At 38.7% G+C, this 125611-nt stretch overlaps 1 protein-coding gene across 1 annotated transcript; it reads left to right on the top strand.

The window, feature by feature from the left end:
• The first annotated feature begins 952 nt into the window (after window positions 1-952).
• On the top strand, window positions 953-114973 carry Pak5 (p21 (RAC1) activated kinase 5). Its single transcript, XM_027921577.3, has 8 exons — window positions 953-1156; window positions 80216-81004; window positions 95650-96141; window positions 98170-98303; window positions 99151-99277; window positions 110597-110722; window positions 112246-112380; window positions 114818-114973. Exons 1-8 carry the CDS (start codon window positions 953-955, stop codon window positions 114971-114973), a joined length of 2163 nt encoding a protein of 720 aa, XP_027777378.2.
• The last annotated feature ends 10638 nt before the right edge of the window (window positions 114974-125611 follow it).

Consider the following 125611-nt stretch of genomic DNA (forward strand, 5'->3'; position numbering starts at 1 on the left):
TCTAGAGATATTCTAGTCACTGGATATATTTTACATAGATAAACTGTATTGTTTTAAATAAAATACATTGTACAAAATTCTAAATACAATATGCAACGAAAAGTGAATCTTCCTCCCTGGCTTATGCCCTGAATTCTCTTCTCTACAATGACAGTCAAATTTCTTGTGTATTTCCCAGAGGTATATAATTAGTTCTTGTGGCACATACTTTGTTCCAGGTGTTTTCTAAGTGTTTGACAAATGCTTACCTGTTCAGTTCTCTAACAATAACTATATGGTAAATGTTATTATTAGCCATTTTTCACCTATATATATTCTGTTTTTGGATTTTAGGTGCATACCAAACTTTGAGATGCTTCTCCTGGCATACTGTTCAGCTTTTGCTGAACAAGGTATTTTGATAATACCTTGAGAACAAGCAAGTCTAAAATTTTAGTGGCTGACTTACAGACATGCATTTCTCACCTGGGAGTCAGCTGTGGCTGAACAGTGGATCATTTAGGCTTGCCTGGTCTTCACTCTGAATTTGGTTTGTGTCCACTTCATACATCTCTTCTTCTAAGGCTGAGGCTGAAGAAGCATCATCTGCTGCAGAGCATCATCTTAAGTGGCTGGAACACATGGGGGAAAGTGAGAAACACACCAGCACCCAAACTGGTTTATTGATTCTTTGATCAGTAGTCTGTTGTTCAAAGCAGGTTACAGGCCAAATCCAAAGTCAGTGGTGCAGGGAACTATATATGGAGAGTCTGAGGAGAGAACAAAAAAATTGAATGAAATGAATCCGTAGACCCTGACAATCCCTAACTTTTATCTTTTGCAGCTGGTATCTAGAGGTATGACTGAAAAAAATGTAATTGTGGATGAAGTAAAAGTAACTCTTTCAGGTCTTTTGTTGGCAAAATATAAACAGCTGCCTGTATTCTCTTTGTATTTCCCAGGTTGTTGCATCATGTTTGGGAAGAAAAAGAAAAAGATTGAAATATCTGGCCCATCCAACTTTGAACACAGGGTTCATACAGGGTTTGATCCACAAGAGCAGAAATTTACTGGCCTTCCCCAGCAGTGGCATAGCCTGTTAGCAGACACAGCCAACAGGCCGAAGCCCATGGTGGACCCTTCCTGCATTACACCCATACAGCTGGCTCCCATGAAGGTATGGCAAGGATCTGTCTCTAGGTTGGCTTAAGCATGCTCTTATTTGATACACTGAACTGTCCTCACAGGAATGTTATAAAATACCTAAGCCACACATTTTTTAAACACCCACAAATTAGCCACAATTATTCTTCAGGGGTTGAAATAGTCACCATTTATGATATATTGGAGCACAAAGAAAGGAAACTTAGCTTTCAGATGTGCGTTATATTAAAAATCAGAATATAAAATTCAATCACTAAAAAAAAGGAAATTTTCATTTCCTCTTTAAATGGTAGTTTTAAGTCTATGGTGAAGAACATTATTCACCCCCTCTGATTAATTTTGGGAATAGCCTCCAATCAAATATTACATTAGACTAACTTTAGTTGTCTTCCATTTGCTCTCAAAATATTTAAACATTTTAACAATAAATTTAATATGATTTAAATTTTAAGATTTAAAAGATATATATTTATAAATATACGTACACATTCATATGTGCACATGTATATTTTATATAAGCAAATATATACACAAGCATAGATCTTCATACAAGAATACATATATATCTTCACATCTATCTTTATTAACCAAGAGAAAGCTATTTCAAACAATAGCTAAAAACATTGAGTCATAGGATAGGATATAATTTACCTTAAATAGCTAGTAGATTTGGGGCAAGGAACAATAATTGCATTAAAACAGAATGCAGACCCATACATTTCAGGTATGTCAAATTGCTACAAAGAAAATTCAGGGATTGCTGCTTCCTTCTGTGCTTTTGAATGCTAAGAATTCCGTAGACTATTAGGCAGTTGATCAGAAGCTGTCTGTAGGAATTAAATATCATTGAAGTCTATCAGCATATTATCTAATATATCATTCATGTTTTCTAATCCAGAAAAAAAACCACAATTCAGATTTTCCTCAACAAGGACAGAAGAAGGAACACTTTTGATAAATTATAGGAAATGTTTCTATCACCTGAGCTATCCAAATGAGAATTATGCTTCCATTATTATGCCTGGTCTTGGTAATTCTATTCTGCTATGGGTATGTGAGTCTCATTTACAAGGTCATTCTATGAGTTTATCTGCATTCTATGAGTTTAATTTTGTGATAGGATTTTTAAAGTTTTTGGAGAAGCTATTATAATCTTAAGCACAAAAAAGGTGAATATCTGAGAAAATAAATTTCCAACAGGTATAAGTTGATACTTAAAAGAAACTGAAAAATTAACCAACTCTACTAATTAACACTAGAAAATATTCTGTAATTGAACATGATTTTCTCCCTAAAAGAAGGCTAAAACTTCTCTCTAACAACCAAATAACAGGACGGATCATATCTGAAAGGTTGGTATTATAAAGTTTTAGGTTTTTAAATTATTTATTTATTCTAATTTGTTATACATGAGGGCAGAATGCAATTCATTTCATATCACACATATAGAGTACAATTTTTCAAGTCACTGATTACACAAAGTATTTTCACACCATTTGTGCCTTCATACATGTACTTAGGGTAATGATATTTATCTCATTCCACCATCATTCCTACCTACCCTTTTGGCTTCTCCCTTCTCCTCCCTCCCCTTGCCCTATCTAAAGTTCCTCCATTCCTCCCATGCTCCCTTTCCATCGCCATTATGAGTCAGCATCCTTATATCAAAGAAAACATTCAGCCTTTGGTTTGGGGGGATTGGCTTACTTCATTTAGCATTATATTCTCCAACTCCATCCATTTACCTGCAAATGCCATGATTTTATTCTCTTTTAATGCTGAGTAATATTCCATTGTGTATATATACCAAAGTTTCCCTACCCATTATCTACTGAAGGGTATCTGGCTTGGTTCCACAATTTAGCTATTATGAATTGTGCCGGCATAAACATTGATGTGGCTGTGTCCCTGTAGTATGCTGTTTTTAAATCCTTTGGGTATGAACGGAGGAGTGGGATAGCTGGGTCAAATGGTCTATTCCCAGATTTCCAAGGAATCTCCATACTGCTTTCCATATTGACTGCACTGATTTGCAGTCCCACCAGCATTGTATGAGTGTGCCTTTTTCCCCACATCCTCACCAACACTTACTGTTGTTGGTATTCTTGATAACTGCCATTCTGATTGGAGTGAGATGAAATCTTAGAGAAGTTTTGATTTGTATTTCTTAACATCCAAAGTTTTTATATAACCTAGAAAATGGAATGGAGAGTATGTCTAGAGAAGTCCTCTCCTCTTGATCATCATGATGAAAGGGAAATTCAAAGTGAAACTAAGTCTTATTTCCTTACCCTCGAATACTATTATCAATATCACTGGATAAGGAACATTCTAGAAAGGAGGCAGGCTCATAGAGAAGTATCCTAGCTGAAAATCCAGGAATGTGCTGTCTTGTTAAAAGTATGTTTATTACTGAGCAAGCACCAAGTTTCACCTATTTCATCATGATTTTCTACTTGCCCTTGGTGTTAGCTGGTCTTGTCTGGCAGTGGAGAAGCAGGCTTCCATCTCAGTGGTAACCCACCATGCTCAATGGGAATAGGAAAACACTGTAGATAACTTTTTTCATGGCTTTGCTCATTATCCTTTGCTCTCTGGTAGAATTTAGCATTCTCCCACTGGAATTTGGATAGAATTTACAGTCTCAATGGAATTTGGAGCAATATTTCTCTATTATAGCACTCCAGGGTCCTGTGATACTGTGATTCTCTTATTCGTTTTAATGGCCTTTCTAGCCCCGATGCAAATGTGTGAAGTTTCAGTGTATGAAATGGGAATATTTGCTACAGTCATTTCAATATTTAACTGGTTATGACTGGAAAATACACCTTGACTATAGAAAAAGCCCTGGATTTCTGCAAATGGAACCTCAGGCATAATTTTACCACAAAGAAAACCAGTAAGTAGACTTTGGAAGATGGCGGCGAGGGGAGTGCATTGCCCCCGTGTGCTGCTTCACTGTGTGGGAGTATGACAAGTCAGGACGGCTAAAGGATATCTTGTTAGGAATTTCCAGCAATAGTGGGGTGCTCCGGAACCTGGAGGAAGGATTTCCATCGCACGAGGATCGGCTACGGGGACTCAAACGCGAGAGGTTTGTCGCACGGAGGGTAACACTGCTTATTCAGCAAATCGCCCTGCGGCTAGAGTCTGTAGCGCGCTGGGAAACGAGGAGATAGCGACGCAGGGATACAGCGCTGCAGTTTCTGCCAGCCGTGCAAGCACCCTACTCAGGGCTGAATTCTGGTTTCGAGACGGGGGAAGGAAGCGGTCCATCTCGGTTCTCCACACCGGTCAGACCACAGAGGAGGCCAGCAGCCACCATGTTGGAAAGCTGACATCACCATACCTGTTTTCGACTGACCGCAGCTCATTCAGCCATAGAACAGGTAATTTCAGGCTGCCATTCGCCTGCGGCTTGCAGACAGATTGCTAGGGTTCAGTGCCTGGGGGCTTCTTAGAACCTGATCATATCGGAGCGAACACGGAGCGCGGGGCGGCCGAGGTCCGGCTCCCGGAACCGCCCTGGCCCAGGGCTGGGGAGCCTGCGGAGGCTGCTTCTTGGACCCTGCTCCTATCAGAGCATACACCGAGCACTAAGCGGCCGAATTCCGGCTCCCGGAACTGAGACCTCGGGGACTGCTTCTTGGAGCCTACTCTTATCGGAGCTTACACCGAGCACAGAGCGGCCGAGTTCCGGCTCCCGGAACTGCCCTGGCCCAGGGCTAGGAGCCCACGGAAACTGCTTCTCAGTCCGGGTCCTGCTGAGGGCCGGTCAGGACTCACCCGTAGCTTTGGTTGCCCGGCAAGGGGAACGAAATGCTGCCATTCGCATAGAATACCAACATGGCAGAGATCTGATGTCATCAGAAAGCGGCGGAGGAGAGAACTTCATCAATACCAGCGGCGACAGAAACAGTTGGTCTCCTGGTAGGGGGGGTGAGGCATAGACACCCGAGTCTCCTCAATTTGTCGTCGAGCCAGAGGGGAGGAGCCGGGCCGCCGCCAGCGCCCGGAGCAGGCCCAGTGGCTCGCCAGCGTGGTGACCGCGTGACCCCAATTGGAGAGGGGGCGGAACGGAGCCGCCACCCGCACCCGCAATGTGGGCAGACCCGCGACCCAGTGGTACATGGGCGTGGTAGGAGGGACAGGGCAGAGCCGCCGCCCACGCTTGCAAGGTAAACAGACCTGTGACAGACTGGCGGGTCAGGCCCAGTGGCCTGCCAGTGTGGTACACACGTCACCCCAACTGGAGTAGGGGCAGAGCAGATCCTTCTCCCATGCCCGGATCAGGCCCTGCCGGTGTGGTGGCCACGTGACCCCAATTGGAGTGGGGGCGGAGCGGAACCGCCACCCGTGCCCGCAGGTTGAGCAGACCTGTGACCAACCTGCAGATCAGGCCCAGGGGTCCGCAGGCGTGGTAGGAGGGGCAGGGCAGATCCGCCGCCCGCGCCTCCAAGGTAGGCAGACCTGTGACAGACCGGCGGATCAGGCCCAGGAGCCTGCCGGCGTGGTACACACACCACCCTAATTGGAGTAGGGGCAGAGCAGAGTCGCCGCCCGTGCCAGGAACAGGCCCAGCGACCTGCAGGCGGGGTAGTCACGACACCCTAATTGGAGTAGGGGCAGAGCAGAGCCGCCACCCGTGCCCGAAAGGTGGGCAGATCTACGACTGACCAGCAGGACAGGCCCAGTGGCCTGCCGGTACGACAGACACATCACCCCATTTGGAGTAGGGGCAGAGTAGAGCCGCCGCCCGTGCCTGCAGGGTAGGCAAACCTGCAACCGACCGGCGGATCAGGCCCGGTGGCCTGCCGGCGTGGTACACTCATCACTCCAATTGGAGTAGGGGCAGAACAGAGCCGCCGCCAGCGCCCAGAACAGGCCCAGTGACCTGCCGGCGTGGTAGCCACGACACCCCAATTGGAATAAGGAGAGAGCAGAGCCGCCGCCCGCACCTGCAGGAAAGATACACAAGCAGTATGAAAAGACAAGGAAAGAAAGGACCACAAGCAATGCAGGTCAACGCAACTTTAGAAGAGGTAACAGCTGCAGCAGATGGAATGTCAGATAAAGAATTCAGGATATACATGCTTCAGATGATCTGGAGTATCAAGGAAGACATTAGACAGCAAAATCAGACAATGAAAGATAACTTCGACAATGAATTACACAAACAAATCCAGGAAGCAAAGGATCAACTATACAGGGAGATAGAGGTTATAAAAAACAAACAAACAGAAATCCTAGAAATGCAGGAAGCAATAAACCAACTTAAAAACTCAATGGAGAATACTACCAGCAGAGTAGAACACTTAGAAGATAGAACATCAGACAATGAAGACAAAGTATTTCAACTGGAAAAGAACATAGACAGCTCAGCAAGACTGTTAAGAAACCATGAGCAGAACATCCAAGAAATATGGGATAACATTAAGAGACCAAACTTAAGAGTCATTGGGATACAGGAAGGTACAGAGCTCCAAACCAAAGGAATGAGAAGTCTATTCAATGAAATAATACGAGAAAACTTCCCAGACTTGAAGAATGAGACAGAATCCCAAATCCTAGAAGCCTACAGGACGCCAAATGTGCAAAATCATAAGAGATCCACACCTAGACACATTATAATGAAGATGCCCAACATACAGAATAAGGAGAGAATTTTAAAAGCTACAAGAGAAAGGAAGCAGATTACATTTAGGGGTAAGCCAATCAGGATAACAGCTGATCTTTCAACACAGACTCTGAAAGCTAGAAGATCCTGGAATAACATATTTCAAACACTGAAAGAAAATGGGTTCCAACCAAGAATTGTGTATCCAGCGAAATTAAGCTTCAGGATGGAGGATGAAATTAATACCTTCCACGATAAACAAAAGTTTAAAGAATTCGCAGCTAGAAAACCATCTCTTCAAAACATCCTCGCCAAAACATTACAGGAAGAGGAAATGGAAAATAACAATGAAAACCAACAGTGGGAAGTAGGACAGTAAAGGGGGGGAAAATAATCAAAGAGGAAAACAAACCATGTTTAGTAACAGAAATAAACAAATATGGCTGGAAGAACAACCCATATCTCAATAATAACCCTAAATGTTAATGGCTTAAACTCACCAATTAAGAGACACAGGCTAGTAGAATGGATCACAAAACAAGACCCAACAATATGCTACCTACAGGAGACGCATTTGATAGGAAAAGACATACATAGGCTGAAGGTGAAAGGTTGGGAAAAATCATATCACTCATATGGACTTCGGAAACAAGCAGGAGTGTCCATACTCATATCAAATAAAATAGATTTCAAGCCAAAGTTAATCAAAAGGGATAAAGAGGGACACTACATACTGCTTAAGGGAACCATACACCAACAAGACATAACAATCATAAATATTTATGCCCCAAACAATGGTGCAGCTATGTTCGTCAAACAAACTCTTCTCAAGTTCAAGAGTCTAATAGACCACCATACCATAATCATGGGAGACTTCAACACACCTCTCTCGCCACTGGACAGATCTTCCAAACAAAAGTTGAATAAGGAAACTATAGAACTCAATAACACAATTAATAACCTAGACTTAATTGACATATATAGAGTATACCACTCAACATCAAGCAATTATACTTTTTTCTCAGCCGCACATGGATCCTTCTCAAAAATAGATCATAGATTATGTCACAGGGCAACTCTTAGACAATATAAAGGAGTAGAGATAATACCATGCATCTTATCTGATCATAATGGAATGAAACTGAAAATCAATGATAAAAGAAGGAAGGAAAAAGCATACATCACTTGGAGAATGAACAATAGGTTACTGAATGATCAATGGGTTATAGAAGACATCAAGGAGGAAATTAAAAAATTCTTAGAGATTAATGAAAACACAGACACAACATATCGGAATCTATGGGACACATTGAAAGCAGTTCTAAGAGGAAAATTCATTGCTTGGAGTTCATTCCTTAAAAAAAGAAAAAACCAACAAATAAATGATCTCATATTTCATCTCAAAATCCTTGAAAAAGAAGAGCAAAACAACAGCAAAAGAAGTAGAAGGCAAGAAATAATTAAAATCAGAGCTGAAATTAATGAAATAGAAACAAAAGAAACAATTGAAAAAATTGACAAAACTAAAAGTTGGTTCTTTGAAAAAATAAACAAAATCGACAGACCCTTAGCGATGCTAGCGAAGAGAAGAAGAGAGAGAACTCAAATTACTAGCATACGGGATGAAAAAGGCAATATCACAACAGACACTTCAGAAATACAGAAGATAATCAAAAACTATTTTGAATCCTTATACTCCAATAAATTAGAAGATAGTGAAGGCATAGATAAATTTCTTAAGTCATATGATCTGCCCAGATTGAGTCAGGAGGATATAGACAACCTACACAGACCAATATCAATTGAGGAAATAGAAGAAACCATAAAAAGACTACCAACTAAGAAAAGCCCAGGTCCGGATGGGTATACAGCAGAATTTTACAAAACCTTTAAAGAAGAACTAATACCAATACTTTTCAAGCTACTTCAGGAAATAGAAAAAGAGGGAGAACTTCCAAATTCATTCTATGAGGCCAACATCACCCTGATACCTAAACCAGACAAAGACACTTCAAAGAAAGAAAACTACAGACCAATATCTCTAATGAACCTAGATTCAAAAATCCTCAATAAAATTCTGGCGAATCGGATACAAAAACATATCAAAAAAATTGTGCACCATGATCAAGTAGGATTCATCCCTGGGATGCAAGGCTGGTTCAATATACGGAAATCAATAAATGTTATTCACCACATCAATAGACTTAAAAATAAGAACCATATGATCATCTCGATAGATGCAGAAAAAGCATTCGACAAAGTACAGCATCCCTTTATGTTCAAAACTCTAGAAAAACTAGGGATAACAGGAACATACCTCAATATTGTAAAAGCAATCTATGCTAAGCCTCAGGCTAGCATCATTCTTAATGGAGAAAAACTGAAGGCATTCCACAATCTGGAACAAGACAGGGATGCCCTCTCTCTCCACTTCTGTTCAACATAGTTCTCGAAACACTGGCCAGAGCAATTAGACAGATGAAAGAAATTAAAGGCATAAAAATAGGAAAAGAAGAACTTAAATTATCACTATTTGCAGATGATATGATTCTATACCTAGCAGACCCAAAAGGCTCTACAAAGAAACTATTAGAGCTAATAAATGAATTCAGCAAAGTGGCAGGATATAAAATCAACACGCATAAATCAAAGGCATTCCTGTATATCAGCGACAAATCCTCTGAAATGGAAATGAGGACAACCACTCCATTCACAATATCTTCAAAAAAAATAAAATACTTGGGAATCAACGTAACAAAAGAGGTGAAAGACTTATACAATGAAAACTACAGAACCCTAAAGAGAGAAATAGAAGAAGATCTTAGAAGATGGAAAAATATACCCTGTTCATGGATAGGCAGAACTAACATCATCAAAATGGCGATATTACCAAAAGTTCTCTATAGGTTTAATGCAATGCCAATCAAAATCCCAACGGCATTTCTTGTAGAAATAGAGAAAGCAATCATGAAATTCATATGGAAAAATAAAAGACCCAGAATAGCAAAAACAATGCTAAGCAGGAAGTGTGAATCAGGCGGTATAGCGATACCAGACTTCAAACTATACTACAGAGCAATAGTAACAAAAACAGCATGGTACTGGTACCAAAACAGGCGGGTGGACCAATGGTACAGAATAGAGGACACAGAAACCAATCCACAAAACTACAACTATCTTATATTTGATAAAGGGGCTAAAAGCATGCAATGGAGGAAGGATAGCATCTTCAACAAATGGTGCTGGGAAAACTGGAAATCCATATGCAACAAAATGAAACTGAATCCCTTTCTCTCGCCATGCACAAAAGTGAATTCAAAATGGATCAAGGAGCTTGATATCAAATCAGAGACACGCCGTCTGATAGAAGAAAAAGTTGGCTACGATCTACATTCGGTGGGGTCGGGCTCCAAATTCCTCAATAGGACACCCATAGCACAAAAGTTAATAACTAGAATCAACAAATGGGACTTACTCAAACTAAAAAGTTTTTTCTCAGCAAAAGAAACAATAAGAGAGGTAAATAGGGAGCCTACACCCTGGGAACAAATCTTTACTCCTCACACTTCAGATAGAGCCCTAATATCCAGAGTATACAAAGAACTCAAAAAATTAGACAATAAGAGAACAAACAACCCAATCAACAAATGGGCCAAGGACCTGAACAGACACTTCTCAGAGGAGGACATACAGTCAATCAACAAGTACATGAAAAAATGCTCACCATCTCTAGCTGTCAGAGAAATGCAAATCAAAACCACCCTAAGATACCATCTCACTCCAGTAAGATTGGAAGCCATTATGAAGTCAAACAACAACAAGTGCTGGCGAGGATGTGGGGAAAAGGGTACACTTGTACATTGCTGGTGGGACTGCAGATTGGTGCAGCCAATTTGGAAAGCAGTATGGAGATTTCTTGGAAAGCTGGGAATGGAGCCACCATTTGACCCAGCTATTCCCCTTCTTGGTCTATTCCCTAAAGACCTAAAAAGAGCATGCTACAGGGACACTGCTACATCGATGTTCATAGCAGCACAATTCACAATAGCAAGACTGTGGAACCAACCTAGATGCCCTTCAATAGACGAATGGATAAAAAAAATGTGGCATTTATACACAATGGAGTATTACTCTGCATTAAAAAATGACAAAATCATAGAATTTGCAGGGAAATGGATGGCATTAGAGCAGATTATGCTAAGTGAAGCTAGCCAATCCCTAAAAAACAAATGCCAAATGTCTTCTTTGATATAAGGAGAGTAACTAAGATCAGAGTAGGGACGAAGAGCAGGAGAAGAAGATTAACATTTAACAGGGATGAGAGGTGGGAGGGAAAGGGAGAGAGAAGGGAAATTGCATGGAAATGGAAGGAGACCCTCAGGGTTATACAGTGGAGGGGGTAGACAGAGAGGAGGGGAGGGGAGGGGAGAGGTGGGGAGGGGGGATGGTGGAGGATGGGAAAGGCAGCGGAGCACAACAGACACTAGTATGGCAATATGTAAATCAATGGATGTGTAACTTATGTGATTCTGCAATCTGTGTATGGGGTGAAGGTGGGAGTTCATAACCCACTTGAATCAAATATGATTCAAATATGGAATATGATATGTCAAGAAATTTATAATGTTTTGAACAACCAACAATAAAAAATTTTAAAAAAAGAAGAAAACCAGTAAGTAAAATAAAAACAGAGAAGGAATGACAAAATAATATCTAGCTAGGTTGACTCTCCCCCAGAAAGAGTGAATCTAGTCAAATGTATTTAATGGGCAAGCATCCAAAAAATTCTGTGTCTCATATTCTCACTAAATTCCTTTAGAGTGAACCTAATCCTCTCTGAAAATCAGTACAGTTAGCCTTACTGGCTGATGGTGGACAACATTACTGGTTAAAGAGAATCCCATTTTCTCTGCCAGCCCCTAAAAATAGGTACAATTAAAAAGGTTTAAGGTGCCAAAGTATGCCATGCCATTTGGTTGATGCCACTCTTTAGAAATGCTGTCTCTGGAAAAATCTTCCAAATTACTTAAGAATGGCATATAAACCATGTAAAAATATATCTTAGAAGTCAACTGTTAGAAGTAGTTGAAATAAGAGGTTATGACAGAACTGACAAAAAGGACTGAATACTAAGCATAAAAATTTTGCAGGCCTAAAACCACTTTGACTAAATTTTTTAAGTTAAGTAGAACCAATAGTCCTAGTTTGGTCAAATTGTCCTTCTAAAGAGGAGAAAGGAAAATGGAAAAGTTATCTGTTGTACCTGTTGCTTACAAAGGCACACCTCTCCGATGTAGGTTTATTTATGTCATTGTTTCTCAAAATATACAGTGGATCAGAATCACCCAGAGGACTTGATAAAACAGAGAGTGATCCAGAAACGAGGTTCAAGAATTTGCATTTCTAACAATTTTCCAGCAGTAGTGGTGCTGCTGGTCTTGTGACCAGAATATGAGAACTTTGACTTAAGTAGTTACAAAAAAAAAAAATGTATCCCCAAAAAGTGTAATCCATGAATTCGCACTGACCAAGATTTCCCAAATGGCAAAAATTTAACCAGAAGCCACAGGTTAGCTGGGACCTCTGTCAAAAGTTGAAGTTTCTGTGCCCAAGCCAAAGACATGAAGACTAACTGATATAACCTGAATACCCAAAGGAGGAGGATCCTTTTTAAATATTTGGCAAGGGACTGGGGATGTAGTTCAGTGATAGAGAACGTACTTGGAGTGTGTGAAGCTCTGGGTTCAATCCCCAGACTAATCAAAAAAAAAAAAAATGGCAAATATCTTTGAGAAACTCCTTTTTACATTTACCACAAGAAAATGATCATCAATATTACCAAAATTCCTACTGAATTAAATGTGTTATATAAAGGACAGGCTAAATGCTCACATTAGTTTGTTTTTGCCTGATGTGTACCAAACTTCGTCCTTCATCATAATTTCATGGGGGGGGGGGGCTTGTTGTAATCCACATATTTTTGCTGAACCCTAGAGATTCTGATGCAGTAGGTCTGGGTTAGGCCCAAGGACTTGCATTTCTAACAAGTGCTCAGATGCTGCTGATGTGGCTCATAGATGGGGAACAGTTTCTAAGGACCATTGTTGTAGGTGAATTGAAGTGAGAACATGATGATCACACTTTCCCTTTGTTACAGTATAGAAATAATTTGGAAAAATGCTAAAAAAGAAACACAGAGGATAATATTTAAAAGTCTTCATAACTTCTATCTAACATGAACAAACAGTAACTTTAAAATATTTCCTTCAGATTTGTTTTTAATTTTCAATTATGATTATAGAAAAAATACTAAGTGGTACTATTTGATACATCTAAATTGTATTTAATGATATCATACTGTATATATTATTCTCTAACTGGTTTTTCTACCTAACGTTATTTTGAGATGAATTCGTATTGATAAGTAGAAAAAGTTTATTTAAAATTTATAGTTTTTTTTATAATGTATCTACTTCTTTACTAAAGGACATCATCAAATATTTTCTATTAAAGATAATATTTGTAAAGATCTGTGTTAATTTCTCCTGGGGCCCATGGTAAGTTTTTTCCAATGGTTATTCATGTGATCTGAAACCCTGGGGATCCCTCAGACTCTTTCAGAGAGTCTGTAAGATAAAACTATTTTCATAATAATACTAAGAAATCATTTGTATTTTTCACACCCATTTTCCTCTGAGTGTACGGTGGAATTTTTCAGAAGGTATAGGATGTGTATAAAACACAGTAAATATTGATAATTGTAACATAAAACAAAGCTTTTCAGGTCCCCAATAATTTGTAAAAGTTCTTAAACCCAAAAGTTTTAGAACCACCATCTTGGAGCTTACATCAAATTTGATTATTTATAACTTCTGCAACTTATTTTCCTTACTTTTTTTGTTTGTTTGTTTTTTTAATGGAAGCATTTGTCTTATCCAGTTTGCTGGTATTTTTGTTTGTTTTTTTAATGGAAGCATTTGTCTTATCCAGTTTGCTGGTATTTTTCTAGTCTTTTCTGGAAGACTGTTGAATATGATAGCCAGCCCTTTAGTTGTCATAGAATATAATTTCTCTAAGCCAACTATTTAAGTCACTTAATGTTGACAGTCCTTACTTACTACGTCTTTTCTAATTTAACCTTCAAAGTTTTTCTAACAACTTGTCAAGTTTGAAAAGTCACAGAGAATACCAGAGCAAATCTGGCTCTGACTGAGTGAGTGTCTGCCTCTTCCTTTTTTATTCTTCTGTCCCAACCATTGCATTCAAAACCACCAAATTGAACAAAACAGGTACAATTGAGAGAGGTGGATCTTCATGTCTTACCAGCCCATTCTGTTTTCCAGAGCTTTTGTTGAAATCTCATCAAAGAATGGGTCCACCTTAATGGTAGTTCTCTACCTTTCTTCCTTTTATGATTCACAATTTTACTTTCAGAATAAAAGTTTTTAGAATTATCATCTTTCTTAGTATTCCCCCACACAAACACCATGGAATTCTCCCTTCAGCATATTTTGAAATCTGCTTTCCTAAAATGCAATGCAACTACTTATTTTCTAGCATAATTTCCCTTTGTCCCAAGGTAACAGATTCACCCAAGGTTCCTTCTCATTTTCACATCACTGATATGCTCTTCTTCACTGGTGGTAATTTAATCTAGAGCGGCTATTTTAGTGCCCTTCTTCCTCTGAGGGTTGTCCTCAAGGGATTCAAACTGTGCAGCACATGTTTGGTATTCTCTTAGCGTAATGAAACTCCAGCAATCCTGAAGGCAAGGGCTGACCTGTTGTCTCTTTTCTAGCTCCAATGCCTGATCTGTGGTCTATGCCACAAAAGCCTCACATTGCCATACAGTTGGGCTGGGTGCCTCCTGTCTTTTATTTTCTTCCTCATCTTTTCCACTAGCCTCTGTTTCAAGCTCATAGGTTGGATACCCTGTGATCTTCCTATCCTCTTAAGTCAATATATTTTTACTCCCTTCTATTTCTACCAACATATAAAGTTGAGCATAGAAGCATTGTTTCTTACAACATAAGATTTGATGCCCTGTTGTTCACCCAGCCAGATCTCTTCTTTCCATTTCTATGAGCCTGCTTAGCTGAACTTCAGGGCACCCCTGCGGAGGCTGGAAGAAGATCTGAAGGGGATATTCAGAGGCAGGAGGAAGAACTAGTGCAAAAAAGAGCTCACTTGCAGGGCTCGGAGCAGAGTGTGTCTGGGAGGGGAGTGGGAAATGCAATCAGGTGGACTAGCAGGGCTTGGGTGTTGGGGTTTTAGAAGCCACATCAGGAATTTGCTATTTGTTGAGCCTCCATAGATGAAGAACATGGGTCTCACACCAAGAAATTGTTCTATTATGAAATAAATTGATTCATTTAAAGGTCAGCTCCAATTTAAAGTGGAAACCAACCCTATTGATCTGATATATAATCCTATAGGTTTTAGGTGCTTATTTTTTAAATAGTTGTGGAGAGTTGGGATATAGGACATCCTTCTAATGATGATTGCTTAGAAGATATTTAAGAAAAGCACAAACCTTCTTAGAGATGAAATTGAGTGTTTGTTATAAAGAAGTTAATCTCACAGGAAAGCAGAATGTAATATAAAGTGAAATCCATTGGGCATGTTGCCTATATTTTAAGACCTCCTGTTAAAAATATTGCTTCAAAAGAATTGTAGCAGTGTCTGTGTGGAGGTGATCAAAACCAAGGCTCTCCCTGGGAGATGGACTATAAATCTTTTGTTAAAGTCATCTCTATATTCCTACACCTGCAAAACCAGTGAGGACAGCATGCTTGGACTTTCCAATTTTCTCAGTGCCTTTTGCTGCTGAAATCCACCCCCCCCTTCAATTTCAGAATGCCTTTCCAACTATCTCAATATACAACAACTGCAAAGAAAAACATCTCTCACTTGCCTAAATTCAAGAGAGTTGGGTAATATAAACTTGTTTCTGAACAAAAGAAGAAAACCAAAATCAAAGACAGGTTTATTATATATCTTCTATTTCTATGATCCCACCGAGCCTATATACTCTAGAAAAGTAATTTTCCATTATATCAGTGAAGTTAATATTGTATTTGATGTGCACCCTGTCAAAATCATCTCACCCTTACATATATATCTCTCTTTCTCTCTCTTTCTAATACCCACACCTTTAAAAGAAGTAAAATTTGACATCTACCTCTTATAAATACCATCTTCTTTTACTTCGGTGCTTTTCAGTATTTTTACTTAAAGCACATTAACATTTCCTTTCAAAGTTTGAGCAAAGTTAAACTCAGATGGCCTCTTCTTTACTCCATAAAGCAAAGGCTGATGTTTCCAGGGAATAAGTATCACCCCAAGGAAGTTATTGCTGAAAGTGCCCACCCCTTCTTCCATTAGGAAAAAGGCAAGGTGTTACTATGCTTCTTCCCCAAACCTGGAACCTGTGATCACAAACAGGTGATTCTTGTCCTCAGTGTGACCAGTAGAGAATAACTGGACTTGCATACTCTGTCATCCTAGCATTTGAGAGAGAACTCCCAGTATCCCCATTAAAATTGAACCACTCAGATCCTATGAATGAATATTTTCCATTACTCTTCGTTAGCATTGCCCTGTCACCATCAAGATCTTGATAAACATAAATGGATTATACGATTTTAAAATAATTATTATTGATAGGTTATTTGGAGGTTACTTATGACTAGGTCTATATCTCAATGCCTTCTCTCACAGTTCAAAATGTTTTCTCCAGCATTCCTGTAGTGACCCTGATAGAGCAGCCCCCCCACCCAGAGACAGAGCATGTCAGGGGTCCCATGATCACCTTAACTTGACCATTTGACCCCAGCTCTACTCCCAGGACAGAAGCTGGTATTAGGGCCAAATGGGCATCAGATCTATACTGACCTGAAGTTTTTGTTGAAATTTCCTGGGACACAGGCCTGACCAAAAGCAAAAATACAGTAACCAAATATTAGTGTTTTGCAGAGCACAAAATGATTGCTTTATTGATTATTTGTGGCATTCATGTAACAACTGATGAAGAGTTTTAACCCAATTGTGTGGGTGAAGAAAATTTGACTCAGCATAATTAACTGATTTGTTCAACTTCACTCAATTTCTAAGTTTAACCCACTTCTCGGGTCAGACTCAGCTGTGTTTGGTTGCCCAACACTCTTTCTTTCTTCCTCTTGTGTCTTTCTTCTCTAAAGGCCCAAAGATTACTTTGTGTGTCCCCACTGCAAAGCATCTGCTTTTGGTAGGAAGGCCATAGAGAACAGATAATCATAATTCCAAGGAGAAAATGTTATTTGGCAACATCAGATGTGTGATTGGGGTGGCATCCTTGAGCAAGAGAAATTTTCTAGTCTGCCTAGAGCAGCACAAGAAACATTGATTGTCCTTAAGAAGGTTTTGGCAAATGATGATGATAATAATAATAATACAGAGATGTCAATGACTAATAATGTCCTTGTATATCAGATGGTATGTTCCACAGATGCTGCACATATACCATCTCCAGTAGACTGAATTAAACTCAATTCATTATTTCTTTTGCCACAGCCTCATGAAGGGTTGAGTAGTTCCCTACCCCTTTCATCTGGGCTTAGCCAAGTAACTTGTATGACCAATTACATGGTATAAATAAAAGCATGAAATGGATCGATGAAATTTCCCTATGTTCTTTTGCCGTCGACATAAGAAGAATATACCTTGGAAAGCTCAGTGATTACAGAATAGTTCATGGCACCCCAGACTTTCTATATCTTTTCAACCTAGAGGACAGCCTCACACACAGTGTCATTATATGACACTGTGTGTGAGGATATTTCTTATGCAGCATTATTGGACAACTGACTGATACTGTCTCATTTAGAACTGTTATCTTTTTGAGGTTTTTTTTTTTTTTTGGTATGGAGCATTGAACTCAGGGACACTTAATCACCGAGCCACATCCCCAATCCATATTATGTTTTATTTAGAGAGAGGGCCCATTAAGTTGCTTAGGGACTTAATAAATTGCTGAGGCCGGCATGATTTTGTAATCCTCCTGCCTCAGCCTCCAAAACTACTGGGATTACAGGCATGCTGCACTGTGCCTGGCTCATATTATTCTTTTTTTTTTCATATTATTCTTTTCAAGTAGGTGTATTAACTATCTTTTGGGTGAGGAGAACAAGGTTTTGCAGGATTTAAAAAGTTGTTGAAGATCCAACAGCCAAAACTGGAAAAGCCAGTGTTCAAACCTCAAAAGTATCTGACTCATGGCTATAATCATCACATCACTCTGATTCTTGATGTTATGGGTGTAATTTGGGCATTAAAATGTGTTTCATATATAAATGATGCTAAATCATAGAAAAAATCATGGTTCCTTCCTGCTTAGTCTTGTCTTTTCATCTAACAGATGATACAATTGGGACTCAGGTATGTGCCATTTTTACCCCAAGGTCATAGAGCAAATTAACATTAGGTTCCTATGGGTAAAGGATGTCTTTGATTCAGCCCCTTTGAAAGTGTAGATTTAGCCCTTCAGCCTCCACTCACTTGAGAATCTGATAAGGATATCATTTTAAATACCTTCCTGGCAGTAATTCCTATCATTACTGCCATATGACTTTATTTTCAACTTGTAGAATACTCAGGGCCCTTTGCAGGGTCTTTCATTATGCATGTAATCCACACACAGTGTTCTCAAGTGAATTAGGCAGAATATTTCAACAGAAAATGTCAATGAAAGCATTTGCTAAGAAGCAAATGAGTAAACTTTCAAATGCATGCTACTCACTCTCTCCCCCCTCAATGGCCTCGCTGCTCCCTGAGCTAATCATATTTGAGGTCAAACAGTGAACCCCCAGTTCACAGGCAGCTCCCCAGGCCCCTGCTGGTTTCCTATCGAGTGGCCTGCTCTGAACTCCTGACAGCTGAACTCACTGAATGATGAGAATGGCTATGCTTTGATAACTGGAAAATTCTGTGTAAAGTAAGAGGATAGACTCAGGAACACCCTATTTGCCCCAGCTGGGCTTTCCTCAGAGTGGTGACCTAACTGAAAATAACCCTTCCAAATCAAAAGGAAAAATGCCTGCGGTTCTCTGTGACTCCCACTTATGCTTGGAACTTAAAAGATTTAATTTTATCTCTCATTTAGCATCTTATAGAAATTGGGACACTAAGATGGCAACTCTGGGCTGCTTTGGTGAAACTGTCAAGTGCTAGTTTTTAATCATGTCATTACAGAATTTTAAGTGGAAGCACTATACTGTCAATGCTCTACTAATGATAAATCTATCATTTCACTAATTTCCAAGCAGGACATCACTGTCCAATTGGTTGGTTGTTGCTACTGTTACTTATAAGGCTAAAAGACTAATAAGAAAGTGTGTGCCCAACATAGTGCTGGTCTAAGAGTTTGCTGTAATTAATCAATCATCACCTATTGAGAATCTTTGCATGAGTCTTCCATTGATAGGACAAATTACCACAAACCCAATGGCTTAAAAGAGCATCCTCATTATCACAGTTTCTATAAATTCAGAGTCTAGGAATGGCTTAACGAGGTCCTCTGCTTAATGTGTCTTGCAAGGCTGCAGTCAGGGAGACAGCTGGGCTTCATCCCCATCTGGAGGTTCAACTGAGGAAGAATCTACTTCCAACCTCATTTAAGTTGTTGGCAGGATTTTTTTTCTTTGCTGCTGTAAAACATCTAAGAGGCCATCAGGTGCAGGAGAGCTAGTCTGCTTGGAGTTTATATATCATTACATAACTACAGAAGTAATATCCCATCATTCTTTCTCCACTGGCCTCGTTGCTCCCCAAGGAACATTATACGAATGGTGTCCATGGTATTGCATTCACCTTTGCTGAATAACACGATTCTAGAAGTGACAGACCTGTCACCTTGCCATACTCTGTTGGTGAAAAGCAAGCAACAGGTCCTGCCATATGCATGGAGAGAGGATTACACAAAGCATGTGAACCAGAAGGTAGGAAATTGTTATTGACAGGATCACTCTAGGTGTTGTTCTCTGTAGTCTCCAATATGCCTGCCATATGCAAAATGCATTCACCCCAGCCGAAAAGTCCCCAAATCTCATTCCACTACAGCAGCAACCCAAAGTGTAAATTCCCATCACTTAAATCAGGGTTAGGACCTATGAATACTAATATGTAATCTGTTAAGTACAGCTTCAGGGTAAAATTCTTGTCCATCTATGGACCATTGAAACTGGAGACAAATTTTCTCCCCCAGCCTCCTCAACATATAAAGGTAGGATAGACCTACAATAACAGGGATAAAAATTCTGGTTCAGAATGAGAGCTGCAGGTAAAACAGTGTGACTGAAGATAAAAAGGAATCACTGGTTCATGTCTATTCTGAATCCAGCCTGGCAGATATTGAAAGTTCCTAGTTTAAATTAAAAGAAATGGGAATATATCTCTAGCTCCACCCTTTGGTTTCTTACGCAGTGCTGTCCTCCTTTTGCATGAAAGGTAGCATGTGTTTGCAATTGAAGAAGTTTTATGGGCCTTCTTTTTACTATCAGTAGAATTGGGCATGGTTATCAGAAAGTCTGTCTCCCTGGTTTCATATCTTCCTGTCCCTTTCAGGCCAATTGACAATGTGCTTATTGAAACAACTTCTTAGAGGATAGGAAAGGTAGCAGAACACGACAGTCACTAGTATGGCAATATGTAAATCAATGGATGTGTAATTGATGTGATTCTGCAATCTGTATACGGGGTAAAAATGGGAGTTCATAACCCACTTGAAGCAAAGTGTGAAAGATGATATATCAAGAACTATGTAATGTTTTGAACAACCAACAATAAAAAAAAAAGAACTTTGTGCATTTCACTGTAGCTCACAACAGTTAAACAAAAGCCGTGTTTTGAAGATAAATGCCCCTGTTCCTTGACTTTCTGTTGAGATAGCTGAGGGACAATGCCCTAGGCTTTCTGAGGTTCTCTGGTTTGACCCTCCTGAAGACTCATGGAGCACACTCATAATCACTTTGAAAGCGCTCATTGTGTAACAACCTATTCTGTCCTTTCACTCCTGAGTTTTTAACACAGTTTTACACTCACACATTCAGCTTTCTCTTTAGAGCATGCTTTCCAAAGAGTGCATCTGTTTTGTTATGGTTTGGATATGAGATGTCTCCCAAAAGCTCCTGTGTTGTTGCAGGAATGGTCATAGGTGAAATGACTGGATTGTGAGAGCTGTAACCTAATTAGTCCATCTCCTATGAATGAACTGACAGGAGGTAGTAGTAGGCAGATGGGGCATGGCTGGAGGAGGTGCATCAATGGGAACATACCTTGGAAGGAATCATCTCCCTTCAGCTCCTTCCCATTTACTCTCTCTGCTTCCTAGGGGCTATCAATGGAGCAGTACTCCTCTACTATGTTCTTCTGCCATGATGGGCTGCTTCGTGTTGGGCCCAGAGTAATGGACTCAGTCTTTTAAGAATTGAGAACTCTTAATCTGTGGGTCCCAGATAAACATCCTCCTCTAAGTTTTTCTTGTTGAATATTTGGTCACAGCAACACAAGCTGACTAACACATCTTCGTTTTTGCATCTTTGCCATGTAGAGACCATCTGAATTGTTACATCATCACATTCTGATTTTTGTTTTTTTAAGAAAAACCATTCCTTCAATTTATGTCTGGCCTAGCAGAAAGAAACTAGTCAGTTCCTCCAGTCCTTTTCTTGGAAATCTCTTTAACTACATAGTGCGTTTATCATTTGCAAGTTCTGCTTTCTACATAACTGCAGAGAACAATTTCACAGAGATTTACATAACAAAAATTTCTCTGCCTTCACTTTCCAGAAACATGTTCCTCACTTGCTTTTGAGCCCTCACCATCAGCATTCTCAGAGTCTAAATTACTATGAAGAGACTGTTATGGCAATTTAGGCTTTCTCTGCTCTGCTCCTCAAAATTTCTCTAGCCTTCACCCACTATTTGGTTACAGAACTCCTTATGGATTGTTGTGGATTGAACTGTGTCCTTCCCAAAATTCATACGTTGGGACCCTGTAACCCAATGTGACTATATTTAGAGGTAAGGACTTTAAAGAGGTAAATAAAGTTGAATGTGGTCATAAGAGAAGGGCCCCTAATCTGATGAAATCAGTATTTTTATAAAAGGAAGAAGAAAAACCATATTGCACACAAAAAGAAAAGGTCATGTAAAAACAGAGTGAGAAGGTGACTGCTGTGGTTTGCACATGCGATATCCCCCAAAATATCATGTGTGAGTCAATGCAAGAAAGTTCAGAGGTTAAATGATTAGGCTACCTACAAGAGCCTTAACCTAAACAGTGCATTAACCCATTGATAGGGATTAACTATGGATAACTCTAAGCAGGTAGGGTGTGGCTGGAGGAAGTAGGTCACTGGTGGTCTGTCTTGGAGGTTTACATTTTGTCCCTAGTGGGACACTTTCACTGCTTCCTGATTGCCACGTCCTGACTGCTTTCCTTTTCTCTACATTTCCACCATGATGTTCTGGTTCACCCTGGGCTCAGAGTAATGGAGTTGGCTGTCTATGAACTGAGACTTCATGAATCCCAAATTTCCCCTCCCGCTACATTGTTCTTGTCAGGTCTTTTGGTGACAGTGATGAAAAATTTGACTAATACAGTGACCATCTGTAAGCAAGAAGAGAGACCTCAGAAAAAAAAATCAACCCTGCTAACACATTGATCTCAAACCGTTGGCCTCTAGAACTATGAGAAATGAGTCTCCAGTTTTTAAACACCTGGTTTGTGGTATTTTATTAAGGCAAACAAAAAACTAATATGCATTTTTTTAGACATTTGTTACATTAGTTCCCCACTTTCAAGCACCAAACTCTATATGACTTTTCTATTACAATATAACAAATCATCATAAAACTTAACAGCTTGCAAGAACACATATTTGTTACCACCGTCAGTTTCTGTGGATCAGGATCCTGGCACTGCATAACTGGGTCCTCCACTCACAGCTCAAAAGGCTGACTCCCCACTACCTTCCCATCCAGAGACTCAGCTGAGGAAGAATTAACTTCCAAGTTCATTCAGCTTGTTGGTAGAATTCACTTCCTTGCAGCTCTGAAGGAATGAATACTGCAACTGAGTAGTCAGGAGAGAACATAAAAGGAGTTGTTAATGACCAGGTAACTTCTGTGGGGAACTGGAGTCAGTCCCAGAGGGGAAGCTCCAAGACCTCAGGATTGTCTCAACAAGGAACAAAGGAGTGGAGACCCCTATCTACCAACTCTAATCCCTCTCTGATTGCAGATTGCTCCCAGGAATTAATTCCCTGGAAACTCCACATTTGGCCAAACAAACAGAGAGCACCTTTAAGTAGAGAGACTCCAGGAAATTGGAGTATAGATAGGAAATGTCTGCAGTGGACCTCTGGGGTGGGCAGAGGTGTCAAAGGCATGCAAAGATGTCAACTGTTATCAATACAATATCAGCTTTAATTTTCTTTCCAGATATTTTTGTGGACCTACCATGTGCTAGGCAACAAAGCTCTGGAGGAAAACAATATTTGGTTCTATCCCTATAAAGTGCACAACCTAGTGAGGGAGATAAACTTCATAAAGACAAATGAAAATATAATAAATATTATAATGAAGCTATAAATATATGAAGGTTTCAAGAACAGAATGTTTATACCTTCTAGGAAATTTCCAGAAGGTATAATCTGGGATTTTAAAAAATAATAGAGTTTTATATTCTTACCTAATGAAAGGATACCTGTTTTATTTAGCTTTTTTTGCTGCTGTGACTAAAGGACCCGACCAGCACAACTGTAGAGGATAATTGGTTTCAGAGGTCTTAGTCCATAGAAAAGCAGTTTCATTCCTCAGGGCTTGAGGTGAGGCTGAACATCCTGTCAGGAGAGGGTGGCAGAGGGAAGCAGCTCACATCATGATGATCCAGAAACAGAGGGACTCCACTCTAGAGATACAAAACAAATACACCAAAGACGAACCCTAATTCCCACCTCAGGGGATTAATTCGCTGATTGGAGTAAGACTCTTACAGCCCAATAATTTCTCCTCTGAACCTTCCTGTATTGTCTCATACATCAGATTTTGGGAAACACCTTACATCCAAACCATAACAACACCCCTGTATAAGAAAATAATTTTATAAAGAGGCAGTGACAGTATCTGACTCCAGAGTCAGACTATGTGAAACAAACGCAAAAATCTTGATTCTGCCTATTCCACATTTCCAGATATATGATCCTATTTAAGTTTATCTCTGGGTGCTTTGTTTCCTTTTCCATACAAGTGGGTATGATTGCACTAGTTCATAACATTATGTAAACATTGAACAGTTTAATACATGGAAAACATTAGTAATTAATGTTTTTTTTTTAATGAGACAAACCCAATTATCACATACTAAGTATGATGAGTAGTCCCTTTTTAAAGAACACTATTTTTAGTTTATTTTGTCTCAATAGTGTGTGTATATATATATATATATATACACACACATATATGTATATATATACATATATGTATATATAAACACACACACATGTATATATATACATATATGTATATATAAACACACACACATAAACTCACACACACATAATTTTTTACAGTACTGGTAAGAATAATTTTGTAGGTGATTCTCTGTTATACAAAATGTGAGTTCTTGGGAGTTTTTCAGTTTTAACAACAAAACACCTAGTTCTCTTTCACTCAGGGGTTTTCTAGTGTGAATTTCCTAAGGGCAGGTTTCCAAGGATATCTGTCACTTCAGACCTGCAGGATACTGCAGGCTATTACTCCCACTGTGAAGCAGGAACCAGAGAAATGACTCTCCTTGCAGCGGCATCTGTGACATCCAAGGACCCCACCTCTCCTCCTCATCTGCAGACAAGACATGCAGAGGGCAGTGGCTAGAAACTCAAAGCCAGGTTCACTTCCTGAAAGCTGTAGTGGTGTGAAACAGGTACTTAAAAACAAAAACAGAATCAAAAAAATCACAAAGAGAGATAAATGGAGAAACAGGTTTTTGTTTGTTTGTTTTTGTTTTTTCAAAATGTCTACTTCCTAGAGCCAGATTCTACTTATGTGGAGAGTAGTGGATTGTGATAAGCCTTCTCCAGCAATGAAACCCTGAGGTATGGTCAGCAGATGTTTTTATTCAGTAATTTTGTCACAGCGCCCCCAGCAGGAAAAAAACAGCCATTTCATTTATTAAGTAGTTGGACAACTTAATAAGTATGTTATAAAAACAAATAATTCATGTAAGTTAAAACTTTTAAATACTTTTATTTTATTCTGCAAACACTGAGGAAATGTACAAGGCTGTTTGGCACTGCACACCTTCTTCAACTGTGAACCAGTTTGGATATCAGTCTCATTTTTGCTACATATTGATTTTCATAAGGAACTTGCTTATTTGTATCATGGCAACTGTGGTATGTATAGTTTTGCACTTGATGATGTCATCAAAAGGCATGTCTGAATTACTGTCTATTTGCTATATTGTAGTCTGTACCATTCAAATGTTTCATAATAAAACACTAAGTGGCGGGCAATGGAGAGAAGGCATTAACATAATCTAATTTCTAAAGTTGAACTGGCTTGAACTAGTTATTTATAAGGTGGCTGACAGGTTAAATATTGTTGTGTTCTTCAGATTTTTAAAGTGTCCTTCCAAACCCTTGTGATTTTGTGGCAGTCTCCCGAGTACCTTGACATCTAGTTTGGGAATCATGAATCTAAATGTTTGCAACAATATTTTTAGTGACCACATTAAGTTTTATAGATGACCTGTGATTTTAAAAACCTTACATTGTTGGAGATTTATGTTGATTGCCAGTTTATTTTTATTGATAAGTTCATTGTCTTTAAAAGGAAGGAAAACTTTTTTTTCTTATATGCAAAGGTAGATTTTTTATTTTATTTTATTTTTGGTACTGGGGATTGAACTCAGGGCCACTTGACCCCTGAGCTACATCTGTAACCTATTTTGTATTTTATTAGAGACAGGGTCTCACTGAGTTGCTTAGCACCTCACTTTTGCTGAGGCTGGCTTTGAACTCAAGATCCTCCTGCCTCAGCCTCCTGAGCTGCAAAGGTAGAATTTTTAAATGTGTAATTTGACCTGTTTATTCCTCACCTTGTAGTTTCAGAGCACAATTAGCTAGTAGTACCTGCAGTTCCAAATCCTATAATCCTTGTGATTTTGTCAGGGATTTGGTTTTACAAACAATGAGCCTTAAGCAGGAAACTATTTTTAACCCGTCAGTTATACTTCAGATTTTCAAATTAATCAATAAAAATAAAGCCAAGAAATTGACAAGGCTTTGTAAATTAGAAACAATTGGAGAGAAATTAAACTCAGGAGGCCAGAGGAGGGAAAGTGAAGACAAAAATAATTGTGAAATTGAAAAATAGCTAATCTCTGATAATTTCACACCCAAACCCTGGGTTCAACACTACCTCCTACCCCACTGGTGAGCATGGCTCAGCAAGGACAATGTTGGTGCTACAAACATTGTTCATTCTCCTTGGCCAATGTTATACACAGCAGTTCTCATTTGGAATTAGCTCTTCAGTTAAGGATAGATCTTTGCTGGATTATCACTCCCTGGCTTTAAACTAGATCTACCTGCCTTGTAAGATTGTTATATCGATCAAGTTGAGTGAGGAGAAAAGTGGAAAAAGGAGGGGGAGGGAGTATAGCGAAAAAAAAAAAAGAGAAATAATTTCAAATAAAAATTCTTTACAAATATAAGGTAATGGTTGTAGTGGTGGTAGTTTAGGCGGTGATTGTAAAATGGTGGCATGGGTGCTATGGAGCTGGTGGTGATAGTGGGTGGTGGACATGATGGTGGGCAGTAGTAGTAATAATAATAATAATAATTATTATTATTATTATTATTATTATTATTATTATTATTTTATATGGCTGTGGTTTGAAAGTGTCACCTTTATGAAAGATTAGCTGTAGATGTATGTCTTAGTCTATTTTGTACCACTGTAACAGAATACCTGAGACTAATTTAAAAAGAAACAAGATCCATTTCTTATTGTTCTGGTGTCTGTAAAGTCTAAAGTCAAGGGGCCTACAACTGGCTAGGGCCTTCTTTCTACATTATCCCATGATGGAAGGCAGAAGGGCTAGGAAGTGCCTGTGTAGACATGAGAAAGGAAGGGGAGAGAGAGAAATAAAAAGAGGCAGGGAGCAAGGAAGAAGGAGGTCAGCTCATTCTTTTATTAGGACCTCATTGCTGTAAAAATTACAATAACAGTGTTGATTTATTTGTGAAGACAGAGCTCTCATGGCCTGGTCACTTTATAAAGCACCCACCTCACCCTGCTCCACTGGGGATAAAATTTCCAACACATACTTTTGAGATGACACTTTCAAACCACGGCCATATAAAAGGCCTACGTCTGTTTTATGCCCAGTTAATCTATATCAATGTATGATGTTACTATTCTCATAACCTAATCATTTTACCCATGAACATTCTTACAGTGTCTCACACATGATTTTTTGGGGGGTTACCTCATATCCAAACCATAATACTGTGGGACTGGGGTTACTAGTAGTGATACACTTGAATGTATATTACCTCATTTGAGCCCTGTTATGTGAGAGGAAGTATCATTATCATTGTTTTACAGATTAGTGATCTGAGATTCAGAATAAAGGGACTTGCCTGTAATAGCTATCAAACAACAGAACTGGAACACACACACTTCCACACAGCTCAGGAGACCCTAGAGTCAGGGCCTTTCCATGAATAAAAATATGTTTAAGATGGCAAATAGTTTCTGAAGGTATAGTGGCGTTAGTAGCATGTTATAAGACAAGGCTATGAGGAGAAATCATAAACCTGAATTTCAAGAAAACAGATAATTCTCTTGCTTTTATCTCTATAACATTCATACCCAATCCTCAAAAATTGCATGAAAGATATTTCCATACATACCTTCCAACCATTCAAGTTCTACTGTTTTATAACTTATTCACTACATCAATGTCCTTGTTAGATAATCTACCTTTCATTTGTTCAGCATTTTTTAACACTTGTCAAGGACTAGACATGGTGTTGGTGTTGCTAAATTGTGAGATTGAGTATGTCAGTGATGGAGATCAATAACTAGCAGAAGCCAAAATTTTTATAGGATCAGATCAAAGTTAAATTTCCTAACACAATTCTCCTGTGCCTTATTTGTAGAGCAAAAGCTATTGCTGCCAAATCATAAGAGGGATATATTTAAGTTCTCCTGTAGAATTGTGATTTTTTTATATATTTTCCTTATAACATCTTATTCTCTAATGTTGGACCTCAGATGAGTGTAGGGTTAAAAGTTTCATGCCTACAAGATATTCTGTCACCCTAAAATGAAATTGTTGGGTCATAAGACATATGCACCATTAAATTTAGTAAGTGCTGCCAGATGGCTCTCCAAATGTTGATTCTAGGGTACACCTCAGCAGCAAAGCACAAGGTTACACATCTTACATTTTCACCATGCCTTAGAACTATGAACCTTTTAATATCTGAAGTTCCAAAGAGGGTCTCCTGTAGTTTTAGTTCCTCTCTCATTACTCATGTGTCTGAGCATCTCTTCTTATACTTAGACCACTCATTCTGTGAATTGCCTACTCGAGTCCTTATCAACTTTCCTGCTGTGTCACAAAACCTCCTTCTTGCATTAATAAGACTTCATTTAGTGCATTTAACTTTACATGCCCTCTTGTCTAATATTTATATTTCCAAACCTAATTTCTTTTTGTTTGTCTTTATCTGTCTTTATATAATGCTTCTTTTTTTTTCTTTGCATATATATCTGTAAACATTTTCTTATAAACAGCATAGAGTAGGTTTTATGTCATTTTGTCTTCAATCTGTGGTATTTTGGGATACTTCAGTACATTTATATTTAGTATCATGACTCAGCTACTTGATTTTTTTTCTTCTGTGTTACTTAATGCTTAATTTGCTGTACACGATTTTCTACTTCTTTTTCTTACTTTCTTGCTGATTTGGTCATATTGCTTATCATTCCATTCCATGGTTAAGTTAAAGTTTCTACTTTTCCATTTCTCCATCCCATTGATAGATTCTTCCCCCCACTCCCCACCTCCCACCCTTTTTTTTTTTTTTTTTTTTTTTTGGTATCGGGGATTGAACTCAGGGGCACTCAACCACTAAGTCACATCCCAGCCCTATTTTTTATATTTTTTTTAGAGACAGTGTCTCACTAAGTTGCTTAGCTCCTTGCTTTTGCTGAGGCTGGCTTTCAACTCACAATCTCCCTACCTCAGGCTTCTGAGCCCCTGGGATTATAGATATGCAAACCACCATGCCTGGCCTTTCTCTGCTCTATTTTGTAATCAAACTCCCAACTAATTCCTCAAATAGTATACACTGAATCCCTGCACAATGCTCTGCTTCTCTCCTCTCACCTCAATAAGAGGAGACAATTAGAAAACGTTCATACATCCCTTTTTACCCTTCTCCACTCTGCAATCAAGAGAACTAGAAATGCGTTTATTTTTCTGACACCTTCCAACTTCTAAATTTTGATTAAATAATTTTACATTTCTGTCACTGAACTTGTAATTTCCTCTGCATTCTGTTTCAAGAGGCCTCATTCAGAAATCTTACTATGCATCATTCCTAGACAGTCTCACTTATTATCCAATCAAGATTAATTCTAGAGTGAAAGAAACATAGAAAGAAACAGCAGTGTGTCCTCTTTTCCTCATGTTCATCCCATGATGAATTTTCTAGATCAGTGTTCTCCAATAGAGTTTTCTGCAGTAACAGAAATGTTCCATATCTGTGCTATCCAGTATGGTGGTCACTAGACTATTTAATAGAGATGTGGGGCTCTGGAAATGTGGTGAGGATGACTGAGAAACTGAATTTTTATCATATTTCATAATCATGAATTTAAATTTAAATTTATTAGTCACATGTGGCTAGTGGTCACCATATTGAAAAGGGTGACCTTTTCATTCAGTATTTTCTCTAATATGGGTTTATAGATGTTTTGTTGGCTTAATTCTTACATGCATTTGGTTTCACTGATAAGGGAATTAAACATATTAAGCATTCCTAATAAAAAAATCTGAAAAGTTCCAAATTTCAATTTTTTTTCAGTGTATGTTGGCACACAAAATGTTGCAGATTTAAGATTTCAGATTTTTTAATTAGTGATATTCAACTGATAGCATCTATGCAGATATTCCAAAATCTGAAAAACTCCAAAATTGGAAACACTTCTTGTCCCCAACATTTCAGATGAAGGATATTCAACCTGTACTTTGGTGGAGTATAGGCCTCTTAGTCCTTTTTTCTCAGGTTGAGTTCCCTGTGCACAGAGCCTGATTCAAGGATTCTTGAGAGTATGGTTTATTAAAGGAGAGCTCTTGGGGGACACCATGACAGAGTGAGAGAAACAAAATAAGGCAGAGAAGGCTCTGGGAAAAGTTCCAGTTTTAGATGGAGTCTTGCCTTCGGCTGATTCCTCTGGGCACTCTGGTGTGTGAACCACACAGGGTTCCCTCATGTTGAGGTAGTAGGTCTGACCTTTTATTCTTACTGATCAATCATTCATTGAGACCACCCAGAGAAGAACAGAATTTCCCAAGCCTGGTTGGGACAGAGAGTCTTTTCCAGATAATTGTGAAAGTTTCCCAAGAAGTAGACGCTGCTGTGGTTAGAATATCCCCACCAAAACTCATGTTAGAATTTAGTTCCCATTGTCTGGAATTTAGAGGTGTGGGACAAGGTTGAAATTTTGAGAGTGAAGAGGTCATGAGGGTTCATCCATTCATAGTTTAATGAGTTATCTCAAAATTGGTCTGTTATAAAAATCACTTTGGCTCTTGTCTCTTCCCACATGATACCCTGTACCCTCAGGATCCAGCAAGAAGGACCTGGGCAGATGCATCTCCTTGACCTTGAAACTCTCAGCCTATAGGACCATGGATAAACAAACCTTTATTCTTTATAAATTTCCCAATCTGTGGTATTTAGTTATAACAACAGAAAATGTACCAAGACAATGGTGTAAGCTATTAACGGCCAACACTCAGCCCCACATAAAAGAATCGGCCAGGCACCAACAGCATCCACTGTAGGACTCCACTTCATTAGAGCTTCAAGTTTTAAGGTAATAAGTCCATTATAATTTTAATTCTTCTCCTTTTCCTGGAAGTATATAAGAGTTTCTCTTCTTGGAATTAAGGAATTTTCCAGTATATGTGTAAATGTAGTTTTCTTTTTTTCCTTTCAAATTACTTCTGCCCTAAACTGCTGGGACATTTTTAAACTGCATACTCAGATCTTTAGCTCAAGGAAATTATTATCCATTATTTGTTTAATTATGTCCTCCATCTGTTCCTTTTCTTTTTTTTTTTTTCTTTTGGCACTCCTATTATCTTTTTACCCCTTGTGATTTTCATCTCTTTGTATACGATTTTTGAGACATTCCTTCCACTTTGTAGGCTCACTGTCACATTTCAGCCTGCCTTCCAACCTTCCTTCAGTCCATTCGCTGAACTACCCAGGTCTATGCTTTTTTTGTGCCATGTGTGAGTCAGTAGAGATATCTGGCTACCTGTTACATTGAAGTTGTCATCTTTGTCTCCGAGTACCACTATTTTGCTGGGAATGAGTTCCATTTGTTTTTTGAGCCATTGTTCTCTTTTCTGTGTATGCCAGACTCCTTTTCTTGGGATGAAATATTTATAGCATGCACTGAATAATGATATTTCCATCAACAACAGACCACATACATGGCAGTATATTCCATCTAGACCAGATGTGTAGTTGGCTATATCATCTAGGTGTCTACAATTACACTCTATGATGTTTGTACAATGACTTTCTCCTAATGATGCATTCCTCAGAATATTTCTGCCCCAACCCATACATTAATTCCCAGGTCTGGTGTTTTTCTGTTTCTGAGAACTAGTAGCCTCTAAAACCAAGTTTATAGATGTGGAGTAATGATGTAATGTAGGCAGACTTGCCATCACCCATTGAGACACATGGAGGAAGCCCCTCTTTTTCTAGACTATGTCTATACTCTCCCAGGCTCAAGACAAGGGACTCTGCATATCTTTTTAGTTCCATAATAGCTCTCCAGAGCCAGGAAGACCATAGTGACAAAGTCAATTTGTAAATTTCTTGGCTTTATTTTTATTGATTAATTTGAAAATCTGAAGTCTAACTGATGGGTTAAAAATTAGTTTCCTGTTTAAGGCTCATTGTTTGTAAAACCAAATCCCTGACAAAACCACAAGGATCATAGGATTTGGAACTGCAGGTACTACTAGCTAATTGTGCTCTGAAACTGCAAGGTGAGGAATAAACAGTCAAAGTGTGTTAGTCCATCTCTCATCTTTCATCAATTTAACCAAAATATGGCATGAACAACTTAAAGGAGGAAAGACTTATTTAGGCTCAGAGATTCAGATGTTTCAATCTATAGCTCACTGACTCCATTAATTTGGTCCTGAGGTGAGACAGAACATCATGGCAGAAGGGCATGGCAGAGGAAAGCCACCTAGGTCATGGCAGCCATGGGGCACAAATTGGGGAGGACAGAGGAAAGATGTAGTCCCCAAGATCACATCCTCAACAACTGATTCCCTCCAATGATACCCCATCTGCCTAGAGTTTCCACCATCTCCCAGTCATCCATTCACATTATTAATCCATCAAATGGATTAATCCACTAACCCACTAATAAGATCACAGCTTAACCATTCACTATAAGCCTCATCTGTGAACATTGATGCATTGGGGAACAAGCCTTCAATACATGAACTTTAGGAGATATTCTAGATCTAAATCATAACATCTACTTTCTCAGGTCCTTGTGTTGCTCTTTCTCAGATCTACCTCTGTTTCCACCCATACACAGCTAGAGCACAGACTCCTTCCCAGAGCAGCAGAGACAATCCCACCAACTCTGTCTGTTGAGATGTCCTCAGCAACCCAAGCCTTGCAAATGCCTTACTGCCTACATGTCCATCAAGTCATGTGGTCTGACCACCACTTGAAAATGCTGGTGTTGTTCTATCAAAGACTCAAGGGAAGGAAGCACACGATGGCTTTATTCAAACACTGAATGGGGAACTCAGTATTCTCTGGAATTCCCTGGGGGAAAAAAAACTAGAGTTAAGTAGAGAGAGAGATCCCAGTGGTGCACTCTCACGAAAACAGAACTAGGAAACAGATATGCATCCTCCTGCTGTGGAAGAACTGCCTCAAAGAGTACAGGGGACCCTAATTAGGATTGTCTCCGTATTGGCCCAGCAGCTCACATAAAAGGGACCTGAAAACAGGGCAGAAGAAGCCAGGAAGGAATGGAGATCAGAAGTTAGGGATTTGATGTTGAATGAGTTTGTTCATCTATGACAGGTGAGAGTAGGGCAGAGTAGATGGGGGTATAAGAAGTTTATCCAAGGTTTGTCAGTTATGTCTCCTTCAAGCAGAAGTGAGGAATGAAGGGAGTTGTTTTTCAACTTCATGTTGCCAGATGACCTCTAAGTTTTCTAAAATATAGTCATGCTTTTTCTTCAAAAAATATGTGCATATATATTTATGTACATGTATATTTTATTTATTATATGTATGTATAATATATATGTATTTTTTTTTCCTGATCTACCTGTAAAACTAAAACAATAAAAAAATAGAATCTGGAAGGAACTACTCTCTACATTCCTTACCTCCTCTCAAAACCTACACTCCTGAAACATATGCTATGTTATGAATATATACATTCAGCTAAGCTTTTCTTTAATTGACTTGTATGCTCTATTTATAAAACTATGCCTGTTACCCAGCAGGTGCTCAATAAATATTTAATGACTGAATTAAAATAAGTTCCAGTCCTTAATAGTTGTCAGCAATATCACGGGGCAGGGATCTTAACATAGAAAATATTGTTGCCACATGGAGCAGAGCTGTATTTTTTTATTGTTGTTGTTTGTTTTTGTTGGGGTTTGTGGGGGAGGGATTCGTTTTCTGCTTGTTTGTTTTTGTCTTCAATGTGACTATAATTTAATAGGCAAAATTATGTCCTGAAGTTTGTGCATAACACGTGGGAGTTACCTCATGATTTTTCACTGATGTACATAAAATAAGTTTAGACCTATTTTAGGCATCTATTCATCTGATCTAGGTATATTCATTGTGTCATCCCCAGCTTCATCTGTCACTGCGTTAATCTCTTCCTATTGCCTCTATACACAATGGCCACATTGTGTGTTCCTTATCCTTTGCTGCCCTCTACCAGGATTGGCGCCACATTACAAGTAATCTCTTATTAAGTATACATGATATGTAGACTTTTTCATGTATTAGTATTAGCTTAATTAAAAGTAATTTCTTTTTATATGTTCAATCTTTTCTTTCATTGTGTTTTCAAATTCATGACATAATTTAGATTTAAAGATATCCTTGATGTTTCAACAATGAAATATTGAAAATTTTCACTGTTTTGTTTTCCATAATTTGGTAGAAAACCATCCATTCAGACAGAAGTTGGGGTTCATCTCCACTTGAGTTCTTATCTTGTCTTGCAAATCAAGTAAAAAAAAATGTTTTGGGCTGTGGATGTGGCTCAAGCGGTAATGCGCTCGCCTGGCATGCCCGGGGCACTGGGTTCGATCCTCAGCACCACATAAAAATAAAATAAAGATGTTGTGTCCACCGAAAACTGAAAAATATTTTTAAAAATTCTCTCTCTCTCTCTCTCTCTCTTAAAAGAAAAAGAAAAAAATGTTTTATAATCAGTTTCTTCATTTTCCAATTCAGAGTAACTGTGTTCACTGTTTCTAAAGTTAACATTGACAAACTAGTATAAAAGTAGTTAAAGTATGAATTATCTTTTTTTATTTTATTTTATTTTTATTTTTTATTGTTGGTTGTTCAAAACATTACAAATTTCTTGACATATCATATTCCACACTTTGATTCAAGTGGGTTATGAACTCCCACCTTCACCCCATACACAGATTGCAGAATCACATCAGTTACACATCCATTGATTTATATATTGCCATACTAGTGTCTGTTGTGCTCCCCTGCCTTTCCCATCCTCCACCATCCCCCCTCCCCACCTCTCCCCTCCCCTCCCCTCCTCTCTCTCTACCCCCTCCACTGTATAACCCTGAGGGTCTCCTTCCATTTCCATGCAATTTCCCTTCTCTCTCCCTTTCCCTCCCACCTCTCATCCCTGTTAAATGTTAATCTTCTTCTCATGCTCTTCGTCCCTACTCTGTTCTTAGTTACTCTCCTTATATCAAAGAAGACATTTGGCATTTGTTTTTTAGGGATTGGCTAGCTTCACTTAGCATAATCTGTTCTAATGCCATCCATTTCCCTGCAAATTCTATGATTTTGTCATTTTTTAATGCAGAGTAATACTCCATTGTGTATAAATGCCACATTTTTTTTATCCATTCGTCTATTGAAGGGCATCTAGGTTGGTTCCACAGTCTTGCTATTGTGAACTGTGCTGCTATGAACATCAATGTAGCAGTGTCCCTGTAGCATGCTCTTTTTAGGTCTTTAGGGAATAGACCAAGAAGGGGAATAGCTGGGTCAAATGGTGGCTCCATTCCCAGCTTTCCAAGAAATCTCCACACTGCTTTCCAAATTGGCTGCACCAATTTGCAGTCCCACCAGCAGTGTACAAGTGTACCCTTTTCCCCACATCCTCGCCAGAACTTGTTGTTGTTTGACTTCATAATGGCTTCCAATCTTACTGGAGTGAGATGGTATCTTAGGGTGGTTTTGATTTGCATTTCTCTGACAGCTAGAGATGGTGAGCATTTTTTCATGTACTTGTTGATTGACTGTATGTCCTCCTCTGAGAAGTGTCTGTTCAGGTCCTTGGCCCATTTGTTGTCTGGGCCAAACCTCTCTGATTCAGTGACTTTGAGACCCGCTAGACAAATCTGTTTCTGCTGATTCTAGCTTTATCTTTCAGAAGTCTGGCTGTCAACAAATGTGCAATGGCACCACCTAGTGTCCCTGAACGTTTTGTACAGCCTCTCACTTAGAATCAGCTTTGGATACAGCAGCAGGCAGCACCTTTAACATTTTATGTTGCTACATCAGATATGGACCTAGTAAAGGTTCAGCTTGACAGCGTTTCCACTTAACAAAGCAATAGAATTCACATTTTGGTTAGGGAAGCCAGTCCTGTTTTGAGATAGACATCATCCTGACTCAAAGTAATTGGTTTGATCTTCCTTTTGATTTATGATTTGATGTTTTCTAGACTCAGTTATGACTCTCAGCCGTCTTGTGTCTGAATCACACACAGTTGCAGTAGTCCAGCTCTCTACATTTATCTACATTTTTATATGACTCCAGAAAGACCAAAGTGAAAGAATATGAGAAAAGACTTTTTCACAAGAAAATGGCAATTTTTGGACTCCTTCCCATTCCTACTGGCAATGTGACAGACTGCCAAGGAATTCAGCTACATTCCACCACCACCCACCCCTGGACTTCTCTCCTTCAGTTACCAATGAGCACAGAAGTACTAAGGTTATCATGCCCCTAAGGAAGGCATCAGACTTTTCTTGGGTCACAGGACCTTGTCTGGGCCCTGCACCCCAGTGCATGACCCTGTTGTGTCCTATAGCCTCATTTCTCCTAGTTTAGTCCACAGATCAGCTGCTTCCAAAATCATCCAGGAGCTTGTCTGATGCAGAGTCTAGGCTGATTCAGACCTGCTGAATCAGAAATGACATCTTAACAAGAGGCCCAGGTGATATATGTGCATATTATAATCTGAGAAGAACCACTATGGAGAACAAGTATTTTAGTTAAAGAGAATGCTGTTCTCCTTCCTAATGTGCTGCTTCTCTCTACTGGAACAGGGGAGCTATAATATTGGAGGGGAGGCTATAGGACACAACTGCTTCACTGCAGTCAAATGTTAGGTGGGGCTGTAGTCATCAGAGGACATAAGAGCATGGATGTCCAAGATGCTCACTCACATGGTTGTGGTTGAGACCAACCCTTGGCTGGGGTCAGCTGTGCTGTTTACCAGAGCAGCCATATAAGGTCTCCCCAACATGGTAATTTCTTACAGGGTGCTCATCCTGAGAGAACCAGGTGGCAGCTGCATGACCTTTCCTCATCTAGCCTTAAGAACTCAAATAGTGCTGCTTCTTCCCCATTCTTCTGGTTATTAGGCAATCACAAGCCCATTCCATGCCAAGGTGAGGAAAGGTAGATACCACCTCTGGTAGGAGGTATGTCAAAGTCACTGCAGCCAGTTTTAAAAACTCAGTTACATTTTTACCTGACAGAAGTGGGTGGGTGGGTAGAAAAAAGGAACCAATATTTATCAAGGGTGGACTATGTGCTAGGACTAATACATTACTTCACATTTGTTAGCCCACAATTTCTCCCTGGATTAAATATTATAGCTCCTCTATTCCTGTTGGTGAACTAGAAGTACAGAGAGGTGACCAGCCCAAAACCCATGGGTACTGAGTGGCATATTCTGTTTTCAATGCTAGATCCACCCTGTGTTTATCTTGAGATTTTTTCTTGATATTCCTTTTTTTGGTCCTATGTGTTATTTAGGACTATGTTGTTTAATACTTATGTATCTGGGGATTTTTTAGTTGTCTTTCTGTTATTGATCTCAAATTTAGTTCCATTGTGGTCTGAAAGGAGACACTGTATGATTTGTGTTTTTAAAAATTTATTAAGGAGTGTTTTATGGCCCAGAATGTGATCTATTTTGGTGACTATTCCATGTGAGCTTGAGAAGAAAGTGCATTCTTCTATGGACAAAATGTTCCATAGATGTGAATCATATTCAGTGATTAATGGTGTTACTGAGCTTGGCTGTGTCCTTACTGATTTCTACCTGCTGGATCTGTCCATTTGTGATGGAAGATGTTGAAGGATCAACTGTAATGGTAAATTCATCTGTTTTTTCTCCTTGCAGTTCCATCAGTTTCTTGTTTATGTGTTTTGATGCTGTTTTAAGTATATATATGTTAAGGATTATTAGATCGTTTTTGAGTGTTGACCTTCTATCATTATAGAATTCCCTCTTTATCCCTGGTAAATTCCCTGTTAGAAGTCATTACAATAACTTCTGCTTTATTTTGATTAATGTTAGCATGGTATATCTTTATCTATTCACTTTTAATTGATGAGTCTTTACATTTAACATGAGTTCTTTTAAACAACATATTTTGGGGTCTGATTTTTTTGACCCATCTCTATCTTTTATAATCTCTATCCTCTCTATTCTTGACAACTGATATTCAAAGTAATTATTGATACAATAAAATTCATATATATGAAACTTTTTCTATAGTTTTTAATGATTTTTAAAATTAAATGACAGTGGAATGCATTACATTTCTTATTACACGTATAGATCACAATTTTCATATCTCTGGTTGTATATAAAGTATGTTCACACCAATTTTGGTCTTTATACATGCATTTTGGATAATGATGCCCATCACATTCCACCCTCCTTGCTAACTCTCTGCTCCCTCCCTTCCCCTCCCATCCCTCTGTCCTATCTAGAGTTTGTCTGTTCCTCCCATGCTCCCCCTCCCTACCCCACTATGAGTCAGTCACCTTATATCAGAGATATGATGTCTGCTTTATCCATTCAGCATTTGTTTCTATTTTCTATTCTTTGCCCTTACTTTTTGTTCCTATTTTTGTCCTCTACTCTTTATCTGGATTTTGTAGTTTTAAGTGAACATTTATATAATTTTATTTTCTCTTCTTTCTTAACATATCAGTTATACTTTTTCAAAAACTGTTCTCAAAAATGTTTTATGTGAGCATTTATATAATTCTATTTTTATACTTGTTTCTTAACATTATAAAAGTTTGCAATATACATAACAACAAGTCCACTTTTAAATAACCCTGTACTATTTCACGAGTAATACAATTACCTTATAATAAGAATATAATTTGAATTCTTTCTTCCCATTCTCTGTATCATTGTTGTCATTCATTTCACTTATACATACACATATATCATATATGTACTTAATATATTGTTACTATTATTATTATAGACAAATTTATCTATTAGATTAAGAAGAAAAAAATTAAGTTTTTCATTTACTTTACCTTACTCCTTCTCTAATACTGATCCTTCCATTACGTAAGTCTGATTTTCTGACCTATAGCACATCTTCTCCTCTCTGAAGAACTTCTTTTAGCATTTCTTGTGAGGTCCATCTACTGGCCACAAGCCCCCCTGCCCCCCTTAATCTTTGCTTGTCTGACAAGCTCTTTAAGTCTCCTTTACTTTTGAAGGATAATTTCCTATGGTCTAGAAATTTCGGCGAATGGAGCTTGTTTTATTGTCTTGTCTGTTTAATTTCCCTTTTGTTTTTCTCTCAAAGCTTTAAATATTTCACTTCATTTATTCACTTTCTCTTTCTGAAAAGTCATATGTATTTATTCACTCTTCTAGTGCAGGCTGCTCCCCCACACATCCCCAGCTTCTTTCAGTATTTTTTCCTTTCCATTTCTTTTGGGGGGTAGAGGGGAGGGGGGCATGTTTTGAAAATGATATGACTGGGTGTAACTTTTTGGTGTTTATCCTATTTGGTGTTGTGATAATTTAGTCATTCATTTGGATAAATTCTCAGTCATTATTGCTTCAAATATTCCTTCTATTTCCTTTCTCCTTTTTCTCCTTTTGGTATTTCTGTTACATATAAGTCATCTCACAAAACTTGGATGTTGTCTTCCACTTTTTTTTCCATCTTTCATCTCTTTTTCAGTTTTGCATGGTTCTAGTGAGATATCCTCAAGCTCAGAAATTCTTTCCTTATCTGTGTCCACCCTACTACCAACCTCATCAAAGGTATTCTTCATTTCTGTTAGTGTTTTTACTTATCCCTATTGTTTCTTCCTATTCATTCTCATAATGTCCATGCATCTGCTCATATTGCACGTTTGTGTTTGCATGATGTCTGCTTGATCCATTGGAACCTTAGGCCTGTTAATCAGAGTTGTTTCAAACTCCTGTTCTGATAATTCCAATATTCCTCCTATATCCGGTTTGACATTTGCTCTGTATCATTAAACTCTGCTTTTTACCTTAGAGCATGCCTTGTAATTTTTTTTCTTAATAGCTGTACCTGATGTACTGGATAAAAGGAACTATGTCAAATAGGTCTTTGGTAATGTGGTAATAAATTGTGGAGCAGGGGATGAATTTTATAGTTCTGTGATTCGATCTCAATCTTTCAGTAAATCTGCTATGGTCTCTGAAATTCTTCAGACATTTACAGATTTTTTTGTTATTGCTGACCCCTATTTTGGGTAATAGGGATGTACTAATACGCAAAAATTGCTTTTGTGGTGTTCATCTTTATATGAGGAATACATGCAGTAAAAGCTAATAAATATCATGTAGTAATATGTGCCAAGGGAAAAACTGAAGAAGAGAAAGCAGCAAAACAGTGACAGAGTGTTATGGTTTGGATCTGTGTAAGATAAAACTCACGTGTAAGACAATACGAGATGTTCACAGTGAAGTGATTTAATTATGAAAGCTGGAACCTAATCAATGGATTAATCCACCTGAATGGATTTACAATGGTAACCATAAACAGAAAGAGTGTGGCTGAAGGAAATAGGTCTGTGGGGGTGTGCCTTGGGGGTTTATATTTTGTACCTGGTGAGCTGAGTTCCCTCTGCTTGGTTGCTATGGCTTGGGCTGCTTTCCTCCCCTCTGCCCTTCTGCCATGAGGTTCTTCCTCTCCTTAGGCCCAGAGCTCTGGAGTCGGCTGACCATAGACTGAACCTCCGAAATCAGGAGCCAAATGTCCACTTTTTGCCCTCTAAGTTGTTCTTGTCAGGTCTTTTGGTCACAGCAATACAAAACTGACTAAAACAGGGAGGGTAATATGGTGGTCAGGAAGATAAAATGACATTTCAGCAGAGATGTGAGTTGGAGCAATAGGGCACGTCTGGGATGTCTAGGAAAATAGTGCCTTCCAGACAGAGAAGAGGAAAGGTATTCAGCATGCTAAGAGGAGCAGTGAGGGTAAGGAACCCAATATAGAAGCTGAGGACAGGGAAGCCCCAGAGGATGGGCCTCAGTGAACACTTTGGATTTGGATGTTTATTCTGCTTCCATGTTTAATCCTGGAGCATTTTCCATAGTGAATCACATACCCTGTGCCTGAGGAGTGTGAGGGTGACAGAATAACTTTATACTTGTTTAAAGAATTTAAAGAGGAACACAGGCTCCCTGAGGAGACCTTAAGACAACAAATCATTTGAATGAAACACTCCCAGAAAAAAAAAAAAAAAAAGTAAGGGCATGATGGAAACAGGCAGGAAATGGGAAAAGCCAAACAGTAGGAAAATTTCAGGTAAATCCTTAGCCTCAGCCTGATTTATGGGGAACTCTGAAGTATAAACTGTCCTTTGAGTTTCTTCCTGCTTTTGAGGCAAAGAGTTGGGCTGTCCCATTCCCATGCAAGAGAGAAAGAACTTTTTCTTCTGTTCTCGTACGTCCCGCAGCTGAGGACCTACAGATTAGAATGGTAAAAGGCAGGCAAATAAGAGAAAAACACAAGTTTATTGACACAACTTGCATACACATGGGAGATATCAGTGAGGAGTAACTTCAAGACATATGTTAGTCAACTTTTCATCACTGAGACAAAATACTGAGAAAAATACTTTGGGGAGGAAAGACTTATTTGGGCATATAGTTTCAGCCAATGATCAGCTGGCTCCATGGGTTTGAGTCTAAGGTTAGGCAGAACATGACTGCAGAAAGGCATGGTAGAGCAGAGATGCCCACCTCATTGCTAAGAGCCAAGTATATGATGCATGGCATTTTTGGTTGAAAGGTGATGCTAGCTAGCCATTGAGATGATATGATTATGTTAAGATTTGCATTCATATGGATATTGGACTCCTGCTGTTCACCTAGGCTGGCTACGGGACTCCTGGAGAGTTCCCATTGGTTGGGGAAGTACAGTAGGAGGGAGTTCCGGGGGAGGAGCTCTCTTGGCGGTCCGGGAGGAGGCCGCGTGGGTGGAAAAAATCTTCCCATGCGCGTACCGGACATTGGCGGCAGTTTCAAAAAATAAACTTTGTTCCTGCTTGAGTGGCTCCTGATTTTGTGCCCAGCCAGACTGCAGCAACTGGCGGCCCGCACGGGGAACGCCTGAAGCTTGGAGGTGAGTAAAATTGCTCGCCCCTGAGGGAAGGCAACAAAATGGGTGACCATTTCAAAAAACAATGTGTTCTCGTTTTGATTTATCTTGTTTTTGTTTCAAGCTGCCTATCCCTAGAATTTTCTCAGGCAAACTGGGAAAAATGGTTGGCTCAAGGTTTGAAGTTGTTCGGCCCTGAGAAAGAGAAAATTGATACAACTATTCTTTGTTTGGTTTTTGTTTCATTCTGTTTCGGTTTTGTTTTATGCTATCTTATTGGGTTGCGTTACCTTTATAGTAGATTAGAAACTAGTAAAAAACAAACCGAAAGACTGTTAAGTAAATTGTTAGAGGTCCAGACTATGGTAGAAAACATGTTAGGTCAAGCGAAAGAGAAGGTCTCTCAAACTAGTCAGACAGAGGAAGATTTGAAGAAAGAAAGCTTAGAGGAAAAACAACCATCAGGCGGGGAATTACAACAGGAGGCTGCTACTAACTCCGTTCTATCACCAGAGGGCGTAATTCAACCAACAGCTCCATCTACAGCTGAGCGGCCCTCAACTCCCGTAGTTGATGGACGGAATCCTGAGGCAGGACCCCAAAGATTAGCATGCCCTGTACTTGAGCAGGCAGGAGGGCAACGAATTCACCGTGCTTTAGATTTCAAAACAGTGAAGCAATTAAAGGAGGCTGTAACAACCTACGGGCCACAAGCACCCTTCACTGTGAGCATGGTCGAATCCATTACCAACTTAGACATGACGCCAGCAGATTGGGCTAACATGTGTCGATCTGTGCTAAATGGAGGACAATATTTGTTATGGAAGGTTGCCAATGAGGAATTTTGCATGGAGACAGCTAGGCGAAATGCAGCAGCCGGTTACCCTCAAAGAAATCTAGATATGTTATTAGGAAAAGGACCTTATGAGGGTCAACGGCAACAAATTGAATATGATCCTGGTGTATATGCACAAATTGCTGTAGATGCAATTAAGGCATGGAAAACTTTACAGGGGCATGGAGATTTACAAGGACAATTATCTAAGGTAATACAAGGAGCTAATGAACCTTACGCTGAATTTGTAGATAGGCTTATTCAGACAGCATCTAGAGTATTTGGAGATACAGAACAGGCAATGCCATTTATAAAACAACTGGCTTATGACCAAGCAAATCGTTGCTGCAGAGAGGTCATCAGACCATGGAAACATGAAGATTTAAACACATATATTAAATTATGTAGAGACATTAATGAACAAGGGCAAGTCTTAGCAGCAGTACAACAGGCTTTAGATGCCAGGCCAAAAACATGCTATAATTGTGATCAAACAGGACATTTTAAAAGGAGTTGCCCCATAGGAGGAGGGTTTAACAAGGCTAGGTATCAAAGGAATAGAATACCGGGTATTTGCCCACGATGCCATAGAGGGAAACATTGGGCTAATGAATGCCGTTCTCAAACCACCATAGAGGGTATTCCGTTATGAAAAAACAGACAAGGACCAAGTGTTTACCCACGATATCGTGGAGAAAGACATCAGGCTCCATTGCCAAAAAACGGACTGGAGGGCCCAATGCTCCGGGGCCCAAAACCACAAATATACGGGGCAGTGGAGGAACCCAGCAACACCATCAAGGTAGTGCCCAGGACGCATTATCCATTAAATCCCTCATCAGACAAACTAGAGGGAGCACAGGGTTGGACATCTGCGCCTCTGCCAGAGCAGTACTAACTCCAGAGATGGGAGTTCAAATCATTCCCACAGGAGTAAAAGGACCTCTTCCCCAAGGAACAGTAGGCTTATTATTGGGACGCAGTTCTTCAACACTAAAAGGACTTATGATAAGTCCTGGGGTAATTGATCCCGATTATGAAGGTGAAATAAAAATTATAGCTAGTTCTCCAAGAGGTATATCAGTAATTTCACCAGGAGATAGAATAGCACAGTTATTAATAATACCCAGCCTACATGATAATTTTTCCAGTCGTACTGTAGAAAGAGGTTCCGGGGGATTAGGCTCCACAGGTGTAGATTGGGCTATGCTGTCTTTAAATCTAGATTCTCGCCCAATGCTAAAACTAAATATTCAAGGACATGACTTTAATGGGCTACTTGATACAGGTGCAGACCTTAGCATCATATCTCATCAAGAATGGCCGAAACATTGGCCATTACAACAAGCCACTCAAACGCTTCGAGGCCTAGGAGTGGCAACTAATCCCCATAGAAGTGCAATGGTATTAGATTGGAAGGATCCTGAAGGATGTGAAGGAACTATACAGCCCTATGTATTGGATCATCTTCCTATAAATTTATGGGGACGAGATGTCCTAGATCAATTAGGTTTGACATTAACAAATAACATCAATCCTAATGCGCCCACTACTAGGGCTAGACAAGGCTTTAGGAAAGAAGAAAGATTAAGAGAACAAGAACAAGGTATGACAGCACCAATTCAAATAGATCAAGAAACAAATAGACATGGATTGGGTTTTCAGAAAGGGCCACTGAGACAATCAAAATTACTTGGAAATCAGAAAGACCAGTGTGGGTTCCTCAGTGGCCCCTGAGTAAAGAAAAGATACAAATAGCCCATGACCTGGTCAAACAACAATTAGCGGAGGGACATATACAACCTTCCGTATCTCCCCATAATACTCCCATTTTTGTCATTAAAAAGAAATCTGGTAAATGGAGATTATTACAAGATTTAAGAGCCATTAATAATGAGATGGTTATTATGGGACCTGCTCAATCAGGGATTCCCCAATTGTCTGCTTTACCAAAAACCTGGTATGTTTTAGCTATAGATATTAAAGATTGTTTTTTTTTCAATTCCAATTCATCCCGAGGATAGTCCACATTTTGCATTTACTATCCCTGCACTAAATCATGAAGGTCCTGATCAGAGATATGAATGGAAAGTACTCCCTCAAGGGATGGCTAATAGTCCAACTATGTGTCAAATTTATGTTAACAAAGCAATCCAGCCACTTAGAAATCAAAATCCTGAACTACAAATATTTCACTATATGGATGATGTGTTATTGGCACATAAAGATAAAAACACATTGCTAGAATGTTATGCCACACTTACAAATTTATTAAAAAATTATAATCTAGAGATAGCAATAGATAAAGTACAATTAAATCTTCCAATTAATTATTTAGGGGTTTTATTATCCTCAACCATGGTCCGTCCACCCCAAATTCAAATACGAGTAGATCAACTCAAATCACTTAACGACTTTCAAAAGTTATTAGGAGACATAAATTGGATAAGGCCTTATCTAGGCATACCAACAGGAGAGTTGGGACCTTTATTTGATATTCTAAAAGGTCCATCAGATCCAAATTCACCCCACATGTTGATGCCTGAAGCAAGAAAGGCATTAAAAATCATTGAAACATATATGGAAAATATGCATTTGGATAGAATTGATATAAGTTTGCCTTTATTATTTATTGTACTGCCAACAAAAAATATTCCTACAGGAGTATTCTGGCAAGAAGGTCCATTATTGTGGATACATTTATCTTATTCTCCTAACACTATTCTTACTAGGTATCCTGAGGCTCTAGGACAATTAATACTCAAAGGAATAAAAGCAGCCAAGGGAGTGTTTGGGATTTCTCCCAATAAAATTATTACTCCATATACTATAGATCAAATTGATGAGTTAGCTAATGAGTTAAATACTTGGGCAATAATCATGTGTAAATCTAATGTTTCATTTCATAATCACTTACCGTCTAATCCTTTGTTGTCTTTTTGGTCTAAACATCCTGTAGTTTTTCCAAAGATGACAAAAAAAACCCCTATCATGAATGCTCCAAATATATTCACTGATGGGTCAAATAATGGTACAGCAGCAGTAGTTACCCCTGATCAAACTTTTACATTTTTAGTACCCAAACAATCAGCTCAAAAGGTAGAGCTTAATGCAGTATTACAAGCTTTTATGATGTTTAAAGATTCTGTATTTAATTTATTTTCTGATAGTCAGTATGTAGTTAATGCTATAGTATCCCTTGAAGATGCTGGTAGGATTTCCCCTTCTTCTACTGTTTTCTCTTTGTTTTCCACTATACAAAGTCTAATCTGGGACAGAAAAGATCCATTCTTTATAGGACATATCAGGGCACATACAGGATTGCCTGGAGCCCTTAGTTTGGGCAATGAGTTAGCAGATAAATCTACACATGACATACATATTTTCTCCACAATAGAAGAAGCTATAAATTTTCATAAAAGGTTCCATGTCAATGCTAATACTTTACAAAAGCGTTTTAAAATAACTAAAGAACAAGCCCGACATATAATAAAACAATGTCAAAATTGTGTGACCTTTTTACCACAAGTTAATCTTGGAGTCAATCCTAGAGGACTGATACCTAACCATATTTGGCAGATGGACGTCACACACTTGCCAGAATTTGGAAAATTAAAATATTTACATGTTACAGTTGATACTTCTTCCGGATTTCTGATGGGCTCCCTTCATGCCGGAGAAAAAACTAAAGATGTTATAGCTCATTGCTTACAAAATTTTGCCACTGTGGGCGTTCCAAAACAGTTAAAAACCGATAATGGTCCTGGTTATGCGTCCACCTCTTTTAAACAATTTTGCTCATCATTTGGCATTACTCACATAACAGGAATTCCATACAATCCACAAGGACAAGGCATAGTTGAAAGAGCTCATCAAACTATTAAAATGTACTTATTAAAACAAAAGGAGGGAATTGGAAAGGGGTATATATCCCCCAAAGATAAACTTAAAATAACCCTTTTTACTCTAAACTTTTAAAATTTGGATTCATCAGGGCTTAGTGCTGCAGAAAGACATTTGTATCCAAAAAATGTACATAAGCCCAAGGTACTTTGGAAAGATATTCTAACAGGACAATGGAAAGGTCCTGACCCAGTGATAGTCTGGAGTCGGGGCTCTGTTTGTGTTTTTCCACAGGAAGAACAGCAGCCGATTTGGATTCCAGAGAGACTAACTAAAACAATTTCTACAAACCAAAAGGAAGATGATTTGACTCAAATCCATAACAGCTGATATCCAGATCTCCAGCTTGGCTATTCTTACATCTGTGACAGTGATTAACCAGGATGCTTTTTTCAATATCTATTTTATTATTGCATCATACATCATACATCATAAAGTTCTATTTTATTTTTGAGCTCATACAGACCTAGGTTAATGTTTTTTCTGATCAGTTTTATTTTTTGACTGTGGAGTTTTTGAACATTGCAATGGAGATTTCACCTAGGTAAAGCTACAAGGCCTTTACTATTGTCTTATGTGTTATATGTTACGTGTGCACACTTCTGTTTTGTGTTGTATGTCTGTATGTGCGTATGTCCATATATCACATATGAGGAGCGCTCATGCACATGGATCCAAAAAATTTTTTTTTATTATTCACGTGATTTTAATAGTTTAATTTAATTTGGGTAAACAGCTGTTGAGGATTGTTTTAATATATGAACAAATAGAAGGTTAACAGATCTGTTTGTTTACTTTCACCTTTCCTTTTCATTATATTTAATAATTCTGTTCAGGATAATGTAAATTGTTCTAAATATTGTTTTCTTAGTACCTGTTAATGTTACATATTTTTTTTAGCATCATTGTCAAAATTCCTATTTTCATCCCAGTGCCGGTGAAGACAAAGATAAAACCAAACTACAACTTCTTCGAGAGTTATCACAACAAACCGTGTAAACTGATACATCAATGATTTATAACTCAACAAGTAATGCTCAATCAATGAGTCGATTTATTTTGGGAGGATATGGACATATTGATAGATTCCTCTGCTTTGAACTGCTTACAGAACTTGCCTGGACTATGTATCACTTGTATGCTTTGTGATCTATTTGTTGATGCAGCGAATTATGGTAGTGCTAGTGTATCTTTGCTGATGTGTCACCAGTGATGCAATTTTTCCTAGGAGCCGTTAATTGACTTGGTGTCATGACATTTCTGTATCCTCCTCCCTTCTACTAGTGATGGTCTAATTTTGGGGGCCAACAGAGGTGAGGCAAAGAACCTCACCCCCCCACTGGTACATAGGCCTATCCACAAGTATGGCTATATGCTGGACCGGTAGTCAGTGACGGGTATGATCCAATTGCAGTGGTATCAACCTAAGACAGGAGGCTGACGCCTAAAAGTCAGTTTTCCGATGACGGGTAAGAACCATATGTTGAATTGGACAAACCTAACAGGCACGGTCCCTAGCCAGATTGCTTGTTACTTAAACAGAAGGGGGGAGATGCTAAGAGCCAAGTATATGATGCATGGCATTTTTGGTTGAAAGGTGACGCCAGCTAGCCATTGAGATGATATGATTATGTTAAGATTTGCATTCATATGGATATTGGACTCCTGCTGTTCACCTAGGCCGGCTACGGGACTCCTGGAGAGTTCCCATTGGTTGGGGAAGTACAGTAGGAGGGAGTTCCGGGGGAGGAGCTCTCTAGGCGGTCCGGGAGGAGGCCGCGTGGGTGGAAAAAATCTTCCCGGACACGTACCGGACATTGGCGGCAGTTTCAAAAAATAAATTTTGTTCCTTCTTGAGTGGCTCGTGATTTTGTGCCCAGCCAGACTGCGGCACCTCATGGCAGATGGGAAGCAGAAATACAGAGAAAGAAAGAGAGGTCAGAGACAAAATAGACCTCTCCTGGGAACACCCCCAGTTACCTACTTATTCCAACAAGGCCTGACCTCCTATGGTTTTGTGCCACCTCCCAGTGATGCCATCAGCTATGAACCCATCAATGGATCGATCCATTAATGAGGTCAGAGCTTTCATAATCCAGTCACCTTCCTAGACCCCTGACTCTGAATACTGCTACACTGGGGACCAAGCCTTCAACACATGTGCCTTTAGGTGACATTGCAGATGTAAACCATAACCGGGTGATTAAAACTTGGGCTTATCTAGCATCTGTTAAAAATCAATCATTTTGTAAAGAAGTAATTAGATAAAGGAAAAGAGGTTTAGATTTTTAGGGTGGCAAATTGTATGGAGGTAAATGCATGGGGAAACTAATGGAAGATAGAGCTGGTTAATAAGGTTTGTGTAGACTCCTAGAAACTGTCTCTTCTCTGGTGATGAGGTCATTACTCCCTTTCTGGTTGGAATAGGGGGCACCTTCACGGGATAAGTTCTGCTTTCAGGCAGATAGTGAGGGGGAATAATTCAATCTGTGTCTGAGTTTTCTGAGTTGCCTTCACATCAAAATAATTCGCATGACAGAGTAGAGTATTTTGGAATGGCAAACTCCAAACCCCTTCACCTATAATCATATAATCAGCTGTCATTGGCTGAGGGGCCATGCCCCAAGAGGGGATGAAACAAAAACTCATAGGCATTACTGGTCTTTGCCTATATAGGGCAAGGTCATTCCAGTAGTCTAAGGATGGTCCTTTAAAGATAAGTATCTTAGTGCATTCCTGCTGCTATAACAAAATATCTGATACTGGGTAATTTATAAACAATAGAAATTTATTTCCCACAGTTCTAGAGGCTAGGAAGTCCATGATCAAGGTGCTGACAGGTTCAGTGTTTGGGGAGGGTTCAGTCTCTGCTACTGAGATGGTGCCTTGAATACTGTCCTGACATGGAGGAAGAGAAAGAAAGGGTAAAAGGCCTATTAGTTCCCTCCAGCCCTTTTATTAAGATCACTTTATAAGGTCACTTCCTAAAGGCCCCACCTCTTGATATTATCATCTTGGGGTTTAAGTTCCAACATTTGAATTTTGAAGGGCTACATACATTCAAATTGTAGCTCTGTTACAGGTACACATTGTTAGAAATAAAACTCACAGAATCCAGGGGAGGAGGGGGAGAGGGACATGCCAAAAAAGTTAAAAGAAATCCAAGTAAGTTCAAGAAGATGATCAGGAGGGTCTGCTACAAAGACCAAAAAGAAATGCCTTATGACTTTGTAAAGATGTCAGCATCTTATATTTGCCTATTTATAACTCAAATAGTAGGCACACTTCCTGTGTGCTATTCAGTTAAGCATTTTAAAACCTCTGATTTTAAGTAAGAAGGCTGCAAACATACTGTTCCATGCAAGGTTACCCTACAGTCAGGGAAGGGAGCAACAGCTACACCTCATGCCCAATATTTTTCTGGAGAAGTTCAGAGAAATACAGCAGTGATAACTAATGGTTCAGGACCAATGTGTGAAGCCACATTCAAACTCTATCTCATGTCAGCATAAAACGGAGGTGGGTGTTTGTTTGTTTATACTGGAGATTGAACCCAGGGGCACTCAACCACTGAGGCACAGCCCCAGCTCTTCTTTGTATTTTGTTTAGAGACAAGGTCTCTCTAAGTTGCTTAGGCCCTTGCTAAATCATTGAGGCTGGCTTTGAACTCGCAGTCCTCCTGCCTCAGCCTCCAGAGCCACTGGGATTGCAGATGGGCAACACCATGCCTGGCTAACAGGAGGTATTTAACAGCAGTCTGGTTACCCAGAAAATGTTTAGGCTAATTTTTTATTTGAAGTCCTCCATAATGACTAGTCCAATTCTGAATACACTATGAATATTAACCCACTATCTACGTAACGTTTTGTGTATAGCAGTGTGATTTCAACATTTATCTAAGCACTTGTAGTTGCTTTTATCTATCTTCACACCAGGGGGCAGATGTGAGTCTTTGAAATCTGCAGTCTAGTCCTTATTAAACAATAGCTGTGCTAATTATAAAAGAATAAAAAGGAAAGACCCTATCACACATGGTTACCTCAAGAGAAAATGAGCATTTGGCATTTTACTTCCTTCACTGTCATTTTCTGATTACAAACCTTCTGCAGAATGGATTTCAAAGTGTTAGCTATCCATCTGTCCTGTCAGTTTCTTTCTCCATTTGTGATAATTTGCAAGGATCCATTTTTAAATTTTAAAAAGGAAAATATACCATGTTAAAAATCCACCAAACTAATATGGTTTTAAAATTCCTAGAAAGGAAAATTAACCAAAATTGGTCTTTTTGTAATGTTTTGTTTTGCTTAGTGTAAAATCTTTCAGGAGAGTGTCCCCAGTGGCCAGATGCAAAAAAAAAATTAAAAATTCCTGCTGCCCCTGAATTTGATGGCTTTGAACCCCTGGGGGCTGAGGTTGTCATCAGAGCTTCAAGACCATCCTTCTCATGAGCTCATTTGCCCCCTCTGACCCTCACCACACTCCAGCCTTGAAGAAGGAAAGGAATGGTGTGCATCTGTGTCTCCTTTGCCCTCAGGTTGGGTACATGGGCCCTTGTACAGGGTTAAAATCCAGTGTCCTTGATTCTCAGCAATCTGGAAAGCAGTGGCAGTAGCTCAGTTGCTCATGGCAGCATGAATGGAATTCTGACTTCAGAAGACTCCATCTGATGCATTCACATGGTTCAGATTGAACCTGAAGGCTAATGAGTGAGTTTGCAAATTAGAGCCACTGACCCATGAATAGGAAGCAAAGGCAAGCCCCTCTTTATTAGTTGAGAGTCCATCTACAGCATAATCCCCTCTCCACCCCAACGTATTGTTGCCAGTATCCTGTTACATAAAGCTCCAGTGCCTGACTGCCAAGGCAATCCCTCCCTCCTCCTGGGCCCTGCCACCTGGAGTGGAGTCTATACTTTGCTGACAGTAGATATGATTTGGTGGGGAAGCATCATAAATTCACCAAATCTGCAGGTTATTTGCTTTACTCTTTGTCTCACTGACTGTCTTTCATGACTAGAGTTCCTTTCTCTTTCATCCTTGTTTCCATTACCACTAGCATCAGATAAAGGAGCTGCAGCTGGACAGTTTAATTTATTAGGGTTGTCAGGGCCAATCTAACACTGATAATAGAACATAGTGGAAGTGACCTGTCCAGCAAAGCAAATTGAATCTAAATGATTCAAATAGTGTTTCAGCAGCTTCCTATCTATTAATTCATTTTAGAAATCCCCTATTAATCTTGCTTCGAATTTGAGAATGTGTGTACCTTACACCCATATTTCTCTTTTTAGAATATCCATCAGTTTGTGCAAAGTATTTGGTATTTAAAATATTTTCCCTCAGATTTTAAAAACAAGATTGAAAGCCAAATTAAAAGGCATTACTTAGGATCAGGAGCGTCTGAAAAACTCATCCCACATAGAGAAAATGGAGGATTGTTGGCCAGTTTAAATTCACTCCAGAAATGAGCATTTCTACCTTATATTCTTGATCTAAATGGCTGTCCTTTCAGATCTAGGATCCTTTGGCTAAAGTATTCATGAAATTATTATTTATTATTTTCATTTTTATTTCAAATGATCTCAAAGTTGTAAGCACCATGTAAAGAACAATTTTTCCTGAATCTGTTGAGATTAGGTTGCCAGCTGAATGCTTCATCACCTCCAAAAACCATAGTGTATGTTTCCTGTCTCTTGTAGACTAAATGTTTGTGTCTCCCCTAAATGCTAATGTTGAAACCTTAACCCCTAATGTGGTGATTGGGTCATTAGGGCTCTGCCATTATAAATAAAAGAGGCCCCAGAGAGCTCTCTCATGCTTTTCTCCATGAGAGGTAATAATGAGTCTATGAACCAGTCACCGAATCTACTAACACTGTGATTTTGGACTTTCTGACCACCAAGACTATGAGGGGAAAAAAATCTGCTGTCTTATAAGCCAACCCACTCTAAGGTATTCTGTTAAAGCAGCCCAAATGGACTAAGACACTACCAATAAAGAACAACAGCTACGTGGCCACATGCCACCACCAACATTAGGACATTAACACTGAGATCTAAAACTTTTCTGTCACATATTTCTCAGGCCCTAATAATGGTCACCAGTCATCCCAATGATGAAGATCTAATTGAAAAATCACCTGTTGAATTTAGTTATCATATCTTTTTATACTTGATGAGTCTGGAACAGTCCCTCTATCCTCTTTTATGTCTGTACTGATGGTGGCACTTCCAAAGGATACAGGCTAAATGTTTTGTAGAATGACCCTCCATCTGGCTTTGATGTTTCCTCACAATTGGGTTCATGTGATGCACATTTAGCAGGACTTTGAAAAAAACTAATGCTGGGTCTTTCCATTGCATCTGGCCAGGTGACACTTGGATTCCATGTGTCCCATGGCCAGTGGCACTCACTATGATCAGTGTTAGTGGTGTCTGCCAGGCTTCTCCCCTGTAAGGTTTCTCTTTGCAAATATGGGATGGAGAAGTAATTGGAGAATATGAAAAATGGGTCTTCTTTTAAAACATCAATCAGCAAAAGATTTTTTAATCAAATTTTGTTAATTTTCTAAAATGACATTTAAATATCTTTTTCATTCAAGATGCACATAGAGGGAAATTAATTTTTGATGTCTATATTTCTCATTCCATGGGTATATAGTCCTTAGGAATCCTTTTAAAACAAGGCCCGTGTTCCCTTACCTCCACTTTTTGAAAAGGCTTTGGTCAACATTTAGCATACACACAGAAAAGTGTACAAGTCGTAAAAGTGCGGCCCAGCATATTTTTATGAGGGAAACAATATAGAAGAATCACAATATTATAAACCCCCCCTCTCTTCCATTCCTTTTCCCTTCTCATGTGCCTTGCATTCTCACTCACTCCCAAGAGTAACCACTATCCACATAGATTTTGACAATTTTTGAACTCTATTTCAATGGAATCATAGAGCATCTGATTTTTTGTGCCTCACCTATTATTATGAGATTCATCCTAATTCATGACACTATCTACTATGGTAGTTATTGTCCTCCCAGGCCACCTTCCAGATTTTGAAACTTTTATTCCTCCATTCTTTCAACAAACACCTACTAAGCATCCAGAACATTGAGCAAGGAGACTGGCATTAGTAGGTTCATGTTTGACCCAATGGGGAAACCAATAATAATTTTCCACTGTGTACCTGGGTACTACCCCAGGTATTAACTCTACCCTATCTCACTTGATCCTCCCTTCAATAAACCTAGTAATATATTATCATCTCTGTTTTGCATTCAAGGAATATGATATAGGGAGGCTTCTGCAATCTGCATAAGGCCTTATAATTAACAGGTGGCACAGCAGATATTTACATCTACATCTGAGTGCAAAGCCCACTTTGGAGTCACATGGATGCCCTGCTTCACATGACCTTGGCCCACCTGAGTTTAGTTACAGCTTTGGCGGACTGGTCCCATGTACATTGAGAGAGTCCCATCTGCTCTAACGCCCCTCTTTGACATTACAGGCCTAACCAGTAATGCCAGGAATTTAATACTCCCACAGTCCCCACCAGATAATCTTTAACCAATGCAGGAAGGATAAAGGACAGTGTTGGATAAATACTTCCATTTCCCCATCCCTTAAAGGGACAAATCTGACATACAATCTAAATGGCTCCTCAGAAGTTCTATAGCAGAACAGAGGTCCCCTTGTCCACAGAGGAAACTAGCTCATCAAAGTATACAAGAATTGTCTCATTTCTGTTGTACTCATTTCTGTCATATGGCTTTTTGGAGTCTCAGAGCTGCACTAAACAACATCCTTAGGGTTTGCTTTCAGAAAAGCTCAAATTAGGACAGCTGTTCTCTCTCCACCTCCTTCTATAGGAATACCTAGTGCTTGAGAATAGGGTAGAGTTCCAGATAGCAGCTCAACAAGTAGCTGCACAAGCCTTAGGTCTTTAATCCCTGCCACAGGGCGGAAATGCCTGGCCTTTAGCATTACATGGCTCCTCTGAAGAAGAAAAACCATATCTCGACAGCAGGCATCTTTTTCTCATCTCTTTATGTGAGTGTTCATGGAGGGAGGATAAAGGTGATGTTTGGTGTGTGGCTGACAAGGAACAGAGAACATCAGGTTGGAGGGACTCACAACGAAGGTGGATCCATTAGAGGATGCAGCTATTTTAAATGGGAATTAATGACTACTTAAGAACAAACATTTTGAATCTAGAGAGACATGGCTTCAAAATCTGTTTCCTCCACCTAAGCTAACTTTGTGGCCTTGACATAGTAGCTTAACTCTGGCCATACCTCAGTTTCCTTATATTATATCATGATTATAATTCATCTGGTCTTACAGCGCTGTTAAGTGGATTAAATTTGAAAATGCATGTAAAGGTCTTAACACAACTCTCAGGTGGTAAGACATTTTTTTTAATGTTAGAAATTTGTAAATACTAGTTAAGACATTGATTCTGTAGCCAGATGCCCTGGGTTTAAAAACACAGCTTTCCTACTTACTGGCTTATGCCTCAACTTATAAATCAGTAACATGGGAATAATAATAGCACAGGCTTTCTAGGGTTATCTTGAAGATTACATACTGATGATGTGCACATCACACAGTATGTGTAGCACATTGTAAACACTATGTTATACATAAATCTAGAGAAATAGCTTGAATCTAGAAGCTGTCTATAGCCAAGTAGGCCCAGTCATAGAGTATTAATCTATACAGTTTGGGATGATTAATAAGTACAGGGTGGTATTAGCTGGTCAAGAATAGGATTGAAAAGATACTCCTGAATTTTCCTCTAGGGCAGAAGTTGTGTGTGAATTGGGATAAAATCGTCAGATGCCAAGAGATGCTAATTCTCTGATTTAAGTAGGGCAGAAGTTGAAGTCTGCAGGGAATGAGGTGGGATAAGTAGAAGGGATTCACTGAAGTATGAGAAAGAAAACAGGAATCATTGATAGAGATCAAGAAAATGGATGATTACCTCCTTCCAACCAGCTAAATCTTGCAGCTGTTAACATGCCCTTTCTCATGAAGAAACACTTCCAAGGAAAGGAAAAAAAAGTAGTTACCTTGCTCTTTGAGAGCACCACCTACCCAGAAAAGCCAAGTGTGATTGACAGGTAGTTTATAGGAGATCAGCCATTTTCTTCTCAGGAAGCATCTGTGATTTTTCCTCTGCAGTCCATTCTACTTGCCAACTTTCTATGCAGTGCAATGCTTCTGTGTTGAAAATGGTCCCTCCCAGCTTCCTGGGTTCTGTGCCAAGACAAAATGAGGAAAAATGAATCAACTTGACTTTCCCACCAAAGCCACCTCTGTTTCAACCATCTGTGACTTAGATAAATAGGAAATAAAGTGCATGAGTCAGAAAGATATGATTTTTGTTTTGTTGTGTTCTGGTTAAAGAATAGATTGAATAAATAGATTTCTGTCTGCAAAAGCAGACATACAAACATACATTTCACATACATTCAGGCAATATGAGTTATTTCCTGGATTAAGTTCTTTGGGTTTTTTTTTCCACATTTTTTTATCAGCCCGTTATAGTTGTACATATTGATGGGATTTGTTGTAAAATATTCATACATGCACACCATATAACAATATAATTTGGCCAATATCACTGCCTAACACTTCACCCACATTGCTTGCCTCCCACCCCTTGGTCCCTTTCCTCTACTGATATCCCTTGGATTTTTTTTTTAATATTTATTTTTTAGTTCTCAGTGGATACAACATCTTTGCTTGTATGTGGTGCTGAGGATCAAACCCGGGCAGCACGCACGCCAGGCGAGCGTGCTACCGCTTGAGCCACACCCCCAGCCCTCCCTTGGATTTTTTATGAGATTCAACCTCACCTTTCTTTCCCTTTATCCTCGCTAGCTTCCATATATGAGAGAAACTCAATATTCTTAAGTTTGACTTATTTCTCTTAACATGATGATCTCTAGTTCCATCCATTTTCCTGAAAATGCCATAATTTCATTTTTCTTTATGGCTGAATAAAACTCCATTGTGTATATATACCACAGATTTCTTTATCCATTCATCCATTGATAGACACTGGTTCCATAGTTTGGCCACTGTAAATTATGCTGCTACAAATATGGATATGCATGTATCATTGTAGTATGATGACTTTAATTCTTCAGGATAAATACCAAGAAGTGGTATAGCTGGGTCATATGGCGGTTCATGCCTGTCTTTTGAGGAACCTCCATACTGATTTCCATAGTGGTCACACTAACTTATAGCCCCACCAACAATGTAAAAGTGTTCTTTTTTCTCTACATTCTCTCCAGCATTTATTATTATTTGTATTCTTGATGACTGTCATTATGAATGGTGTGAGACGAAATCTTAATGTAGCTTTGATTTGCATTTCCCTAAGTGATAATGATGTTGAACATTTTTTTTTCATGTATTTGTTGGTCATTTGGATTCAGTTCTAATTATTGACTGAAAAGAAACAAAACTCGGGTTGATAAAGAGGCTCCTTTCTACATTTTTGCTTAGATGCTATAGTCATATTTTACTGATTTGGAACAGTTCTGAATCTCTACTGTCAAATATTGCAAGTACACCTCACGTTTTACTAGCTATTATAGGATTTTCCCATGAAAATGGGAAAATTCTATATAGTACAAAATGGTAAGAATAGAATGAACTGAAAAAAAATAAAGAAAGGAAAGAAAAAAGAAACAAAACTGTAGATTCTCAGAAACTGACTGACAAATCAGCCTGAGGGTCTATCCATAAAAATGACAAACACATGACAGGTGAGCATCTATAGGAGGCACATGCAGACACGGGGGAGCTTCATTCCACACTGTGCTAGCCATAGGCAGTACTATTCCCCAGATTGTGTGTTAGGGAAGTCAGGAGCAAAGGCACACAATCAGACATTCCTGGAATTTAATAATGACTCCATCACTGTACACATCAACTGTGGTTGCGAAACATGCTGCATAGTAAACAAACCCCCAGATTTTAAAAACTTCTAACATCAAAATTTTCTTTCTTCTGCTTATGGGTCTTCAGTTGGTAGGGTTATTCTGCTTTAAGTTTTAGAACAACTGGATTTGGCTTCAGGTTTTATGTCGAGTTCATATCTGTTCAAAATGACTCTTAGTACTATTCATGGGCCAGCAACTACCAGATAGGTTCTCTTCAGGGAATATGGCAGGAACTCAAGAAGCCAAGCAGTACATATAACAGCCTCCATTTTTGTCAGTCCACAAATATTCCAAGGGCCGAAACAAGACCATCGCCAACCTCACAGTCAACAGGCACATCTGCTCTACTGGGAGATACTGTAATGTCAACTGCAAAGGGTGGGGTGCACAGTCATTACAAGGAGGGGGTAAAGAATTTACAAGACATTTCAGTTTCCAACCACTAAAGAGTTGTGGAATATTGGAGAATCATTGTAACTTTTCTCATTAGTAAAATGAGGCATATCAATGATATATATTTCTTATAACTGTTGTATAGATCCAAAAGCAAGAGAGTAGATGGTAGCACATAGGGATAAATAAAGAGTAATGTTCTTGTTAAAGATCCCACCCTTTTTGTTTTGGGCCTTTTTTTGTCTTCAAACCTCTTCTCTACTCCATCCCACCAGTAGCATTTCCCTCCCCCAATTCATGGAATTCCTGCTTGGTTTTCTCTCACTTCCAGAACTGATTTAAGTTATGACCCTTATGCATGGGTTTAAGGCAATGTGAATATCTTTGCAGGCTCTCCCTTGTATTTAGACTGCAAGAAAGAAAGATAGAAATCCAAGTATCAGTTTTATTATTGTGAGGCCACATTTAATAATGAGTCCTCATGCAATACGCACCTCCATCTCACCCTGCTGCTTAAACATGAGCATTGTGCCAAGCTATTATTGACCCAGCCACACTCATCATCTTCCAGTGTTGGATCAGAGAGGAACTCCTGGCTTCTGAAAGAAAAGTTCTCGGTCCTTTCCACTTGGGAGTAGAGTACACAGGCTGTAGACAGGGAAGCTCAAAAATCAAAAGGAGGTCCCTCAAGCTATGCATGTCCCTTGATCCTTCTTCCTACTTTCCATTAGATAAACCATGATCCCTGTCACATGTAGACAAGTGAGCAATGGAGACAAGAGAGAACAAAAGTGTCATTCCAGTGAATGTGACGCCACAGGGAAACAGGAGGACAGAGGACTATCATTTTCCTTGACAACTTGTTTTGAAAATGAGAAAGGTTAATGAAAAAGGAAGCTTTCTGCTCAGGGGAGAAATCAGGAGGTTTAGAGTCGGTAGCCTGGACTAATATCAATAATGGATCAGTCATCTATTATCATAAGTAATTCTGCGTACCAAAGTGCTCTAAAACTAAAGAGCCAAGAACAAACTCAAAACTACAACACTGCTGAAAAATTGGAGAAAGTGTGAATGAATGGAAAGACATCCTATTTTTATACAGAGGAATACTTAATATTATAAAGATGATGGTACTCTCAAAAATGACCTACAGATTCAATCCAATTCCTATCAAAATATTAATGGCATCCTTGCAAAAAGAGAAAAAACAATCCTTGGCTGAGTACGTGGCTCAATAGTCGAGTGCTTGCTTAGCATGTACAAGGCCCTGGGTTTAATCCCCAGCACCACAAAAAGAGAAAGAATCCTAAAAGTCACATGGAATCTTAAGGGACCCCAAAGAGCCACAACATTCCTGGAAAAAAAGAACAAAGTTGGAAGACACAAGCTTCCTGATCTCAAAACTACAATGAAAACCAAAATAGTATGGTATCAAGACCAATAGAACAGAATACTTCCCAAAATAAACTCACAAGGGTGCCAAGACTATTCACTGGGAAAAAATCTTATAGCCGAAATAGTGCTGGGAAAATTGGATATTCACATGTAGAAGAATGAAACTGGACCCTTACCTTATACCATATAGATAAATGTAACTCAAGGTGGATCAAAAACCTGAACATAAGAGCTACAACTATAAATCTCTTAAAGGAAAAATAGGAAATAACTTTTATGATATTGGATTTGCAATGATTTCTTGGATATGTAAACAAAAGCATAGGCACAAGAAAAATATTGATAAATTGGACTTTAGGAATACTATCAAGACAGCAAAAACATGAGACAAAATATGGGAGAAAATATTTATAAATCATATATAAAGGGCAAAATATCCAGAATACAAAAAGAACCCCCCAAACTCAGCAGTAACAAAAACAAACAACCCAATTCAAATATGGGTGAAGAACTTGGACAGACGTTTCTCCAAAGAAGGTATGCAGAGGGCCAACAAGTACAGGAAAAGGTGCTGAACAATAACTAGTCACCAGGGAAATAAAAATCAAAGCACAATGTCATTTTACACTCGTTAGGATGTCTATTATAACGTTTAACAGTTGATGCAAAGAAATTATTATCCACAAGGATTGCTAGTAGGAATGTCAAATGCAGCAGCTGCTGTGGAAAGAATTTAGAGGTTCCTGAAAAGCTGAATCATAGACTTACTATATGACCCAGGGATCGAAGGGAGAGTTATTATTTAGTGGATACAGAGTTTTTGTATGGGGCAATTAAAAGTTCTAGAAATAGGTAGTATTGGTACAACATTACAGAGGTGCTTAATGCCACTGAATTGCCTTCTTAAAAATAGTTAAAATGAGAAATTTCGTGTTATGTGTATTTTCCCATAATAAAAAAGAGTTTTAAACAAGAGGCATTTATAATTCCTCAAAATTCTGCAAGTTGGCAGTTTGGCCTGTGCTTAGCTGGCAGTTCCTCTAGACCCATCTGGACTCACTCATCTGTCAATTGCTGAATCCGCTCCATGAGGCTGGCTGGTCAAGGATGGCTTCAGCTGCTATAATTTGTCCATTTTCCACATGCCTCTCATTTTTTACTAGGTTAGTCCAGCTTTGTTCACATGGCAACCAGGGAGGGTTCAAAGCTGTACAGCCCCTAGAAGCTTAGCCTTGATTGGGCAGGAAGTCACTTCTGCTATGTTCTATTGGCTAGAAACAGTCATGTGACCAAACCCAGAGTCAAGAGGAAAGGAAACAGACTCCATCTTCTGAAGGGAGGAGTCATGGAGTCACATTGAAAATGACATGTGTTATAGTTTGGACATGAGGTGTTTTTGAAAGCTCATGTGTGAGGCAATGCAGAAATGTTTAGAGATGGAATGAAGATTACAAGAGCTGTAATCTAATCAGTGAATTAATCTGTTTGATGGGTTAATAATTTAAATGGATTAATAGGTGGTAACTGTAGGCAAATAAGGCATGACTAGAGGATGAAGGTCACTGAGGACACGCCCTTTTGGAGTATATTATCCATGACTGTTTTCACTCAACTCTCTGATATCCTGACTATCATGAACTGAGCAGTTCTATGGCATGCCCTTCTGTCATGATGTTCCACATAATCTAAGGCCCAGAGGGAAAGAGTCAACCAACTATGGACTTAATCTCTGAAACTGTGAGCCAAAATAAATTATCAGCAAAGGAAAATTGGGACCATTTTTGCAGTAACCCACCACACTTTGTTGAAAAAGTATCAGGATACCAAATGGTTTGTGGCAGTATGGTCTCACATTAGCTAATCTAGAAGTTGTTTACAAGGGGCAGTGTTTGTTCTAGAATTTTGAAGTATAAGAGAGTATACACTGACTCCAGTCAGTGCACATAATTTTCTCTCCCAGTAGTACAGCACCTATCAGACTGTTTTTCAATCAAACCAGTTTCTTTGCAGACTTAGCACTCTGAAGGATCCATACTATGTGGATTAGCTAAAACATGGAGAGAGCCTTCAAAGCAACAGAATGTATATGCTGGAAGGGGAGCCAGGCAAACTTGGTTTGGATATGAACTATCCTCCAAAGGCTCATGTATTGAAGACTTGGTCTCCAAATCAACAATATTCAGATATGGCTTATGAGAAATGACTGAGTCCTAAGGGCTCTGACTTCATCAGTGAAATATTCATTAATGTGTTCATATCTGATAGCATTATTGGAAGTAACAGAAATTGTAGGAGGTAAAACCTAGTTGTAGGTTATTGGGGACAAAGCCCTGAAAGAAGCTTGTCCCCAGCCTCCCCCCACCTCACCCTTTCTCTTTCCTTTCCAGTATTTATAAAATGAGCAGCTCTGTTTCACCATGCTATCTCTACCATCTTGCTGTGCCTCATGGCAGGACATAGTAATGGAGCCAGCTTACCATGGAACTGAAACCATGAGCCAAAATAAATCTTTCTTCCTCTAAGTTGATTTTCTTGGGTATTTTGTTACAGCAATGAGAATCTGACTAACACATAAACCCTCTCAGTACAGCTAAGGAGCATCAACCTAACAAATGTAAAGTGACTTGACACAGTATACATAGTTGCTAGTGACAGAACTTGGACTAGAAGGACTAGAATCCAGATTGCCAAATTCACAATCCAATTCTCTTATTACAACATGATAGCAACTCAGCTATCAAGCAAACTTGATCTATTCTTTAGGACCTTGTAATTCTAAATGTGCTCTGCAGATCATGAGCACCAGCCTTACCTAAGAGCTTATAAGAAGTTCAGAATCTCTTGCCCCACACCAGATCTGCTCACCTGGAACCTGTGTGTAATAAGATACCCAGGGAATTTCTAGACATAGTTGAGTTTAATGTGCATTGTGTTAGATTCTTGTTTTCTACCTTGACTGCTCATTGAATTCGCCCTGGAGAGGTTTGAAACTACCATTACTTAGGCTGTACCACAGAGATCCTTATTAATTTGCTCTTGAGTACAGTTTGAGCGTAAGTACTTTTGGAACTTCCCAAAGATACTGTATCTCTATAGTTAGTTTCTAAGGTACTAAAGATACTGACAGCTTCTTATTAGGTTTTCCCTTCACGCAATGGGCTTGTGTTTCCTTAATGAGTAAATGCAACTAACTGACAAACACAAAAATCCTCTCAGTAAAGACAAGAAACATTCACCTAGTAAGATAAAGCGATCTGACAGACTGCACAGTTGCTGGTAACAGAACCCAGACTAGAGTCCAGATTACCACATTCACAACACAGTGCTATCACTCCATGATAGTGACTCAGCTGTCAAATGAACTTGATCTGTTCTTTAGGACCCTGCAACTTCAAGTGTTGAAAACTCTTATTGGTAACCTTCCTCCAGTGTCCTGGGTAAAAAGTGGGACGAAGGGATTTTTAAAGCTGGGGATAATTTCAGTGGAATACTTAAGGGATGGAAATTAAACACTGAAATTGGTAATTGAGAGGATACTTTGTTCCCCAAAAGGATTGACATTCATGTCTGATAAAAATCCCACATAATAAAGGCATGACAAATTATCAATACAATTAAAGAGTGAGGACCAAGAATGATATAAATCATGAACAGGAGAAATGACAAGGAGAAGGAATACAAATATTCAGGCAGGCCTCACTCATGATCATGACAGCTAAGCTATAAATCTGAAAATGTTCAAGCCTTTCAAGAGTCCAGTTGAATGGTTGCAGGATTTTTATCATTAGGAAAGAAGAGTCTTATCTTCAGGAAAAAAACTTTCTAACCCTCATCTGTAAATATATATGTTTTTGATAGATAAGATCTCTGAATAGCCCAATGAACTCTGTCTTCAAGATCATTCCTAAGGCAAAAGCAGCACTAGATTTGATGTGTTTCTGATTGTATCTTTTTGTTAAGTCTGCAGTCATGATATTAAAAATAACTATTGATAAAATACATTTTTGGGAAAAGGAAATATAACGTTGTTTGAGTCTCTTCTGGCATATGTTGGTTGCCTAGGTTCCAGCTAGCTAAGATATCGCTTCAGGAAGGGGACTTGTAGACTTGCCTTCTCTTTCAACTTGGCAAGGTAGCTTAGAAAGAGAGGAGTAGATGCTCTCTTCATGTTGGTTCAAGGGTTCTTTTGGTTCTGTTAATATCCTGGAGGGAATGAATAGGAATATGCAGTAAACTTTTTGCAGACTCCTGCATTCTAAACTTAAACTTGCCCTCTGGGATGTCTGAACACCATCATAATAGGATAAATAGGCTATATCATTAAGTGACAGAACATGTGCTAGGAGCACAGTACTCCAGAGGTACCTTTGGGTTTGTGAGTCAATCCTTTTTCCATTTTGGATTATTGTTTCTTTTACTATAAAACACAGCAATTACCCTATTAATCTGTACTAATCTGGATTGAAAGGCTAGGAAATATATTTTCCTTTGATAACAACATCTCTCTCTCTCATATATATATATATATATTCTCTCTCTCTCTCTCTCTCTCTCTCTCTCTCTCTCTCTCTCTATATATATATATATATATATATATATATATATATATATAAAGATTTATGTGTGTTTGAATGTGATATATTGATCAATTCTCTCAGTGTATATATATGAAATCAGGTGTGTGGTGTATGTGTGTGTGTACATGTGCACCACAGTGGGAACTGACCAATTTTCAAAATCTCTGCTAAACTGAAATAGTTTTGAGTTGTGAAAAAGAAACCACAGGAATGAATCAAAGGCAAAGGATCTACAGTGCTTCTCAGACTGCATTGTACAAATGGGTTACCTGCAGATTGGGTGGAAAGGCAGGTTGATTCAGCAGATCCAGATGGGACTGAGACTGCATTTCTATCAAGATTGGATGCTGCTGGTCTGGGGGCCTCACTTTGATCAGCAGGGAGAGAGACATTAGCAATATGGTTCCAAATTGGTCTGAGGAGAGGAATGTATGTAAACTCCCCAGGTAATGCTCCTGTGCAGCTATGACTGAGAGCTGCTGCCACTGAAGCTGCTGGATGAAGCAAAATCTCTCACTGCCTCAGCATTTCCTCAGGACTGTTATTCTGAAACCTCAAAGTGTATTTGTGAAACTTTTATTGGCTTTCAAAGAGACATGATCTTTAAATGTTAACATACCTATATCTCAGATAAATAGATCTCCTTGGGATAAATGACTCTTGTTTTGTTTTTGGTTGTTTTTTGTTTTTTTGTTTTTTTTTTTTTTTTTGCAAAACAAGAAAGAAAGAAAGAAAAAGAACCATGTATTTATGTACTTATATAAATCAAAGAAATGTTGTAGTTAGCGCTTCTGCCATATATAAGGAAAATCCCTATAGATTTGGAAGTTTCTCTGGGTGAGCCAGGTTTGCAGATCGAGAAGCTTGTGGACATGGTAAAGACTGAAAGTAAAAGGGAGCTGCAGAAACTCTTTCTTTAAATATTCATTTTTTAGTTGTAATTGGACACAATACCTTTATTTTATTTATTTATTTTTATGTGGTGCTGAGGATCAAAGCCAGGGCCTCACATGTGCTAGGTGAGTGCTCTACCACTGAGCCACAACCCCAGCCCTGCAAAAACTCTTACTAGCATCAGTCACACCACTTCTTTGGCATTTGTTAAGAATAGAATTTTCAAGATGCATTTTCATATATTTGGTTGGGTTTTACTAACAGGATTTTTGTCCTCTTGGATTCAGCCGCCCACCTATCTCACCACTCCTTTCTTTCTATCTTTGATCTTTAGCGGTTGACCAAGCTCCATGATCCTTACCCATCAGCCCCCTCATTTAATAATTGCCTTCCAACTTAAAATCCCTGGTTCATCCTCATTGTTAGTGTTCTTTGCTACCTACCTGCTGTCACCCATCTATGACAATGCCTGGAAAACACCCATTCTTGGATGGATCCATAGTCCTATATTTTAGGAACTGCCCTCAGCGTTCTGCATATTTGCTGGGAACATCAAGCAACTATAGGCTTGATGCCATTCCAATGTATTTCAGCAAAGAAACGATTTGCAAGTCATAAAAGACACAAATCATGGATGTCCAGGTTGTAGAATTTTTACCTAGTTATGCATTCATGTGACCACAACCCTGATCAAGATAGAGAACACTGTCAAGATTGAGAAAGCTCCCTTGGGTTCCTTTCCTTGGGGGAAACTATTATTCTGACTTGATCACTAAAGAGAAATACATGACTAACGGCTAGGAATGTTTGGTAAAGTTGACCTCAGAATTTAATAGGCATAAAAGTTTCACATTTCTGAAATGTTTAGAATATTTTGAACCCAGATTTTCTCCTTTCTTTTTTCCATGGAGCATACCTTTTTCTTGGCATCTAAGACAAATCAATTTCCAAAATGTGAACTACATAATAACAGTACCAGCTTTGTACTTTAAAATGTTATCGAACTACCTAGCAGCTTTATTTCCAGATTAACAAGTTTCTTCACATTTATTATGCCTTCAAGAGATAATTTTCACTTTTCTAAAGGTGGCTTAAAATGTCAGGTTGGAAGTGAAAAACGACAGAAATTTAAGTTTGGGACACTCAATGGTAAAATTTTGTTGACTAAATTAAACTAAATATGCCTTCTGCTTCTTTATAGAGTCTGTAAAAGAAAGCAAATAATTTTGATCTTTAGTATTACATATTAGCAATAATTCAAACGTCATTTTATCAGTTGATTTGGGGATTTTTAAATGATGTGTAGACCACCCATTTTGTTAAATAAATGGTTTTGAGCGCCAAAATCTTGAGCAAAGACCGTCTAACAAGATTTCTCTTTTGTTACAAACAAAATTTTAAAATTTCTATAAAGGCTAATTATTTCCAAGTCAGACAACTGGTTTTTCTCCAATTCCCAGAAAGTTCTAAGTGTTAAACAGAATTTAAAATTTAAACCCAACTCAGAATTTCAAAATTCTTTAAAATGTATTGCTTTTGGAAACATATGCTACTCCCTTCCCATGGCATACACTTCTTACATTCCTTTCACTGAATCCCAGGAGGGGTAGAGCTTATCTTTGCCATCTTTTACTGATATATATGTCTACCCACTATGGGTGCTCATAAGGCCTGCTGTGCATTGTATAGTATATTGAGAGGCAGTATTTTAATAGGCTAGAGTGAACCTTGCATTTGAATCCTCCACCTGTCAGCTGAATGACATTAGAAAATAACTTGGCCTCTCTGAGCCTCAATTTCATCCTTTGTACAAAGTAGCAATAATGTTATATACCTCAGAGTTCTGTTGTGAAGATTAAATGCAAGAAAAACATTTCTCATCATCCTAGCCCATAGTAAGTATCTAATTCCTGTTAGTGTCTGGAAGCTCTTTAAAACCAATTCAAGGATTGGTGTCAGTCATTTTATTCATATGAGCTCAGAAGAATAAATTCTTCAAAGCTCAAATCCTATGTGAGGAAAGGAAACCTGCTAAATTCTTGTTTATGTTCATCATGTCTGTGGCCTAAGGCCTAGCTATCCTAAACCCAGCCAGAATGCAACAAACTTGCTTCTTGACTGCTGTTGCTTGAAAATGCTTTGGGAGTAGAGTTGGGGTTCTCATTCTTATCAGTTGGCTTGGCCCAAAACTGAATTGCTTCAGGAGAGGCAGACCTGTGATTTGTACCCTCCTCTGCTGCAGAACCACAGATTATAAATGAACCAAATGGGGGCTGGAGATGTGGTTCAGGGGGTGGCACGCTCCCTGGCATGCGTGCGGCCTGGGTTCGATCCTCAGCACCACATACAAACAAAGATGTTGTGTCCACTGAAAACTAAAAAAAAAAAAATAAATAAATATTGGAATATTCTCTCTCTCTCTCTCTCTGTAAAAACATAAAAAAATAAATAAATGATGAACCAAATGGTTCTTTGGTACCATGTGTTCCCATCACACTGAGAAAGCATATCCAGCTTATGTGAATTTCTTTTGGGGGCAGCCCATGAATCAAATACTATATAGCCTGTGATACTCTGGATCAGAGTTTAGCAAATTTTTTGATTAAAGGGCTCAACAGGAAATAGATTATGCTTTGTGGACCATATGGTCTCTGTCGCAATTACTCAATTCTGCCACTGTGGTGCATTAGCAGCCATTCACTGTATGAAAACAAGTGGGCATGACTGGGTTCCAATAAAATATTATTTACAAAAATAAGCAATACCATATTTGGTCCATGGACCATAGCTTGCAATCTCCAATCTAAATCAATGTTGTCCAATAGAAGTAAAATGCAGACCACAAATGCAAACCACGTATTTTACATTTCCTTGTAACCACATTTCAAAGTTCTCGATATAGTAAGACTTCTCAGAGTTTAAATAATTAAAAGATGAAAGTATCAATGTCTCTGAATAGGAAGAGATAGATCCTCAAAAAATTAAAAATAGAATTACCATATGACCCAGCAATTGAACCAAAGGAAATGAAATCAATGTGTCCAAGAGACACCTGTACTCCCATGCCCATCACAACAGCATTCACAATAACCAAAAATCAGAGTCAACATCAGTGTCTATCAGCCAATGAATGGATAAAGAAAATGTGATATATGCTTACTCTTCAACCTTAACAAATGAAGGAAATCCTGTCATTCACGGCAATATCAAAGAGCCCAAAAACATCATGTTAAGTGAAATAAGCTAGGCACATGATCTCACCTATACGTGAAACCTAAAAAAGACTCATAGAAGCCAGAAAGTAAAATGGTGGTTACCAAGGATTGTGGATCAGTGAGGGGTTGAGGAGATGTTGGTCAAAGCATAAAAAATTTCAATGAGGTAGGAAGAATAATTTTGAGAAGCCTATTGTACCACATGCTGACTATGATTAATAACAATGTATTTTGAAAACTGAAAATAAAATACACTTAGGATTTGCCAAAAAAAAAATTGAAGAGGAGGAGGAGGAGAAAGGAACAGATGCCTTCCTTATGAGTAACCTAAATTTGATGAAACAGACTGACACCAAACGGCTCAACTGAGAAATGAATTACAGTAGATGGGGTAGAGAGAGAAGATGGGAGGGGAGGGGAAGGGGGATAGTTGAGGATAGGAAAGGTAGCAGAATACAACAGTCACTAATATGGCATTATGTAAAAATGTGGATGTGTAAGTGATGTGATTCTGCAATCTGTATTTGGGGTAAAAATGGGAGTTCATAACCCACTTGAATCTAATGTATGAAATATGATATGTCAAGAGCTTTGTAATGTTTTGAACAACCAACAAAAAAAAGAATTTCTAAGTTACTGTTGGAAAGTTTGCACAGTTACCAAAATGTTCATTTTTGACCTATTATGTATAGTCTATATAAATAGAACCAAAATAATAACCATGAGTCTGTACAAATTTCAAATAACTTGAGCCATAAAATGAGAGAGAGAAAGAGAAAGAGAGAACAACTCACAGAGAAAGAAGCTCAGGCCATGCCCTCATTTGTCCTCTATGCTGACTCATTCTTCATGGACTAAGACAGTTAGACATAGAATAACACAAGTTCTGTTGAGTTCTCACAAATCAAGAGACCCCACTGTCCATCATAGTAAGAAGTACTTTCCCTTTCCACAGGTACATGAGGCTTGCTCTTCTGGCAATATGGTTTAATCTGCCCTAGTCTAAATGGGACCAGACACTAGCTTTTATACTTCCTTGCTTCTGCAGCACCCTGCTCTAGTCAGCATGGAGGAAAAGAGCATTTGAATGAATGACTGGTCTAGTATGGCCTCAGTATAGCTCACCTCCGACACTTCAACTGGCTAGCCCAAGCTTGTTCAACCTGGGAAGAGAAGGGGAGAGAATTCTGCTGCTGCAAGTTTTCTTAATACCTAGACTCAGTATCAGTAGAATGTTACTTCTGCTACCTTCATTTGCATAGCAAGCCACATGACTGTCCAGACTCAAAGGTAGGAGACACAAGCCCCGCCACCCCCTATGGCAGAGAACTACACAGTCACATTGCAAAGGGAAGGGAACACTTGTGTCCATATTTTTCAAGGAATCTATCACAGAGATTGATCATATCATATAGGATTGGCCCCCAGGGGGGTACACTCTAATGAATCCTTCTTTACTAACGTGTGTATATTTACATCTCATCCTAAAATAGTGAAAAATAAAATATTTGTTTGTCCATGGTTATACTCACTGACAACTGAAAATAAGCTGAGATAACAGCTCTATTCCAAGTTCTGTATTTGTCTCAGGTTTTGAGGTTCAATGCCATTTCTTCTATCAGGATATCATCAGTGACTGTCTGGATCATAATTCAAATTCCTCCCCTTGTCATCCCTGGAGCTGGTGTGGATGTCCTAGCCTATCTGATAGGAATAAGATAAAGTCTGTCTTTGCTTCCTGTTCACTTCTTATTCCAGGACTGCTTTTTATTTCTGGAATCACTATAGTGATTATACTCATGATCTATTAGTTAAGACAACTCCAAGTGCTATCACATACTGGGTTAGTCATCCTTCTAGCGCTGTGACCAAATACCTGAGAAAAATCAACTTAAAAGGAGGAAAGGCTTACTTTGGCTCACAGTTTCAGAGGTTTCAGCTCATGGTTGCTTGGGTCCATTGTCTTTTGGGGGCTTTTGGTGAAGCAGAACACCATGGTAGCAAGCACATGGTAAAGCAAAGCTATTTACCTCATAGCAGATAAGAAACAAAAAGAGGAAGGGAATGGGGTTCCAAAATCCCCTTTAAGACTAAACCTCCAGTGGCCTGGTGTCTTCCCACCTGGCCCCTGACCTCCTAAAGTTCCCATTATCTCTCAAGAGCATCATCCGCTGAGAACCAACCTTCAACATGAGCTTTCGAGGGACATTTGAAATCCAGACAATAGCACTGACCCTTAAGCTGAACAAAATACAGATTAAGCATTGTTAGTCTACAGATTCAAAATGATCTGGAATCCTAAACTTTTTGAACTCTGACATTCAGACAGTTTCAGATTTCAGAGCATTTGGTTTTCAGATTTTTGGATTAGAGCTGTTCAACCAGCAGTCTAGGCAAATATTTCAAAATCTGAGAAACTCTGAAATCTGAAACACTTCTCATCCTGAACACTTTGTAATGAGGGATACTCAACCTGTAAGAGTTAATCTCTCATTCCATATCAAATGTAGCTTTCCTGACCAGAGATGGGCTTTGCACATGGTTCATCCATGCTCTGTCATGGCCTAGCAACTAGACCGTGGAACACAAAAGCTATTTCATGGCTCTGTCATCCCTTAGCAACTAAGAGTATCTTGCTAGACTTTCTCCATCCATCTGGCAGACAGGAAGATAGAGAGGAAAGGGGGTGTTGTTTGTTTTGTAACTTTTACCTGGAAAGGAAACCTGTCACATCCTGCTCATATTCTATGGGTGAGAATTGGTCCTATGGACCTACATGAATGTGGTCTCTGGGGGACGGGGAAGAGCTTCACAGCAATACCTTGTATAATGAAGTGGAGCACACACACACATATTTACTAACCATATCTCATATATATATTTATATTTATATATAGTTATAGTTATATGATTTTTGGATCAACATTAGGGGCAGGAAAAATTGGGTGAATAGTAGAGTATCACATATCCCTGAAGAATAAGACAATTTGGGCAAAATATCTCAGACTGCAGGTACTGGCAAAGGTTTCTAACCATGAAGAGTCTTTTTTTAAAATTTTTATTGTTGCTTGTTCAAACCATTACATAGTTCTTGACATATCATATTTCACACTTTGATTCAAGTGGGTTATGAACTCCCATTTTTACCCCATATACAGATTGCAGAATCACATCAGTTACACATCCACTGATTTACAGATTGCCATATTAGTGTCTGTTGTATTCTGCTGCCTTTCCTATCCTCTACTATTCCCCCTCCCCCCCTCCCCTCCCCTCTTCTCTCTCTACCCCATCTACTGTAATTCATTTCTCCCCCTTGTTTTTTTCCCTTTCCCCTCACTTCCTCTTGTATGTAATTTTGTATAACCATGAGGGTCTCCTTCCATTTCCATGCAATTTCCCTTCTCTCTCCCTTTCCCTCCCACCTCTCATCCCTGTTTACATGAAGAGTCTTTTAATGAATGATGTAATCCTCTTAATCACGTGGATTATACATATATGAAAGAAAATAGACATGAGGTATTGTAATATTATAAAACACAAACAAGATTCAGCATTTTTCCCATAAGGATCCATGTATCTCAGATATGCCAGTTTTTATCGTGATCATACACCCAGCTGTTTCCAGCCATATGCTTGAATAAAAAAAAAGGAACTGGTTCCCTACAGAGTAAGGACTTAGGTAGACAGTTTCAAAGTAGATATTTGCTTGGAGAGTGTTGGTTTATTCTTGAGTCATAGGAATATTTGGCTTATTGGCCTCCCGAGAAGTATTTACCCAGAAAGACAAAATGAAACTCATTCTTCAGGTACAGAGAAGAAATTGTTTTTGAAAAAGAAATGTGAGGTCTTATTAGGGCAAAGCTGTTAATTACACACTTCATTATAGTCAAGGTCAATACAGTCTATGAGAGGAGAGGCACTTTTTCATCTCTTCTCTAGGAACAAGGGGAGACAGCTGTTCTCTTGGACAGATCCATTATAGCTTATCACCAGCCGCCAGCCTGTGGAAGGAGCACTGTGAAATATGGCTGCTGTCACCAGGAGCCAGAACAGATGCGGAGCTGGTCCAGAGTACAATGGAAAGACAATGAGAGCCACGACTTCAAATAGATTGGGTTGCATTGATTTTAATGCCTGTAGGTTCCACGGCATAAAATTCACAGATATTTTTGCCGTGATTGTATTATTGATTTCCCTAAAACTGCACAATCTTGCTTTCATAAACATCAGGTACTGACAGTATTAGGCAGCAGTTTTCCCAGTCCAAAGCCTAGTTAAACAGTGTTGGAAAATTGTATATGTTTGCATTTCCTCATTATTGCTTTACCAGTTTTGATTCCATAAGTGAAACAAGAGTCAGCAAAACAAATATTGCTTCTGTTATGGTTTAACTGGCTTTCCTGATCAAATAAGGTCAGGATATTTTTTTTCATTTTATGTTTTTAGGCTTCTCAACAATTTGTTTTACTAAATATTTAGATTTTGTGAGTCTCTGTTCATTAGGAATGAGTTAATGGTTTTCACTGAAACAGGAAAAAGCATGTGCTTCCTTGAAAAGAAATACATTTACACAATCCACTAACATTTTCAAATGCTAAAAATGAGATCCAAGAAATGGAGTGGCTTGATTAGAGTATGCTTTACTTTTCTTGGGTTTTCTTTGTTTTTATTTTGTTTTTCTTACATATATATTCAAATTTCTTCTTCTAGTGTCTGCAACCAACTTTTACTTTTCTAGTATACCAATTTTACTCATCAAGTAATCTAAGCATTATAGCTTCCAAGTAAGCTCATGATGCTAAAGAAGCAAAGGTGCTTAGTGGTGAAATCTATGAAGGTCATAGATCTTGGTTAATCATTAAAGTATTTTACCTCCATAGGAAACAGGAAAATATTGAACAGTGTAGCTCCCAATACCGATGATAGCATCAAGTAATTTTAACACAATATGTATATGTATACTAAACTTTATATGTGTATATATAAAACATGATATCTATAACACATTTACTACTATATTGTATATATTATTAAATACATATTTATATACGTGTGTGTGTGTGTGTGTGTGTGTGTGTGTAGTGCTGGCTCCTGTTATACTGAAAGGCATATTTCCATAATATTTTTACTATAAAAGTAACCCTGACGGCAGAAAATCTGGAAAAAATGTACTAATTCCATTATATCCACAGTCTGAGCCACAGACCAGCAGGTGCAGCACCTGAGAGCTTCTTAGCATGTTGGGCCTCTTCTCAGGCCTCGGGAATCAGAATCTCCCTTTAACAGTACCCTTGGGTGATTTGTGTGCACATTAAATTTTAAAAACACTAGTCTAAAATATGAATTACTCTTGATCTCCCCAGGTGACCCCTGTCAATATTTAGGTGTACTTCCAATACTCTTTCTTTTCCATGCCTATCTTTCAATTTAAATCTTGAAAGTCTTAATTTTATTAAATTTCTGATGATACATTATGTTTTTAAGAAATATTAATAGAGTTCTTAATGCTTTGAAAGTATTCAGGGTTTTTTTTAGTTCTAATGAGGAGTATTTATTTTAATAGCAATTGTAATTAATTTGAGATAAAATCTTCTTTTTTTAAATTTTTTAATTGATTTTATTTTTTAAATACATGATAGTGAAATGTATTACATTTCTTATTACACATATAGATCCCAATTTTTCATATCTCTGGTTGTATGCAAAGTATGTTCACACTAATTCATGTCTTCATACATGTATTTTAGATAATGAGGCCCATCATATTCCACCATCCTTGCTAACCCCCTGCTCCCTCCCCTCCCCTCCCACCCTTCTGCCCTCCCTCCCCTCCCCTCCCACCCTTCTGCCCTCCCTCCCCTCCCCTCCCACCCTTCTGCCCTATCTAGAGTTCCTCTATTCCTCCCATGCTTCCCCTCCCTACCCCACTATGAGTCAGCCTCCTTATATCAGAGAAAACATTTGGCATTTGTTTTTTGGGGATTGGCTAACTTCACTTAGCATTATCTTCTCCAGCTCCATCCATTTACCTGCAAATGCCATGATTTTATTCTCTTTTATTTCTGAGTAAAATTCCATTGTGTATATATGCCACTTTTTTTTTTTTTATCCATTCCTCTACTGAAGGGCATCTAGGTTGGTTCCACAGTTTAGCTATTGTGAATCGTGCTGCTATAAACATTGATGTGGCTGTGTCCCTGTAGTATGCTGTTTTAAAATCCTTTGGGTATAGAACGTGGAGAGGGATAGCTGGGTCAAATGGTGGTTCCATTTCCAGATTTCCAAGGAATCTCCATACTGCTTTCCATATTTGTTGCATCAATTTGCAGTCCCACCAGCAATGTATGAGTGTACCTTTCCCCCCACATTCTCGCCAACACTTATTGTTGTTTGTCTTCATAATAGCTGCCATTCTGACTGGAGTGAGATGATATCTTAGAGTAGTTTTGATTTGCATTTCTCTAATTGCTACAGATAATGAACATTTTTTCATATTTTTGTTTATTGATTGCATATCCTCTTCTGAGAATAAGACCTTAAACTATACTACAGAGCAATAGTAACAAAAACAGCATGGTATTTGGCACCAAAACAAACTGATAGACCAATGGTATAGACTAGAGGACACAGAGACTAACCCACAAAATTACAATTATCTTATATTAGACAAAGGCGCCAAAAACATGCATTAGAGAAAAGAGAGCCTCTTAAACAAATGGTGCTGGGAAAACTGGAAATCCATGTGCAACAAAATTAAATTAAACCCCTATCTCCGCCATGCAGAAAACTCAACTCAAAGTGGATCAAGGACCTAGGAATTAAACCAGAGACTCTGCGTCTAATAGAAGAAAAAGTAGGCCCTAATCTCCATCATGTGGGATTAGGGCCCAACTTCCTTAATAAGACTCCTATAATGCAAAAATTAAAACCAATAAGCAATAAATGGGATGGACTCAAACTAAAAAGTTTCTTTGCAGCAAAAGAAGCAATCTGTGAGATGAATAGAGAGCCTATATCTTGGGAACAAATTTTTACCTCTCACACATCAGATAGAACACCAATCTCTAGGGTATATAAAGAACTAAAAAAGCTAAGCACCAAAAATAAATAAATAACCCAATCAAATCTTATGTTTTTTGGTATCTAAAATTACAAATAGTCATTTTTAAAGTCTTCTACTTAGATTTATAATTTATAAATCTGAGATTTCTTTTTACTATTTGTAGCTTCCATTTTCCCAAAATCATCAACTTAATTTAAGCATCTATTACTGAAAAATATATTTAAATAACTAACTGCTATTTATTGGTACTTTCTATATGCCAGGACATATTATCTAATTAGATTATCATGTTAACACTATGAGATAAGGATTTGTTCTTGCCATTTTAAGGATTAAGAAACTATGGTTTGAGGGTTAGGGGGATAACTCAGTGGTAGAACAATTGCCTAGTATGTTCAATCCCTGCACCACAATAAATAAATAAGTTTTAATTACTGTGTTTTAAAAGGTTAGATTAAAATGTTGCTTTTTATCTATATTCTCTCCAATATTTATTATTTGTGCTCTTTTGGGGGGGGGCTGCGGGGTACTGGGGTTTGAACTCAGGGGTACTCAACCACTGAGCCACACCCCCAGCCCTATTTTGTATTTTATTTAGAGTTAGGGTCTCACTGTGTTGCTTAGCACCTTGCTTTTACTAAGGCTAGCTTTGAACTTATGATTCTCCTGCCTCAGCCTTCTGAAGGACTAGGATTACAGCTACGTGCCACTGCACCCAGCAGTTATATGTATTCTTAATGACTGTCATTCTGACTGGTGTGAGATGAAATATCCATGTAGTTTTGATTTTAATTTCCCTAATTGCTAATGATGTTGAACATATTTCATGTATTGCTGTTCATTTTTTTATTTCTTCTTTTGAGAAGTGTCTGGTTTTAGTCCATTTGCCCATTAATTAATTGGGTTATTTGGTTTTGGGGTGTAAAGTTTTTTGAGCTCTTTATATATTCTATATATTAATCCTCTGTCAGAAAAGTAGCTAGCAAAGATTTTCTCCTGGGTGTTCTCTTTTCACATTCTTTATTGTTTCCTTTGCTATATAGAAGCTTTCTAATTTGATGCTGTCCCATTTATTAACTCTTGGTATTATTTCCTGAGCTTTAGGGGTCCTATTAAGAAAGTCATTGACTGTGCCAAAAGTTGGAGGATTGACCTTAGTTTCTAGAAGTTCCATATTTTCTAATCTAATTCCAAAGTCTTTGATCCATTTTGAGTTGATTTTTGTGCAGGATGAGAGATAAGGGTCTAGTTTCATTATTTTACATATGGATAGCCAGTTTTCCCAGCACCATTTTATTTAAAAGGCTGTCTTTTTTTCCAATGTGTGTTTTTGACACCTTTGTCAAGGATCAGATAACTATCTATCTATATGGGTTTTTCTATGGATCTTCTGTTGTGTATATTTGGTCTGTGTGTCTGCTTTTATGCCATTACCATAGAGTTTTTGTTACTATAACTCTGTAGTATAATTTGAAGTCAAGTATTATGACACCTCCAGCATTGATTTTTTTTTTTTTTTTTTTTTTTTGGCTTAAAATCGCTTTAGCTATTCTGGGTATTTTATTCCTCCAAATGAATTTTAGGACTGTTTTTTCAAGTTCTGTAAAGAATGTCATTGGTATTTTGATGGTGTCAAAATACCAATGCATTGAATCTGTATATTGCTTTTGGTATGTATGATCATTTTAATTCTGTGAATTAGTACAAACACCATAGAAATCGCCCAGCAATGCTACTTCTCCATATTTATCATGAAGAATTAAAGATATTTTACTACAGTGATACATGCAAATCCATGTTTACAGCAGTATAATTCACAATAGCCAAACTATGAAACCAGCCTAGGTGTTCATCAATGGATGAATGGATAAATAAAAATGTGGTATATATACACAATGGAGTTTTATTCAGCCATAATGAAAAATAAAATGATGGCATTTGTGGGAAAATGGATGGAACTAGAGATCAACATGGCAAATTTTTCTCATGTGTGGAAGCTAGAGAGGATAAAGGAAAAGAAAGTTGGGGGTGGATCTAAAAGTCAAAGGGAAATCAGTAAAGGGACCAAGTGGTGGGAGATGAAGAGGGAGGGGAGAAATGCTAGGGAGTGTTATTAGCCAAATTATATTGTTAAATTGTGTGCATGTATATATATATATGTAACAATAAATCCCACCAATATATGCAACTATAATGCTCCAATAAAAAATGTGGGGAAAAAAAAGTTTAGCTAACTTGCCTAATATCACAAAGCTCATAATCGTTATACAGCTAAGATTCAAAACAATTATAATAAATACATTTTTAAAAGAACAATTCTTATTCAATAGGCAGTCTTTATCTTTTCTTTTAAACTGCATTTAGCTCATAGTAATATTAATATTTCTTCAACATTAACAAACAGAAAATTCCATTTATTGAATTTACTGCTATAAATTTACTGATGAACTGAACACACTTCACCAGCTCTATGTTGACAAGTGAACAGAAACAGCAGACTCCCCAGTGAGGCCACAGATTGATTTTTACACAGAAAACAGTGACTCTTCTAATATTTCACAGAAATCTGAATGAACCCACTATTACACTGAAGAGTGCACAGAAGGCATATACTCACCTAAGCCATCTTGAAATACTGTTTGAATGGAAATTTTAAGGTTGAAGTCAAGATGATCTTGACATAAACCCTGAACTCTAGTTAGCAAAGATGTTTCCCTTGTTAGAGTGGGTTAATAATACTAAAACTGCTGCACGATTATCCTGAGAATAGAGTAAGTAAATGAATGGCAGATGGTAGGATCCCCATTTTCATTGTTAGTGAGGCAGGTTACAAATAAGTAAGGGGGAAAGATAAAATAAAACCTGGTGGATTAGATTCAGAGATATCAATATAAATTTATATTTAGCCTAATATAGATATCTAGATAGAATTCTAAATGTGTATCTATATATGGGTTAGTATACAAGCACATGTCCTCTTGCTCTCTTCACTGGGAGGGGCTAGAAGCAGTGACACCCAGCTATTAATGAGTACACCCAGAATCCCCATCTTCATTTCTAAGATCATTTTCCAAGAAAAGCACCATAGCTCCTTGAAGAAATGATTGATTTGGAGGCAGAGGCAGGGGAAAGATGAACCAAGAGCATTTTGTCGTGATGGAAAGTAAGGAAGTGCTCAGAACATAAACGGAAAAGGGATTTACATAGGGATACAGCAGCCAACCTGAAAGAGCCCCCAATGATGGAAGCTGGAAACTTTTGAGCGACAAAGCAAATAATATGGGATTAGTAGCCCAAAGTATTTAATAAATATCCATGGGTCTATCTGTACTGATATAAATAAATGATTGAACAAAAAAAATAGGGGACCATAAACAAATCTCCTGTACAGAAAGATGCCAAATATCTACTCCCCCAAGAAGGTATTAGAGTTTCACTACCCATTCCTTGAGTTTGGCCTGCACCTGTGTCTTGCTTATAATGGGGAAGCGTGAGGTATAAATGACGATGCATAGACCTGGCAAACACCTGGCAAACCAGTGACCAGGGTTAACACCATCAGTAGAAAACCATGTTGATGGTTTTCACCCTGTATATGATGTGCTGAAAATGCAACTCTGCTGCCTCCTTCCCCCAAACCCATAACCCCAGTTTAGCCATGAAAAAACCATCAGACAAATCCAACTGAGGGACATTCTGCAAAATACTGGTCCTCAATTAGTACTCCTTAGAACTGCCAAGGAAAGTCTTAGAAATTGTCACAGACCAGAGAAGACTCAGAAGACATGACAGGTAAATGACATCCAGAGTTATCCTTTTTATAACCAATCATTATGAAGAAAGACAAAATCTTTTCTTTCACCACTAATAGTCTGATAAACTCTGATCTATAAAGCATAAGCTTCAGGCCAACTTAGTCTTTTTCTCCCAGTTTGAAGTTTCCTATTGTATTGAGGTGATTTTAAACTCTTTGCTACACTCAAAGTATTTTTCTCTTGAGATCCTGGAAGTCACAACATTCTGTTCTTTGTTCTTTTATCCACCCCCATCATATTTTGCTGCAAACTTTGTCATTGTCAAGGCGCAGTTGACTGGCTCTGTAAGCGATTTGCTGTTTCTGTCTGTTCCTCATAATCTGGTGTTATTTAGGTTTATTAAAGGGAACAATCTGTCACTAAGACCGAGGTACAACTGCATCATTACCAAGCCATCCAAAATTCAACATTGATGATGTATGGAAGCGTATACACGACAGGCATCACAGTTACCTATTTAATAAGGATATCACATTTGATTACAAATTGAACTACACAATAACCTCCATGCTGTTCCCTAGTTACAGTTTCAGAAAGTGGCTTTCTGTTCAATAAAGTCTCATAGCATCAATTATGTCTTCCATAAATATGCAAAAAAGAGCACCCATTTCTAGTTAATACTCAAGCTTAATAGTTTTGCAAGTCATCTGAATAATGAATGTAAAACAATGACAAACATGCTTTTCATAACTAATCATTATGAAACTAAAATTTAATATCATAAGTTTATTAGATGGCTAGGTTTCTTATTTAGGTGCAAAAACGGGGGCAAGGATAAAGCTGGTAAATAAGAAAGTGATAGCCTAGATGGTCTTCTAAGTAGAATTTTGATGTTTAATTAATATCTCTGCTTAAATAAGTAAGGATACATTTGCAAGCTGCGATTGTTTTTATTTGCTAGTGAAATCAACAATTTTTTGTTCTCTTTCTCTCTCTCAACTGTTCCTGACATCTGCTTTCTTCTTTACCATTTTTCTTTTCTTTCCTTTCTCTTTCTCCCCCTCCTTTTCTTCCTCCTTCCTCCTCCTCCTCCTCCTCCCTCCCTCATCCTCCTCCTTCTCCTCTTCTTCTTCTTTTAAATTAAAATGTTCCTGGCATATGTTTTCTTCTGTGGTTTAAAGTGGACGGAGTGAGGGTAGAATTCTTCCAGCAATATTTTAACCATGAAATGTCTTCTCTAAACAGTATTCCCTTTATTGTTCCCAGACAATCGTTAGAGGAAACAAACCCTGCAAGGAAAGCTCCATCAACGGCCTGCTGGAGGATTTCGACCACATCTCTGTGACTCGCTCCAACTCCCTGAGGAAAGAAAGCCCACCCACCCCGGACCAAGGAGCCGCCAGCCACGGTCAAGGCCACTCGGAAGAAAATGGCTTCATCACCTTCTCACAGTATTCCAGCGAGTCCGACACCACTGCAGACTACGCCACGGAGAAGTACAGGGAAAAGAGTCTCTACGGAGACGAGGTGGACCCCTACTCTAAAGGCAGCCACCACGCGGTCAAGCAAAACGGGCACGTAATGAAGATGAAACATGGGGAGGCCTACTATTCCGAGGTGAAGCCTTTGAAAAGTGACGTTGCCAGATTTCCCGCCGATTATCACGCACACTTGGACTCACTGAGCAAACCAAGTGACTATAGTGACTTCAAGTGGGACTACCAGCGGGCCTCCAGTAGCTCCCCGCTGGATTACCCATTCCAGTTCACGCCTTCCAGAACTGCAGGGACCAGCGGGTGCTCCAAGGAGAGTCTGGTGTACAGCGAAAGTGACTGGGGACCCAGCCTGGACGACTATGAGAGGAGGCCAAAGTCCTCGTACCTGAATCAGAGGAGCCCTCAGCCGGCCCTGCGGCAGAGGTCCAGGTCAGGCTCAGGGTTGCAGGAACCCATGATGCCATTCGGAGCAAGTGCATTTAAAACCCATCCCCAGGGACACTCCTACAGCTCCTACACCTACCCTCGCTTGTCGGAGCCCACAATGTGCATTCCAAAGGTAAAGTGTGCTGCCTCTTTTCTCTCAGTGTCCACAAAGAGGGTACTAGAACTGGCTGCCTATATAGTCAGATTCAAAAGAGTTTGCTTGTCTGTTCCATAAAAATCCACATCCAAATCCCACCTTATTTCCACCCAAGTGCAGAGGCTTTCAGACAAGGTCCTTCTTTCATTAAATTCAAAATCTGTCATTTCAGATCTTCCTATGAGGTTTCAGATTAAAAGGCAAAGACAATCTTATCTAGTTGAAAGATTTTCTGATATCTTGATGTTAAATACTTTGTGATCATGTTTTATTAAGTTCTCCATTAAGGAGTTAACAATTTGAGGCCACCAGAGGGATTAATATAGTGGTTACCACATTCTCCCAAAGTCTTCATGTTCCTGGCCAATAAGAAGCAAAAATCAGGAAAATGTGGTGAGTTTTTATAAAGCTAATTTTTTCCAACTTGGGGTACAGATCTATATTTTAAGAGTATGTCCTTAACACAATCTTAGTGCTGATGTAACACTTTTTCCATGAAATTTGAGGGGTAATAGAATAGTAGTTAATTGATGGGCTATTTTGTTATACTTTTTTAAAAATTTTTGTTTGTAATTCTTCGCTTGTCTTTAAAAAATGTTTTAAATGTTGACTAGTGGAAATTTGCTTTGAAATTAGACTGGTCCATGATTTACCAAAGTTGGAGAAACACTGTTGGGGAAGTTACTAAATCTTTATTCACAGCATGGACTTTGCCATGAGGATATAAGCCTTTTGGAAATACCTTAGAGAGTTTGCAAGGAGCTGATTTTCCCATGGGAACTTAGAAATGTCTTTCTGTCTCATTTGTACAACAAAAATTAAAATGCAGCGTTTGGTGGTAGATTGTGAATTACACAGGTCTCAAGCCAGTTGAGATGGACATGACTTCTAGAATGGACAGCATCCACATCTGTACCAAAGGTATTCTGCTCAACAGTTTGATGGATAGCATAATAAACTCTGGAAGGAAAGTGGGTTAGTTAGATTTTCAGCTCTGTGATAAAAACACCTGACAAGAATGACTTAGAGGAGGAAAAATTTATTTGAGCGCACAGTTTCAGAGATCTTAGTTCATGGTTGTCGAACTCCATTGTTCAGAGCCTTTGGTGATACAGAGTATCATGGCAGAAGGTCATGACCGAGGAAAACTGCTCATGTCTGATAGCCAGGAGAGAGAGAGAGAGAGAGAGAGAGAGAGAGAGAGAGAAAGCCAGAGGGATAAGATATAATACCCAAGGCTATGTCCCCATGTCCCCAGTGACTCACCTCCTCTAGCTGGTCCCTGCCTGCCTACAGTTACCACCCAGTACAGTAATGCTTCAAATTATTAACTGATCAAGTGCATTAAGTCTCTGGTTAGGTTTAGATTCTAGTAATATAATCATTTTACCTCCTGCATTAGCACAGGAGTGTTGGGGGTGGGGGGGACACCACATATCCAAACCATAACAGCAAACTTGCCTACATGTGTCTGCTTTGTTGACTACAGATAGCTAATATTTTTCTTTTGCTTATTATTTCTCATAAACCTTCTCCAAGATGTTGAAGAGAAGCCATTTAGGGACATTCTGGAAGTGACTTAAGCTATATTTTAGAAAAAAGAAAGAAAGAAAGAAAAGAAAAGCTACTATTTTATTTCCCAAGATATAAAATTAAAAATAAATTATGAGAAAGGAAGAACTCAAATATACGCCTCCAGCTAAAATGCAAAGAACCACAGTGTTTTTCTCCTCATCATGTTAATGTATTTGAATGCCCATGGTCAAGGTATCATAAATGCCTTCACTTCCCATCAATCTTGGGAGGTAGATTACTGGGAAAAGGTCTAATTAAACAACTCTCATGTGGAGTCCTATGCATGTATCATGATACATGAGGTAGTTTACTCTGTTTTCCTATTCATATCACTCTATGAGTCCCCATGTCAGAGGAAACAGTTCTAGAATTAAATAAGCAAATTAAGCATGTTCAGTAGCTGACTTGAGTTATATCTGCAGGCATTGAATGTTGATGGTTATTTTATCTAGGAGTAAAGAATAGAATTTTGTGTGTATGTAGTATGGTTGAACACACGTTAGAGAGCTCTTATTGGTCATAGTCATAGAAAAAATGTTGCTCAGAGTTGGCAGCTTTTCAACCCTGGAGCCATATTTAGTCCAAATGACATGTTTGGCTCACCAAATATTCATTTCCAACATGAGAATTGGAAATTCAAGATATTTTACTTAGAAGTCTCAATTTTTGGAGCTTCAAACTTCTGTTGGAAAAAAAATAGTGGGTGGGGAGTGGTCTGGCGTCCCTGTGCCCACATTTTCACACAGAATTAGAGTAGAATCATCTGGGCATAAAGTTCACCCCCTTAGAGGGGACATAGGATCCCCAGTTTAGAAAATGCTCTGCCCAGCCTATTTTATTCATTTTTCCCATTAGTCTAATCCCTCGAGCTTTTTAGAATTTAGCTCAATACCAGCAATCCCTGCCCACTTGTTTGCCAGAAGAGGAAACTGAGGTTCAAAGAGTCACACAACATGCTTAATTTCATAATTAGCTGTCTGCTAAACAAAGGCGAGAATTCAAGTCTGGTGTTTCTTCCAAACTAGCACCTACTCGCTAAATGGGCATAGGTTATTTTGGGGATTTAACTGAATTTGCCAGTAAAATCCATTTAAGTACAAAGTAGCCTTCCTCTTTGGCTAAGAAGAAGAAGAGGAAGGAAGGAGAGAAAGAAGGAGTAATCTTCATCATTCCTTGAAGACTCCCTCTTCCTGCAGATTTCCAAATATAAGTCAAAGCAGACCTGCCCTGAAATCTGGCCTGCCAACAACCCCAGAAATAATGCATAAACTATTGTGTCTCAGGAAAATTATATCAGCATATTCACCCATGGGAATATCAACCAAGGGCTTCTCAGCCCTTACAATCAGAGCTTCTAAGGAGCAGTCCACTCCTCTGTATTTCTATAGAAAACCTGTGAGAAATTCATGACCAGGTTTTATGGGAGAGTGATGGCAGGAAGCATGTTGATAATTAAAACATTTGCTTGATTAAAAATACAACATCTCTCTAAAAAGACTTAAGTGCCTATGTCTTTAGAACTGTACTCTTAGAAATCTACCAATTGCATTTGAATTTCCAGCTGAGGGAAGAAATAGCAATCACGACTCATATCTTTTGGCTTTGCCCCATAGCAATTTCTAGAGGAGGGCGAATAATGTTTACATCTCCAATAGTGAGAGAAAACATAAAACTCATGGAGATTTCCAGATGGAGCAAAAATGAGGAGGGTGTGTGTGTGTGTGTGTGTATGTGTGTGTGTGTGTGTGTTTGTGTGTTTGACACTAGTTTTGTATTTTTGCTTAAAGAAAATAAAAAATAGTAATGTTAACTCATGTAAAAACTCCTCCAATGTTGTCTCCTACCTGATTTTCCTGTTAGCATGACAGGAATCAAGAGTGTCATGAAATCTAATGATATGAACCTCTACTCTCCACTTTTAAATGTTTTTCACTAGGGCTGAGCAGACAAAACTTTGAGGTATGGAAAAGTCAAACTAAAACCATAAAGTACCATTTACACCACAGAGCTATAAAAACTGCCAGATATAGAGAGAGAATGCTTTCCACACTCCCATGCAAATACATCTGCCTTAGAGAGAGGAGAGCTGGCTAGACATATTGCCACTGTGTATTTGATGTGGCTCATCCGATGTTCTCCAGGGATCAGGCAGCTGCTGGCTTGTGTGTTGGTGCTGACCTAGCACATCCATTTCTTGCTCTGACTGTAACCACTGAGAAGCCCCAGCATATTAACAATTCTACCAGTTCATTAGGCATTTGCCAGTTAAACACATTATCTTATGGAGCCTCACAGCCCCATCAGGTAAGAACTCTTGCCTCTGTTGTACAGATGAGGAAAAGGGTTTTGAGAGACTCAGTAACTGCCTGGCCAGTCCTCTCACAGCAAAGCTGGGATCCAACTCTGGATTTAGCCCCTTCACTAGACACAGGATCCAACCTCCTTGGCAAGAGGCAGCTTCTGGGAGTGCGAGGCTTTAACCTACCTTCTTACAACTCTTTTTAATACCTGAAATAATGAAGCTGCATTGACAATTAAGTTAGCTATTAATACAACAATCCAATTGCACCATCTTGTTCCACTTAATAGTAGGGTTTCTAAACTTGACACTATTGACATTTGGGACCTACTGATTATTTGTTATGAGGGGATGTCCTATTTATTCATCATAGGGTATTCAACAGCATCCTTGGCCTCTATCCATAGATGCCAAAAGCACCCTGCCTCCCTCCCTCTTGTAACCACCAAAATATTTCCACAAACTCCCAATGCCTCATAGGTAGAGGAATATAAAATCACTTTGGTTGAGAACCTCCACTCTGTAGCTACCATTGATCAAGTGCTTAGGAGAAGAGTTTAGGTTTTGTAAATAAACTGCAAAGTTGAGCCCTTGGAGTACTTACTGTGTGGTTTTGTCTGTGCCTCAGTTTCTTCATCTGTAGAATGATTTAAAGCTTTGAACTTGGGGTAAGAATTTAAAAAGATTAATAAACATAGAAGAGTTAACATGGCAGGCGCTCAGTATTAACACTTATTCCCAGGAATACTTTTGGATGGAAAACATGTCACCATATACACATATGCTGGCCATAGACATTTTCTCTCTGTATAATCTTTTATATATTCTTAAAATATGAGAACAAATTCTGTCTGACCACTTGCATGGCCCCTCTGCACAACCTATAGTTATGACTGTCCTCATTTTAGACATGTGGGTCACAGAAGTCCAGAGTAGCTTAGTGACTTCCTCAAGGACATGCAAAACCTTGGCAACTGAGCTGGCTTGGGGACCCCGGTGCCACCAATGTTTGCCTCATTTTGTAGAATGGAAGTGAAATTCTCAGGCCTTTCAAGGGAGCCAGAGGCTAAGTGAAAACCGTCTAATTATATATCTAAAAAAAAAAAAAAAAAAAAAACCACTCTATTTCACCCTATCACCTCCTCTGCTTAGGACAACAAGGGTAACCAATGCTATATTCCAGGGTGTCACAGACAGATGGCACATTAAGGGGTCTAAGGAGTTAAGAATGATGGATGTAAATAAAAGTCTGTCAGGATTCCCTAGACCTTTCTTCTGGGGTCACCTATGCAATGGTTTTCCACTGCATAGTAATCACTTTGCTTTCTCTGGAAGGAAAAATCACTAAACTCGGTGTGCTGAGTCTTCCTGCATCAGTAGCTTAATGATTCACTGTTCTTTATGGCATGCATCATGCCCAGGAACAAAACTATCAGCTCCTTTTCTACTGAGGATCCCAGTAGAACACCTTTCTGAGACCGGTTAGGGCCCTAATACCTTATGAAATGACACTGCTAATAAATCCTGGTGGCTGCACTAAAAAGTCTGAGAAAGAAAGGAAGAGAAAAAGACGAACCAAATCATTTAATGTAACAATAGGTATTATTGCCTTTAGGTTTATTTTCTGTAGTATATGCTCCTAAAGGGTGTTCATTAAGGTTCATAAAGCATTCAAAGTGGTGATTCAGTGTGACAACTCTAACATCTGTCCCTTCTGATAGAGACTTTAGCATATGAATGGATGCATTTTCCTGTGAAGTCTCATGGAGTTCAAAGTTAATTGTATTTTGGTCATTTTGTGTGGGTTTTCCCATTACCAAATTAAAAACAAAATGATTCTGAGCTGGTATTGTCTATCCCTGTTCTCTAGAAGGCTCTGACACATTTGAACAATATGCTGAGGCAAGGAGCCAATCCCCACAGGCACAGAGTTCCTCAGCATTGCTGCAGGCTATGAGGGATCCCAGGTCAGAACAATCTGCTCTGTGGCACTGCTCTTGAATAGAGGATGCATTCTTGAGGTTTGGAGCAGCAACTATGGGGGATTAATTGGATATGCCAATTGAGAGGTAGAAGAAGAGCCTGAAATGCCTGTGTGCTTGAGCCTGCTGATTATGGATTTAGTCTTTGTGGATGCTGGCTTTGCCAATTTGCAGAGGTCATGAAATGCTTGTCTGAACATGCATTTCAGCATGCATTCACCATGTATTTTGTAAGGCAAAGAAGTACATGGCTCTTCAAACTTCATGTCAGAAGGTATATGCTTCTACATGCCTAGATGGGAATCTGATAGAATGGTTGAGAGAGATTCCTGGCAAAACCATCAACAATGGCAAATAGTTTTGTCCTACATGCAGTGTGGAAATCCTGCAAGTGTGTAACCATCTAGAACTTAACCTACATTGCAAGCCCCCTGCATTAGCACCTTAGGGAGACACCTTGATTTTACAGGTGCCACCAGGGCCTATTTATTACTATTACTCATTGACAGTGGTCATGTGTGCTTGCCTCTTTTTTCGAAATTAAACATCAGCTGAAACTGTGTCCTATGCCCCGTTATCATCCCACCAGGGTGAACGAAATATTCACTATGGAATAGGCTGCTCCATTTTGTAAATGAAAATAAATATCTCAGAAGAGATCAACCATGGCTGGGTACTAGTTGAAGTTTTGCCTCAAGCAGGAGTAGCAGCAACTGTTTCTTTAGAATGCAATTGGAGATAAAATAGTTCCTTAACACCCTGCAATTTGAAAGACAGACTGGAGCAGTTAGGTTTAACCACCTAGATCAGAACAGCAGAGGGTGGAAATCCAAGGATGGAGATAGAAGAATCCATCAGCCACAGGCCAGCTGGTCTACCCCACATGAGGGAAAGTGGGAAATAGCTCCCTATCAGTGGTGTTTCTTGTCCAGTGTGGGGAATATTGGAACTGTAAGGCACAACCAGACTTCATGAATCGCCTTGCCCTAATTACCAGTCTCTGAAATGTTCCTGTAGAAAAAGCAAGTTAATGATTCTCCCCAGAATTCTTATAAGCCATCATTTTCCCTTCCCCAAAGCCAAGGCTGGTTCTATTAACATTCTTCCTTGAGTCAAGTCAGGAGAATTTGAGATGTTCTTACCCTGGTCAGATAATAGAGTACTATGATTCTCTTTGATTGTGAATTTGATTTATGTAGAGCAAGCAAGCAGCACTTGATCTGTGGTTGTATTTTGTTCTGTTTTTAAAAGGGGATGAGCAGTCTCTTTGTTTCCTTGTGCTCCCAAAAGGTGTATTAGAGATCCATTTAAGCACTGAAAGCATCTGCCTCCCATCCCCTGTAACTCTCCACCTTTTACAGAGCACTTCACAGTCCCCATTAACACCCACACCCCAGTCCAGCACGATCCAGCCATGTCCTCCCTGTCCTCAGTGCCCAAGGTTGCTGTGACAGATAGATGCTGCAGCAGAATTGTTTTTCTTCCTTTTCTTTCTCCCACCTTCCCTCACCAAGGCTTTTTTTCTTCCTCCAGTCTTGGCACAAAATGCTCAAATGATGTTCTACTGCAGAATTCAATTTCACAGTTCAGTTAGGTCCTTGATTACACTGCCAAATTCAGATTAATGTGCATTTAACTAACATGGATCAGGGGAATTCTGGCTGACAGCCAGCTGTAATCGGAGCAATTGATAGCTGTGTGGAGCTTTATGCCCTGCCTACCCCAGCATACCTCTGCTGAAATTGATTGATTAAATGAATTCATTGCTATAATTATTTATAATTTTGATAATTCACAAGCCTGTGTCTGACCCTATCTTTGGGATGCTGCCCTGTGTGTGAAAGGGTAGTCGAGCTGGATTGTTAACTGGATATTATTTATTCCTATATAATACAGCCTTTCCCCCCCACCTCCTGGCCTTTTTTGATTTTGAATAGAGACATGAAAAAGCATGTTTCTGTAAGAATTAATTATATGATATGCTAAAAATGGTATCAGGAAATTAAAAACCAAGTATATGTTCTTAACCACTTCAAAAAAGGAAGGAAATCACAAATACTTAATCATTCTGTCAGTATTTTTAAAGATTCCTGTAGAGCGAATTCCTTCTCAAAATGTGGCAGATTTTCAATGACCATTAGTAGTTTCATACTGCAGCTCAGGAGTTTGGCAGCCTGGGTGATACTCTGCAAAACAATCCATCTACTCTTCTCTGATTTCACCATGCCATATGGAAATTCCCCCTTAAGGTATGCAAACTATGGCCTCATTCGTAAGGAGTTATTTGTTTCAAAAATCCAAGATTGTTTTCTCTAATGGAATGGAAAGAAAGTCTTTGTGGTATCTATTGTTTTCTCTCCTCCATAGCTTCTTTTCTCTCCTGTTCAGCAGCTCCCAGCTTGTGCAATAAGGTCTTCCAGGGTAAATGACATACATAAATCTTTTGGAAATGACATGGAACATTGGATTCACTAACCTCAGGTCCAATTCTATTGCACTGCAATTTTACTAAATGATTGGATCCCACATTTCTTTCATGATACAATAGATAGTCCTGCTCATATAAACTGTGTGCCTACTCCTTTTTCTTCTGGAATATATTAGCAAATAAGATTGTAGAAAAGACCATGCAATTCAAGGTTCACTCCTTTGCACACTTTTCTTAACATGCATGAGCACATGTGTGCAAAACTGTATGTATAGATAAGTTCATCATTTATGTTTTACCTATTGTCAAATATAGGCTATCGTCAAGAGTAAAGACAATTCATAGTAGGAAAATCAAATAATTCTAAATGTTTAAGGCGAGGAGAACTTATCACAGGAAAAAGCTTCAGCTTTCTTGCTGAAAAGAACATAAAGAAGAACAGCTTGAGCGCTGATATAAACAAACACCAAGTTCTTCTCTGACCAAAGCAAAACTGAAGCTGAACCAATTATGTACATAGGTGATCTACTTATTTTGCTGTGATGGCTATTTGTGTGTGTGTGTGTGTGTGTGTGTGTGTGTGTGTTTAAGCTTAATTCTCTCAGCCAAGATTTTTTTTTCAGTTATTTTTCTTCCATTCACCTCCCGTAGGCATTATCATTCATCATTTTCTGGTCCAATTCTTACATTTTCCTCCAGGCTGCTCAGACATCTGGACCCCCAGTGAAACACCGTGACCAGGCTTTATCTCTGTAGTTGTCACTGCAGTCTTTCCACCTCTGTCTTGACTGTGCCCCACTCCCCATCTTGTCACTGTAACCTGTCTCTGTGAATTCCTGAAGAATTCAAGTGCTAAAATGATTCTGGACCGGAACCCTCATTCTAACTTCTTAGTAGCCTTGGGTCCTTTGCATGACGTATTTCAACCTACTATGCCTCAGTCACATTATTGGTAAAATGGAATAATTATGGGGCTTATTTTATAACTTGTGGTTTAAATGCAGTAATAAATAGAGTGCCTTAAATAGTTCCTGGCGTTAATAACAAATATCATTATTAACATTCATATTTATCAGTCCAGTAAGAATAGCTTCTAATAAAGCAGTTGCTTAATCAAAGAAGCCACACTTTGACCTCAGTAAAATGCCTGTGCATTTGGTGAGGAAAAAAGTGTTCCAGCCTTGATTATATAGATAAGGGGGGTGGAAAGTAATGGTAGAAAAGCCAAGGCAGGCAAGAAAACAGGCAAATAGTACCAGTGTCCTGACCAATGGAACATGGCAACAAAGGACTGGACTAAGTAGAAGAATCTGGTTGCATAATCCTATTGGGAGCATGGGGCCATTTGCCTTGGATTGATTTGGGGAGAATTTCATCTCCGTGAGCATCAGTTTTACCATCCACAAAATGTAATAAAGTGCTCATTAGTTGATTCTCAGAGTGTAAAATAACGAGGCTGGTCTCAAATGTGTGGGCCAGTGAAGTGTACCATCATGGAATCCAGAGTTGGGTTCAGAACCAACTGAAGGTCATGGTTCAGCAACATGGTGGAGACAACCAGGATCACTCATGTACTTCTCCTTCAGCTTATTTGTCCTCTCTTCTCCCCTTGAATAGATGAAAGCCCTGGGGAAAGATCACATGTTCCATTTTCGGAAGCAAACAGTTCATTCTTCTTTGAGTACTTGAGTTTAGTTCTGAAAATTCTCTCTTGTGGGTAGGGGTTGTCCTTTACTGCTTTTTGAAAAGTCTGCACTCTTACCAGCAGCCATAAAAGATAATTGTACCTTTTTGTCTAAAAGAACTAATTTCAAAGATGTTTAGCTCCCAGCAAAGAACTCTGACTGCTGCCTTCCTTCTGTAACTGGAAATTGTCCCCCTCACGCAGGCAGGAGCCCTCTTCTAGACCCCAGTCATACTGCTGACAGGCGATAAGGGAGAAAAGAGACCTAATGCAGTGTGCAGCAGTGTTTCCAATTCCTATGGGACACAGCTTTCCTGTGTATAATGTGTCTTCGGAGATCAGTTATACATGCTTGTGGTGAATGAATGCAATTTTGTTTAAAGTGCAAAAACAAATCCTCCAGGAAAGACCCAGGGAGATGATAGCATGGAAAGGTTCCCATGACACACTTTCAAAAATAAAAATCAAAGACTTTGCTTCTCTGCACACCCTGGCCTTGCTGACTAGCCTAGATTTTGTAAATCCAAAGACCAATTTAAAGGAAGATCCAATTGTTTAACTTACATTGACATTAATCTCTCCCCACCATTGTGTGTACATATAGACACATGGAAGAATTTTCCTTGTGTAACACAAATACATAGCCTTAGAAAAAAATCAGCCTGTTTTGTAATAGAATATTTTCATTGTAATATATTTTTCAATATATTTTAAAGCCAATATATTACAATGAAAGACACCATGTCTGATTATTTTGAGAATTCATTTACAGGAATATATATATATGGCACCTTACATTATAATCTTCAATAAATGCTTACTAATTTAATTAATATCACTTTTTATTAAATCACTTTTTATTTTACTATTATGCAATGTACTTTATAACAATAACACTGCCTCAAATGTATTGGCCAGCCACTGTTTGAAACCATTGTGTATTCAACCCTGTGGAGTTCCTATTATTATTATTATTATTATTATTATTATTCAATTTTAAAGATTAGGGAACTGAGGCTTAGAGAGGCTAGGTGATTTAACTAAAGCCATCAGGTCAGGACTCATCCTTACATGAAAGTCTTCTGCATCCAGGACAGGGTCCCGGCTTAATGGACCTTGTACCTGCGATGCCCTGGTTACCTGCTGGTGGGTTTTGAAGTTAACTGAATGGGTGAGTTCACTTGAGTGGAGTGTCGTCTCTTAAAGCCAGAAGGGTTGCACTGTAACATGTTTACCAGGGCAGCCCTATCATCTAAAGCCAATGAACAGTACAGAAGAAAAAAAAAGGTCAACTGCAGAATTATTACTAAAAAAGAGGAGGAAACAGGCATGTTGTTTGGATAAAATGTGAAATATACTAAAATTGGTAGACACTATTTTTGAAATACAATTTCCCTGCATCAAGAAAATGTAATATAAACAAGAAACTCATATAAAAAAAAGAACTGAGAATGGTAAAACACATTGGATACAGTCCTTGTGCCCTAATTTGATGGAATAGCTCTTCTTTTCTGCAATGTGATGGAGTGGGAGCTTGAGACATCTACCTACTTCTACCATCTTGATGGATCCACTGAGTAATGGATCTCATCCTACTTCTCAGAGGCATTTCATATGCTTCATTACTCCTTAAATTCTTTAAATACCTCCTGCTTGGCCTCTAGAACACGCTACTTCCTTGGTTTTCTTTCTACATCACTGGCCTCTCCTTCTTTGTTCCTTTTTTCGAGATGCTTGTGCACCCTCTGGTTCTGAGATGGTGGAATGCATTGACCTTCTCCTATACATTCAGCATCATGGCTTTAATACCAATCAAACCCTGATGATTCACAGATTCCTCAACTCTTCCCTTGTCTTTGGCATATCTAAGTCACCTAACTGACATCTCTATGTGGATGTTTAATATCTCTCTCAAACTTAAGCCAGCCATAGCAGAACTCTTGATTTTCTCCCATGTATTAGGTATCTATTATTGTATAACAAATCATTCCAAGATTTAATGGCCTGAAACAACAATAGACACTTATCATCTCACACAACTTCTTGGGCCAGGTCTCCCATGAAATTAGTTATCAATTGCTCTAACACGAGCTATCTCCTGGGAAAAAGAGAAAAAAATGATGATTAACAAATTACTCCCCAAACTTAAAATAACAAACATTAGTCTCTGTTGGTTGGGAATTTTGGAGGGCTTAGTTGGTCAGTTCTGTCTTAGCATCTCTCATGAGGTTACAGTCATCTGTTGGCTGGACTGTGACTGGAGGATCCATTTTTAAGATGGCTCACATGGCTGTTGGCTTAAGAATTACGTTTGTAGCTAACTCTTAGCAGGAGGCCTCCTTTTCTCACCACATGGACCTCTCCATAGCATTCTTGAGTGTCATAATGACATGGCAGTTGCAAAAAGCCAGAGCAAGGGATCTGAGTGACAGAAAAAACACTACAAGCTTGTTTTGACTTAGCCAAAAGAAGAAGAAGGAGGAGGAGGAGGAGAAGTACTTATCATGACTTTTCCCATATTCTTTGATCACTCAGATCATCTAGATACTATGTGGAAGAAGACCATACAGAGTGTAAATATTGGGAGTCAGGGAACATCAGGAGTCAACTTGAAGGCTCATTGCTACTATACCCACAAGCCTATTCCTGCCCCTGGGTCCTCATCTCATTAAGTGGCCTGTTTTTCAAGCCAGAATCCTGTGAGTCATCTTGATTCTTCTCTTTCAACTTCTCCTCCAACCCATCATCAAATCTTTGCAACTCTACTTTCAAGCCCTATCCTTGTTCCCACCATATCTTACCCCATATACAGTAACCATCCTAATTTCAGCCCTCATGGATTACAGCAGTTAATTTACATTACAAAATATATTCTCCTTCATCAGCCGGAGAGAGCCAGACAATGTTACTCCTCTCGGTTTGGTAACCTCCATTGGCTCCTAATTCATTCAGAGCCAAAGCCAACATCCTTGCCAAGGCCTCCATAATCTTCCCTCTAGCTCTGCTCTCTTTCTGAATCTCCCTCCCTCCACTCTACTGGAGACTTCTTGCTGTCCCTCAAAGGTTCCAAGTCTGGATCTGCCTAGAATCCCCTATGTGCTTTTCTCTGCCTGGACCATCCCAAATCCAGACAACAATGGTGGTGGTTCCTTCACATCATCCAAATTTATGCTCAAAGGTACCCCTTCACAGAGGCCCTCCATGACCATACTATCCAAGATGGTACCCCATTACTCTCAACCCTCTTAGTCTGTTTTATTATAAATTTCTTCATGTCACTTAAGAATGAACTACATACTATATATTTATTGACTTCCTTATTTGTTATTTGTCTCTTGTTCTAGAATATAAATTCCAGGATGGCAGAAAGATCATCTATTTGGATATTTGGTTAACACTTCTCCAGCATTTGAAAGGGTGCCTAGCATACAGCAGTTGCTCAAATATTAGTATGTTGAATAAGTGGATAAATTCACTAAGTGGGGACAATCATTTTACCTAGAACAGTGCTGTCCAGTAGTCATTACTTCAGTGGAGGTCATGATCTATGGGAATGATATCTGATGTGATGGTTATTTTATACTGAAAATATAGTTAGTATGACTGAGGAACTCAATTTTTTATTTTATTCTTATTGACTTCAAATAGCTATTCTTATTGACTTCAAATAGCTATGACCATCTTATAACTACCATCTTAGAGTAGATATAGATCCTTACAGTAGATGGCAGGAATACAGGGGCAAGTTAATGTCATTCTATGCATATCACAACAAAGAGACAGGAATTTCTTGGGGTGCTGTGTTAAGAAGGAGGCTGAGGTCAAAATCAGCTAATCATTTTTGAGTACCACCTATGTAACTAGTACTGTGTTGTCATAGGGTCTTATTAAAAAAAAAAAAAAAAGGATACATTGATCCATTAGCACTTTCTGGCCTGGACAAGAAGGTGAACATGGTATGATGTGGTTTGTGTACAATTCCAGTGATGAACAGGGCTCTTTCCTGATCCTTTCCAAAGAAGTGATTTTTGGGACCTACACCTACAATCCTATAAGAATGGTCCCCTTACTTGGACTTCCCTTCCCATTCTTTGCTAAATTCCCTCCACCCACTCTTCAAAATCAGAGTGGAATGTTCTTTGCTGCCATCCCTTTGGGAGCTGGCCAAATATACAGATTTCATGCATACACCTGCAAATTTTGGTTGCTTTCAGTTATATTTGTACTTACTTGGCAATACGGTTACATTCATTTTCCTTATGGTCTACACCAAAGCAAAAGCTGCTTAGTACCAAGAGTCATGTTCTCCCTTGTACAGATAGATGTACTATGTTATGTATGGATAGTACATAACATTTTTAAGTCTGTGAGTTCAAAAGCATGGAAAAGGCCTCCTACCCCTGAAATTCTTGCTCAAAATACTGAACAAGAAAATACTGTTAAGCCACAAATACACCTGGGAAAATTACACATGAATTAAAACTCCCCCTGTGTTGTACACTGATGGGAGAAGACTCTTTCTTAGTGTAACCAGTACTGTTGGTGCCCCAATTATATCTTTTCATCACCTATTGTTGACCTTCATTCTACCAGCTGACCATTCCCATTTGGATCCAGCATGTGAATCTTTTCCATCCATGTCTGTCTTTCCAGGTGGATTATGATCGAGCACAGATGGTCCTCAGTCCTCCACTGTCAGGGTCTGACACCTACCCCAGGGGTCCCGCTAAACTACCTCAAAGTCAAAGCAAAGCAGGCTATTCCTCAAGCAGCCACCAGTACCCTTCTGGGTACCACAAAGCCACCCTGTACCACCACCCTTCCCTGCAGACCAGTTCTCAGTACATCTCCACAGCCTCTTACCTGAGCTCTCTCAGCATTTCATCCAGCACCTACCCCCCACCCAGCTGGGGCTCCGCCTCAGACCAGCAGCCCTCCAGGGTGTCCCATGAACAGTTCAGGGCTGCTCTGCAGCTGGTAGTCAGCCCGGGAGACCCAAGAGAATACTTGGATAACTTTATCAAAATCGGAGAAGGGTCAACAGGCATCGTGTGCATCGCAAGCGAGAAACACACGGGAAAGCAAGTGGCGGTGAAAAAAATGGATCTTCGAAAGCAACAGAGGCGAGAATTGCTTTTTAATGAGGTAAATGGTGTGTTTGGATCATCCTTTCTCTCCAGTGTAACATTTATATCCCATTTCAAAAACAGCACGTGTACATTTGAGGACATTAGAAAGGCACCCACATAATCTTTTCTACTTGTCTTTTTCTATGTGTGTTTGGCTGTCACTTTTATAAAGTACTTCATGCATGTCAGTCACTGTGCTAAGCATTAATTTAGTTGGACCTCACAACCTCATGAGTCAGAAAGTGTTCTCACTATTTCAGCAACAAGGAAACTTGGGCTCAGATTAAGTGACCCTCCCAAGGTTATGCAGGAAGTTGACCACAGACCTGTGATTTGCATTCCTTTCTCCACTGTCTACAGCTGTTCATAGATCAACCTTCACATCTGTAGGAAATTGGTTCCAGGATCCCCTCAGACACAAAATCTGTGAATTCTCAAGTCCTTTACATAAAACAGTATATAGTATTTGCATATAGTCTATGCATATCCTCCTGTATACCTTAAAGCATCTCTAAAACCCAATGTAATGTAAATGCTATGTAAGTAGCTTTTATATTACATTGTTTAGATAATAAAAGTAAAGGGAACAGTCTGTACATGTTCAGTACTGATGCATTTTTTTTTGAGAGTGAGAGAGTGAGAGAGAGAGAATTTTTTTAATATTTATTTTTTAGTTTTTGGCGGACACAACATCTTTGTATGTGGTGCTGAGGATGGAACCCAGGCCGAACGCATGCCAGGCAATCGCGCTACCGCTCGAGCCACATCCCCAGCCCCACTGATGCATTTTTTAAAAAATCATTTTCTATTCACTATTGATTGAATCCACAGATGAAAATCTCAGGGAAGCAGAGGGACAACTGTATACATGTTATATTGTTGTGATACTATTTATACCCTTTATAACCTATTTTTGTAAGTCAGTAAACTGAGGTTTAATCAATGGCCTGTCATTCTTTAGGAACTTTAAAATTTTTTTTTTCTTAACTATAAAAAATTATGATTTCTTCCTGCAGAAGGTATGGAAAGCATAAGAAAGTGTCCCACACAATTCCACAAGCAAGCAATGCCTACATTAAGATGTTAGTGCTTTTTTAAATATTTTTTCTACTTATATAACTCTTTTCTTTAGGATAATTCTATATGTGTACTTTGGTAACTTTCTTTTTTTATTTTTTATTTATAAATAATAATAGAATCTATTTTGATATGTTTATACAAGCATGGAATATTTTATTCTAATTAGGACCCCAGTCTTGCCAAGGCATACCACATTGAGATTCATTGTGGTGTATTCATATATGTACATAGGAAAGTCATGTCAGATTCATTTCATTGTCTTTTCTATTCTTATCCATATTCTCTTCATTTCCCTTTGTTGAATCCACTGAACTTCTACTCTTCCCCTCCCTGCCCCTTTATAGTTTAGTAACATTCAAATTTCAATTACTATTAACATTAAGTTGATATTAATAAAAATTAAAATAAGATATATATTAACATGTTTTCTTTTCTACATGTCAAAACATCATTTTCATGGCCAATAATTTTTTTGTCACATATATGTGTCAAATTTACTTCCAGTTTCTGATTTTATTGTTTCTAATTTGAGACTTTTATAATTTTGTAGTGAATATTGTTAACACATGTTTTTGGCCTCATAACTGATAATTTCTTTAGATTCATAGAAGTGGAATTAACAGATCTAATGATATATCATATTTTAGGGAAATGACATATAGTATTTCCAGAAAGTTCATACCAATTGGTATCCTCACCAGTAGACCTATTTCACCTTCACTAGCATTACCAGATACTATCATGTTATCTCTGTTAATTTGATAGATATGAATAAATTGTACAGTAAGTTTATAGGGCACATCATATTACTTTGTACACACAGCTCTTGTTATATTAAAGAAGCCTTTTATGTATATTTGTTGTACATATTCTTCCACTTTCTAATCTACCTTTTCAGCCACTAGAGAACAGCCAGCCAAATTCCACCAAAACAAGTCAAAAATTATCTTTCTCATTCATCCAGGTTGTGATAATGCGGGATTACCACCATGAAAATGTGGTGGACATGTACAACAGCTACCTGGTTGGAGATGAGCTCTGGGTGGTCATGGAGTTTCTAGAAGGTGGTGCCTTGACAGACATCGTTACTCATACCAGGTACATTTCTTTATTATCCAGGCAGATAATTCAAGGTGCTTAATATTCTCCTCCAAGGTAAGGTCTCAATGACTGTCTTCTCAACTCTTCATAAATTGTAAACTCTTTGGAATCAAGGAACACAACTTCCTTTTCTCCTATGTTTCCCAGATTTCTCATTGTTATATCTTGCATGTGTAGTCCATTCATTAAATTAACATTCTACCTACCCTAAGAAGGTTATTAATACCCAATTATTATTATTATGGGGTTTTTTTTGCTTTTTTGGTGTGTTGGAATTGAACCTTGCTGGTGCTAAGCATGCACTTTACCACTGAGCTATAACTATAACCCTGCCATTGATTTAAAAATCAGCAATCTGCAAAGGGACAAACAACAAAAGTGCTCATTACCAACTAGAGTTGAAATACTGAGTTGTCATGCCATAATACCACCCCATGAACCTAAGGAAGGAAAGGGCGGGTAGAAGATCAAAGTTTAATGTTAGAAAGCAAGCCTCCTAAGAGAAAGAAATTCTTCAATTCTGGTTTAAACCAGTCTTGCAGTTTTGTTAATGCCTAAGAAATTTTTTGTAAGAATCCATGGAAGTAAATTTGTACTAATGACCCCAGAGCTGAAAAACTGAGGTCTCATTCTTTTGATTTATGCTGGACATCTTTAATTTTTGACACCAAACCTGTGTTCTGGCAATCAAGCCAGAACCTTCCTTTTGTTTGTCTGCAGATTTTCCAGATATGGGCTGCAGTACATGGACTAATTCTCCAGAACACAAAAAAGTAACCTCTCCTGAGAATTTGAAAGATGCCCTTGTACCTCTCTTGTTCCTGAACTGTTATTTCCTTTCTAGAATGAATGAAGAACAGATAGCTACTGTCTGTCTGTCAGTGCTGAGAGCTCTCTCCTACCTGCACAACCAAGGAGTGATTCACAGGGATATAAAGAGTGACTCCATCCTCCTGACAAGTGATGGCCGGGTAAGATTTTCACGTTGGGTTCCTCCTTCATCACTTCATCTGTCATGCACATTATTCTCTTAAGAACACTTTTTCATAATTCTAATTTTTTCTTAGTCACCAGTCACCCACAACACTTTCCAGAAGACTTACAAAAAGGAAATTGCCTTCCCATCCTCTGTGTCAACCTGTTCCTCTGAATTACCTGTGACCTGAATTGGAATGGGTAATTTGCCTCCTTTACAATGAAGTATAGGAACTAATGAAAGCTTTGAAAATTTCATTTTCTGTCACATTTCTCCTTTTGTTGGAGGAGAGGAGCTGACTTTTCTAGGGCTGTGTTTCTCCCCTTCCTGCAAATATCCATGTCTACAGGGTCTCTCAGAAGCCCTGCAAGAAACAGATGACAAGCTCCAAAAGGATAATTTGCAGAGAGGTTACTTAATAATATTTTATAAAAGTTCAAGCAGACATAGAAAATTCTTAAGGAATAGGGCACAAACATGAGTGCAATACTCAACAATAGACTACCATTCTACCTCATGCCTGAAAAACTGAGGCAGGGAACTGTTTGCTGGAATCTGGAAATAGGTTATAGTATTCAGGTCTGTCTGGCAGGAACTCTGAGTTTTGGTGAAATCCAGTCCATGGTAAACCTGTAGCATGTGAGCTGAGGATAACTACCCCAACCTCCCTCTGCCCCTTGTTTCTGTCATCTACTGATGCTCCCCACTGGCTCAACCCAGTCAGGAGCCATCACTACAGTCAGTGCAGATTGGCCTCCTAAGGCTCAGAGAAAGGAGGAGAATGTGTCTGAAAGGACAAACAGAAAATACTCATCACACCAGAATATTTCCATGCCCAACTTCTGCATTTCTCATCACTGCAGCATACCCAGAGGATTCTGTTTAATCTCAGCAGCTACACATGGTACAGAGCATACAACAATTAAGGAAATAATGAACTGCTGTTCCAAGGAAGGATTAGTTAGATAGGATAGTTCTGAAGCATAGATTTTATTTAAATTCCCTGATACTCCCACTAGAGTTAATAGCTCTGGGACAAAGAGCCAGTCATCCTTTTGATGTACCTATCTTTTATAATCCAGTAATCTTGGCCCTAAGGAGAATGTTCACGTCACATCAGAATTGCCCAGAGATGATCAGAGAACAACAGGAGGAAACTTCCCAAGCACTTTGGCTTTTCTTACTTTGTTTTTAAAATATTTTTTTTTTTTTGTAGAGAAGTTAGTAAGTTCAGAATAGATGACAAAATAAAGATCACTCAATCCTACTTAATATTTTTCTGTCTTTCCATGTATACATAATTTGCAAACTTGGGATTATATTTAATGGGCAGTTTGTGGTCCTACTTTTTGCATTATTCAGGCTGAAATTTTTAAAAGCAGGACTACAAGGAGCATCTGTAAGGTTTTGCTATGTAACAAACCTCACAATACTTAATGGCTTAAAGCAAGAACCATTTATTTACTCACAAATCTATGGCTCATCATTCTGGGCTGATACCAGTGGAACAACTGGTCTCTGCTCCATGTGGCACAAGCTAATGAACTTGTGACCAGACTGCAGTTGATGGTCTCACTCACTTGCCTGGCAATTGGCTGGTTTTCAGAAGACACAGGAAGGTCACCTGGCCCCAACCAAGTATTGTTTGTCTCCCAGTAGAGTAGACCTGTAATTCATATGTTGCTGGTAGCAAGGTCCCCAAGTATAGCAAGACAAGTAAGCCCTGTTGCAGATCCACAAGCTCTTTCAAACCCTGTGCTTACATAATGTATGCAAAAGTAAGTCACACCACACAGCCAAGCCTAGATTCAAAAGGTGGGGAAATAGATTCCATGTCTTGATAAGACAAAATACAAAGTCTTACTAGAAAGGGATATAGCCCAAAGGGAAGGGAAGAGTCAGCGTCCATTTTTGCATAATCTTCCTAAAACAGAAGTATAGGAAAAGAGCAAGAATTCTTCCTTGGCCCGATTCAGAAAGCACCTAGGCCCCACAATCTCAAATTCAGTTTGCAAAACATGGAACTGGCCCATGAATCAGTATAAGTGGTCCACTTGTACTACCAGAAAGAAAAAAGAAAGCATGGAGATTTCAAGACAACCCTTCTTTGCCTGGAGATTGATGTTGCAGGCCTCCTTGTTGGAAGTACCTATCTGATGTCAAAATCAGACAGCAAACTAAGATAATAATTCCTTGTTTCGTTAGCTCACTTAAAGATCTTCCCTCCTCTCAATGTGCAAGATAATTAAATCTTTCAGTTGTTATTCTCAAGGGAAGAACCTTTGTCTCAAAATCTCCTGTACTGCTGTGTACCCAGCAAAGAGCTCACGGGGCCAGGAACATTGGAAGTCCTTAAAGTCTTGGTGGCTTTTTATGCATGTCATTTCATAAATATTTGCTGAATGTCTACTATGTGCTAGGGATGAACAAAGCAAAATCACTTCTTTCATTAAGCTTATTTAGGGGTTGGAAATGTGGTAATAAACAAATATATTTTTTTTAAAAAAATTACCACCAGACAAGAAGTGCAAAGTGCTAAATTTTCTGTAATTGATTTAAGCAGAGTAAGGATTATGGAGCATAAGGAGCCTGGAGCTCTATTATAAAGGCCAGTCAGAGAAGGCCCCTCTGATGCAGTGACATCCCAGAAGAGGTTTAGGAGGAATTGGATCTTTTAGCTGTCAGAGGTAGGAGTCTCCCAAGCAGAGAGAACAAATTGCATGTTTGGTGGATCTGTGCCTCTTGGCTGTGTAACCCAAAGGTTTTTCATTCACATTTCAGAACTTTATACCATATTGATTCTAATGGGCTTCTTCAGTTTTCTACAAAACAAGGAAACTATTTTTTTTTTTACATAAAGAGAGCTGAGTGTGAATAGTCTGCAAAAAAAAAAAAATCTGAGAGCACTGAATACTAAAATACTGAACTCTTAGAGCATATTGAGAGGACTATTTTAGTTATTTTATTTTATTGCTATTATAACAAAGCACCTCAAGGTCATAGGTCAATGAGCTTTTGAGCTGTGTCTCAACAGCTCTGAGGGTTGGCTGGGCTCAGCAAGGCAGTGCTGCTCTGACCTCTGGTTAGATGATGCCTGGACTGGGGTCTTCTAGAAGTCTTCCCCACTTACATATAAGATAGGTAGTGGTAGCTGGTGATTACAAGGTCAGTTGGGAACTATTAGCCAGAACAACAACAATGTGGTCTCTCTGTGACACTTGGGCTTCCTCATGGAATGGTAGTTGGGTTCCATGAGTGGATTCCAAGAAAACAAGGTGGAAGTACAGGGCATTTTTGTAACATAATCACAGTATAAAATAGTGTCACTTCCACCATAATCACAAGTCCTTCCAGATTCAGTGAGGAAGAAAGGATGGAATCCTCCTCAGTGGGAAGAAAATTAAAGTCACGGTATAAGAAAAGCTCATGAAATGGGTTATACTATTGTTTGCTCTTTTAAAAAATACTGTCTGCCACACAAGAAGTACTGGATTCTCTTCCTGTTGGGAGATATTGAACATCATTAGAGAAATGCAAATTAAAATTACAATGAGATATCACTACATACCTATAAGTATGGCTAAAATGAAAAACAGTGATAACACTGCTCATTCATACGTTGTTGGTACAACCACTCTGGAAAAGAGAGTGGTACAACCACTCTGGAAAACAGTTTGCAGTTCCTTTCAAAACTGGGGATTGTGATGGAGTAATTTATATTCCGTGCATGTATGAATATGCCAAAATGAACCCCAGTGTTATGTATAACTATGAGTCACTAGTAAAATATTTAAGAAAACTAAAACTGACTTACCCTATAACCAGTAACTACACTCTTGTGCAGAGAAATGAAGCTTATTTTCACATAGAAACATATGTACAAATATAATAAAGCTTATTTGCACATAGAAACTTATGTACAAATATTCATAGAAGTTTTTTTCATAACAACCTCAAACTGAAAACTCCCCAAATGTCTTTCAGAGGGTGAATGGTTAAATAAAGTATGGTGTGGTCATACCATGGAGTACTATTCAACAATTAAAAGAAGAACAAACAATTGACACATACAGAAAGTGAATGAATTTCCAGGAAATTATGCTGAGTAAAAAAACAAAATCCAATCTCAAAAGGATACATGTTGCATGGTTCTGAGTATATAATATATGTGAAATAATTATAGATATCCACAGCAGATAAATGGTTGCCTGGGGCTAGGAACAGGGGATGTGCAGTTATGAAGGGATATCCTAGGGAGTCTTATGGTGATGGTTTGTAATATCTTGTTTGTGGTGGTGGCTATGCAAGGCAACATGTGTTAAAATGTCAGAGTATACACACACATAACACACAGATAGGTTCATATAGACCTGATAAAATCTGAATAAGCTCTGTGGGTTGTCTCCACATCAATTCTTTGTGTTGATATTATGCTGTACCTTGATAAGAGGCTGATAGTATGAAGGTCTAGATGCACATTTTTTTGGCAACTTCTGTGAAGCCATGATTGCAAAATCAACAGAAAATGACAGGAACTTGCTCAGACTGAAAAGAACAAATTATTTCTGGCTTCTTAAAAGCCTGGAAGAAAACTTCCTTTATATCAATTAAAAGAAAACCATTTCCTAATTACCTATGACATATATAATATCTGATTAGTCATTGATTTCTGGTAAGCAGCAGAGCAGTCCCAGAACACGTGCTGGGTGTTGGTATGTAAATACCCCAGCTCTCTCATTTGGTAGAATAACTGAGAGTCACTTGTTCTGCACAGTCCCCCAGACTTCTTCAGCAAGATTGAGCTCTAATTGCCCATAACTAGCCTGGTAAATAATCTCTAAATAATTCCCTTCCTTATCATACTTGGCCATATCACTGCTAGTATTTCTTACATCTTCCAAATAAATGACTTGCACTGAGTTCTTGCCTAGGGATGTGCTTCTGGGGTATTATAAACATGGTGCTTGGAAACAGTGATATGTTTGTGCCCTGCCTCCCACAGAATTTGAAGCAGGGATAAAGAATTAGATAAAAGTCCACAGACCGACAACATGGGCATTATTATTGTTCCTCCTCTTCTTTACTATGACAATCAGCTGGAATCATCTTTTCCCTAGAGGTATGAGCCCAATAGTATTCTATTGTCTCCACCTAGCCCCATTTAATTGATTTTATATTATTAGCTTTCTTCCCTCCATCATTTTAGTTTTGTTGTCTCTCAAATAACTAGAATTTTACAATACAGGATGACCTGGAGATTGTTTCCCCAGGGATGTTCTTAAACAGAGACTCAGGCGTGTGAAATAACTTGCTAAAATTCATTCTGCTCTGACAGTCTCTGAGATAACATCCTGGTTTCCATCCATAGTCCCTTTCTGCTGCTTGATAAGAGAACTTTGCCTAATGTGGATAGCACAGGTTTTGCTTTTCTTTTAACACTTCTGTCCAGCCTCCGGCAAGCTACTACTACTCCGTGTGCTCTGCCAAGTGGCAGAGGGAGGGCTAAGGTCTCTATCCTATTCTGAGGTTCTCTCCGAGGTTCTTCCTCCCCTCTTTGAGTTAGCAGCTGATGAAGTGGACCTTAAGCAGAGTTGGAGGCACCATTATCCTGATGGCACCTTTAATTCCCACTCTCAGTTCCTTTGTCCCTGGGTCATTGCTCTCCTTGAAGTAGAAATTCTCAAACATAAGTGACATCAGAACCCAATGGAGAGCTTGGCAAGACATGGATTCCCCAACCCCAGGGATGCTAAATCACTCAGTCTGGGTGGTCCCATCAAATTTTCATCTCCAACAAGTTCTCACATTATGCTGAGACTACACGAGTTAAATGCCTTATTGAAAGCACCCAGGGATTAGGCCCCAAAGCAATCATCTATGGCCTCAGTCCCAAACCTGGAGCAAACACAGAATTCTTTAGTGGGTGTGCAATTAATAGAGCAAGGGTTTTTTACTTTCTATTTTCAATCCCGAGGGTATCTTGTGGATAGACTTCATTTTGCCAGGGGCCCCTCTTCTCCATCCTTTTGTGGGGGTCTGTGCTTCCTAGCTAGGGCACATTAGACGTGGATGGGATCTCAGGTTTAAATAGCAGCTTTGTCTGAGTTCTAAATTCCACTTCCTTGTCTGGTTCTTGTGTAACCAGCTACCTCCTCTTCCTCTGGGGTGGGAGTGGAGGTGGTATAGTAGCTGCAGTTTCCTTAGCCTGACTGCATGAGTTAGACAAGAGTGGTTTCCGAAGCAGCGGAGTTATACAATTCCATCTAAAATAAGGCTCAGCTTAGAGTCTGTGTGATTTGCTTTTAAGATCTGCCTCCAGTGCTTTATTATACTCATTACTTGAGATCTCATTATCTACTTGCAGATTTATTTGGACAAATGTTGTGTGCAATTATGCTCTTTTAGAAAATTGTCTCTTTTATGTACTTGGATGAGTAAAAACTTATACAAAAGTGCTTATACTCCTACAATAGAAGAACCGGCCTAAGTCCCAAGTGTCTAGTTTCAATTACTTATCTTACACTTTGTCAGGAAGATAATTATTAGTATGCCATATTTTGAGGGGATTGAGTTTGTTCATGTCAGCAAGGAGAAACCCACACCAGGAATACTGAAATTAAAAACTATCAATACTCAAATGCTCATACATTCACCTCCTTAATCATTCAGTTTTCTTAAATGTATAGGCAAATGGAATTTATCAGCGTGACTGTTCTTGCTCTTCTGTCTGTGTAGAGCGGCTGTACACCCACAGTTTAGCTTTAGAAATAACCAGCCCTGACCCACACACAGATAGAGACCTGAGAGTTTCCTAAAACTGACTCAACTTCTTCTCAGATCTCTACTGGATAGATTCCTTCTAGAATTCTCTATTTTAAATCAGGTTGCTTGAAAAAAAATTCAAGCATTATCTGTCAAAGTTTAAATGCATTACTTTAAGTCTCAGCTGATACTTTTAAAAACTCAAAGTCTTTCGGATTTAGCTACCACCAACTCCCTCTTCTCACCTCCCACACCCACTCTTTTCCCCATGGTGGCTTCTTGGAGAAGAGGGAAAAGTATGGTATGTGGAACCTCAGGGTGAAGGGGATAGGACTCATCTTCAGGTCCTCTCTCGTCCTTGCATTGGTGTGCCTGGACTCTCCTGATACCTGGAATAAAGATCAGCTTGTCCTTCCATGGTTGGGCTGTCCAGGAGATGCCTCCTGCCTTTGCCTCAAGTGGTGAAAGCTGTCCTTTTGTTCAAGTCCGTATATCAAACATAGCCTTGTGCCAGGCACATTCTCCTTCTCTCACTGAGATCTGGAGGGGCTTATAGACTTTTGGGCATCACACACAAGCCATGGAAGCCAGAAGTGCTGCCTCAAGACCACTTCCACTCACACAATTGTGCTGTCTCCATGGAGGCCAAGTTGGGCATGGCCAAGCCTGCGGCTCAGTTGGTTTATTGAAATATTGCAGTATTTTCATTCTGGTTAGTTACGAGCCACTCTTTCAAGTTCTTAGAGTGTCACTTAGAGTTACATTAAAAAATGGTAGACCTATCTAGAGTAACTCTAGGACACTGCTTGACTTTATATCTAGATTCTGATTGATCTAGATCAATTATTAAATGTTTTGATTACCTCTGAACTCAGACATATATTGGCATTCTCCTCTTGCCTGTTAGTGTAGGTACATATGCTACAGGTAATCCTGAAGCCCACGGCCATCCACTTGGGTGTACTGGGAATTGGTGTACAGTAAGGAGTATGGGGCCTAATATAATCAACATTGGTTTTCTCTTTCCCCTTCTGTAAGTAATCCCAGGCTAAAAAGAACAGACTGCATGAATTTTACTTCTGTGCATAATAGACTTCTTTTATAACAGGGCAGCAAGGATTCTGGACTAATTGCCATTGCCACAGGGTTTTCTTCTTCACACAACAGGGGAGATTCCATTATCTGAGTCCTGTGCAGTTGATTCTTGATTTTCCAAAGCAAGTGAGAAAATCATCTCTCCCCTAAAGCATCTTTTTCCCTAATTCCACCAGGAATAATCCAGTTGTCCCCTACTCCAAGCCACTGTTAGTGACTGATTAGTGAAAAGATCCGGAACAGAAAATAAAGAGGAAAAAAAATTCCCAAACATTTATATGTATTTCATCTGTATTCTAACTTTGATCCTAGAAAGAGGTGTCTTCAATATGTCAATGATGATTTCAGAAAGAGCCCCAATGTGTCTTCTATCATGTGATCTACTATCATGTATACATATGTCAACATAAAATCAATCTGGTGGCATGTGCTTTTTGAGCATCTATTGTTTGCCCAGCTCTTAAGGAACACAGGAAGGCTCTACAATCAAAAAAGCTGAGCTGTTAGCCTGAGGAATATCATTGCTAGCTGGAGTGACATAACCAGCAGTAGAAAACTGTTCAAGACTGAGTGTGTTCAGAATTCTCTTGAATGTGAAGAAGGGACTGATCAATATGGGTTTCAGAGAAAAATCACAGAGGAAATGAGATGTTCTTCATCCCCTGGAGTATACTTGAGAATTGAATATGTAGGAAGAAATATGAACAAAAACTCATATTTGGAAACAGACCAACTCTTTCCAATTTGCACGGAACTTTTCAGGTTTTAGCATTGGAAATCCCCCATTCTAGGAACCCCCTTGATGCTTAGGACTGGTGGCAGTACATATGAGAGCAATGAGGAATAAGGTTGGCTACATAAAAGACAGCAGGTTAAGGAGCATCTTGAAAGGCAGTCTGGTGGATTGTCAGTATATTCAGGAAGGCTTCTGTCATGATGCTGAAATGAAAACATGAGACCCTGTGAAAACAAGTGCCCCTTACTCCTCACCTGACCAAGGGATGCTCCTTGTTCTTCTTTTTCCTACGTGAACTGTGGTCTGTTATAAGCTACAATGTGAGAACCAATAGCTGAGGATCTTGTTAAAATGGAGACTCTGGGGTGGGACTTAAGATTCTGCAAGTCTAATAAGCTCCCAGGTCATGTTGTTGCTGCTACTGGTACTGCTGCTGATTTGAGTAGCAAGACCCTGCATACCATCCCTCTCATCTCTTCAGATACCCTGTCAGCAATCCATCTTCAACATCTACCACATTTCTAACTGCCTTCTTTTGACCTATAATTTTGCTCTTCAGTACAGGGTAGTGATTGAACATCTGAATCCTAGCTCTCCCATTAATTATAATATAAATATATATTTATAATTTGGCTTACTTATCTATAAAATGGGGATAATAATATTTCCCAGCACATTAGTTTCTTGTGAGCCGTTAAATGAGATATACATGAAAAGTGCTTACAGCGGTACCTCACATGTAGTAGCAGCTCAGTGAGGTTTAGCTAGAGTGTACTAGGCATACATTTTGAGAGTGTACTGGGACTACAGTAACAAAGCCCCCAAACTGAGTGGAGTTTTATTCTCTCTGAATTTAATTTAGTCTCACACAGTACAGGAGAACAGAAGACCCAAAATCAAGGTGTTGACAGATTTTGTTCCTTCTGAAAGCTTTGAGAGACAATCTATTATATTCCTCTCTCCTACTTTCTGGATGTTTTTGGTAATCCTTGGTATTCCTTGGCTTAGAGGATTATCACTCTAATCATGGCCTCCATCTTCCTATGCTCTTCCCTATGTGTCTGTATGTCCTTTTTCTTATAAGGACACCAGTCATTGGATTTGGCACCTACACTAATCCACCCTGACCTCGCCTTAATTGAATATAGTTGCACCTCATATAATGACAAATGTACATTCTGAGACATGTGGTCACAGCCAGTTTGCTCATTGTGAAAACATTGTAAAGTATGCTTGTGCAAACTAAGATGGCTGCAGCATCACGAGGCAAAGAATAGCAAGTTTGAATGAGGTCATCCAATGTGGAGACATATACTAGTTGGTGACACAGTTTGATGTTTTGTTGTTGTTGTTTGAGATTTTTTTGTGTGTGTGTGTGTGATGCTAGGGATCAAATATAGGATCTTATGCATGCTAACTAAGCACAGTACCACTGAGATATACCCCAACCCAAAATACAGATTTTAAATGGAGAGGAAACAAGTATAGGAAGAAAGAGAATATGCAGCAAGAATAGGCAAAAAGGAAAAAAAAAAGTGAGGGTTGAAAGCAGAACCCAGAGGAACATCAAAGTCTAAGGTATAGATGGCAGAAGTAGAGACAAAAAAAGAAAAAGAAAATTTAAAAAGGAAGATTGAGAAAGGAGATTCAGAAAGTTATAGAATATCAAGACAGAACTCATACCTTAGAGACTGTATCTTGGATCTATAGAGAATTTTAACTTCAAATATTAATTCTGCACCACTGCTAAACAATGCCCAGTGTACTATTTCCTTTTGGATTCTATCACCACTAACAACTAAGCGGCCCACTGATGTTCTGGTTGGTAAGGCCACCTGAAGTTCAGAGCAGGTCATCCTGACCAGGAAGTGTGCCTCCCAGAAATAAACTAAATCCCGATCATTTAGAATACACAAGCCAACCGGTGTCTAACAGTGCATTATGTTCTTAAAAGGACAGGAGCTTTGTGCAAGAATTTTCAAAGTTCGTTTTCTTTTTGACCATATCTGAGTCCTTAGTATCTGCTCTTTCCCTTCTTAGCTTGACCTCCACCTTAAGGAACTGTCAACCATGTGCTGACATCCGGTTTCTATACCTGCATTTCCACTCTGAGATGTTTACATTGTTAACTTCAGCTGTGCCCCGGGACAAAGGAGCAAAACAAAAAGGGAAGGGGAACCAACACTTTAAGTGATATCTTGGCATCCTAGATAAATGAATATCTTCCGCTACCTCAGACACACTAAAAAAGAGGGTGGCTGTTTAAATCATCACATGGTACATAGAATTCTCAATGTGTTCAAGAGTCTATGCTACAGCAATGTGTACAAAATTCCCCTCACAAATAGCAATTTACTTACACTAAAGCATCATCTGTTATATTCAAGTTATGGGTTTGAGATTTAATGAATAGATTATACATTTAATTTGTGAGAGTTTTTTGTTGTTTTGTAATTTTATGAAAAGATAAAAGCAGCTAGAGTTCAAGCCTTTGGAAGTCAACTCTGGTAGACCTGTAAAAAGTTTTTCCATTAAAATGGATTTGTGCCTTTCCAGTAAAAGGGTCTTGTGACCTCTTCTCTGATGTTTCTGAGGCTGGTTATTGAATTTGAATTTGATGCTCTTTATGTCTTTATTTCTAAGTAAATATATTTATTTTGTTGTATGCCTAGCAGACAGTATTTTCAAAGTGTTCATTTATGGTTTTCCTTTTCTTTTCAGATAAAGCTATCTGACTTTGGTTTCTGTGCTCAAGTTTCCAAAGAGGTGCCAAAGAGGAAATCCCTGGTGGGCACCCCTTACTGGATGGCACCTGAAGTTATTTCCAGGCTACCCTATGGGACAGAGGTAAGGGCAAAACAGGCATTTTTTCAAAAGTGGCAGTGATGCTGTGTTCTGACATTTGGTGACCACAGACAATTGGAGCAATGACTTTTGACACCACAGTTGATTCCCACTCACTGACTTAGGACAGAGTAGGCTGAAGTAACATTGGCCACTACTTGGAATATTACCATAATATTTATCCAGGGGCTTTTATTGCAATCCTACAATGTATATGGGAGTTGGGATGGGAGTCTCACTCTTAAATAGGTTCTAGAGATGCTAAAATTAGCAGGCATATTTCATAGAAAGGCAAGAGGATCAGAGAAAATGGCACAAGTAGAGGTAATATTTGATTGAGCCATAATGACCTCTAATAGAAAAAGATCATGTGACTATCATAACATTCAAAACTACATCCTAATTTATATTTTTTCTGGAAAGCAAACAATAATCTATGAAGGGATAGGACTTGAATAGGTGAAAGTGAGCTGCCACAGGGAGTGAAAGAAAGGCCTTCTAGGGAGGGAATAACATGAGTAGGAGCTCTGAGGCACACAAGGCTACATCCACATGGAGCCCAAGCAGCCAGTTCCAGCTGAGTATAGAGTGTCCACGTGTTATGGTGCAGCTGGTGATTCTGAGAGAGGAGAAGCCTGGGAAAAAGTGGCATGAACCAGTACATGAAGAATGCAGGCATAAGTTAAGGCCGAATCTGCTCTTTCCCTTCTTAGCTTGACCTCAGAGGAACATTCAACTCGTTTGTCTCATTGTCGTTCCAAGAGATAAATTCTCAGCAAAAGTCACTGCCAAGAGGTATAATAGTAATGCAGCATACAGATAAGCAGAGTAATGAACCTGTAACAGGGAAGTACCTGGATCTGGGAATTCATAGCACCCTTATAGCTTCTCCTTGTCCTCCCTTCCCATTCTTCACTCAGAAAGAATTTCTCAGCATCCCTTCCTTTTTTTCTCTCTCTACTCCCTAGAGATGGTTTATATAAAGCAGGGTTTTGTGCATGCTGCTTCAAAACAATAAAGCATAAGGGGGAAATCCCAAAGTAGGTAGGAAAAGAACTATTTTTAAAAACCAAATTATTTAAAAAAATTGGTGTGTGTTTTGCATAGTATGCAGTAGCTCCATGCAGTTTGTTATGAAAATGTCAAAAACTTTTCTTATGATTTTTAAATGCAACTTTATTTTCTATTTTCATAGCATAAAAATTTGGATTTTTGAATCTGCTCTGAAAGGCAGTTAATTACAGAATTTAATAGAGTAAAAATTGAAGTACTGAACTTCAGAATGTTAAGTTATTCATTTATTACTTATTGGTGTGAACTTCACTGACACTTTTTAAAAGCAAAAAGAGAATCAAGGACCTCAGTAATCTAACAAGTCAGCTGATAAATCTGAGTTGCAAATTTTGAGAAGTTACAAATACCATATTAAGTTATGAATAAGTAAGAATCTATTGGGTTCCATGGACACATCCAGCATTTCAGAGTGTTCCCCTTACCTGTCATAACCAGTGTGTTGTGCCCAACAGGTGGACATCTGGTCTCTTGGGATCATGGTGATAGAGATGATTGATGGTGAGCCCCCCTACTTCAATGAGCCTCCTCTGCAGGCAATGCGTAGGATCCGGGACAGTTTACCTCCAAGAGTGAAGGACCAGCACAAGGTGAGTAGTGTGTATTGCTAGGTCCAAAGTAGATATCGGATCTTTCAGCGTCTCTGTGGCTTCAAAGACTGGCATGCCACACTCAGTGGGCAGGTAGATTCTGGTGTAAGAGCATATAGCCTCTGAAATTAGTCACTCAGATTCGAATCTCTGCTCTTCTGTTCATTCATTGGGCTTTGTGATTCAGCCTTTCTGGCCAGAGTTCATATGTAAAATGTTGTGGGATCATTTCATGTTTCAAGGGGCTGATTGGAAGAGTGAATCAAGTGCTCCATTCAATACTGGTAATGTTGGGGTGAAAGACCCCAGATTTCCTATCTCTTACATAACTTACATTCTAGTTGGAGGAGGAGATAATAAACTATAAGCAAATGGATGAACAAAATAATTTCTATGAAGAAAACAAAGCACTGTGATATAATGGTATGCACAGGAGAGGGGATTGAGAACTGGTTTAGGTAAAAGAGTCAGGGAAGCCCTTGTTTCTGACAAGGATTGGTAAACAAGGATCTGGAACTCAAATGGAAAGAAGGCAAAAATCTTGCTGGGGATGTGGCTCAGTGGTTAAGTGCTCTTGAGTTCAATCCCTGGTACCAAAAAAAAAAAAAAAAAAAAAAATGAAAGAAAGCAAAAATCTTGCAGTGGTATGGGAGACCAATGTTCCAGGCAGAGGGACATCAAGTACAAGGACCTAAAAAGCTAAGAAAGAATAAGGTTTATATGAGTATGTCAAAGTGAGCCAGGGACAAGGGTAGAACATGTCAGAGAGGTGTGCAGGGACTGGGTCATGCAGTGATGAAGGGCATATTAGTGTAATACATGTAAGAGACCCAGCAGGGCCTTTCCTAGTTCCCAAAACATGTGGATCTAGGCCAATCTCAGGAAAAATTATGAGAAGTCCAAGAGCTACCACATAGCAAAGAGGTCAGCTCCCTGCAGGGCTTGCTGAGAAAGGGATATGTCCCCAGGACCCTTCTGTAAACACTGACCCAGCCACACCTCCCTCCCATCTGCTTAGTAATAAGAGAGAATGTGAGGCTGTCTTATAGGGGAGAATACCTTGGGGTTTTTGTCCTTATTGTTGTTTTGTTATTTGGTTTGGTTTGGGGGGTTGTTTTTGTTTGTTTGTTGGTACCAGAGAGGGATTGAAAGCGGGGGCACTTAACCACTGATCCATACCCCTCGCTTTTTTTTTTTAGTTTTTATTTTGAGGCAGGGTTTCACTGCTCAGGGCATCACTAACATGTTGAGGCTGGCTTTGAACACACAATCCTCATGTCTCAGCCTCCCAAGCCACTGGGATTACAGGTATGCACTATCGAGCTGGGCTGGGGAGAATACTTTGTAATGTTAGAGTCTCCTCTTTCCTCTCACCTGAACCTCAGGAAAGAGCATTAGATTCATATAGGTTGTGTGAACCTGCAAAATAAAAATAAAAATGAATAAAAATGGAACTACTTGAGCTGAATAGGAAATTAAATTGTTTACTGGGTTGGACTAAGTTTAAATAATGAGAAGTAACAAAAGCTGTATTATAAGAAAATAGTCTTACACCCAATAGAAATGAGTGCCAGTGTTCTTCAAAGCCATCTATGAGAGGTGTCTTTAATCCTAAAGGTCAAAAGCTGGAAACTCCCAAGATTATTTCCCAAATGGATACACAAGGTGTGGTATAATTGGGCAATGAGTACCACACAGCAATGAAAAGGATGAAATTTTGGTCACACACATCGGGAATGAATCTCACATACACAATGTTGAATGAATGAAGCCAGACAGAGAAGGGTCCATGGTGCCTAACTCAATTTCTATAAAGTATAAAAGCAGACAAAACTAATTTATACTACTAGAAGTCTATAGGATAGTTAGCTTTTGCTAGGAATGAATATTGGCAGGAAGGGGGCCCAAGGTAGCCTTCTAGAAACCTTGACGGGAGAAAATAGATGTAAAGATATGTTAAAATCTATTGGACCATTCACTTGGTGTGTATGCACTTGAATGTAGTTAATATATATATATGAAAAAGTACATAGTAATCGAGACTTCTTTCCCTTCAAGAGAGGGGTGTCCACAGAGCCCAAATGATCGTAGTTGCTAGAAAAATAAGACTATTCCATGTTTATACTGTACTTCATTGCCTGTGTGACCAGCACTTGTACATAGTAATCATGCAGTTGTTGCTGTTGTCCCTATTATTACCAGTACTATTTTATTTGGTAAATAAGATTTTATTCTTAATTGTACCCTTATTATTTCAAACTTAAATAAAAACATCATGTGTTAATAAAGACAATGCCTTCTTTTCTTTCACCTGTCTTTCATCCTAATGCAACTAGTTTCTAGAATTTGAAGCCGTTGCCAGGACTGGGAAATGATTTTGAGGACTGGGGTCAATGTCTGTGTTAGTTCTCAGGATGCTATCTGTATGTTTTCACAGGTCTCTTCAATGCTCCGGGGATTCCTAGACCTCATGTTGGTGAGGGAACCCGCTCTAAGAGCCACAGCCCAGGAACTCCTTGGACATCCTTTCTTAAAATTGGCAGGTCCACCATCTTGCATCGTTCCCCTCATGAGACAATATCGGCATCACTAAGGGCATCACTGAGCAGAGGATTCACGTAGGTGACAAAAACTAAGCAAGGATGTGAGAATAATTCAGGAGAACATAAGAAAAACCACAGATCATACAAAAGGCCTGTGCATTCTAGACCAGCTGATTGGTGGGACAGTGCGATGACCGGCAGGGTTCGACAGACCAGGGCATCTTCTTGTGTCTTAAATAGGCATCTCTCCACTGACAGCTGGCATGGTCATTTGGAGTATGGCTTTAATAAGTCATTATTATATTTTTCAGCCCTTCATCCAGCAAATCAGAAGGACTCAGTACAAACTCCGTTATGTTATATCCTAGCCACATGCAGGGTACCGCATAGGATTTTCTATATTGAAAGAATACTTTTCTGGCAAAAAAAAGAAAAATAAATTAAAAAAAAAGAAAGAAAGGAAAACAAAAAGCACTTTTTTCTTAATGGTAGCAGTGTAATGTATTTTGCAATGAATTTGTAATTTTTCTGTACAATAGTTTTGATAATTTATAGTACTTTGATGTCACGTAGCCATTGTATCAGTTGAAGTAATACTTGTTTACTAGCAGGAGTTTGAACAAAGCCTTTCCTACTTTTTTATCCCTTTCAGAGAACCAACGATTCTTTAGGAACTTTGAATACTGAATGACTCTCAATCACCGTCAGCTTTAGTAGAATATCTTTCTTATCTTAACAAGTGTCTTATGTGATGGAAGAAGAGTTAAGAGTGATGGTTGATGGTGTACACATTTCATTTATCCAACCAAAAAATGATGAAATAAAGTTTGAGCCACATTAAACTACCAAACTATTCCTTGGGATAAAGCTAAATATTTTGAAAAAATCACATTTTCCTTCAAGGCTTTTAGAAGCAAACCATTTCTTGCACATCAGGATGTTTCCCTTAGTGGCATACCCTCAAATGGGAATGCCATCCCCTTGTGGCCAAATTTCCCTTCCAGGGAGCAATTTCAATGCTAGGATCATTGGACTCATTTCCCCCACAATTGAATGTTTCAGTGAGACCGTGGGAATTTCAGGCTCATAAAGGGAGATGAGCGTGAACAAGGCAAGATGTTTGGTTTCATTGATCACTGTTTTAAAACTCTGTATGCTAGCACACCAAACTCTTGTCTGTATTTACCTTTGTACCACAGTATTAATCTCTATTGTTCATGTATTGTGCTGGAAGTCTGAACTGATGCTAGAGGATGAATTAGAAAGGGGGTATTTTACCAGGTATGATCTGACTTCAGTTTTAACCATGTTATGAAGTGTTTCTGACATAGGAGAATTTGTGCTGCTGTCTAGGTCTTCTTGAATGTTGATAAAAATGAATGACTACTACAATACATTTTGTGTTGCTTGTTGGATGAATTTGCATGTTAACTGTAGGCCAATATAGATTTGCCTTTAAAACTCTGGAAGAGCTACATAGTCATCATTAGTTTCTATTAATTATGCATCAGACAAAAGCCATTTGTTACCAAACTGGAAAACCAGAGGCTTTTCTTAATGACTTCATATACTGTAACAGATATAAATTTAAATTTGCAAAAATACTCTGGTTACTCTAAGCATAATTAAGGACTTTTTGTAATATTAATAGGTTGCTAATTATTTATTATAGTTAAAAGGGAGGGGAGGCATAAAAATGACCTTCTATGGTTTAGATTTTCAGTTTTCCCCCAAACTGGAAATGCCTCACCATCAATAGGATCTTTAAATTTTTTTGTTTCATAAAATAGCAAATTGATGTTTTATGTAAAATATTAAAATATTAATATAAATATGTAAGAATAAAAACCTAAATACAGACAATGGCAGTCCTAAAAGTTAATGAAATAGTTTGTCTTAATTTAAGCAGGACTATGTAGAATAAGATAGAAAAGAAAAAGAAATCCTTTTTTAACCAGAACAAACATTTAAAAAAAAAACTGCAGAAAACAGTGGATTTTGGATTCAGACATTTTTGACAATGTAATGGAAATTTTTTCATGTAACTTTCTTATTATTGGCTATTTTTTAAAGTGTTCATTGAGTTTACCAAAAGTTACTGTAGCTTAAAAGGATCTGTGGCAGAAACTGCACTTGCAAATGAAAATAAATGTTTGCCTTTTCCCCATTGTGTTTTTGGCCTTATTGAATAACCAAGGATGGTTTATTTGTGATTGTGGGGAACGTAAAGGAGTTGGTTTAAAGTTACACGTGACAGGACCTGGGATTGTGGTTCAGTGGTAGAGTGATTGTCTGGCATGTGTGAAGCATTGGGTTCAATTCTCAGCACCACATATAAAAAATAATTTTTAAAAAGAAATCTGTCAATAGGGTTTTAACAAGGCATTAAAAAAAAAAGTTACTGTACAGGAACTAAAGACAAGTCTCCCCATCCGCAGAGGTTACAAAGAGTGTCAAACTGTGATATAGGATAACACCATTGAGAAAAAAAAATTATTCAAATATGGAAGACTTAGTTTAAGGAAAGGGAGATTCAGGGTTAAGGACTCCCATTCCATTTCCCAGTCCCAAAGATGCTAAACTATCTCTAAGCTTTTATCAACAAAAAAAGGCAGAAAAGACTTAGATTAGAAAAGGGAGTGAAAGCTCTCTTGGCCTGGAAGAGAACAATGGTCCCCTCCTCTGTGTGCAAAAGGAGACATTAACTAATCCCAGGTATGCTTGTATATAAAAAGTCCATCTCTCATCTGGAAATTTTGGAAGATGAAAACCCTCAGGGAGTCACCTGAGAGGGAGATGAGAAAGGACATAGTGTGATTTGGGCCAAGGAAGAGGAAGATGGAGGCCACCTCCTTGGACAGTCTCTTCATCCTTTGCTCAGATAGAAGAACACACCTAGTTCTCTAGGTTATGTTTGATGGAGCATGGAGAAGAAGCAGAGAATATGTCAAACCATTTAGTTAAGTAATGAGATGTCCAACTCACAGAGTGTATTAGGGGCATGTAGCATAGAGAGAGTTGCTTTTCTGCAGGGTGCAGGGGTCAGAGTGAGATGAAACTTATAAGAGCCACATATATCATCTATACCAAGACCAGTCTAAATAGCAAAATTAGAATCAGGCATCTCACGTCTCCTCTTGAATCAAATCCATCCAACTGGGAGACGTGAAAGTTATCATGGCCACAAACCGAATAGAAACTCTGGATCCAGCACTTATCAGACCAGGTCGCATCCACAGGAAGATTGAGTTCCCCCTGCCTGATGAAAAGACTAAGAAGCACATCTTTTAGATTCACACAAGCCGGATAACCCTGGACGATTTAATTATGGCAAAGGACAACCTCTCTGGTGCTGACATCAAAGCAATCTGTACAGAAGCTGGTCTGATGGCCTTGAGAGAACGTAGAATGAAAGTAACAAATGAAGACTTCAAAAAATCTAAAGAAAATGTTCTTTATAAAAAACAAGAAGGCACCGCTGAGGGCCTCTATCTCTAGTGAACCATAGTTGCCTTCAGGCGTTTTCTTGACCCCTGAGAGGGTTGAGTTTGGGGAAGTTGCCCAGAAGAATCCATGTTCCTGTTGATTTTTATTAGCAAAACATCCTGTGTATCTTCTGGAGTACGACATATAGGATGCCCATTGGGCACCTTCTGTTGGTCACTGTGCTGCTCTCTGCTTCGGAATAAAGTGTGCTCTTTCACAAAAAAAAAAAAAAAAAAGAATTAGGCATCTCTATTTCCTCCAACAGCATCTCAAGGCAGCCAAGAACGGTCAGCTAGTCTATAAGAACCTCCCTTCCTTGCTGGTTCCCATAGAATTGGGCCATATGTTAGCGTGATACCCCATGATTTGGGAGAGAGTTTAGAAGACAGAAAGAGGGAGTAGAAGAGCATACCGTGTATCCTCCCGTCCCCATGCTGCTACCTCTCCCTGGTACAGCTGCAGTCTGAGCAAAGGAGAGGTGTTATTTGTTTTAATAAGATTGATTTTCTAAAAATTGGATTACATACATGGAATCAAGCAGAATTGTGGTTGTGTCCGTATTATCCAATGGGAAGAACACACTCAGTATCAATTACTGAAAAAATAAAAATCATTCTATGAAGTTAACAACTCCTGGGTCAAACTGATCCAAAAGAACAGCACTGTGTCATCAAGGAAATGGTATTGAGAATCTGGGGAAAGAGAAGATTGATTTGATTTGAAGCAGATACAAAATGTACAAGCAAAAAGAATTTTGTAAAAGTGACATGGTATTAGTACAAATCCGCAGAGTGCAGGAAAGGCATTCAGTTTGAGTCTTCAAATGTGTGCATTTTATATTTACATTTTGAGTTTATGTTATGTTGGTGTGGGATATAACAAAATAAGAGCCCAGAACAAACACTTAAATAGATATTCTTTTTGGGGGAGATTATCCTGAGAATCTTCATTCACATAGTAGAGTGTAGAGAGGAAACAACCAGGAGCAGTAAAAAGAAAAAGAAGTGCAGTTAGATGAAGAGGTCCTCACGGCGGGCACTGGGCTCAATGCAGTTGCAAACCTTCTGGGAGACACTTCAGAACTGACTTTCTGGTGATGAGAATGAGGGAGGTATTTGTCCACCATGTCCTAACTCTTATTGGTTGAGAATTGCTCCTGGGATAGCAACTCCCAGAACTTTCATCTTGACATGCACATGGGTACAGTTCTCTGCACCAAAGACTTGGGGAAGTTATTGGAATGTCAGCTAATGACCTCCAGAAAGGGTAAGGGAACAGAGATGGGACTCTAACTACATCTCCTACATAAGTAGATTTCATTGAGGACAAAAAAGAACTTGGGGAAAGTCTATGGTTGATTTCCGGATCAGAATATGCTATTTTAAATGCACTCCTTATCCTGAAGGTTTTGATCCTGAGACAAATGCTTCAATAATTATGTCTAATGTTGTCAGCATTTTTGAAAACTTAAAACTAGAAAGGACATCATTATTTTATGTGACCCACCTTAACCAAGATAATCAAGGCCCAAAGAATTAGGAAACGACCACACATTAATCATAATACCTACATCACACACACACACACACACACACACACACACACACGTACACACACTTCAGTTCAACAAAGGGATTTTTACCTATTTTGTCTATTGATGTGTCCCCAGGACCTGCAACTGGGCATAGAAGGTACGTGATCAGTGACAATAAATACTTATGATCTGATTTATCACATGGGCCTTTGTGAATCCTTCTCTGGCAGACAACTCCACAGGTTCAGTCACTTTAAATGACATCTACAGTGGCCATTAACCCTGGGGCTCTTAGCACCTAGGCCCTCTTGGTTATCTAAAAATTTAGGCACTTTCTCAGACAGGTATGTTCAAATGCATTGGTTTACAAAGAAAACCAATTAAAGTGTGGTTATCAAACAATTCAATGCTGATGAGGACATGAAAATAAAGGAAACCCTATGCACTGTTGGTGGGATTGTAAATTAGTACAGCCACTATGGAAAACAATATGAAGTTTCCTCAAAACACTAAAAACAGAGCTGCCATAGGATCAGCTATACCACCTCTGGATACATATCTAAAGGAAATGAAGTACACATTCAAAGAAGATACCTTCACTCCTACGTTTGTTGCAGCATTCTTCACAAAATCAGCTTAGGTGCCTATCAACAGATGAATGGATTCAGAAAATGAGGTAAATGTCTACTGTGAAGTGTTAAGGCATAAAGAATGGAATCCCATCATTTGCAGAAAAAAAAAATGGATGTAACTAGAGAACATCATGCTAAGCAAAATAAGCCATACACAGACAAGTATTATGTTTTCTTTCATATACGGAAAGTAATTTTTTTAAAAAAAGCATGAAAAGAGACTGTTAGGGTAGGGGAAGGAAACCAGAAGAAGCAAGGAACAGAAGATGGCAAGATAGCATAGTAGGGCGGGTGGATATAATCAAAGCACAATATATGCATGTATGGAATGTGACAGTGAAAACCATTAATGTGTCTAATCAATATGCATTAATAATTACAATAAAAACTTTCATTTTGTGGTTATAATGCATTAAATATCCTGATCTTATAATGAAACTAATATCATAACTTCAATGCAGTGATTATAAATGATTTTTTGAGATATCACCAAAAAGTGTAATGTAGTGATTTTGTTGATGACAAATTCACAGGTCGTATAGTGGTGTAGTACCTATGTACATGATTAAATAAAATTATACCTTCTGTTTAAAATTAGTAAACACTAAAGGAATAATTTTTTCCTATCCAAGTTTATAGACTGATAGTTCTCCTCATTTCCAAATTGACAACCCCCTGAGTGGTTTACTGGACTTGTGGTGGGAGAAATCCTTGCATAGAAATATTATGAATTCAGTAAATGGACACAGAGAACTGTAGAGGCTAAATTAAAAACCCCTGCAGTAGTCCCTTTTCATCTTCCATGGCAAGCAAAACTGGAATAATCATGTTAAGAATTGTGCTGGAAAAAATGTCATTAATAACATCTTTTGTGGAGTATCTCCAGGGTGCCAGGCATTGTGCTAGGAACTGAAGTGTACTTTCATGAATCCTCACATAACTTTACAAGGAGATGGGAGTAAATTCTATTTTCAAATGAAAAAATAAACACAGAAACACAATAATTTGGATAATGTGCATATATGCTAAAAGTTTTTTAATCAGAAGTTTTTCTATTTCTACATCAAAATTAACTGAGTATATAGTAAAGATGCAAGTTTTAGGATCTCACCATACAGATTCTTAGTCTAGACACCTTAGAAATGACATTTTCAGGGGTCAGACAACTCAGGGGAGTCAGCATCAAACCACATGCTAAGATACTCAAAAGTTGTTTGCCTGGGTCACTAGGTGTTGGCAGTGAGGAAAAAGCTGGCTTTACAGCAGGAAAACTGTTTTGTCCAATGTCAATTTGGACTAACACCCTGTAAAAACACCCTCATGCAGAAAGCATACTGCTCCAACCAGAGATGACCATACAAACAGTCCATACAAACAATCTTTCCTTCCACTTCTCCATTCACATGTGTCTGGTGTCTCCCATACCCATGCAGCTTTGCCAAGTTTTCATTAATGGAAAGATTGGACAATTGGCAAAAAAAAAAAAAATGTAGTTACAGTTTGGAGAACTTTCTCAGGTTCCAGGAGAGAAGCAACTGTCCCCTGACCTTTGAGGCAGTTTCATGAGGGCTGTTTCCTAGGAATAGGGGGACTCTGCAAAAAAACATATTCAGAATTTAAAGTTACTCTCCCAAAAAGAAATCTGCTTATAGTTCATCTGCCATGGATTATTCAGGTAGGCAGACCCAGCAACCATACCCAGTATCCTCATGTGTCCAGAGCACTTGTATTTAAAATCCTAGTAAAAAAGAAAGTAACAGTTAATAGGTAACTGAGCATCTGTGGCTCATCTGTTTATTTCCTTTCCCATCTTTGAGCATGGGAAGAGAAAGACATAGATGTATAAGCCACCATCTCTGCCTATTTCTCCTGCAGGAGTAGCCACAACATGTAAACAAAAACAAAAAGGAAAAAAAAGAAAGAAAGAAATGGTGATAAGTCACTACTCCTACTCTGTATTCTAGGGCTCAACTTTATATTGTTCCACTCATAATGAAGAAATAAGGTTAGGCTCAAAGAAATTGGGCTGAGTTGAAGATTTAATCTAAAAACAGCTAAATAAAATAACATGGTAAATAATAATGATGAGGATAACAATAGCAGTAAGTAGCAAAATGGCTTTTCATGCATACTCATTTTATAGGTAAAACAAAATCCCTCTAAGTTTTGAGAATTAAAAAATTTGGATTCCAAAGACCATAGGCTCAGGGATGTGGATACATGTCACCATTTTGAAAAGACTCAAACTCTTCTTTCTTAGAGTGACATCCTTATGTGTTTGTCAGTCCCCCCATCCAGGGACTCTAAGTTGTCACATTTACTAGTGTACATTTGGCACCAAATCTGCACTGAATACATGTTCAAAATTGATACTGAGTGTTCAAATTCAGTGTTTGTAGAATATGACAATACCAAAACTAATAATAAGCATATATTTTGTGACACAAGTTGGAAAAACACAAGAGAATTTTCAATAGTATGGAAAGGGAAAATTCCCTTTTACCACATGTACTTCAGATAGAGCATTAATCTCCAAGATTTATCAAGAACTCAAAAAACTTAATACTAAAAAAATAACCCTATCAATAAATGAGCTGAGGAACAGAACAGACACTTCACAGAAGAAGAAATACAATCAATCAATAAATGTGAAAAAATTCAATTTGAGAAAAGCAATTAGCAACTAGAAAAAGGCAAATCAAAACTATTCTAAGATTTCTTCTCACTCCAGTCAGAATGGCAATTATCATGAATACAAGCAACAATAAATGTTGGCAAGGACTTGGAGGAAAAGGTACACTCATACATTGCTGGTGGGACTGTAAATTGGTGCAACCAATCTGGAAAGCAGTATGATATTCCTTAGAAAACTTGGAATGGAAACACCATTTAACCCAGCTATCCCACATCTCAATCTATATCCAAAGGACTTAAAATCAGCATATTACAGTGACACAGCCTCATCAATGTTTATAGCGGCTCAACTCACAATAGCTAAATTATGGAAGCAACCTAGGTGCCCTTCAACAGATGAATGGATAAAGAAAAATGTGGTATATATACACAATCAAATATTACTCAGCCTTAAAAAAGAATGAAATTATGGCATTTGCCAGTAAATGGATGAAGCTGCAGAATATTATGCTAAGAGAAATAAGCCAATCCCCCCCCCAAAACAAAGGCTAAATATTTTCTCTGATATGTGAATGCTAATTCACAATAAGGGTGGGGTGTTAGGGAAGAATAGCCTTACTTTAGATAAAGAGGAGTGAAGGGAGGGGAGGGGATATGGTGGTAGGAAGAATAGTAGAATGAATCAGACACTATTACTCTATGTACATATATGACTACACAATCAGTGGGATTCTACATCATGTTCAATTATAAAAATGAGAAATTATATTCCATTTATGTATGATGTGTTACCATGCATTCTACTGTCATGTATAACTAATTAAAACTAAAAAAAAAAGGTGGGGGAGAACCTTCTTAGAATAAGTCTGAGAAGGAGTTACTGAAAAGAATAGTGACTTCTGCATCTCCACAAATCCTTGGATGGTTATAAATAAAGAATATAATTTTTAAAAAAACATGTGTGATGATGAAATGGAAGTGCTTATGAAATATGGAATATGGCAATGAGAAGGTCTCAGATTAATAAAAGGATGGAATCAGACACCCCTTGGGGAATTCCATTGTGCAACTTTTATGAGAATTTATAGATTTTCCTCTCACTAGTACCAGGCAGACACCAAAGAGGGATCAGGTAAAGAAGATCAAGATTGATGGAGGAGCAAACAATTGAATAAAAAGACAACAACTGGCTGATGTCTAGCAAGATGTGCCATGATAGTGAACTTTTAGTTTTCCCAGTTTTCAGCAGCTAAAAACTCAAGGAAATGAATTCATAAGCTGCCTCTCGCTGGGTGGAGATTTGATAGGGAGGAGGAGATTTTGACCCTAGAACCAAAGAAAAGGATTCCTCTGACCTCAATTTGTTGGTTAAAAAAAATGATTATTTAGAAAGTGAATACAATTTAAACTATATGCATTTCTGTTGTCTGAAGTGTGAACAAATTACATTTTACTGCAAATAAAACTTAGATTGATGTGTCCAGTCCAGACTTTTTTAAAAAATGTTTCCTATATTCATTGTTTGACTTGTAAACATTAGATTTAGATAAAAACAACAAAAAACAATAGAGGTTAAAGTCAATTTAAAAGTCTAATTTAAAAATAAAAATATCTTGCTAAAGTTTAAAAAGGGAGAGGTAGAAAAAAAATGTTTCATCCTAGATAGAAAATGGCTTTGTTCATAAAATTCAGGCTTCAAATTCAGCTCAACAAATTAACTTATGTGATCTTGGGTCTATTACTAAAACTCCAAACACCTGAGTTCTACAAACTGTGAAGAAGAAAAATATCTAGAACATCTACTTTACAGGGCTCCTACAAGGATCTACTGAGACACTATTTAGCAAATATTTATTGAGCATTTAATATGTGCTAGGCAATGGGCTAATGCTCAACAGATATATAATAATCATGGAAATATAGTCTTAGACTTTTCTAGAGCTCAGAATCTTTAGGAGAGGACAGATCATGATGTATTATAAGCACTTTCTATAATAGAGGCATGTGCAAAGGGCCATGAAATCAAGGAAAAATTTGTGTACTCTGTGTGGAACAAGCCTCAAAGGGATGGCAACAAACAACTCAAGCAAGGAAAGATAAACCGAGCCAGAAATGAAACCTACATCAATATTAAGAGGTTTCATGAATTAATTCACATGGATGATAACTATCAGAAACATTTCTAATTGTATAAAAATATTCTAAAATAGTTGAAGCCTTTATTCTTACACTTGAAGTAAGCAAGTAAAATAGATATGTAGATACAACTCATTAATTTCCAACTATTGACTTTTAAATTCTTAAAATTTGTTCTTTGTTGTTTTCATCCAGTCCAGATTTTTAATACAAACAGAAATGCCATATTTAAGACCAAGACACATCAGAAGCAATACTATGCTCAT

The sequence above is a fragment of the Marmota flaviventris genome, chromosome 2, assembly GCF_047511675.1.
Source record: "Marmota flaviventris isolate mMarFla1 chromosome 2, mMarFla1.hap1, whole genome shotgun sequence".
NCBI classification, from domain to species: Eukaryota; Metazoa; Chordata; class Mammalia; order Rodentia; family Sciuridae; genus Marmota; species Marmota flaviventris.

Bases quoted from the DNA above. Each gene is read 5' to 3' on its own strand.
- Pak5 (XM_027921577.3), top strand. From the start codon at position 953: ATGTTTGGGAAGAAAAAGAAAAAGATTGAAATATCTGGCCCATCCAAC. The intron at 99,278-110,596 runs GTAAGATTTTCA...TTTTCTTTTCAG, and splicing joins TCCTGACAAGTGATGGCCGG to ATAAAGCTATCTGACTTTGG. The intron at 112,381-114,817 runs GTGAGTAGTGTG...ATGTTTTCACAG, and splicing joins GAGTGAAGGACCAGCACAAG to GTCTCTTCAATGCTCCGGGG.